Source organism: Schistocerca nitens, chromosome 3, assembly GCF_023898315.1.
Source record: "Schistocerca nitens isolate TAMUIC-IGC-003100 chromosome 3, iqSchNite1.1, whole genome shotgun sequence".
Classification (NCBI taxonomy): Eukaryota; Metazoa; Arthropoda; class Insecta; order Orthoptera; family Acrididae; genus Schistocerca; species Schistocerca nitens.
The window spans coordinates 278,503,813-278,647,991 of NC_064616.1; the positions used below are offsets into that span (position 1 = coordinate 278,503,813).

The window sequence follows — 144,179 nt, forward strand, 5'->3', positions numbered from 1 at the left end:
TTTCCTTAAGTCATTAAATTTTGCGCAATAGCGTATGTGAAGTGTTAATTTGGTTTATTGAGTACTTCTCCGTATCGAACTTTTTGAAATAGCTATTTTGTGTATGTTTCGTTCAAAAGGATAGTGTGGGATAATAAGTAGCCAAAAAATTCTTTGTGTTCTACCGTTTATCAGCAACAGAAACTTATCGAGGGATGGTTATAGTTTTAAGACGTTTCACACTAAAATACAGAAGCCTCAATTCAAATGTGGGCACACTGACTTTGAAGACGAAGTACATGAAGGAAAATCCATAACCACAGACAAAATATCGGGAAAGTGCGAAATGTTCAATATGAATATCATCTATTAAAGATATATGAAACAGTATATGCTGAATGTATATCATAAAAAAGATTACGCCATATTTTACATGAAGAATTAAATACGAGAAATGCACTAAAGATAGAAAGAATCTGGTACACCTGTATAATATCATTTAGAGCCCCCGAGATCACGCAGAAATGCCGCAATACGACTTGGCGTGGACTCGACTAACGTCTGAAGTAGTGTTGGAGGGAAATCACACCATGAATCCTGCAGGGCTGTCCATAAATCCGTAAGAGTACACCTCTTCTGAACAGCACGTTGCAATTCATCCTAGGTATGCTCAATAATGTTCATGTCTGAGGAGTTTAGTGGCCAGCGGAAGTGTTCAAACTTAGATGAGTGTTCCTGGAGCCACTGTGTAGAAATTATGGACGCTCGGGGGGGGGGGGGGGGGGCGGCTCATTGTCCTGCTGGAATTTCCCAAACCCATCGGAATGCACAACAGTGGACATTAATGGATGCAGGTGATCAGACTGGATGCTTACGTACGTGTCACCTCTCAGAGTCACATCTAGACGTATCAGGGGTCCCACATTACTCCAGCTCCGCAGCCCCCCACACCGTTACAGAGCCTCCACCAACTTGAACAGTCCCCTGCTGGTATGTAGGGTCCATGGATTTACGAAGTTGTCTCCATATCCGTACACGTCCATCCGCTCGATACAATTTGAAACGAGACTCGTCCGACTAGGCAACATATTTCCAGTCATCAACAGTCCAATGTCGATGTTGACAGGCCCAGGCAAGGCGTAAAGCTTTGTGCCGTGCAGTCATCCAAGGTACACGAGTGGACCTTAGGCTCCGAAGGCCGATATCGATGATGTTTCGTTGAAAGATTCGCACGCTGACTCTTGTTTATGGCCCAGTATTGAAATCTGCAGCAGTTTGCAGAAGGGTTGCACTTCTATCACGTTGAAAGATTCTCTTCAGTCGTCGTTGGTCCCGGTCTTGCAGGATCTCTTTCCGGCCACAACGATGTCGGACATTCATGGTACACTCGTCAAATGCTCGTACGGAAAAATCCCCACTTCATCGCTACCTCGGAGATGCTATGTCCCATCACTCGTCCGTCGACTATACCACCATGTCCAAACTCACTTAAATCTTGATAACCTGCCATTGTAGCAGCAGCAACCGATCTAACAACTGCACCAGACACTTGTTGTCTTACATAGGCGTTGCCGACCGCAGCGCCGTATTCTTCCTCTTGACATATCTGTGTATTTGAATACGCATGTCTATACCAGTTTCTTTGGCTCTTCGGTGCATGTATGGAAGATGGGCGCAGAATTTGTTAAATTCTAACCAAAATCAAATGATAAAACTAATTAAGGATTCGCATGACAATATTTAGATCACTTTAAAATCAATCCAACAGATTTTATGCGTCGATTAATTACTGTGGATAAGATGTGAATCAACCACCTCTTAAACAGAAACGAAATAACAATCAAAAGAGTGCACGTGACCAGATTTTCGTAAGTCATCACGCCAAGTCGATTTCACCTGCTGTAAAATTTATGCGGATTGTTTTGTAGAAAAGAAAGGGTTTTTCTTATTTATTACCTTGCAATAGTAACTGATGAATGCCTTGGAAGTGTTCCTGACTAACGAAGCGGAAAGATACAAGAGGCCTGGGGTGTAGAAGAAAAAATCGTCTTTCGTCAGGTGACTGCACCTATTTTGTCAAAAGGACGACAGAAAGATTTGGAGTCCATCCTATTCTCCAGGCCTCTAAATAAAATTTTGTGTCTATTCAAGTAACGTGGTTATGCGGGAGTTGATGGAATTTTGCAAACCCTCCACATTTTCAATAAAGGGATTTACTCTACTTTCGGGAAAACCTTTGGAGTATGGACAGTTACCTAAAAGAGGACTACGAAGAAAAAAAAATTCTTATTTTACCTAAGAAAACTATCTTTCACTACCAGCTGGAATAATTTTCACCTTGTCTGTTTTACAGGGTGTTCGAGATGGAACGGTCAATGCTCAAAAATGCATAACTTAAAAGCTACGAGCACCTGTTCAATAAAAGAGATGTGTTGCACAGTCGTGAAGATGAACAAGTGCTCATTGCTCTTCAGGTATGCGCTTTACAGCCTATGTTCACAGGGCACTTTTTCTTGTTTTTGTCCGTACTACCACCTCTAAAAATACGGAAAGCGAAGAGCTTGCCGTAGAAGAGATTTGTTTCACAGTATCGAAGATGAAGAATTGCACATCGCTCTTAAGGTATGCATCATAGAACGCATGTTTACTAGACTTTTTGCTTCGAATGGTCGTTCCTGTCATATCCACGAATATTCACCTTTCCTCCGGACGTCCCTGTAGAAAAAAGCTGGTCATTCCACGATAATGCTATCTCAGAAATCCAGCCGCAGTTATCTCCAGTCTACGCTGTATCACTGTATACACAATAACTGAAGTCCTCGACTGAAGCGATACTTAAGCGCATTTTATTTTTTTTATTTATTTCGAAAGATAATCCTCTGATGATTAGGGCTTTTAGACATTCTCTTACGAGGTGTGGCTAGAAAAAAACCGGACTAGTACTGGTGAAACAATAAAACGAATGCAATAAGGCTGAAAGTCGCGTGGCCTGTCACGTGACTCTCGCTCCGCCTACTGCTCGAGTTTCATCTGCCTCCTGCACTCAGTCTGCCCGTGGCGTCTGTTTTAAGTAGTTGACGTTTTGTCTGTGCGTCGGAAAATGTTGAGTGTACAGAAAGAACAGCGTGTTAACATCAAATTTTGTTTCAAACTAGGAAAATCTGCAAGTGAAACGTTTGTAATGTTACAACAAGTGTATGGCGATGATTGTTTATCGCGAACACAAGTGTTTGAATAGTTTAAACGACATAAAGATGGCCGCGAAGACACCAGTGATGACACTCGCACTGGCAGACCATTGTCAGCAAAAACTGATGCAAACATTGAAAAAATCGGTAAACTTGTTCGACACTTTCCTTGTCAACTCCTGTTAACTCAGACACTGCTCTGATTGTTAAACGGCGATCTTGTCGAACAAGTTTACCGATTTTTTCAATGTTTGCATCAGTTTTTGCTGACAGTGGTCTGCCAGTGCGTCATCACTGGTGTCTTCGCGGCCATCTTTAAATCGTTTAAACCACTCAAACACTTGTGTTCGCGATAAACAATCATCGCCGTACACTTGTTGTAACATTACAAACGTTTCACTTGCAGATTTTCCTAGTTTGAAACAAAATTTGATGTTAACACGCTGTTCTTTCTGTACACTCAACATTTTCCGACGCACAGACAAAACGTCAACTACTTAAAACAGACGCCACGGGCAGACTGAGTGCAGGAGGCAGATGAAACTCGAGCAGTAGGTGGAGCGAGAGTCACGTGACAGGCCACGCGACTTTCAGCCTTATTGCATTCGTTTTATTGTTTCACCAGTACTAGTCCGGTTTTTTTCTAGCCACACCTCATATATCTAACCAGGCATTCTTTATATTTTACATTAGATTTCCTACGACATTTTGTTACAAGAGCTGCAGCATGGAATCCAGAAGTTGGAAACTGTTATAGAAATAGTGGAAATAATAACAGATATTGCTGAAAGAAAAGAATATATTACAACTGCAGTCGTCAGTGAAAGCGTTTGTTGTATTGTGAAGATGCAGACACTGTATGAACACAGACATTGTAACAGTCAATAAAATATATATCTATATTCGTTAATGCAAAATAGGATAATAAAGATAAATTACAGACATGAGGATTTAAATTGTGGTCGTTAGTAGCAATAGACTTTTGAGAATAGATGAGACAGGAGAGGATTAGGCATGTGACAGAATCACAAATAAAGGAGAGAGGATAAGAAAAAGTTGCATGACAAAACGAGAAACCAAGAGATATGGCAACGTAGCTGGTATAAGTTATGAATATTTACTTCAAATTACGACGGAAAGAGCAGGTCATGTATGGTAATTTTTATGGAAACAATATGAGATTGACAAAGGCAAGCGCTCCAGTTTCTTCTAAAACGTATCTGTGTATCAATTGTGTACAAAGTGCAGGTCAGGAGGCGTACAGCAGCAATGGAGAAGGAGTTTTTGAATGGGTTCGTCATTCGTAACTGGTAGGTACTTGATATGTGATTTGTGGTGCGTGGTGCCAGAGTGTATACACACCGAGGAATCGTTAAGTACCAGCAGAAACAACGTATTGTTGTCACTAACTTGTCTGGTCGCAACAATCCTAACAGGGCGTATGAGGCACTGACATGGTCAACTGGATGGATGTTGCAGATCTAAAGCACACAAGTACTCGTGGTTAGTTCTAACCGTCTAGAATCTATAGGTTTTCCTATTCGTGCCCTGTTACACCGCAGTACTAGAGCTTCGAAAGAATGAATGACTAAACGAGTGATTGCACAAGTTTTACTTTCGCGTCCTGTGGAAGTGTGTTCTCAAAACTTCTGAAGGCACAGAAAGTGGCGGAAATCTTTTTGCACTAGGGGAATGTATTTTCTGTGCCGTTGAGATGCTCAACCAAAACTACAACTAGGTATTTCACCGTTTTCTCTAACAGTGTCGGGATACCATTTGGAAACATAGAGTTAATTGTTCGCAGCATTCAGGACTGATAATATCCGATTCACTTAAATTTCTAGGGACTTCTTCTCCTTTAGCTTACGTAACACGTTTGTTTTTTCGATTTCAGCAATGAAGACTGATATTTATTCACCTGAACGATGGCAGTATTGATAGCTTCAAATCTGGAACTGTTACAGAAGGGCAGAACTGACAAGACGTCATTGACATACAAGGGGTACAATACCGAACGCTGGACTGACCTCCGTCACATTCCTGAAAGAACTGAGTTCAAGACGGACTTGTTAGTCCATAGACAGTACGTTACAGTCAATTTCTGAATCAGCTTTCAAACTACGTCAGTACTTCATCTGAACATTTTTGCTGTAGCATTTTTCTGAGTAGTATGGCACACACAACAGCGTCAAATGCTTTGCTGATGTCTAATAGTATCAATATTGTGGTCTCCCGGTTGTCTACGGCATATTTCAGGTCATGAGTTAGCTGAATTAGTGCTGTTTTCTGTTATGGTGTTTATGAAAATCGGATTGATATTTGTGAAGTACGTCGAATGGTGACGAGCCGGTAATCGTAATGTGATTGTTGCTTTCCTCCTTAAGCGGGATCATAGCATGCTACTTTTCTATCCAATGGTATAAATCCGCTTCACGAGAGAAAAATTAATAGTCTCCTTGACGTTCTGTAATGTGGTTATGCTGATGTGATCGTTGCCTGTCGCTTCAGACAAGATTCTCGTTATTACATTCGGTGTTGTTCATATTGTAACACGTTTTAAGTGGAAAGGGACTGTGTTAGGTATGTGTCCTGGTGCTCTTGCTGCCAATAGTTTATTGGCGTATGAGGGATGACTTCTCCGCATTCCAGATACGGTCCCTCATTGAACTTTAACAACAAATGGAATTCACAAAACTCAATTGGCTTCCGCGATACTCCATCGGAGACTCTCTCTCTCTCTCTATCTCTCTCTCTCTCTCTCTCGTGTTCCGTTTAACTACTGACAATGTAAACCTCACAAACTACAAATTATCGCGAAAAGCTTTTCCGGTGTCACTATTTCTCGGAATGTTAGCTGCACTGCGTTATCTTCGTAATGAAAGTCCAACAAAAAAAAAAAAAAAAACGATGTGCACGACTGGCCAACTATGTTGTCCCCATTTCTCTTCATTTCCCAACGAGGATCCTATGGCTATGGATTTCTGGTCGTATTGAGATGCCTTTAGCGAGAAATGTTTCCCGTTGGTAAGTTGCACACTGGATGTGTATTTCTCACAAATAATGTCAGTACAATATTTCGTGGGTTCCAATACATTAAATTGTTTCACTGTTAGACTAAGTACCATTCTGAGCGTCTTCAGCCAGTTCCAGGTTTTACGGACGTATAAGCAGAAATTGCACCTAGTCAGCATTAATTCCAAATACGAATTATCCGTGTTCCTTGGATATATTTCGAGGATCCTCTGTGACATGGCATCTGAAACTGTAGTGAATTCTCCAGCAAATACTGTACAAAATTCATTTTGTAGTATATGTGATTTATGTCTAGCGGTTCTAGGCGCTCAGTCCGGAACTGCACGACTACTACGGTCGCAGGTTCGAATCCTGCCTCGGGCATGGACGTGTGTGATGTCCTTAGGTTAGTTAGGTTTAAGTAGTTCTAAGTTCTAGGGGACTGATGACCACAGATGTTAAGTCCCATAGTGCTCAGAGAGCCAATAACGTGCCGATTTTTAGTTACATCGCCTTGTTCGTCTGTTTCATTCAACAAAAGTTTTCGTAACATCTTCATAGACAAAACATTAAGTTTTACTATTTTCATAGTAAAATGTAAGAGTGTACATTAATAGTAAAATTCTGAAATAGTATTTCACAAAAGCTAATTCATGTACACTATTTGTTAACCTTCTGTATTCTTCTCAGTACTGTGTAAGTGTAAGATGTTCGTAACAGTAGAAAGGTTCACCGTTGGGTAAAGCGAAACTGGATCGTTTGACTGTAGAGCAGGAAATGAAAACTGTGTTATTATACACAATCCTTACACTTCAGTATTAGAACACATATACGAGGCCTGTTCAGAAAGTAAGCTCCGATTGATTGCCAAATTGAAACCACAGTGAACATCAGAAATGTTTTACTTGTAACAATTAGCTACACCTTTCAGCTACTTCTCTACGTAGTCGCCGTTCTGACTTAGAATTTTGTCATAGCGTTGTACCAACTTTTCAATAGCCTCATCATAGAAGGCAGCCGCCAGTGCTTTCCGCCAATTCTCCACGCTGGCCTACACCTCGTTGTCTGTGTCAAAATGTTGTCTTCAAAGACAGCGGTTCATGTGACCAGAGATGAAACTCAGGGGGGACAATTGCGGACTGTATTGTGGGTAATCTCACATTTCCATTTGAAAACGATGCAGGAGCATCTTCATTGCCCCTGCAGAATGCGGCTGAGAATTGTCTTGAAGAAGAAACAGCACGACAGTTATGTAATGTTAGCTGCATAGCCTCAGGCGAAATTTCTCACCAGGCCCTCGTACTTGGCGGCAGACACTATTTTCTAAGACATCTTTACGCACTCACTGCGAGCTCAGAAATGAGAAGAGCGACGTGATGCTAACTGGGGTTATACTAGAGACACTACCCAACACATCTGTGCAAAGCTTTATCGGATTTTCATAGTCGTTTCCATTTCGCGACCGATCGGAGTTTACTTTCTGAACGCCCCTCGTATGTCTGCACTTGAGTTTAGATGAGAAGCTACAATGACCACTAACATACGGGCTGGTGGAGGCACTGGTTGCGTCACCTTACACCACTAATTCAGAAATGATCTTACGTAGTTAGAACAGAAAAAGGGGATAGAGGCGCTGGAAGGACGCTGCCTCAAATCATTTAACGGTGTCAAATTGTTATCGCAATAAATTAGCGACAAATTCTAAATTTTAGAGCAGAAATACACAAGATATAAACAGTTGTGTAAGCGCACGATAGCACTCTCCCTGGGATTGTTACCCTGATATCATTATTCTTTAACCCATGTTAACACTTTTCATTCGGTTACAAATCTAGGTGTTTATACAAGAAGTATGCAATTTTGGAGATAATTAATTGATTATTTATAATTTTGTTCGTATATAAATATAAAAAAATCGAACAGATGTATACTTTCTATTAACATACATATTTGTAAGGAAGCAAATTAAAATTTATGTCGACGACGAGTTCACTGGTGACGAAGGATATGTTCGGGCTGCGGACGTAATAAGGCCGTGACGTTCTAAGGAGCCACCCCAACTTTTGCCTTAAGTTACTTAGAAAAACTGCAGAAAACGAAGTCAGACAGCCGGAGGAGGTTTTGAACCGCATTTCTCGCCCATCGGTGTCCAGTGTCTTCCCCACTGCGAAACAACAGTCGCTTCCTACACTTCTCCTTACATTTATGGCTACTGTCGCAGACGGGCAACATCTTATGTATGAAATCGTTCACTTAGATAACTAAGAAAGCGTGCAATTTTCCAAGCAAATAAAATAATTATTAATTATTTTACCTGTCTAAAGATATGCAGAAACCTAATAGACACCGGGTGCTTACAATTAAAGAGCAGCTACTCACAGAGATATTGTGTGAAATATAATTATTGTAGGGTAGCGAAACTAGGTAGATATTGTAATGCATTAACACGGAACCGACTTACGTTGCAAAAAAAAAGTTCCAATTTTGGCCCCCAGATGCAAACCTGGCTCTGTTAATCCAAGAAAGAGGTGCAGAACTGTTTCCATATGTAAAGGATTAGATACGTGACATGGGCAGAGAACGTTAAACAAAGTAGAGAGACATAATACCGATTTATTATTAACCGCTGCTTACACAATTTGTCCAATATGAACACTGGAACGTCAACGAGACGCTGCTTCCGTAAAGCTATGTGTCAACAGTTGCTCGCAGCAGTTCCGCTTGAATCTGAGAGACGTGTTCCTGTATACTGCCCTTCAGATCAGGTAGAGACCGAACATAACTTTGGTAAACGCGTTCTTTTAGGTAACACCGGAGCCAAGAGTCAGATGGATTCAGATACGACGATCTATGCATCTGAAAAACCTCCGGAAATAACACGTTCGAGGAAGGTTGCACTGAGCAAATCTTTCACTGGACGAGCGACATGAGATGCCGCCTCATCTTGCATGATAACGGTGATTTCCATACAGTTGCACTCTTCCAAAGGAGGAATCACATGCTGTACAAGGAGATCTTTATAACGTGCGGACGTCACGATGCACCTGAATAGCCTCTAGGTGTATTCTCGTCAAAGAATAATGGACAGATAATAAAAGTTCTTGCGAATCCACACCATAGCCACATACGACGAGCGCAATGGCTCTTCGTGCACAGCACTGTGTTTAATAGTACCCCAAATTCGGCAGTTCCACATATTCACTGCACTCCGTAGTGTAAAATGTGCCTCATCGCTGCACATACCATCGACTTTGGTCCGTACCAGAAATCTATGAGCAAATTCAGAACTCTGCTGCGAATGATGAAGTTTCTGTTGCTGCAAAATCTGGATCTTGTACAGATACCATTCCGTACTGTCGACTGTGGGACGAACAATTATCGTGACAATGCGAGAGTACCAGCACTATCCGGTGCACGTGTTGCATGGCCAGTTACAGCAATAACTTCCATCGGGATAGGACGCCTTCCTCTTCCACGTGACACAGTAAGCTCATCTGCATTTTCAAATTTTATTATCACCTTCTTTAAACAATTTAATGACATCGGGCCTCTCCTCATACCTCTCAGTAGGCGATACTCTCCCAATGAAGCACTGTAATTGCTGCCGTTCACATAAAACAGTTTCACTAACAGCGCAATGTGTCTCTTGTCGATAGCCATACTGTTCCCTCAGGTTATGGCTTGTCAAATGACAGCGTAGATGTCATACTCACATACAAACAGTGTACAGCGCCAGATTTGCACCTGGTGGCCAAAGTTGGAACTAATTTTTTTCAGCGCAAATCGGCTCCTCTTTAATGCGTTCAGCATATCTATAAAGTTTCGTTGCCATACGATAATTCAATAATTACAGCTCACTCTAGACCTCCATGAGTAGCTGCACTGGTAACCTCCCGGGATATCATCTTCATATTCTTCAATCATTAAATTTCCACTGCCGTATAAAGGACCACAGTTTGCGCAACTTCGTTACTTCCACACATTTCCTAATTGCGTCTGTTCATCTTCCAGCAGCTTGTCGTCTCGTATTTCCTGAAGTATAGGAATGAACTTTGTTAATCCTTTCGCCATACATTCTCCTGGCCACAAGCCCCTCCCATCCCCAAACCATCTTCTTCATTATTAGTAATCTCACCTAGAGATTCAGACTAATTTATTTATTTTTCTCTCTCTCTCTCAAGAAGAAAAAAAGTAAGATTTCTAAATCTTCAGGTATAGATGACAGAAATTTGTCAGGGCCACACAACAACTGACTGTACGGTCTACCTAATCAACCAGACAAATATGCTCTAATACTTTTCAAAATTCTAAAATTATAAGTTAAATATCGGCAACTCATTTGCTGTACATGATTTCGAGCTTTATTCAAAGGCGAGTCAAATGTTTCTCTTAACTAATTTATTTCTTACTTTTATACAAATCATTTCACAAAATCTTTGACCTTTTTTATTATTCAAGTTTTGTTGAGAAATCAGGAAATATAACAAATTTAAATATCGATTGGTATTCTATTCTTATTAATCTTACTAGCTATACCCGGCGAACTTCGTTCCACCTCTGACAATCTTTGTATGTTATAGCTGACTCGACAAACGTTGTTTTGCCATATAAATTATCTCTAGGGAATATTTTGGTAGAAAAAAATAACTAACTTATTGTAAGTATGTGACGATGTGGTATATGGGTGGAAGAGGCAGGGAGCGCTGTGAACGATGAAAGAATATAAAAATACGAAACACCAAACATTTTTTTTTAATTTATTGTAATTTATTCTCTGAAAATATATATATTTATATTATGACAATATTACTTAAAAACAATATCAATACTTAATGCAATAAAGTGTACAATATTTTTTGTCATCCCATCTTTAGCTAACACAAACAAACTGGATGGTTTGCCCACTCGAGAGCATGCCACGTATAACTGTCCGTGTGAAAAACATGGTGTGCTCAAATCTAAGCCACTAACAGACATCGTTTGGCCTTGAGACTTACTGACAGTCACTGCAAATGCCAATCTAATTGGAAATTCAAAACGTTTAAATTGAATTGCATATATGTGTGAATAATAGGGATTTGTGGTAGTAATATATTTTCACCTTGGAATTTCCCATTTAAAATGGTGGCTTCGACAACGTTTATCATTAATTTTTTTTAATGACTAATCGCGTGCCGTTACACAGCCGTGGCCCGCATCTCGTGGTCGTGCGGTAGCGTTCTCGCTTCCCACGCCCGGGTTCCCGGGTTCGATTCCCGGCGGGGTCAGGGATTTTCTCTGCCTCGTGATGGCTGGGTGTTGTGTGCTGTCCTTAGGTTAGTTAGGTTTAAGTAGTTCTAAGTTCTAGGGGACTGATGACCATAGATGTTAAGTCCCATAGTGCTCAGAGCCATTTTTGAACACAGCCGTGGGGGATTCAAATTACAAAGCAAAATAACGAGAGATCTAACCTTCAGTTGTAAATTATGCGGTGACATGCCTGGTAAATCTAATGAGTTCAAAAACTCTGTTGGATAATTCACAGCTTCGGTGGCATCGCAAACAGTATCAATAGATTTGGATGACACCACGTCCCCTAGCAACAGCTGTTGTATCTTGAAATCCAATTCGTTGACGTCCACATTTTTTGCTGCTAAACTTGCTCTTTCTGCCAGCCACTCATGATTAGTGTATTAAGTGTGTATATCGGGAAATATTTGGTCAATGAGAGCATCTTGCGAATTAATGATTGTGCGGAAATCGGTCGGTAATTTTATGCATCCAGTTTCATCTATAGTAACTTTTCTATCGCCGATACCTAACAGTTGTTTTGAGAATGTTTCGGCAGATGGATCTTGAAGCATTTGAATGCGCATTTTTACTTTCAGTTGTACTTTTTCAACATTACGCCACAGTGGCGATAATTTTAAGCAAGCTTTGATCTCATCAGCGTACGTTGAACGTGGAATAACGGGAAGTGTTTGTCTGAAATCACCTGATAGGAGTAACAGAGTGCCGCCAAATAGTTTGTCGTTGTTTTTTATATCTTTCAATGTCCTGTTCAACGCCTCAAGGGAATATTTATGTGCCGTAGTGCATTCATCCCAGATGATAATTTTACACTGTTTCAGCACTGTGGCCATGGACGATTGTTTTTTTATGTTACACACTGCGTCTGTCGTATTTTGAATATTTAATGGCAGCTTAAATACTGAATGAGCTGTTCTGCCTCCATCCAATAAAGTTGCCGCAATGCCAGATGATGCAACGGCCAATGTGATGCCATTATTTGATCGTATTTCGGCGAGAATTAGCGAAATAAGGAATGTTTTGCCAGTTCTACCTGGCGCATCAAATAAAAGAGAATCCACCTTGTCCTGCCGAAACTGCGAGCATAATGCAATTGTAAATGTCTCTTTGTTCGTCATTCATCAGTGTGTAATTGCGAGTAAGAATCGCGGCCATTTCTACAGTATTGTATTGCAGCTCACGATTCATTTCAGTGTTCATTAAATCAGATGCACTTCGATTTGGCGAATGCATACCGAAATGACTGAGTCCTAAGTTGGCAATGACAATGCAAAGATCGTCAATAGCAATCAATGTTTCATTGTACATAGCGTCGGTGAATGCTATCGTTAGATGGTTGCACCGTGTACTATGTTGATACAATATATCCTCGGTCATTGAATCTTTGTGATTATCCCACAATGTCTCTGCTCGAGCCGGGAAACATGTAGTCTACACTACAGCGAATAGTAGACAAATTTGTTTTGCTGTACAGTTCAATGCTGCTTCATCAAGCATACATTCCCACTGGTTGTCGTCTTCCAGCGAGCCCAGTGCAAGGTATGCATCTTTATACGTTGTATACCGTTGTCCATTCACTTTACGTATATGTTGAAATGACAATGGACCGGTGACATTAACCAACAACAGTCGAAGATAAAAGCACTCGTGTGCCTCGGATTGACTGTAAATACTCGCCCCAAGGTGTTTCATTTGAACAAACAGGGACATGCATCAATCGGTGTGCCTTGCTTGCGGGGCATCCATTTTTTTGCTTGAGCCCATGTGAAATAGCGTGTTACTTCTGAATAGAGTAATGACCGCGCAAAGGCACCGAAAGCATCCGCACGATTACACAATTCAAAAAATTCGGTGAGTGTAGTTTTTGGGGGATTTATAGCACGATCAATCGCTGTCTCGTTCGTGAAATATACGCGCTGGTCGTTTTCAAGGTGGTCGGCTAAATGAATAACTGCTGGATCCCGTTCATGAATTGGAAAACCAAAGATGCGCCAAACAGCTTCAATGGAGTTTATGTACCGGCCAACTTGGTAGAGCGTTATTTCATCGTTCTTATTCATTGGAGGAGCATTCACATTGGTATTTAGAATTCTAAATACAGCCATAACACTGCCCTTATTCACAGATTTGCAAATGTATTTGATGCTCTTCACTGAACTGCAGAACTCGACATTAATATGAGCATCGAATGTTTAGCTCAGCAGAGGCGAATATGGCACCACCCAACGGTTGTCAATGTCAGTGTCTGTGTTTTTGATATTTTTAATAAATCGTTGTCCGCCATTATCGGCATTCCTTAGACGATATGTTGGATATCCGTCAACATTTGTGATCGTATCGTTAGTGAAATTTTTAGGAAAACTTTTGGTTCATTTTCCATCTGCCATGCAAGGTGATGGACGATTCAAATTACCGCTTGCCGCTGCGCCACGACGCTGTAGAAAATTATTAATCGTAGAGAGTATTTCACCGCAACGGTTTATTTTAACTGTCGATTTTCTCGACAACGGCTCAGAAGTGCATCTTGGTGCTTTGCCACATTACACCTCTGGCCAAGAGCTTTTATTATGCGCAGTATGAATTGAATCTGAATTTCACAATTGGCGGCCTCCCCTTGTGAGTGTCGAAATAATCTGCTGCACTGAGAAAAGCGGAAACATGTATGTAAAACTGTATAAACGCCACATTAGAGGGTTTATAGTACATCAACAAGATATACTAGCGGGTTTATACCATTTCGACATTGTCACGATGAAGCCGTAAATTGCTGCGGATAAAGTAAACAACGAGTACTGCCCAGAGTAAAATTAGTGTGAAAGTGTCCTTTACGATCCGTAGCAACATAATTCACAGCCTAAGTCTCTCATATCCAAAGTCATAGAAGCAACATACGCAGTACAACAGGAAGAACCCTCCACCACTCACTTCCTGGTGGTTTCAGATTATAGGCATAAACTAAAACATTTGCGAGTCTGTATGCAGCAGAACAGCTGTTGTTATTTGACGTTAGGAGGTACTCGCGTCAGCTGGGGATGCGGCGTGGCCGTGGCCGAGAGCGGGCCATGGTCTCTGGCGGTCAACTGAGGGCAGGCAGTGCCTCGGCCTTGATGGACCGTTGCACGAAGCGGAAAAGCTACCGGGGCAGGGTGAATGGCCGCTGATGCTATAAGCTGGCGAGCGCCGCGGCGCCGTCACACTCCGCCATGGGACTGCCCGCAGGTAAGTCGTTCTGCCGCCAGGGAGCTCATACGCAAACATTACACTGTATTCAGAGCGTCGCAGGGTCAAATTTGATATGATCTTCATATTCAGTGTTTCTACTCGTAGTACAAATTTTAGTGGAAATTGGTGACTTTTTAACGTAGACCCCACAATATTAAGTGTACTCTGAAGTATTATTACAGTTTATGGACTGTGTAACTATTAACGCGTTATTTTGTCCACTATTTTTCTTCGACACAGGGTATACGTTACTGTAAGGAATATTTTTACTGAATTGCAGCACGAGCTGCACAAGAACTTCTCCACGGACGGTTTAGGCTTGTAGGTCGTTTTATATGTTTACAGCTGAACAACGGAAGCCCCTCCATCAGTTGGCGTGCACTCAACGTGACAGAATAGCTTTTTGTTGTTAATTTGTCACCACTGTAAACAGCCTAACAGCCGAAACCGTTCGTGGTGAAATTTTGAGCAACTGTGGCTGAGATTCAAGAAAAATATTCACAAATAATAAGACTTAAGTTACGTACAGGTAGTTAATGGCGTATTTAAAGAATTTAGTTTTTTCTAACCTATAGCACAGGTACAATGTTTACTTTTATCTGATGATTTCAGGTTTTACTATGTTATTACTTGATCAGTTCAATGCAAATATGCTGTAGATCAAAGGTAGTGGAAGTTAATGATTCGTGTGGTCTGATGTATGTAAGCGGCATTTCCTGCCTGCACTGTAAACCAGTGAGTCTTTCAGATTTCATTGTATATTAAAGGCAAGTATGGTAAAGCAGTTCAAACACTTGAAACAGTTTTTGTAATGTGGTACTATGAAATGATAAACGATAAATATTGAAGCATATTTATCACAATATTCAGATTAACCAAAGGGCTAGATAGTCATATGGAACCCTTCTGAAATCTTGATTATGGTGACACTGATGTGTGGTGTAGGTCTCGGTTAGACTGGAAGGTAATTCGATTGAGTCGGCGAAGTGAACGGATTTCAATGGCAAATAAAGATTGTGGTAACAGACTGAACTGTAGAGTAGCCTAATGTTTACGTCTAAGACTTATTTAAACATACTTTGCCGTGTTTAATGCAATTTTCATCATAAGACTAATATTGCAAGGTAAAGTCAGAATACCGATATTTAGAAAGCGGACAAATGAGTATTTTGGTACATACTGTATACTTATATTGATACATAAACTATGAAAAGTGCAAGGGAATCCAGTACGTAATTTTTACTAAACAAAGTGAATATGTATATCTGTGCATCATAATACTTCAGGAAGGCGGGTGTTGTCTAAACAGTACCTGCAGTAAACGAAGCGATGTGACCCACTTTAGATGAAAGGTTCAAATAATTTTTTTTTTTTTTTTTTTTTTTTTTTTTAGTACTAGATACTTCAGAAGAGTCCTTTGTTTATGTAGGGTCGTTGTATCCCCAACCGGGGAATGCAGTGCCGCCTCAAGCACCGGTGAGAATTTAAATATGCCTTACCTGTGTTACTGTGTTTCGAACGTCCTCAGCAGCGATTGGAACCTAATCAATGTTATTTCTATTTATATTACTGGTGCATCTGGGGGGAGGGGGAATGGAGGGGAGTGTTACCGTCCATACAGTTGCGAAGCCGAAGCCAGTTACAATAGCTCGAATGTCTAAAGCCATGTGAGGCAGTGGTCAGACACTGTACTTAGAGTACGGGTGTTCGTGACTTAAATCGCAGTACGGTCATCAATATTTAGGTTTCCCTAAATCGCATACAGCAAATACCGAGTTGGTTCCTTCATCACTCAGAGCTTGTACACGGTGTCTAATCACCTCATAGTCGGCTGGACGTAAAGCATTCCTTTTCTTCCTTCTGAAATTGGAAGAAAGCACAGAAATCCTTCTAGAAAGTAAATTTATACTGTTGACACTGCAATCTTGCTCAGTGAAAGTTTTGCACAGATGGTATTTACAGATTGATTACAGTCCCTGGATATTTAAAATTCACTTCTGTCTGCCCCAGCCGGCCGGTGTGGGGGAGCGCTTCTAGGCGCTTCAGTCTGGAACCGCGCGACCGCTACGGTCGCAGGTTCGAATCCTGCCTCGGGCATGGATGTGTGTGATGTCCTTAGGTTAGTTAGGTTTAAGTAGTTCTAAGCTCTAGGGGACTGATGACCTCAGATGTTAAGTCCCATAGTACTCAGAGCCATTTTTTTGTCTGCCACAGACTGTTGCGTAACATAAGGACGTCAACCTTCGTCTTAGACCTCACTCGTTTTTAAGTTGTTAAAATTCCATGCAATGTATGTCACTACGTAGCACGCTCGCGGCTGCATGAGCCTATCTAAAGAGTGTCCTACGTCAATAGCTACGAAATAAGTGATTAATATTATACTGGCCATCTGTGAGCTTAACAGAACTGCACCAGAAATGTTGTAGCCCTAAATACAGCGCCGTCAGCGTATAGACAATTTCCAAATAAAACAAGTTGAATTGTGCGGTTGTGAAAAGATGTTTTGCGCTACCTTACATAGTTACACATACGCACGCAGTATGGAAAAAGGGAATCCCTTTACAATACTTCTCTTGAAGGGAGCAACTCACCAGAAGCAAAAGCTAGTGCGGTGTTCAGTCGAAGTCAAACGTTTGACAACATTATGTTGCGCAGGCGAGTGTCGTCACTAGATGACGTCAAGCTCGCATATCCACCTTAATATCTGGTTATAAACTGGTAAAACCGACTGACTGTTGTCGCTTCTTGAGTTTGACTTTCGGAAACCTCTCCAAGTCTCTTCCGGTGAACCGTTTTCAGTTACATTGGGTTCAGAACTGAATTCTCACGATCACCAGTCTTAAGAAGTAGCTTCTGCAGCAGACGATACCGCTTATACAAGCTTCGTAAAGCGCTCCCATCGTAGAGAAATAACCTACGTTGATCAGAAGGCATCGCCGACATTGAGGAGAGGAAATCCGTTTACGTACCAGTGACAACCGTCGCTAGTTCTCATTTTGAAAGCTATAACAAAATTTCTAAACAGTAAACAGAAATCATGCTCTACTCTCAATATCCCACATCCACGATCAACATTTGTTGGCTCTCCATAAGCCATAGTACAGTTTCTCACTAGATCACTTCAAAATTTTCGTCTTAGTTTTCTACTTATTCTCAGCTACTAGAAAGAAAACTGTAATATTAACGAGAATATAGATTTGAATATAAATAACAAAATGGAAACCTTAACCAAGCAAAAGGTAACAGGTCTAGGTGCAGTGTTGTTGTTAATTAAACATGTGAACAGCCATTTAATTCAGAGATAAATTACACGTACTTAATACAGAACATGCCATAGTGTAGTTGGTTGCCGTTATGTCACCTGGTGTAAAACTGTCTAGGCGCTTGTCTGGAACCGCGCGACCGCTACGGTCGCAGGTTCGAATCCTGCCTCGGGCATGGATGTGTGTGATGTCCTTAGGTTAGTTAGGTTTAAGTAGTTCTAAGTTCTAGAGGACTGATGACCTCAGATGTTAAGTCCCATAGTGTCCAGAGCCATTTGAACCAAAAAACCCCTATTTCAGCGCTTGTCGCGTTAGTGTCATTAGGTTTTTTGTGGAACGTGTGCGTGTTTGTTTTTCGATGTATTTTCGTCCTCATAATATGTACGTAACGACTTTATATGCGCCATATTGGAATCGTGGTTTATGGTCGTTTCCGACATGTTTGTGACGTCATGGGTCAAAGCAGACGGGCGGGATCGGACGCTTCTGTATTTCCAAACTGTCTACTGCAACAACACTAGTCTGCATCCACCACAAACAGCAGCATTAAGTTGTAAAACTGAACCACAGGATGAGTGATGCCTTCGTCGAAGCTACCTTGAGGTCCAATGTCTTCACAGTATGAAACTTCCTGGCAGATTAAAACTGTGTGCCCGACCGAGACTCGAACTCGGGACCTTTGCCTATTGCGGGAGTGAAAATCTCATTCTGGAAACATCCCCCAGGCTGTGGCTAAGCCATGTCTCCGCAGTATCCTTTCTTTCAGGAGTGCTAGTTCTGCAAGGTTCGCAGGAGAGCTTCTGTAAAGTTTGGAAGGTAGGAGACGAGATACTGGCAGAAGTAAAGCTCTGAGTACCGGGCGTGAGTCGTGCTTGGGTAGCTCAGATGGTAGAGCACTTGCCCGCGAAACGCAAAGGTCCCGAGTTCGAGTCTCGGTCGGGCACACAGTTTTAATCTGCCAGGAAGTTTCATATCAGCGCACACTCCGCTGCAGAGTGAATATCTCATTGTGTCTTCACGGTAGTTGTTACTACAACGCCAGAATGTGCGTAGATATCTAATCCACAACGCGTATTTTATCTTGCTACTAATGGCTTCTGGACGGCAGAAGCAGAATCGTAGCGAGTCCTATTCCCGCTGTATGGAATTTTTGCCAACAATCTCTGTACGTAAGCAACACTTCGTTACGTCTCTCATAGGTGATAAGTATTTATGGTGACTGGTTCGTGCAGCACACTAAGTTTTCATGTCACAACAATGTACCTAGTGATGGAATTGGACACATCTAACTCCTGTGAAATCTCTTACGAAAAGCCTGAGAATAGGGCCACTTATTCCTCTGTTGTTGTTACGGTAGAAAACACAAATTTCTACTGGTCATAGAACAATCGGTCGTTCTCTCGGTTACAGCAAAATAAAATATTCTTGATGATGCATCAAAATCTTGAGCCCTTTTTGCTAGCTTGGCTAACTCCAGACAGTAGGTAATTCAAAGATCGCAGTAACTACTATGGATACTGCGTGGTAATTTCACACAAATTTCCGATAAAACCATTAATCATATACATAGTTTCATTAATAGCTCCATGTCACAAAAGCAATGGGCGTTGGGCAGGATGCGGCCAGCAATCTTGGTCGTGTAGGAGTGACTCTGAGGAAAGCATGACTCGCGTATCGCTGTTACAGAGCAGGCGTTTACGTTTTCCTCTTCCATAAGGAGACATATCGTTCAGTTTTCCCTCAGTTTTGTAATTACTCCATAGCGACTAGGTAATCAACGCTTATTAAAAATACCTTAAAAATACCTCCAATCGAACAAATTCAGTGTAGTTACAAAGTTGTTGTGCAGGACATCATTGTAATTATTTCTCTTCCTTAGACCATTCATTAGTGGTTTTCATTCAGTTGTTACTGAAGCCCTTGGACATTAGTGTTAGTTTTAGTATTACAATTAGTGTTATACAGTAATTACAAAGGTGGGATTGGTCGTAGGCACACTCCTTTTGGGTGACAGTTTAGAAGCAGATGTGTTACGTGGGTGAAGTATATGTTAGTATATGTAAGAATGTTAGTAAACGTGTTACAACATGAGCATTTATTTTTATAGTGTGCATGAGATGCCTCCCCCTTCAAAAGTGACCGAAAAGCTTAGTGTACTTTCGTGGAGTGGAGATAACAATGTGGAGATACAAAAAGCAGTTGTTACCAGTACCATATTCAGAGACGGTGTATAAATTCGTAACAATAATTGAGGTGTTTCATAAGATCAGATGTACTTTTCATCACGTATCTCCATAGGGAGGAGATGGTGGAGGATGTCAAAATAAGAGCATACAATATGTTTTTCCGAAGAAAGAAGAAATAAGCTAATATACCATCCACAATTCCCAACTGGAAATGGTCGTCACGGAAGAATTATTTTATTTCTTTTTTCTCTATTTCAAAGGTAATAAGACTTGTCACAACATGAAAATGCACAACACACTGAGCTGTATATACACTTATTAGGTTATTGCAGACACACATCATTAAAGAGAAAAACAGTTTACAGTACTCACTGACATTGATCACATTACTACCCTGAAGTATTATAGAAGCCACTTTTTACTTAACATTGATGCTATTAAAGATATAAGGGTGTTTCACAATTCCTACTACAGGCTTCCTGAGGTTGTAGAAGTTACTTAGCAGGTAGTTTTGCTAAGTTCTGTTTTAGACTTTGATTCACTTGACAAAGTTGATTACTCAAATATATTTGACGTACTGTAATAGGGAACCTTTATTAAATGTTGCCTTGCCAGTACTTCTCTTAATCGCTAGATTCTATTCCAAAATAATGTCCGTAGGCTTTCTTCACAATGGGAGAAATCTTCTTATGCCTAGTAACTGTGAACTCTTCGCAGAAACTGTCGGGCGTTTTGCTACAGGTATTGAAAGGAAGCATTTTCTAGAAGGGAAATGCATATTTCAAACTAAAATTTTACCAGTGTGCTACAATGTGGTGGTCTATAGCCTTTTGACTTACAGTGTTAGTGATCGTTACTAAATTTAACATATTCATTTTACTTATAAAAATTCAACTGTTTAAACTTACTTAAATCTTATTATTAATCGTTTAACATTGCGAGGAATAAAATAAAACTGAATAAAAGAACCAGCGGGAATGGAACCAAAGTTGCCGATCTTAAGGTCCGCGGTCTTACCCACATTTTTAATACTATTACTTTTTTAGGGCCTCAAAGCTTCCCTTAAATCCTTCCTTACTGTCACCAAAGGTGTCTTCATAGCCCAGATTTCAATGCCTTTGTTGAGTACGTGCATGACCTCATAATGAAATAATGTTGATATCACAAAACATAATTTTGTCATTCTTCCGACTTCACAATGCATTAACTTCCTGTTCCAAAGCAAAACAGTTAACTAAATTCAGTCATATATTACTCTAGGCTGAATAAAACGTATATCTTCTCAAGTGAGAAGAAAATGAACGTTTTTCCGAACATAATGGAGGGAAGTTACTATATCTGCTGTAAAAAAAAATTCTTTTAGTAAAGCAATCTTCTGTTATTGTTTATCATGACATAATATTATGTTCATCTATCTAGTGGGCAAAAGTCAATCGTCCTTTTTCTTCTTTTGAGAAAATTTATATTTACCCAAGTACTTGTTTCTTCTTTGTTGCCAACTTCTGTTGCTATTCACACACATGTATAACTTACATATCATAGCCATAGCAATGCAAGTCTCTTCTGTAGTTTGTTTGATCATTTCGTCGGTTATCTATTAACTGGGGTGATTCCTTGATCCTCATATACAACATTTTGCCAAATGTTTTCCGATGATTGTCACCCCGTGCAATCCGAAAATATTGTCCTTCAATATAGGACAAATATTGTGAGAATGTGGAGTCTTGGTTTTCAGTGTAGCTAGCTGTATGTACGATCAGCCATAGTGCTGCATTTTGTATAGTAATAGGGTATCGCGTGCGGTCAGGCCGGATCAGTTCTCGGACGTACAGATAGCGTGCGTTCGTCTCATCAATGATGGCTAGTCGGTAGCTGAGAAAGTCCCACATGTCCTGCGCTGCTCCGGAAACAATTCCGTGTGCAAGCGAGTCAACGTTTCCGCCTTTGTGGCAGGCGGCTGTTACATTGAGGGGGATTCTGGGCAATTTGTCTGTAGTAGGGATTTTGTCAGTGATAGATACCATCGTAAGCGAATCCGTGAAGGCCGTAAGACTGGTAAATATTTAGCCACACAACTGTCCAGTTCACCTGCGGTTCCCATTCTTCAATAGTGTTTCCACGTCTGTCCTTTTCCGTGATTGTACACTACTGGCCATTAAAATTGCTACACCACGAAGATGACGTGCTACGGACACGAAATTTAACCGACAGGAAGAAGATGCTGTGATATGCAAATGATTAGCTTTTCAGAGCATCCACACAAGGCTGCCGCCGGTGGCGACACCTACAACGTGCTGATATGAGGAAAGTTTCCAACAGACTTCTCATACACAAACAGCAGTTGACCGGCGTTGCCTGGTGAAACGTTGTTGTGATGCCTCGTGTAAGGAGGAGAAAAGCGTACCGTCACGTTTCTGACTTTGATAAAGGTCGGATTGTAGCCTATCGCTATTGCGGTTTATCGTATCCCGACATTTCTGCTCGCGTTTGTCGGGATCCAATGACTGTTAGCAGAATATGGAATCGGTGGCTTCAGGAGGGTAATACGCAACGCCGTGCTGGATCCCAACGGCCTCGTATCACTAGCAGTCGAGATGACAGGCATCTTATCCGCATGGCACGTCTCGATCCCTGAGCCAACAGATGGGGACGTTTGCAAGACAACAACCATCTGCACTAACAGTTCGACGACGTTTGCAGCAGCATGGACTATCAGCTCGGAGACCATGGCTGTGGTTACCCTTGACGCTGCATCACAGACAGGAGCGGCTGCGATGGTGTACTCAACGACGAACCTGGGTGCACAAATGGCAAAACGTCATTTTTTCTGTTAACAGCATCATGATGGTCGCATCCGTGTTTGGCGACATCGTGGTGAACGTACATTGGAAGCGTGTATTCGTCATCGCCATACTGGCGTATCACCCGGCGTGATGGTATTGGGTGCCACTGGTTACACGTCTCGGTCACCTCTTGTTCGCATTGACGGCACTTTGAACAGTGGACGTTACATTTCAGATGTATTTCGACCCGTGGCTCTACCCTTCATTCGATCCCTGCGAAACCCTACATTTCAGCAGGATAATGCACGACCACATGTTACAGGTCCTGTACGGGCCTTTCCGGATACAGAAAATGTTAGACTGCTTCCCTGGCCAGCAAATTCTGCAGATCTCTAACCAACTGAAAACGTCTGGTCAAGGGTGGCCGAGCAACTGGCTAGTCACAATACGCCAGTCACTACTCTTGATGAACTGTGGTATCCTGTTGAAGCTGCATGGGCAGCTGTACCTGTACACGCCATCCAAGCTCTGTTTGACTCAATGCCCAGGCATATCAATACCGTTATTATGGCCAGAGGTGGTTGTTCTGGGTATATATTTCTCAGAAAGTATGCACCCAAATTGCGTGAAAATTTAATCACATGTCAGTTCTAGTATAATATATTTGTCCAATGAATACCCATTTATCATCTGCATTTCTTCTTGGTGTAGCAAATTTAATGGCCAGTAGTGTATATATCGTCTTCTTAAGAATCTGAGTTTCTGGGATACTGGCGCGAACATAACTAAATTCAAGAAAATATATCTGGATGAGTTGGTATTCCGGAGGAATCGTAGCGAGGTAGATCAGTGGCACTGTGCTCGTTGGTCTCATGCTGGTTAAGAGACTGTGCAGAAGGGATGCGCCCTGACACCATATTTATTTTCGCATTAGGTTGATGAGGAGCGCCGCGACTTTGTTTCTAATTCTGATGAGACAAGACCACCCGTGAGCGAGGCAGGATGAGTGCCACGAACTGTACTTGTTGCCACGGAGAAGAAAGCAGCTAAATGCCAGGTGAGTATTCGCCGCCAGACCTCAGAGAGCGGAAGTACTTGGGCAGTATGGTAAATTTTGCTTGCGACGGATAATTGTACTTTTGTAGAAATGTCAGGTGTCTGCCAAAGTGCAAATTCAACGTGGCCATGATGCGATTCGGAAGGTTCACATATTCTTAGTTAACGTGCGGTCATGTATGGTCTCCCAGTAGATGATCAGAGAACGGTGTGACCTTTGTTGCTCGGCCCGTCTCACCTCAGGAGTCTTGCGAAAGCACCCAATGAGGGGAGGTATGGTCGTCTTCGTAGTGTTGGTTCGAGCACAAGACGCCTTCAAGTAGATTTAAAAATAGGTCTTCCAGGGAGGCCAGGTCTTGTTCGGAAGAGAGAAACACGTCGTCTGCGTATGTTGTGCAGCAGATCCACGTGTTCTGTTCCCAATGAAATTTATTAGTGATTGAAAGGCTTTAGCATACAGAGTCATCGGCAGCTGGCATACTTGGCGGACAGAGAAACAGACCGACCAATGCGGGGAAATTTTATGAAGTGGCGATTGATTAAAATTGCAGAGGAAGCATTTGATTACGTGCCGTGGAGGATTGCCTTAATACGAGTGCTGATTCCCATATTCATCAACGCTTCTATTAAACTCGTGGCTCACACTGTCAATTGTTTTTGAAAAGTTTAAAAATAAAGTTCCTCCTTCAGTTCCGGCAGCTGCTGCGGAGAATATCACGTTCTGTATTCCACACACTGCCGTAAGAGTGCTTCTACGTGTTGGCACAATGTTGGTAGCTGTATAGTCTTCTCAAAGATTGATTGCATACGAATCTTGGTCGCGCGCGTAATGATTCTAAAATCTACATAAGTAGCGTGACAGGCCGCCATCTGCATACATGCGCGCTCCGGCCAGTTTCCATGAGCACTACTAAACTTTATTTTTCATAGAGTTGGGTACTTTGTCGCCTCGCCAAATGCCATTAGCAATAGGATGAAGGAAGTCTCTGAGCGTGTAATAACACTGGCAAATTTCTGCTCAGAGGCCATCAGACCCTGGCGACCTTCCCTTCACTGCGCGTAAGGTTGCGTTCTCAATTTCGTCAGTTGTGAATGGAGCTTTCAGAGTGATTCTATCTACTTCTTGCATGGGTTCTTGGATAGTGCTATGCACTGTGTGACAAGGGCGATCGATATTTTGCCTGTCATAGGGGGCACTGTAGCACGCATAGGCATAGAGAGCCTGTATACAGAGAGACTGGCCATAGGTGAAGTTGCCCGTGATTGGTTCATTAGCTTTGCCGCCATTTTTCTGCCAAACGTCTCTCGCGCTTCCTATGTTCACCGTGCTTTTGAGTTGAAGTTCGGAGGACTTTTGGAAACGATTAAAAGGTATTTGAATTACTGAGAGACTTTTTGTGCGTTGTGCATGCATATTCGATTTAGTTGTATATTGTTTTTAGTACGTAATTAACGTTTGCGATCTTAAATACGAGTTGAAATAATGAAGCATTTTGTGATGAAGTCGGTAGGCCTATATGTTTGAAATAAACACGTTAATAATTATACAGTATTGTTTTTGACATCTGTAATTCGTACTGCAGACGTTCGTAAACGATGCCAGGTTGTGCTGCATTTGGTTGTAAACAACTGCTTACGACTTTCATTCATCTGACGTAATACAGGTACGTTAAATCTTTAGCGTTATGCACTTCCGATACAAAACAAATGCTAGACACTCTTTTGTTATTTACGTTACTTTCATTGCAATACGTCTAGTAAACGAACTTTAAAGGAGATAAATGCAAGTAACGAATAAGTTTTACAGCCACTGTGCTGTACGTAGTAGGCTACTATGAGTATATTATAGCTGTAAAGAAAGGCATTTAACGAAATATTTCGCCATATTGTCTTGTGCTTTTGATTATGTGAGTGTGTACTCCACTACTGACCATTCAAAAGTCCCACCCGCAGTTTGGCAGAAAAATGGCCGCCGTATCGTCGGGTTGGCCACTCTCCCCCTATACAGGCTCTCCACATTCGCACAGTCACAGTTCCTCTCTGGGTAACTTCTCGCTAGCCGGAGGCATTCACAACTTCAGTATTAGTTGAACTTTCCGTTAGCGTGCAAGGCGCAAAAACATTGAACGGCGATACCCTTTTTCTCGGCAGCTACGTCTTCTGGTTGAGCCTGAAGAAAGACTCCAGAGAGCTGCTTTTGCAACACGTCAGTGATTTTTAGCTTTAAGAAAACTTGATCTTTGCATGTGTTGCACCGGTAAAGGTTCCTGATACATTCATAGTAAAATTCTATGCTCGTTTTCACCATAACAGTTTCGCCTGATATATTTTTTCATTATTGACAAAAGCCAAGGCTTTTCGTAGCGAATCCACGATGTCAAAGCATCGGAATGACAGTGTCTTTGTAGAAGAGCTTGATCACAATTAGGTCTTAAGTCATTTCTAATCTTGGGGTTTTGCAGGAGATCAATATTCATCTTCCAGTAGCCGAAACCACGAAAGACCTCTCTTCTTTGAAGATTTATAAAACAAGAGTAGGCACAGTGGTCAGAAAAACTGATTGGCGCTATGCCATCGCTCGTCACATGCGGTTACAGATCGGGAGAGACATATCCTATTCAGCCTGCTTGCTGCACAGTGGGACAAACAGTAAATGAGAAGCGGGGGCCGTGAAACTGTTCTCTTTTGTCAACTAGATGAAGACCGGCGACTAGAGTTTCTAGTTAGACACTTAATAAAGTTGGTCGACTGATCATAGGCATAGAGGACGCAGTCGGTCTCCAGCAATGAGTGGCGGATCACCATTGGTGAAGAGAACTCCTGGTAGCTCACATTAGAAAACAGGGAACGTTTGTCTTCTTTGAGCCTGATGGAGCATAGAGGTTTATTATTTGTATTTCGTTGACCGTACATGACATACGTCAAGCTTTAAGATGACGCTGGACATTAGTAAGAGGAATGACGTCACGAATCAGGATTGCAGTCTAGTAGAACTTTTTTTTTCTACGCACGTTAAAAATGGCTATATAACCTGCAATAGTGATATCGGTGGTGGTAACTCCCCGAAGAAGAGCAATATCGGCCACCGTGCCATACAGAAAGTCTGCAAGAGCATAGGTTTCGTGGCCACAAATACTCTGGGTACTACTGCTTGTAGTGATATGTCACTGAGGTGACAAGTCATGGGATAGCGTTATGCACATATACAAATGGCGGTGGTAACGCGTACACAAGATATGAGGGCAGTGTATTGGCGGAGCTGTCATTTGACTCTGATCTATGTGAAAAAGTTTCTGACGTAATTACGGACGAACGATGGGAGCAACAGACTCTGAACGCGGAATGGTGGTTGGCGCTAGGTGAATGTGAAATAACATGTTGGAAAACTTCAGTGAATGCAATATTCCGAGATCCACAGTGTCGATAATGTGCCGAAAACACCAAATTTTAGGCATTAACTCTCAAGACGGCCAACGAAGTGGCCGACGGCCTTCACGTAACACCCGAGAGCAGTGGCGTTGTCATTTCTAGTACACAAGCAACACTGGCAGAAATAACCGCGTAAATCGATGTGGGACGTTAGACGAACGTATCCTTTAGGACAGTGCGGCGAAATTCGGTATTAATGGGCTACGGCACCAGACGATCGACGCGAGTGCCTTTGCTAACAGCACGACATCGCCTGCAGTGCTTGTCTTTGGCGCGTGAGCATATTGGCTGGACCCTAAATTGGAAAACCGTGGCCTAGTCAGGTGAATCCCAATTTCAGCTGGTAAGAGCTGATACTAAAGTCAGAGTACGGTGCAGACCCCACGAAGCGGCGGACCAAATTAGCCAACAAGGCACTGGTGGTGGTGTGTTTCCATAAAGGTATGGACCGTGGTTACATGGAATGGCCTGACTCCTGCTCCAACTGAATTTGTAGAATTTTGGAACACGTATTATGTTCGAGTATAATGACTTTTCTGGAGACTAGAAATCTACTCCGTAGGAATCAGCATGGGTTTCGAAAAAGACGGTCGTGTGAAACCCAGCTCACGCTATTCGTCCACGAGACTCAGAGGGACATAGACACGGGTTCACAGGTAGATGCCGTGTTTCTTGACTTCCGCAAGGCGTTCGATACAGTTCCCCACAGTCGTTTAATGAACAAAGAAAGAGCATATGGACTATCAGACCAATTGTGTGATTGGATTGAGGAGTTCCTAGATAACAGAACGCAGCATGTCATTCTCAATGGAGAGAAGTCTTCCGAAGTAAGAGTGATTTCAGGTGTGCCGCAGGGGAGTGTCATAGGACCGTTGCTATTCACAATATACATTAATGACATGGTGGATGACATCGGAAGTTCACTGAGGCTTTTTGCAGATGATGCTGTGGTGTATCGGGAGGTTGTAACAATGGAAAATTGTACTGAAATGCAGGAGGATCTGCAGCGAATTGACGCATGGTGCAGGGAATGGCAATTGAATCTCAATGTAGACAAGTGTAATGTGCTGCGAATACATAGAAAGATAGATCCCTTATCATTTAGCTACAAAATAGCAGGTCAGCAACTGGAAGCAGTTAATTCCATAAATTATCTGGGAGTACGCATTAGGAGTGATTTAAAATGGAATGATCATATAAAGTTGATCGTCGGTAAAGCAGATGCCAGACTAGGATTCATTGGAAGAATCCTAAGGAAATGCAATCCGAAAACAAAGGAAGTAGGTTACAGTACGCTTGTTCGCCCACTGCTTTAATACTGCTCAGCAGTGTGGGATCCGTACCAGATAGGGTTGATAGAAGAGACAGAGAAGGTCCAACGGAGAGCAGCCCGCTTCGTTACAGGATCATTTAGTAATCGCGAAAGCGTTACGGAGATGATAGATAAACTCCAGTGGAAGACTCTGCAGGAGAGACGCTCAGTAGCTCGGTACGGGCTTTTGTTAAAGTTTCGAGAACATACCTTCACCGAAGAGTCAAGCAGTATATTGCTCCCTCCTACGTATATCTCGCGAAGAGACCATGAGGATAAAATCAGAGAGATTGGAGCCCATACAGAAGCATACCGGCAATCCTTCTTTCCACGAACAATACGAGACTGGAATAGAAGGGAGAACCGATAGAGGTACTCAGTGTACCCTCCGCCACACACCATCAGGTGGCTTGCGGAGTATGGATGTAGATGTAGATGTAGATGAACTGAACCGAACCGATCAGATACTGGTAATTATGTTCGGCTGCTTGGAGACAATTTGCAGCCAAACCACGATTGAATTTTTGTGGATGACAATGCGCCATGTCACCAGGCCAAAGTTGTTCGTGATTGATTCGAACAACATTCTGGACAATCCAAGCGACTGATTTATCCACCTAGATTTCCCGACATGAATCCCAAACATCTGTAGGACATAATCGAGAGGTCAGTTCGTGCACAAGATCCTGCACCAGCAACACTTTCGCAATGATTGACTTTTATAGAGGCAATTGGCGTAATATTTCTGCAGGGGAATTGCCACTACTTGTTACGTCCATACTACTCCGGACAAAATGAGATCCGGAACAATACTAGGAGGTATCTCATGACTTCTGTCACTTCACTGTATAACTCTGGCGCTGCATCACGGTGCTGTAGTTGCAGTGCAGCATGAGTTGGTGTTTTTCAGTCCTGACTTCTGACCACCAGTGCGATGTTTCGGACGTTGCGGGTGGGTCTTATTCTATGGCTGTAGTGCCAGAAGTGACTCCACGTGCAGAATCCGAAGAGGTTGCAGCTCCCTTAATGGATGCGACCTTCTGCAGTAAAGTAGGTCTGTGGTGTTCCTTTGTAAAACTTCGTCGCCTGTTTTGTAAAAGTCTCGTCGCTGCTGCTGTGGAGACAAGAGTTTGTGAAACGGCTTCTGGTGCGGTACAAAAAAAAAAAAAAAAAAAAAAAATGGTTGAAATGGCTCTGAGCACTATGGGACTTAACATCTGAGATCATCAGTCCACTAGAACTTAGAACTTCTGAAACCTAACTAACCTAAGGACATCACACACATCCATGCCCGAAGCAGGATTCGAACCTGTGACCGTAGCAGTCGCACGGTTCCGGACAGAAGCGAGTAGAACCGCTGGGCCACCGCGGCCGGCTCTGGTGCAGTACACCGCTAAGACAATTTCTCCCTGCCACTGCTACACAGCTATGCCCCAGGGTCAGGTAATAGGATCGGAGCTTCTACAAGACTCGAACAAATTAGTAAGTCACACAAATGTGTTAAAAAGTACAAATAATCGTAGGTAGACTTCACACTACATAGCTAATGAAATTTACAACTACTGTCTGTTCATTTCTAAGAATTCACTAAACGACGTTCCCTTACAGCCCTGGACGATGAGCTATAACCAGGTGCTCTTCAATCTTCCGAGTAGTCTTCTGTCTTTTGTACTCTGCTGGCAATTGGCAGAGGCGGAGTCGATATCTTCATCCTCAGCGCCACCTGTGGCGTTGGCGGAACTCGCGCAAGCGGTCTCTATGGCACTGGCACCAGCTCGCATTTTTATGCGTGTGGTGCATTTGCCCTGGCTGTGTCTTTTTCGGACGACACAGCATGTCCAGCTTCCTTTTTCGCCCCGGAGTGCGAGACGCGAATCTTATTCTTATCGGGTGACATGTAGGGTGTCTCCTTTTCCTTTGCCCCTCATGTTCTTGTTACGTCTCTCTTTAGGTCGGGTTTCGGCGTCGGAACGCAGTATGGAACCTGTGACGCTAACGACGGCACTGTCAGTAGTTACACCTGCTTGTTTCGCCGGGAATGTCGATGTCTGAATGGCAGATGGAGCCGGCCGCGGTGGTCTCGCGGTTCTAGGCGCGCTGTCAGGAACCGTGCGACTGCTACGGTCGCAGGTTCGAATCCTGCCTCCGGCATGGATGTGTGTGATGTCCTTAGGTTAGTTAGGTTTAAGTAGTTCTAAGTTCTAGGGGACTAATGACCACAGCAGTTGAGTCCCATAGTGCTCAGAGCCATTTGAACCATTTTTTGGCAGATGGAACCGTTTGAGCATTGAGAGTGCGTTCACAGGGCATAGGGTATCTGACACTCCCCCAGAATCATGCGAAGTCACCTCCTCCGTCACCATAACGAGTGTGGTCCTCGGTAAAGGTAAGTGCGGCTGCCGGCTGCGACTGTTGAGCGACAGCAGTGAGTTCGCCTGTGTTAGCTAAAACATTACAAGAGAGCACGGAAGGGTAGCTGTTTATTTGCTGGAGCTGCATCTGGCTAGCTTCGCGGGGCACTGGCTTGTGCTTACTACAGTTTATCCGCAAGCGCTCAGTTGATCCGCAAAAAGAGCAGTCCACTATAAGATATGGATGTCCGTATGCCACCAGCGGACAGATACAACGGTATACGAGGTGCGGCTAGAAAAAAACCGGACTGATGCTGGAAAAAACATTTATTTACAATTATTTACAATTTCATGTTATCTCCTTCAATGTGCTCTCCTCCTCGGTCTCTACACCGCTCCATATGAATTTTCCACTGTTCGTAGCAATGCTGCAGATCATTTTCGGTAAGTCCATACATTACTTCCGTCGCTTTTTCTTTTACTGCTTCAACAGTCTCAAATCTAGTTCCTTTCAAAGCTGACTTGACTTTAGGGAAAAGAAAAAAGTCACAGGGGGCCAAATCAGGTGAGTAGGGTGGATGATCTAAGATGGGAATGTTGTGTTTTGCCAAAAACGTCTTCACTGACAACGCACTGTGAGCTGGGGCATTGTCCTGGTGAAGGATCCATGACTTTTTTCTCCACAAATCGTTCCGTTTTCTCCGTACTCGCTCACGTAGGGTAGCCAGGACGCTAATGTAGTAATGCTGATTCACTGTTTGTCCCTCTGGTACCCAATCAATGTGCACAATCCCTTTGATGTCAGAAAAAACAATCATCAATGCCTTGAATTTCGAGTTTGACATTCGTGCTTTTTTTTTTTTTTTTTTGTCGTGGAGAACCAGGAGTTTTCCAATGCATCGATTGGCGTTTAGTTTCGTGATCGTAAGTAAAAAACCACGATTCATCGCAAGTAATAATATTTTGTAAGAAGGTGGGATCACTTTCAATGTTTTCCAGGATGTCAGAACAAATCATTCTTCGGCGTTCCTTCTGTTCAATTGTGAGACACTTTGGAACCATTTTTGAACACACTTTGTTCATGTTGAAACTTTCATGAAGAATGTGCCTAACACTTTCCTTGTCAACTCCTGTTAACTCAGACACTGCTCTGATTGTTAAACAGCGATCTTGTCGAACAAGTTTACCGATTTTTTCAATGTTTGCATCAGTTTTTGCTGACAATGGTCTGCCAGTGCGAGTGTCATCACTGGTGTCTTCGCGGCCATCTTTAAATCGTTTAAACCACTCAAACACTTGTGTTCGCGATAAACAATCATCGCCGTACACTTGTTGTAACATTACAAACGTTTCACTTGCAGATTTTCCTAGTTTGAAACAAAATTTGATGTTAACACGCTGTTCTTTCTGTACACTCAACATTTTCCGACGCACAGACAAAACGTCAACTACTTAAAACAGACGCCACGGGCAGACTGAGTGCAGGAGGCAGATGAAACTCGAGCAGTAGGCGGAGCGAGAGTCACGTGACAGGCCACGCGACTTTCAGCCTTATTGCATTCGTTTTATTGTTTCACCAGTACTAGTCCGGTTTTTTTCTAGCCACACCTCGTATGCTTAAAGTCAATACGAATAAATTAACACCGCTGTCAACTTGGTAGATGTAAACAGGAGACCGCTTCCCATTAATGACGCTAAATATGGTTCCATAGGGACATAGCCATCTTCAGATATCGTCACTGGAAAATTCGAACGGAAGTTTGAATACACGTACATTACGGATCCCATAGCCAGCATGTACGATTTCCACGTCGCTAATCGAGCGATCAGAATGTTTAAATTTTCGATTGACAACAGTGGGAGTTAAAATACTTTCACATAATTTAGAAGTTTTCAGTCTCATGAGGAGTTCAAAATGAAATCCAAATGTAAGCCGATGATATCTTCATGAGCAATTTTAAGCACAGATTTCTTTTATTTACAATATACTCTATTACAATAGAGGTTTGATACTTAAACCAGGACATTGGCGCAAACTCTGGTGATCAGGAACTTTACGCCACCACCTGCCCTCCCCTTGCCGGTCAAATACTGGCAGTGAAAATATTTTCCATCAGAATTCGAACCGGCTTACCCCGGGGTCGAGCACCCTTGCACAACCACGCGTTAGCGACCATGGCCACGGAGTCGGAAATACTAATCTAACAATTTCTAAAGCATCAGGACGCGGAGAGTGGTGACAAGATGCATTGGATACCAGCTGTTCTAGTCAAGTTCGACGTGTTACGTATAGAACGGTGTTACGGCACACACAAAATCGGAAATCTCAAGCGATATGTAAACACACCGCTGCCACGGTTGCCACTCGACTCGACTACTGCACCCTTGCGAGATTTGGTGCTCGGAATTTCTTCATACTCTACGCATAAGTATTTAGAGAGCACTTCACCTTTTCCTATGGCATACCCAGACAAAATATTCTAGGAACATGATACGCGCATTTACCGGTTTCTGTTCATATAGTCTGAGCCAGAGCGGTGAGCCTCATTCCTGCCCCCCCCCCCCCCCCTCCCGCCACAACCCGCCTATAAGCTTTACATTTGGAGAAGATTAATCTAACTCTTAAAACATGTTCTTCTCGAAATATCTACTGAAAAAGGGCCTCTTTAGCAGACCACCTACAACAAACACTTTCATGTTACAATCAGGTGGAGTTTCCCACATTAGCTATATTAATTATATTTTTCAACGATTAGTTTTAGCCTTCTAGGCCATTCTTAAGAAGTGTATACCTTACACATTGAAATGTCAGTGCTGTATTCTTTTTGGCATACAAATCCTGTTTGTTGGTTTGACATCATTTGTGAAATAAAACAAACAGAAAACACGGGTTTTAAGACGCTGAAATTTCAGTATGTTAGATATACTTTCCTACTGCAGAACCACATCATCAATTTAGAGCGGCGTAGAAGGTTCAAACTATTTGTTAATAAAATAAACACAGCAAAAATGGAAAAGTTAACTTTCAATAAATTCATTATTGTAGTACCTGTTATGGAAAAAAAAACTGTTGTAACAAATTTCAGAACGAACTTTTCACTCTCCATCGGAGTCTGCGCTGACAGAAAACTCCGTGGCAGATCAAACCCGTTTCGGGCCGAGACTCAAACTCGGAACCTTTATCTTTCGCGGACAAGTGCACTCGACACCGGTTCCTACTTTATTTACCTTTAAAGAGCGCTGAAAAACAAGTGTTCGTCCATTTCATTTGCATACCAGCACGTATTCGAGAAAAATGTCGTAATTTTAGTGCGATTTCTCGCTCTCATTCAAAGAGAAACGGCATAATTTTAGTACGATATGTACAGTGGGCTGTAGTATATTACCATGTGATAACAGGCCGCCACTGGAAACTTTATATGGATTGTAGAAACAAAGAGCTAATACTAAATGTAAACTGATATAAGCTACTCACATCATTTAACAAAGTAAGGATAACCACAAAATTCCACACGCTCTTTTCGTTAGAATCTGTTTAATCTGAGTCTTTGGTTGAAGATATTTCTTTGGAAGAGAAATATGAACAATGGTACCTTTTTTATATACTGCAGTTATATACGTAATACAGTTAAAATGTCAGTATCTATTCACAGAATAAACTTTTCATCCAGTTAAATAATAGTTTAAGTCTCAGGGTAACAATGACCTGCATATTGAGAAAATATTAAAAACATGGATGGAAACATCTAAAAAATGAAACCGAAACACAATTACCGCCGACTACTAAAAAGCAAATTTCAGCAACTTTAATACCTAAAAAGTATCGGATTACACGTACATATCCTTGTATAGCTAAAAAAAACTGTCTGATAGCGAATTTCTTGTTTCATATTTGAATTTCTCACATGAAACCTCTTTGTAAACGCATTTCCACAGGAGAAAAATGACCCTTGTAGGTCTTTGTAATAAAAAGGCAACGTGAAACATTCTCTACCTAGAGGAGAAACAGATTTTTGCTCATAAATGCCCCCAGTCTTCGATGAACTCTCATTGCAGATCAATGTGCCGCTCCCTAGCTTTATCGAATAAGTAGATTCCATCCCTGAAGTGCAGTGTTGGGAGATGGGAAAAATATCCATCCCGGGACTTCATACACCTTCACGTACTCAAGTTTTCACGTCCACATTTTCTTTTCATACTGGAATGAAAGAAGGTTATACGATACAGCATCTGGTTGATACGGTTGATGCTCCAATAATTTATTTCCCAAACGCGCTCGGTTACCCTAATACCAAGGCGCCTTTGTGGGGAAAGGTTCTTTTTCCTGACACAAACTTTTTTTCTTCCTTTGCAGTCTAGGCTTCTCCTTGCGTATTTTGTTATCTAATCGGTCCAGAAGACTCAGGTGATATTCATACACATTTTGCTCCTTGGCAAATCAGCAGTTATCTCCTTCGTATCCTGGAAAGCCGCGTGGCCGAGCGCTTCTAAGCCCTTCAGTCCGGAATCGCGATGCTGCTACGGTCGCAGGTTCGAATCCTGCCTCTGGCATGGATGAGTGTGATGTCCTTAGGTTGGTTAGGTTTAAGTAGTTCTAAGTCTAGGGGAAGATGTGAAGTCCCATAGTGCTCAGAGCCATTTGAACCATTTTAAAAAGCCGAATAGAACGTTTGTCACATGAAATTGACTACACCTTTCCTGTTGGAGTGCCATCGACTCCCACAGGTGGCACAAACAGAATACAGGGTGATTCAAAAAGAATACCACAACTTTAAAAATGTGCATTTAATTAAAGAAACATAATATAACCTTCTGTTATACATCATTACAAAGAGTATTTAAAAAGGTTTTTTTCACTTAAAAACAAGTTCAGAGATGTTCAATATGGCCCCCTCCAGACACACGAGCAATATCAACCCAATACTCCAACTCGTTCCACACACTCTGTAGCATATCAGGCGTAACAGTTTGGCTAGCTGCTGTTATTTCTCGTTTCAAATCATCAATGGTGGCTGGGAGAGGTGGCCGAAACACCATATCCTTAACATACCCCCATAAGAAAAAATCGCAGGGGGTAAGATCAGGGCTTTTTGGAGGCCACTCATGAAGTGCTCTGTCACGGACTGCCTGGCGGCCGATCCATCGCCTCGGGTAGTTGACGTTCAGGTTTCATAACTAACCTTTTTCGTAGGACTCTCCATACATTGTGGAATTTGCAGCTCTCTGCTAGCTCTGCGAGTCGATTTTCCTGGGCTGCGAACAAATGCTTGCTGGATGCGTGCTACATTTTCATCACTCGTTCTCGGCCGTCCAGAACTTTTCCCTTTGCACAAACACCCATTCTCTGTAAACTGTTTATACCAACGTTTAATACACCACCTATCAGGAGGTTTAACACCATACTTCGTTCGAAATGCACGCTGAACTGTCGTCGATTCACTTCTGCCGTACTCAATAACACAAAAAGCTTTCTGTTGAGCGGTCGCCATCTTAGCATCAACTGACGCTGACGCCTAGTCAACAGTGCCTCAAGCGAACAAATGTACAACTAAATGAAACTTTATAGCTCCCTTAATTCGCCGACAGATAGTGCTTAGCTCTGCCTTTTGTCGTTGCAGAGTTTTAAATTCCTAAAGTTGTGGTATTCTTTTTGAATCACCCTGTATTGTGATAACATTTAGACTTACACATGTACGAACAGTACGGAAACAAATGTCATCGAAATCATAGGATCTAGGAAGAAAACTTTCCTTAAATGGTAGTCGCCTTTAAATTCTTTCTTTGCATAGATATTTCGAAAAAAGGTGCGTGTATTTTGAGTAAATATTAATGCTGCGTGATAGCTACAATTATGTTTATTTTTTCACGTTAGCATTACAGTTTCATCTGCTACCTATTAGAGATTACTGAGGTGCTGTGTGGAGTGAAGCTTTCCATGTGATCGATTGGCGTCTCTCAGCACCAAACCATCCAGTATTTGGAAACTCTGGGCGGAAAACAGCCTAACTGCGCCTAGGCTAATCAACAAGTTTTATAGCTACGGACAATACGGAGATTCGGCTGCATTTAGTCGTGCACCACACCACAGACTTACGCAGTGGGGAGCAGAGCGAAGCACAGTCCTGCGCCAGCCGCCGCCCCTCTAGCTAATGAGCTCTTACCGTTCCATTAAGCGTAACGGCTCCCTTCCACAGCCACTTTTTTACAGTCACCTCGTTACTCAGGAGGGTTACCGTCTTCGTTATGTCATTGCTAAGTCATAATTCCCGTGTCCTTACAAAATCCTTCCAATTAATCTACATTTTTCTCGCCATTTTTTATCAATTTCGGAAGTGGCGCCTGCTCTGTTAAAAATGGTAGCGGTAACAGTCTTGAAATGGGTCCATCTAATGGACAGCTACTGAATTAAAGATGTTATCCGGACCCTTGCTTCTTTATAACCAAATCTATATGCACTTAAGAGGTGCTTGATACAGTTGGCAGCTGAAGTTTCACTTTATTAGTCGGATATCCTTTAAAGTCATTTTCTGTCTTATATTTCACGAAAAACTACATAACGAGCTGTGTACACGGCATCAAGTTACCGTTTCAACCAACGAAGGCGCAAGAGTTCGTTTTTATTATACTTTTTTTCCTAGTTGAAATAGCAAGGAATGTTACCTGCGCACGTGACACCTTGCTACGTAGTTACATTTTTTTTTTTTCCGATGGTGGAAAGAAAATGTGGCGAAACGATCCCTCACAAAAATCTCGATTCGAGAGCAGAAATGGAGTTTCCGTTCAAAATATTCAGATCTATCTCTACATGGATACTCTGCAAATCACATTTAAGTGCCTGGCAGAGGGTTCATCGAACCACCTTCACAATTCTCTATTATTCCAAACTCGTATAGCTCGCGGAAAGAACGAACACCTATATCTTTCCGTACCAGCTCTATTTTCCCTTATTTTATCGTTGTGATCGTTTCTTCATATGTAGCTCGTTATCAACAAAATTTTTTCGCATTCGGAGGAGAAAGTTGGTGATTGGAATTTCGTGAGAAGATTCCGTAACAATGAAACACTCCTTTCTTTTAATGATTTCCAGGCCGTATCCTGTATCATTTCTGTGACACTCTCTCCCATATTTCGCGATAATTCAAAACGTACTGCCCTTCCTTGAACTTCTTCGATGTACTCCGTCAGTCCTATCTGGTAAGTTTCCCCACACAGCACAGCAGTATTCTAAAGGAGGACGCACAAGCGTGGTGTAGGTAGCCTCCTTCGTAGGTCTGCTACATTTTCTAAATGTCCTGCTAATAAAACGCAGTCTTTGGTTAGTCTTCTCCACAACATTTTCTATGTGTTCCTTCCAATTTAAGTTGTTCGTAATTGTAATACCCAGGTATTTAGTTGAATTTATGGCTTTTAGGTTAAACTGATTTATCGTGTAACCGAAGTTTAACGAATTCCCTTTAGCACTCATGTAGATGACCTTACACTTTAAGTTATTTAGGGTCAACTGCCAATTTTTACATCATTCAGATATCTCTTTTAAATCTCTTTGCAGTTAGTTTTGATCTTCTGATGACTTTATTAGTCGATATACGACAGCGTCATCTGCAAAAAACCTAATACGGCTGCTCAGATTGTCTCCCAAATCGTTTATATGAATAAGGAACAGCAAAGGGCCTGTAACACTACCTTGGGGAACGTCAGAACTCACTTCTGTTCTACTTTCTGAATCGGTGAGAACCGAGGAGCCGCCAGCACCAGCCATAGGGTCCCAAAAAATCAACGGATCGCTTTAACATAAGTCGAAACCGATCATGATAAACAAATGTTATGGCGATCTTAATTGTTGTTTTAACCAAAATTCTGGCATTTTTTGTTCTCCGACAACAGCATTTTTCCGATAGTCAACTTCTTTTCACTGCTAAAGCAGGACACGTAACTCTTAAAAAATGTATCCGTCAGTAAAATGAACATAGTTCTCTCATGTGAAATTGAAATAACACGAAATTAAATTTACATCCCAGACCTGACTGTTCGTGCAAAAAATTTTGCATGTGCTTCAGTACTGAAACACGGGGTTCCCGGATGATAACGGTGAGACTTCACAGCGTATTTCTCCGTGCCTCGTTAGTTCATAAACTACGTTTTTACCTCGCACTGGATTTCACATAGCAATTTTACGTGCGTATTTTACGTGTAAAAGTAGGGTAACTTTGAATCTCTGTATCTCTGAAACGGGTTAATATATGAAGAAAATTTTCAAGATTGTTAGAGAAAAGGATATCAGGAATACATCGTAAAACATTTCAGCCATTTTCTGTGTATAGCCGTCTCGGATATTTTGGTACCCAAAAGACTAATTCTTGAGGTGTTTCTCTATAATTTATAATGATTTTTGAAAACTGGGAGACATCTCCTCTAGATAAATTCCTAGCCAATATACAGTTAAAATCTGAGCAATTTGCTGCGGTTATTTATTATTTACATTTCTTCTCGTTCAAGGTTTTACTTGTAGAAGTAGAGTAAATTGAAACCTCTATTTTGGAAGCGGTTAAAAATATAAAAATTTTGTAGGCTATTTTAGATCAATACCTTATGAACACAGGGTTGAAATTTGAGCCATTTCTGTGCATAACTGCTTGGAATCCTCAACCGATTTGCTCCATTTGCCTAAGCAGGAGAAAGTGTGTAATAGTCACATTTTAACACTGTACTGCAGGGCAGTGACACTAAGAAGATCCTTCTGCTGGGTATGAATATGGTCCCTAGCCGAAGGGGTATCAAATACACTTCACCTATCTTTTTATCGCCAATAGTAACTGAGGTATGAGAACCAGAAACTCCAGTTTTTATGCGCGGCGTTTTGGAACATGTTAGGTACGCATGCTATCTCATGCATACCGACTATGTATGTGTGCACTGACAAGAAGCCAGACATATCGTTCACAGGCAAACTGTCGTGATCCATCGTTTTTATCTTCTGTGGATTGCTTAACTGTAACATGGGTTCCACGGTACCATAAATCTCTATCGACGCTGATCTACGAACCAAAAATACCTGCCCAATTATCGTACTGCAGAAATGAGAGTTACAGTTCACCTTTGAATCCGAATACGGTAGTTACTGGCGCGTTTTCAGATGGTTGACAAGTGAAAACTAGCTTAAGGCCAGAGTACAAAATTTCGTGCTACGATCGGTATTAGATTCCTCGACCTTTAGGTTTCTAGGCAGGCACCCTACCGTCCGATCAGTTTTTTTATTTCGATCCGTTTCTTCGTCATTTTTCGCCAGGGCTTCTTTGCCGATGTCGCTCGACATCTTTCAAATTCCATCGATAAGAAATTCATGCTTTTTTTATTTATTGCAGAAGGTGATCAGTCCTCTCACCGAACCATCCTCACTATCGTGCTGGCTACTGACCACCAGGCCTGACATATAGCTACTAAAAATCTTTGTATTCTCCAACTTACACCAATGCGTCAAATATACAGATACAATTTTGAAAAAACGCCTATTAAGCTGTGGTATAATTATTTTTATAGCGTCTTCCAGAACTAATAGTCACATCGGTAATGAAATAAATATTCCAACCAAATTTATGTGACCAATAATGATCAGATTTGCTGCCTGCGTACACCAGGCGCTCCCAGGTCCTTGAAGTGACATTTGCTTTTTGAAATTCCTAAAATTACTTCCTAACAGCGTACCGTTTCCTCTCGTAATTGCACTCAAACGCTCAAATACCTAAAACAGAAGGTAGTATAGTCTGGGTATCGATAGAGGTACGGATACTGTATGAAATCTTACGGACAAAAAATAAATGTAATAAACCTCGGTGTTGCGGATACGTAATCACTACAGGAATGGGTTAAGAGAGAACTTTGTCATAGCCTTTCTTTGTCACCTGCATTTCATACCAACGGGAAAAATAACAGTTGACGGTTCAAATGGCTCTAAGCAATATGAGACTTAACATCTGAGGTCATCAGTCCCCTAGACTTAGAACTACTTAAACCTAACTAACCTAAGGACATCACACACATACCATGCCCGAGACAGGATTCGAACCTGCGACCGGAGCAGCAGCGCAGTTCCAAACTGAAGCGTCTAGAACCGCTCGGCCACATCGGTCGGCTCGGGCTGCCGAAAATAAAGTTTAGGGCAATTGCGTGTTGCAATATTAGGCATGCCAGTTTCTTTCACTGTCATCTACCGGATACTGTTCATTGCTTACTAAGACAGTTGCTGTTGAATACCCAGTTATTTTGGGTTCAGAGACAATACGCGGTAATGTCCGAGTAAAAAGTAACAGGTTTTGCAACTCTAGGCAGTGAGATTTCAAACGGCAGAGTATAGGTTCCAGAAAGTCACTTTGCTCAGCTTCTGTCCTGTAACACGGCACAAACCCTACGGTGTGTGTGAAGAACATGAAATTGCAATGACGCAAATATGACAGGGAATAATGAGACAGCTGATGGGAACGCCTGTCATATGGTAGTAGACAGCAGTTTACTTACTGTTTTAGAATTTCTTTGACATTGATACGTTGCTCTTCCACAAATGTTTTTATTTTGTTCCAGGTTTGATTTTTCTGCTGCTACCCGCGTTTGGTCACTGCCTGCCGAGGCAGAGAACGGGTGCATTTTCGGACAACTTCGTCGGCGATGGCACACAAGACATTGCTCTCTCCATCCTACAGGTAAATTTAATTGACCTTCTATCGAGTTAATGCTTCTAAAAGTAGCGATTATAACTGCAGGTCTTTATTTATACAAGAAAGGAAATTCATTTTATGTGGGCTAGTAATTCGTGTCGCGACCCAATGAGTTTTGCGCGCGATCGGTCTACCCTTCTACAACTGTATCAGACGTTGATTCAGTCCCGTCTCCATTATGAGAGCCTAGCTTACGGTTCGGCATTGCCTTCCGCATTGCTGTTGCTTGACCCCATACTTCACTGCGGGATCCGACTCGCAACTGGAGCTTTGCGCACATGCCTTGTAAACACCTACTTGTGGAGGCTGGTGACCTCCATTGCGGATCCGGCGCCAAAGACTACTGGCCGCTTATGCTGCTCATGTTTGTAGCTTGCCCGGGCATCCAAATGACCTTCTGCTGTTCCCCAACTCGGTCGTCTATCTTCCAGAACGGCGGCCCCGGTCAGGGTGTTCGTTCGCAGTTCGCGTCCGGGCTCTTCTCTCTGGGGTTGAGTTTTTCCCTCTCCCACCTCTTTTCCGGACCCCCCTGTGTACACCCCCGTGGTGTGTGCCCCACCCATGCCTTCGGCTGGATTTGGCACAGGGCCCGGACTCAGGGCTTCCGCCGGCGCTTTCTTTCCATCCTTGCCGCGTTTCACGGTTCTGACGTGGTCTATACTCACGGTTCGATGGTTGCTGGTCGAGTTGGTTATGCTATTACTCTTGGGGATCATTCTGAACAACGTTCATTGCTGGCTGGCTGCAGTGTTTTCACTGCTGGTCGCCATCCCTCGCGCCCTACAGTATATCCACTCCTACTCAGCTAAGTCATTCATTATCTGTAGTGACTCCCTGAGCGGTTTACGAGCTATCGACTAGTGTTTTCCTCGCTCTCGTCTGGTGATGGCTAACCAGGAGTCCATCCATACTCTTGCCCATTGCGGCCGATCCGTGGTTTTTATGTGGACCCCAGGTCATGTCCGCATCCTGTGTTGACATGCTGGCCAAACAGGCAGTCGGTGCACCGGCTTTGGAGATTGGCCTTTGGGAGTGTGATCTCCGTTCACTTTTGCGGCAGAAGGTCCTTGGTACCTGCGGTGATGAATGGCGCACCCTGCCTTCACCCAACAAACTTCGGATCGTCAAGGGGACTGCCGGTGTATGGCGCTCCTCCTTGCGGGCCTCTCGCAAGGACACTGTTCACTGTTGTATTCTGCCGGTTGCGCATTGGCCACACCTCGATGACGCAGGGTTATTTATTGCGCCACGAGGACCCACCTCTCTGTCGCTGTGGTTCAGCATTGACAGTGGTCCACATTTTGTTGGACTGTCCACTTTTAACTGCGCTCAGGCAGACGTTTGTGCTACATGATACGCTCCCTGCAATTTAACGGATGACGCTGCCATGGCAGGCTTAGTTTTGAGTTTTATTCGTGCAGGGGGCTATTATCGCTCTATCTGAGGGTTTGCCTCTTTCTTTTGTTTTGAGTCTGGCCTTTGGCCTACGGTTTTAAATTGGCCTTTTTAGTGTCAATCTTGGTGGTTGACTTTTCCGTTTCTTGTTTCCATGGTCGGCCAACCACTATAACACACTACGTGTTTTTAATTCCTCTTTTCTGGTCTTTGTCTATGTCTTTCTTGTTCTGTGTCATCCCTTGTCATCTCTGTTGCTGGTTTTTGTTCCTTGTGGATGTTTCATGTTCGTGGAAAAAGGGACCGATGGCCTTTGTAGTGTGGTCCCTTCAACCCCCGCAAACCAACCAACCAGTTTTGCGCCCATTGATTGGAATTTTTGTGCTCATACCCATACGTTCAAGTATCTTAAGGAAGCAAGACGGGAAATCAAGGTGCCGTCGACGACGTAGTCATGAGACGTAGCACAAGCTCACCGTTGCGAAAGACGGGGAAAGCAATCAGCCACACCCAATTGCAAAGGAATCATACTGGCATTTGAATTTAAGGATTCACGGAAACGATGAAAACCTAAATGTGGATGGTCGAATGGCATTTTAAAACGTCCAGCGTTTTAACAAATTGTTATTACACATGTTAAAAATCACAAAAATGCGGGACTGAAATTATTTAAATAAGAAATCAGTAAAAATGTTGCCGAGCACTAAAAATGTTTTTACTCTTAAATGTCTGCTTGTAAAGTGTATTTTCCTCTTCCCTGTCTAGACTATCTTGATTCAGTCTTCCAATGTATTATATCTTATGCAACGTTGGTCAAACTCACTTCCAGCATGTTTCCAAATTTTGTTACCGAAACTTTTGGTTTCCTGGGAGACCATTTCTGTACGTAATGAAGTAGGGAAAGTTATCATACCGTCTGATGTTATTTTCATAATTGATACAATGTCCCAGTAACCATATTACGGTGTTGGTGTTACGTTTTGTGGTAGGATACATTTTGGATGCAGGGCGTTGTAGGTTGGTTTCGAAGCTCCATTTCAGAAGGACAAGTCCATCCCTGATAAGCCTCCAGTTGTTCAAATGACCACATCAAGTGAGACTGTGAAAAAAAGGAATCGACTACTCTACATGAGGAGCATTTATTTATGGCAATAGGTACTATTCTGCAGAACTTTTCGTTTGTTGTAATGACACTGTTCACAACACTGTACCATGTGGATATAACGTGACATGTATACATTTTGAGGATTAGGTTTGTCCAGAGTCTTCCAGTCGGTGGGGAATTACTTGTATTGTATGTTGTTGGACTTTCCCCCGTTTCCGTTCACGCTGAAAAGGTCTCGTCTGGTGGTTTCTGTTTAGGGCACTAGCGTCTGTGTCACGGGCTTGGAGGTAGAATTCACTAATATGTTGTAGTAGCTTTAGCTTTGCTTATCTCGATTGGGTATGCATACTTCCCGATGGCACTATTTCGAAAATACGTGCAGTGATATTGCCGGGACTTCGGTTTAGCGGTGTTATCCTCTTGAGAAACAACGCCGTACATTCCTGTTGATATGAAGTAGTTCTAGGCCATCAAAAAAAAAGGAAAGCTCTGAGCACTATGGAACTTAACAGCTGAGATCATCAGTCCCCTAGAACTTAGAACTACTTAAACCTAACTAAGCTAAGGGCATCACACACATCCATGCCCGAGGCAGGATTCGAACTAGGCCATCAGATTCCATTGATTTGGCTAGCGTATCATACGACAGCTTGAATATGCTTCCCTTTAATATGTATCTGCTAGTTAGTCGCATTATCCTTTGCCTTGCATTTTAGGAATTGGAAAAAAAACTGCGTGACATACGCGTAGTATTCGTTGCACAATACATAAGTTTTTAAGATTCTAACCTTCTAAAATTATGTTCACGACTCGCCATTTATTCTCCATAATTGCCCCTTTTGTTTGTGACATATCTGCGCATTTTTGATGATATCTTCAGCGGCCACCTGTGTAAAATGACTCCTAGCGTTCTGCGATTGTCTAGAACTCGTGCCCACGGTATGTCTAGGTTGTCGAGATGCCTTACATTTACGATTTTACATTTTGAGTCAGTTACGCCTGCGACGCGACGCTATATTCTTCAATGGCTCGTTTCATTTCTTAAGACAGCGAAGTCATCAGCATATTCTCTTAGGATTAGCGTTTGAAATACCTGATAAATTTTCGTTGACATTGTAGCAACGGCTCAAATGACAGCTCGAAAAGAAGAGTAGAGGGTGGACGCCGATGTGGCATACCGCGTTGGATGTTAAAACATTTTGACCGTCGATAAATTTGTACTATAGTGGATATGTCAGTGATCATATTTAGAGTTTTATTACATACTCTTCCAGAGAAACTTTCTCCCTTATTCTCGTTACGTATTGACGGCCGGAAAGATCAAAGGCTTTATGGAAGTAGACGAAAAAAAGTCAAACAGCAGCAGCCAGCCGAGAGACACGCAGCAACGGGGAAGTATCCGATTTTGTGACTTTTTCGAGTTCCTAACCAGAAGCGAATTTTATATAATCTGTTTGCTTTAATAGTTTAAGTTTAATATCTAATAGCCACAGTTCTCGCGTTTTCGTTTGCGTCGGAAAGTAAACCGATTTTGTGACATATTACAAGTTTCTAATCAGTGGCGAATTATTTAGTTTCGCCTGAGTGCTTCGGTAGTTAGGTTTTTGAATCTCTGTGTATTAATCTAATTTATTACACACATTTCCTGCGTTTTTGGCAGGGTCTACAGTAGTGTTCCGCAGCATGTGCTGATAGTCCATTTATGTAGGTAGTTTAGTTTTCCACGGTCTTCAGTATGGACAGGGACTGTGATTGTTGTGTGCAGATGTGAGTCTTGTTGGTGACACTTCTCTCTCAGCTCCAGGCTGTGATAGCTTCGGTTACACAGCTTGAGGCTGCAGTGGATGGGCACCACCGTTGTGTGCCAGCTGTGGGTATCCAACGGACGTCCAGCTCGTCAGAGTCCTCCGATCAGTCCTCACAGGTAACCAGCCCAGTTATTGCAGGCACTGAGGTTGACCTCTCACCTGTGGTCCAGTGGGAGGTCGCCCCAGGGTGTAGCAGGCAGTGAAATAGTTCCCAGGCGGCCGCATGTAAGGCGTCCCCAGTTAGTCGGACAAACAGGTCCAGGGGCTGTCTGTGGCTGACACTGTCACTGAGCCAGATGCCGTCGCCTGTGCTGTTCCAGAGGGAACCTCTCAGCCTGCAAGATGCAGACAGTCACAGAGGGTGGGATTATTGATAGTTGGGAGCTCCAACATTAGGCGCATTATGGGGTCCCTTTGGAACACGGATTCATAGAACGGGAAGAAAACCAGTGTGCACTCCGTATGCGTGCCGGGTGGAGTCATTCCAGATGTGGAACAGATCCATCCGGTTACCATGATGAGCACACAGTGCAGCCAACTACAGGTGGTGGCTTACGTTGGTACCAATTGGTACCAATGATATGTCACTTTGTATCGGAAGAGGTTCTCTCTGGTTTCGAGTGGCTAACAGAACCGCTAACGGCTGCCAGTCTCGCTTGTGAGATGAGAGCAGAGCTGACAATTTGTAGCATAATTGACAGGACCTACTGCGGACCTCTGGTACGGAACCGAGTGGAAGGTTTAAATCAGAGGCTGACGGTTCTGCGACCGTGTAGGCTGCAGATTACTCGACTTGCGCCAAAGGGTGGTTGAGTTTCGGGTTCCATTGAATAGGTCAGGAGTCCACTACACGCAGGAGGTGGCTACGTGGGTAGCAGGGGCTGTGTGGCATGGACTGGGCGGTTTTTAGGTTAGAGGCTCTCCATAAAACACACAAAGGGCTTCAGTCACAATGGGTGCAGGCCGAACACAGGTTGGTTCAAATGGCTCTGAGCACTATGGGACTTAACTTCTCAGGTCATCAGTCCCCTAGAACTTATAACTACTTAAACCTAACTAACCTAAGGACATCACACACATCCATGCCCGAGACAGGATTCGAACCTGCGACCGTAGCGGTCACGCGGTTCCGGACTGACGCGCCTAGAACCGCTCGGCCACTCCGGCCGGCGGCCGAACACAGGAAGAACGTAGATACAGGAACCATCGGTATAACAGTTGTAAATTGTCATAGCTGTGTTCGGGAAGTACCGGAGCTCCAAGCGCTAATAGAAAACACTGATGATCAAATCGTTGTAAGCACTGAAAGCAGGCTAAAGCCGGAGATAAGCTCAGCCGAAATTTTTACGAAGAACCTAACGGTGTTCCGAAAGGATAGGCTAAACACGGTGGACCGAAGACCTCAGCAGTTTGGTCCCATAAGATCTTACCACTAAACACGGTGGGCGGTAGCGTATTTGTTGCTGTTAGAGGTAGTTTATCTTGTCACGAAATTGGAGTAGATAGTTCCTGTGAGTTACTATGGGTAGAGGTCATTGTTGGCAACCGGAATAAAATAATAGTTAGATTCTTTTACCGACCTCCCAATTTAGATGATACAGTTGCTGAAAAGCTTAAAGAAAACTTGAGTTCGATTTCAAACACATACGCGACTCACACGATTATAGTTAGTGGTGACTTTAATTTACTCTTGATATGTTGGCGAAAATACATGTTTAATTCCAGAGGTACGCATAAAACATCATCCGAAATTGTGCTAAACGCATTCTCTGAAAATTATTTCGAGCTGTTAGTTCTTGAGCCTACGCGAGCAGTAAATCGTTGTGAAAACACACTAGACCTCTAAGCAACAAATAATCCTCAGTAAATATTGAGCATCAAAGCGGATACAGGGATTAGTGAACACAGGGTAGTCGTAGCACTATTGAATATTGTATCCCCCAAATCCTCCAAAAATAAACGAAAAATATACCTTTTAAAAAAAGCCGACAAAAATTCACTTGACGCCTTTCTGACAGACAATCTCCACTAATTCCAAATTAACAATATAATTGTAGACCAGATGTGGCTCGAATTCAGAGAAATGTTATCGGCAGTAATTGAGAGTTTTATACCAAATAAATTAACAAACGACGGAGCTGATCCTCCGTGGTAAACAAAATGGGCCAGAACACTGTTGCAGAAATAACGAAACAAATATGCCAAATTTAAACAGACGCAAAATCCCCAAGATTGGCGATCTTTTATAGAAGCTCGAAATTTAGCGTAGACTTCAATGCGAGATGCTTACAATAGTTTCCACAACGAAAAAGTGTCTCGAAACCTGGCAGAAAATCCTAAGAGGTGATGGTCGTATGTGAAATATCCCAGCGACAAGACACAATCAATGCCTTCCCTGCGCCATAGCAATGGAGGATACTGTCTAAGACATTGCTGCCAAAACAGAGCGACTAAACATAACAGTCCGAAGTGTCTTCACAAAAGAAGACTAAATAAATATCGCAGAATTCCAATCAAGAACAGCTGGAAACATGTGTAACATAGAAGTAGATATCCTCGGAGAAGTGAAGCAACTTAAATCACTTAATAAAACCAAGTCTTTTCGTTCAGACTGTATACCAATTAGGTTCCTTTCAGAGTATGCTGATGCAATAGCTCCATACTTACCATATACAACTGTTCGCTCGACGAAAGTTCCACACCCAAAGACTGGAAAGATGCACAGGTCACACCAATATTCAAGAAATGTAGGAAGAGTAATCTATTAAATTTCAGCCTCATATCATTAACGTCGATATGTTGCAGGATTTTGGAACATATATTGTGTTCCTATATTCTGAATTACCTCGAAGAAAACGGACTATTGACACACAGTCAACATGGGTTTATAAAACATTGTTCTTTGAAACACAACTAGCTCTTTATTCGCATGAAGTGTTGAGTGCTATTGAGAAGGTATTTCAGATTGATTACATATTTCTGGATTTTATGGAAGGCTTTTGACACTGTACAACAGAAGCGGCCTGTAGTGAAATTGCGTGCTTCTGCAATACCGTCTCAATTACGTGACTGGATTCGTGACTTCCTGTCAGAGGGGTTATAGTTCTTAGTGATTGACGGAAAGTCATCGAGTAAAACAGAAGTGATTTCTGGCGTTCCCCAAGGTAGTGTTACAGGCCCTTTGCTGTTCCTTATCTATATAAACGATTTGGGGAACAATCTGAGCAGCCGTCTTAGGATGTTTGCAGATGACGCTGTCATTTATCGACTAATAAAGTCATCAGAAGATCAAAACAAATTGCAAAACGATTTAGAAAAGATAACTGGATGGTGCAAAAATTAACAGTTGACCCTAAATAATGAAAATTGTAGGGTCATCCACGTGAGTGCTAAAAGGAATCCTATAAACTTCGATTACACGATAAATCAAACCTAAAGGCCTCAAATTCAACTAAATAATTAGGAATTACAATAATGAACAACTTAAATTGGAAGGAGCACACAGAAAATGTTGTAGGGGAAGGCTAACCAAAGACTGCGTTTTATTGACAGGACATTTAGAAAATGTAACAGATTTACTAAGGAGTCACTACGCTTGTCCGTCCTCTTTTAGAATATTGTTGCCCGGTGTGGGATCCTTACCAGAGAGGACTGACGGAGTACATCGAAAAAGATCAAAGAAGGGCAGCAAGTTTTGTATTATCGCGAAATAGGGGAGAGAGTGTCACTGAAATGATACAGGATTTGGTGGACATCATTAAAACAAAGGTGTTTCTCATTGCGACGGAATTTTTTCACGAAATTCCAATCACCAACGTTCTCCTCCGAATGCGAAAATATTTTCTTTGACACCGACCTACATAGGGAGAAACGATCACCATGATAAAATAAGGGAAATCAGAGCTCGTACGGAAAGATATAGGTGTTCGTTCTTCAGCGCGCTATACGAGGCTGGGATAGTAGAGAATTGTGCAGGTGGTCCGATGAACACTTTGCAGAGTATGCTGGACACAGCAGTTATTCAACTGACGTCTCTAAATTTCAGAAACACCTGACATTATAGTCTTTCCAGGGATTCAAACCTGATGGCTTTCAAGCAATTTTTGAGCAATAACGTCATCCCGTTGTTAATAGCTCTGGCGACAGTTTTGTGGCCAAAACTCAGCTGTGTAATAGGCCACATATTTTAGACGTTTTTCAGTCCGTTTTTAGTTGGTACGAGAACAGTTTTGCACTCTTTAATCTCGTCAGGTACAAGTTCAAATGGTTCAAATGGCTCTGAGCACTATGGGACTTAGCTGCTGTGGTCGTCAGTCCCCTAGAACTTAGAACTACTTGAACCTAACTAACCTAAGGACATCACACACATCCATGCACGAGGCAGGATTCGAACCTGCGACCGTAGCGGTCGCGCGATTCCAGACTGTAGCGCCTAGAACCCCTCGGCCACTCCGGCCGGCCAGGTAAAAGACCGCCACGAATTATGTCATTTAAATTCGCAATGAAAGTAATCCCGACGATATTCCAGAATTTCAGATGGCCCTGCAGCTTGATGAGCTGGTGACTTAATAACAAATTCAAATACTTCATCCACGCTAAAATCAGCTAAACATTCTGTTCTCTTTAGTGGTTCCTGTTTGCCATTTGTATGGCTTCAGCTATTAATAGTTAAACGGTGTGACTCACGGAGTAGCCGGCCGAAGTGGCCGTGCGGTTAAAGGCGCTGCAGTCTGGAACCGCAAGACCGCTACGGTCGCAGGTTCGAATCCTGCCTCGGGCATGGATGTTTGTGATGTCCTTAGATTAGTTAGGTTTAACTAGTTCTAAGTTCTAGGGGACTAATGACCTCAGCAGTTGAGTCCCATAGTGCTCAGAGCCATTTGAACAATTTGACTCACGGAGTAGAGCTCTGGTAATGCCATTCTATTTCATTAACCATCTCGATTTGGTGATATATTTCTATGCTTTGCTTGCAGTTTGTGTAGAAATGGGTGTCTGCTGTTGGTTTGATTTTTGGTGGGGTGATACAGGGACGCTGTCTCGATTCCTGTTGTGGAGCTTGCTTCAATATTAATATTAAAGTCATCTCTTCCCTTTTGATTGAAATGAGTTTAATTTCCTCATGTGTTGCTTGTGTTCGTTTGTGAGGTTGGAGTTTTCCTGCGGCTGTCTATGGATTCTGAAGTAAAATTCCTTGGTTTCCTTTACTTTGGTTTTATGTCTTCCATGAAATACTAAACATGTTCGTAAGCGTCTTTTAGCTGTTGTGGTCCACCTTTCGACGTGAAACTATAAAGTGAACGTATGAAGTTGGTCCATGTTCTGACAACTCAAGTTAGTCTGTTATCTAGATGGGAGACGTTTGGCATCTATCGGCCTTGATGCCTTTTTGTGGGTTGTTTGTCTGGAGTGGGGATGCCACCTGTATTGAGTACTCGTTGAAGAATTTTCTCTTTTTATCACTTTGGATGGTCTAAGTCGACCGTAGGAAAGTGTACTGCACAAATGTAGAGTATTTTAACTTGCGCGTATCCCTGAGCCGCAAATTCTTGACAAAGTCTCGCAGTTCTTTACAGCATTTAAAATTCTGTCGCTGGTCTTTCCTATGAAGCACACAGACAGTCGTTTCCATTAAGTAGATTTGGCGTGTTTTGTCTGAGAAGGTAAATTTTCATATTTAAACAAGGCAGTTCGTTCCACCTTTGTTTCTGCCTGGCGGGACGTAAACTTTCAGAGGGGGTCGTAGTAAATTTTGCACGTGATTCCTCTCCTCTCCCCAACTGGGATACCTTCATGCAGGATGATGACCGTGCCTGTGTTTGCTTAGAGTGCGATATTCACGGTTATTTGAAAGCCAGGTACCCTTCTCTCGCTCTTCTCTCGAGCATAATTTCGGCGTCAGTGTCATATATTAATTGCTGCAGTGCAACTATTTTTGTTGTTGTCGGCTATTTGCACGTGAAAATGTCACGGTACGGCGTGCCTGAACGTATAGCGCTTGTGGAGGCCTACTATGCGAGCAATAACAACCCGACTGTGACTCAAAGGAAGTTTGCGACAGAATTACAGCTGAAGGCAACCATTCAAAGTGTGCTAACAATCAAGAATTTGATTCGCAAGTTTGAGAGAACGGGTGCTGTTCGTTATGACAGTTTTAGCAATGTCGGTCGTCCAAAAAGGGTGAAAAAGCCTGAAAACCTGGAGAAGACACGCACCGTGGTTCAAACCAGCCCCAGAAAATCGATCAGACGTGCTGCACAACAGGTGGGATATAACTGGGACACAATGCGACGAATTTTTGTTGGAAACTTGGACCTCTTCCCATACAAAATTCAAACCTATCAGCCATTAAGCTCAAGGGCTATGGAACAGCAGTTTTTTGCCAACGCTATTGTCCAAAGAATTGACGAACAGGCCTTTGATGTGTATATGATTTGCTTTAGCAGCGAGGCCCACTTTCATTTGGATAGGTACGTCAATAAGCAAAATTAGCGCATTTAGGGGAGTGAGAATCAGCATTTCGCTATCGAGAAGCATCTTCACTCTCAACGGGGGACTGTGTTGCGTGCTGTGCCCTGCCACAGAATAATCGGTGTGATATTCCTTGATGGCACGGTGACTACCGAACGCTACGTGAAGGTTTTGGAAGATGATTTCATCCCCATTATCCAAAGTGACCCTGATTTCGACTAGCTGTGGTTCATAGAAGGTGGAGATCGACTCCATCGAAACAGGAGTGTGTTTGATGTCCTGGAGCAGCACTTTGGGGACTGCATTCTGGCTCTGGGGTCCCCAGAGGTCACGCATGGACCTCGACTGGCTGCCACATTCTCCGTATCTGAACACAAGCGACTCCTTTTCATGGGGCTATATTAAAGACAAGGTGTACAGCAACAACCCCCAAAACCATAACTCAGCTGTAAACAGCCATTCAGGAGGTCACCGACAGCATTGATTTTCCGGCACTTCAGCGGGGCATGCAGAACTTCATATACGTCTGCACACCATCATTGCCAATGAGGGCACGCATATCGGACATGTCGTAACGTAAATCCGAATATCTGTAGTGACGCTTACATGTTGAATAAAGTACGTGCACTCCGTAGTTTGGTTTGTAACTAATTTAGGTTTGTTTCATATAGTTCAATAGTTGTCACCCTATGTTCCAGCGTGCATATTCGAAGTGTTCAGATATTCATGTCAAAACTCTGTACTTACCATGTTAATTGTCACACTTGAGGCAACATCTCAACCACTTCCTCTAACCGGTTACTTGGCGGTGATAATGCCGTTACCTGGTCACCAAAAATTGTTAAGCGCTTTTTAATAAAATGAGATGGGATGAAGCTAGAAATGTCTAGGAAAAATGTGGATACGCGAGGTGAGCAAGTTAGTATCATTGCAACTGCTACCGTGCCCAAGGAACCGAAGAATATATTAAGACAAACACAACTAGCTCTTTATTCACATGAAGTGCTGAGTGCTATTGAAAAAGGGATTTCAGGTCGATTCCGTATTCCTGAATTTCCGAAAGGCTTTTGACACTGTTCCACACAAGCGGCACGTAGTAAAATTGCGTGCTTATGGAATATCGTCTCAGTTATGTGACTGGATTTGCGATTTCCTGTCAGAGGGGTCACAGTTAGTAGTAACTGACGGAAAGTCATCGAGTAAAACAGAAGTGATTTCAGGCGTTCCCCAAGGTAGTGTTACAGGTCCTATGTTGTTCCTTATCTGTATAAACGATTTGGGAGCAGCCGCCTTCGGTTGTTTGCAGTTGACGCTGTCGTTTATCGACTAATAATGTCGTCAGGAGATCAAAACAAACTGCAAAACGATTTAGAAAAAATATCTGAATTTTGCGAAAAGTGGAGTTGACCCTAAATAACGAAAACTGTGAGGTCATCCACATGAGTACTAAAAGGAGCTCGTTAAACTTCGGTTACAGTTAAATCAGTCTAATTTCAAGCCGTAAATTCAACTAAATACCTAGGTATCACAATTACGAACAACTTAATTTGGAAAAAACACGTAGAAAATGTTGTGGGGAAGGCTAACCAAAGGCTGCGTTTTATTGGCACGACACTTAGAAAATGTAACAGACCTACTAAGGAGACTGCCTACACTACGCTTGTCCGTCCTCTTTTAGAATACTGCTGCGCGGTGTGTGATTCTTACCAGGTAGGACTGACGGAGTACGTCGAAAAAGTTCAAAGAAGGGCAGCACGTTTTGTATTATCGCGAAATATGGGAGAGAGTGTCACAGAAATGATACAGGATTTGGGCTGGAAATCATTAAAAGAAAGGCGTTTTTCGTTGCGACGGAATCTTCTCACGAAGTTTCTCCTCCAAATGCGAAAATATTTTGTTGACACCGACCTACATAGGGCAGAACGATCACCACGATAAAATGAGGGAAATCAGAGCTCGTACGGAAAGATATAGGTGTTCGTTCTTTGCGCGCGCTATACGAGATTGGAATATTAGAGAATTGTGAAGGTGGTTCGATGAACGCTCTGCCAGGCACTTCAATGTGATTCGCAGAGTATCCATGTAGATGCAGATGTAGACAAGCAGTAGGATATATGAAATTGGAACGCCAACAGTAGACTAGAACAGTACAGAGAAAAAAACAATTTAAAAATTTCTCGGTGATAGTAAGTCTGCATTGACGTTTGTGAATCCACATAAACCATTCTGCTTTCAACGACATTGTCACCAACGCTTCGAAAAGCGGGATTAGCCGAGCGGTCTGGGGCGCTGCAGTCATGGACTGCGCGGCTGGTCCCGGCGGAGGTTCGAGTCCTCCCTCGGGCATGGGTGAGTGTGTTTGTCCTTAGGATAATTTAGGTTAAGTAGTGTGTAAGCTTATCGACTGATGACCTTAGCAGTTAAGTCCTATAAGTTTTCATACATATTTGAGCATTCATCAACGCTTCCAAAATACTTAATTCCTTGTTGGTAAAAATGTCGTGTGACTAGGGCCTCCCGTCGGGTAGACCGTTCGCCGGGTGCAAGTCTTTCGATTTGACGCCACTTCCCTGAGCGAAGAAAATCTCAGATCCAGCCGGGAATCGAACCCGGGCCCTTAGGATTGACATTCCGTCGCGCTGACCACTTTTTAATCTCACTTTGTTCGTTTTCGTTCGTTTCATCTGCTCGGGGCGGACGTCGCTAGACACCCGTTTCAGTTCGTGTTGATCCATTAACTCAGTTTTTTTTATTACGGAGGGCAGCCAACCCTCTGACCGAACACGCTGAGCTACCGCACCGGTGACCACTCAGCTACCGGGGACGGACTCCTTGTTGGTACCCGCGCGGTCGGGGCGCCTTGTCACGGCCCGCGCGGCTGCCCCCGTCGGAGGTTCGGGTCCTCCCTCGGGCATGGCTGTGTGTGTTGTCCTTCGCGTACGTTAAAGTTAGATTAAGTAGTGCGTAAGCTTAGGGACCGTTGACCTCAGCAGTTTGGTCCCATAAGACCTTACCACAAATTTCCCTGTTGGTAGTTCTCTTCTGACATGCCTGTGATATCCCCTCATTATCATATCACCCTCGTTCTGTACTGCTGTTGGGAGTTTCGGCGACAGTAGCGTAGTCTAAGATGTTGACTGCCACATAATCTTTCACGCTGCTGTGCCGTAGGAGTACGCAGAGAGCGATCAGAACGTGGCTTTCTCGCCTCTGGGCTACGCGACTCTGCTGGCCGCTGCGGCGGAGGGTGCTTCCGGCATGACGCGTCGCCAACTGGAGTGGGCCCTGCGCCTACCTGACGACAGACAGCTGGCGAGGAGCGCCTACCAGACCGCCCTGCGCGCCGTCGTAAGTATCGTAGTAGCGGTCATTCTTTAACCACTTCTGCTTTATTTCGTAATCCCGAAGGCAAACTAGTATAACTTTGTCACGACACTGAACACACATGCAAACACCGTGCCTCCAAATGGCTCAGTTGTTCGAGCATAACCCACTGGCATCTGATCTCCTTCATCCAAATAGTAAAAAATTAACATTTCCTTAAAAAGAGAATGTGATTTATTTGGCCAGATAACCAAAAAGTAGGAATAGACTATAAAGATAGAAAAATGATATGGAAGTGGACGGACGAAACAAGAAGAGGAGCAGATACGGAAAGGTGTCCGACAAGGTTGCGCACTATCCTCTGTTATCTTTAACCTATACATTGAAGAGGCGCTGAAAAAAGTAAGGGAAAATTCACAGACAGGTGTAGTAATTCATGGCCAACGAATAGATATGATAAGAAATGCCGATGATATAGCTGTCCTGGCTGAAAGTGAAGAAGATCTTGTAGTCCTACTGAATAGAATGGATAAAGTTATGGGGGAAGGATATAATATGAGAATTAATAAAGCAAAAACAAAAGTAATGGCATGCGACAAAAAAGATCAAGTGAAAGTCCAAGTTCATGTAGGCAATGAACTGCGTGAACAAGTTGATACATTTACTTATCTGGGCAGTAATATTACCAGGGATGGAAGGAGCAAGGCAGAAGTGAGAAGTAGAATTGCTCAAGCTGCTTTTAACAAGAAGAAAAACATCTTAACATCTAAGAGCATCAGCCTTGAAATCAGGAAAAGATTTTTGAAATCATATGTCTGGAGTGTGGCATGCTATGGGTGTGAAACATGGACATTCGGGACACAGGAAGACCAGAAGCTAAATTCTTTTGAAATGTGGTGCTATAGACGCATGCTCAAAATAAAATGTATCGACAAAGTCACAAACGAAGTGGTTCTGGAAAGAGCAGGTTAGAAGAGAAGCTTCTGTAGTTTCATTGTTAAAAGAAGAGTGCAATATACAGACCATCTATTAAGACATAAAGGACTCCTGAACACAATCATAGAGGGATATGTCGAGGGAAAAAGACCAAGATGAAGACCACGACTGAGGTACATGGATCAAATCGTGAAAGATGTGGGATGTAACACCTATAAAGAAATGAAGAGAAAAGCTGAAAGACCACAGAATGGAGACAAGCTGCCATTGTAGCTGTTGAAAACCAATCCTTGGATTGACCACAACAGAAGAAGAAGGAGAACCAAAATATATCGCCACATGCCACTGGTGAAGTAGACATTCAGATTAGTGAAGAAAAACTTTCTGTAATTTTCGTTAATACTTCCCTTGGCTACAAGATTGGGAAAACCCAACGCACTTCACTTGCAGCTTCTGTTAGTCAGGTGCAAGAGTTAAAAATACCGTCACTGCGATAGTTAGAGGCAATCATTACACGCTGTCCGACTCAGATACTGAACATGACCACAAATAATACTAATCGGTACCCGCCATCTACTTATTTATAAAAATTTAGTCAGCTTATTATGACAATGTTACGTTACTAGAGCATTCTGAAAAGTAATACCTTCGTTTTCTTTGTGAAAACTGTTGATGCTTTTAAAATAACAGACATTATTAACATTCTACATCTTTATTCTTCACGTGTACATATTTATTTCTAAACAGTTACCCTGGCAACGAACACATTTCACCCAACGACAGATCAGTTTGTTAATACCGTCACTGTAAAATGTTTGGCCGTGTTGAGAGAACCACAGCCTCGCCTCCGCTTTCACAGCTGCAACACTATCAAAGTGACGTCCTCGAAACTGTTCTTTAAGTTTGGGAAACAGATGAAAATCGGATGAGACCAATTCGGAATTGTATGGAGGATTATCGATGAAAATGAGCCCGAGGTTTCGGACTGTTGGCAGCGCACGTGTGCGGTCTGTCTCTGTCATGCCGAGGGAGAGGGTGCCCGGATGTGGACCAACTTTTCGAAACTCTATTACAGTACGCTGTTTCTCGCGCACCGACGTAGTTAAATTGCAAACCGCCATGCTAGAGGCTACAATTCGGGGCCCTCTAGCGGCAAAGGACTGGAAACGTACAGACATGAATAACGAGGATGCAGAAGTTATTAGTACTTGTTTGATTCAAAAAGCTTTTTCACACAAAAAAGTAGATGGCATCACTTTTCAGCGCACCCTCATATTAGTTGCATCGTAGGAAATTCAGCTTTATAATTTTGAAATTTACGTCGATATTCTGATAAGACATTATTTTAGCCAATTACTACTCTCAAATTTTAAATTGAGAAACATTCCCTAAAATATAATCCAAATTAAGAAATTTCTGTGTAAAATCAAGACAATGAACAGGCTGAGGAAATAAATTAAAAACATGAAATATAGCGTGTATCAGGATGTACATTAGTTTTGAATACTGCGTTAGTTGACATTACTCTGAACAAGGATATGTGCCGGTTTTCAAAAGATGAAAATATTGGCGTTTCGAGCAAATGAATGGGACAGAGATAGGCACCTAAGTTTCGTAATGTATATTGCATTTAATACCAATAAAGCCTTCAATTTTGAAACTTCCTGGCAGATTAAAACTGTGTGTCATACCGAGACTCGAACTCGGGACCTTTGCCTTTCGCGGGCAAGTGCTCTACCGCAGAAGGCAAAGGTCCCGAGTTCGAGTCTCTGTCCGGCACACAGTTTCAATCTGCCAGGAAGTTTCATATCAGCGCACACTCCGCTGTAGAGTGAAAATTTCATTCTAGAAACCTTCCATCTTGTCCGACATATAGTGAAATATCGTGTAGATGTCCGGTGCTAAACTACAGACACACTGCTTCATACTCCGCCGAGAGAAGCCACCTAGTCTGTGTCGCTTGAGGCGTATGAATCACTAAATGCCGTATTTTAACTGACTGCATTTCATATCGTGTAACATTGTATAACTTGCCTTCTGTTTCAGACAAGTGTAGCAACGCTTTCAGGTTTTGTGAACTCAAGCTTAAGACCCCATTGTTTGGAGGTCTTAATGTGTTGACGGAATGGCTGACTCACCCTTTTGTGGTCCACTGATCAGCTACATGTATTACTTTTAGCGTACTGAGGAAGAGATTAAAATGCCCTTATCATAAGCAAAACTTTTAATACTGGATTTTCTGTGAGAAAACTTTAATTGTCTGATTATGAAGTAAGACTAATGTTGTATGCAGACTAAATTATACCAAATGAAGTAAGTTATCACACATTATAATTAGACCGATAACATATACTGTGAGATTTCTTCCAAACTGAACTTAAATCTAAGTGGTACAGCGTCAGCTAATAATTGTAGTAGACAGTAACAATCTTTGACGTCATTTGCAGCTCACTTACCATCATTGATAGTTATTACCTCTTAAACCAACTGAACGCAGTAAGTTGTTAAAAATTGGTGGGATAGTTCTAATTTTCAATTGCGTGAAGAGCAGACACAGTAAAAATCTGCTTTCATACATGTTACAATAGTTCTTCGTTGGAGAGAAAGGTGCAGCCGATACCTCTATTCCTCGTGAACAATAACTTACAAATATTATCGAAGTCTAAAATGGAAGTCCCATTTTACGTTTATAACAACACTTCAGTTGGTAACACTTTATTACGACTTAACCAAAACGCGCTCTCACATGAAAAAATGTCCACGCTGTCCTAAAAAGTAGAAAATATATATATATAATACGTATACTTACTTCGTCTCTGTAGCAATATCTTTTAAAAAGTAAATAGGTTTTTGTTACTGTATGTTTTTAATGTTATTTTTATTTCTTTTTTAGATGGACGATGGTGCTAAGAACCAAGGTCTCCGATCGTGGTTATATGTGTACAGGAACTTCACAATAAACGAGGCGTACAGCCAGGTTTTAAAGAAATACTACTTGACCGAAGTCAAAAACGTAGAGAGAATTGCGGACCAACCAACCACAATGCCAAATGAAGACGTGATGGAAGTGGGCAAGGGAAAAGGAGATGAAATGAAGAATCCCATGGAATCCGAAGAGAATGTGGAAGGAAACAAGCCTTCGAAGAAAAAAGAGAATGCATCGGAGTCTAATAAAACAAATACAGAGGCAAGCGCGGAAGACCGTAATCCACACAAATCGCACGAAACACCTATGATGGCGGTGGGAAATGCAGAGCCAGTTAAAGAGGAACCGAAAAAAGATTCAATGATGTCGCAAATGGATGTGAAGGGGCCAGTTAAAAACGTGAACGAAAAGGACGAGGAAATGGAAACGCCGACAAAAGAAAAAATTACCATGGCCAGTAATATGCCATCAAATCAGGATACTTCGTCGAAAGACAACATGCTAACGCCAGAGCAGAGTGCTATGTCTGAAACAGCTATGTCGGACAAAATTGATTCGATGATAAAGCGAGGGAGAGCAGCTGCAGATATGAAGCTAGGCTCCATGCTCGAAGACTCGCTACGGCTGGATGCCATAGACGAGAAAAACCGCATTGAGCAAGCCATCGCGCAGGATGAAGCCCGCTTTCCTTTAAAGGTCATCATGTCAGGACTCTCGGCTAATAACTTCGTCCGAAAGACTGCTCAAAGTAAGTGTCTTCATTCACATCTCTATATCCTAATTACATATGTGACATATCGGTTACTTTCTGATTTTTTATTTTTTTTAAGCCCATCCCTTACTTAAATAATTCCCTACACTTTTGGTCCATGTATCATCCTCTCCCCAGTAAGAGGAAGTTTTTTCTTTCGTTTTCTTACTTTCCTTAGTCTGACCATTTCCCTGAGCAATATTTTATTAGTATACAGGATGTTACAAAAAGGTACGGCCAAACTTTCAGGAAACATTCCTCACACACAAAGAAAGAAAATATGTTATGTGGACATGTGTCCGGAAACGCTTACTTTCCATGTTAGAGCTCATTTTATTACTTCTCTTCAAGTCACATTAATCATGGAATGGAAACACACAGCAACAGAACGTACCAGCGTGACTTCAAACACTTTGTTATAGGAAATGTTCAAAATGTCCTCCGTTAGCGAGGATACATGCATCCACCCTCCGTCGCATGGAATCCCTGATGCGCTGATGCAGCCCTGGAGAATGGCGTATTGTATCACAGCCGTCCACAATACGAGCACGAAGAGTCTCTACATTTGGTACCGGGGTTGCGTAGGCAAGAGCTTTCAAATGCCCCCATAAATGAAAGTCAAGAGGGTTGAGGTCAGGAGAGCGTGGAGGCCATGGAATTGGTCCGCTTCTACCAATCCATCGGTTACCGAATCTGTTGTTGAGAAGCGTACGAACACTTCGACTGAAATGTGCAGGAGCTACATCGTGCAATAACCACATGTTGTGTCGTACTTGTAAAGGCACATGTTCCAGCAGCAAAGGTAGAGTATCCCGTATTAAATCATGGCGGTGAATCGAGGAAGTACAGTACATACTGACGAAACTAAAATGAGCTCTAACATGGAAATTAAGCGTTTCCTGACGCATGTCCACATAACATCTTTTCTTTATTTGTGTGTGAGGAATGTGTCCTGAAAGTTTGGCCGTACGTTTTTGTAACACCCTGTATACATTGACGAGCCAAAACATTATGACCACCTGCTTAATAGCTTGTTTGTCCGACTTTGGAACGAAATACATCACTGATTATGCGTATCAGCAATCAATTTGTTAATAGGTTTCTGGAGGTATGTGGCATTAGATGTCTACGCACATGACATGAAATTCGAGTAAATGATGGGTCGCTGACTTGCATACGCGGTGATGGTGCCCAGTAGCGACCTAGATGCGTTCTATAGGATTTTAATTAGGAAGATTTGGACGACAAGACTTGAACATGAGTTCACAATAATGCTCGTCAAACCACTGTAACATGGTTCTAACCCCGAGACACGGACAGTTACGCTGCTGAAAGATGACATTGCCGTCGGAGGAAGACATCCAGCATGAAGGGATGCAGGTGGAGAATGTGTCCCATAGTATAATAGTATAATACTGCCACAACCAGCCTGTGCTCATGGTCTGCTGCACATTTCTTGCCGTCACTCACGTCGATTAGGGCGTTTGTGGAGACGGCCACCACCTGCAGGGAAAACCAAATCAAAGACAAGATTCATGTTTTTTTTTAAAAAAATTACTTTGTATTCTTATTCGCTAAAACCGCTCGCGTCGCTAATGTTAAAGACAATGTGGTACGCTGTGCAACAGCATCCGTTGAATACGGGTACTGCAGTAAGTTACTAACAAGGGAACCTCCCCATCGCACCCCCCTCAGATTTAGTTATAAGTTGGCACAGTGGATAGGCCTTGAAAAACTGAACACAGATCAGTCGAGAAAACAGGAATAAGTTGTGTGGAACTGTGAAAAAATAAGCAAAATATACAAACTGAGTAGTTCATGGGAAGATAGGCAACATCAAGGACACTGGGAATGCAGGAGCGCCGTGGTCTCGTGGTAACGTCAGCAGCTGCGGAACGAAAGGTCCTTGGTTCAAATCTTCCATCGAGTGAAAAGTTTAATTTTTTATTTTCAGTTTATGTGACAAACTCTTATGTTTTCATCACTTTTTTGGGAGTGATTATCACATCCACAAGAAAACCTAAATCGGGCAAGGTAGAAGAATCTTTTTACCCATTCGCCAAGTGTACAAGTTTGGTGGGTCGACAACATATTCCTGTCATGTGACGCACATGCCGTCACCAGTGTCGTATAGAATATATCAGATGTGTTTTCCTGTGGAGGAATCAGTTGAACCCATTGGAGAGGCACGTCCTTTCGTCTACTAATCGCACGGTTTTGCGGTGCAGTCGGAAAACACAGACACTAAACTTATTACAGTGAACAGAGACGTTAATGAACGATCTGACAGATCATAACTTTGCGAAAATAAAGAAAGTAAAATTTTCACTCGTGGGAAGACTTGAACCAAGGACCTCTCGTTCCGCAGTTGCTCACGCTAACCACGGGATCCTTGATTTTCTCTATCTTGCGCATGGACTACTCAGTTTGTACGTTTTGCTTATTTTTTCACAGTTCCACACAACTTCTTCCTGTTTTCTCAATTGATCTGTGTTCAGTTTATCAAGGCCTATCCACTGTGCCAAGTTATAACTAAATCTGAGGGGGGTGCGATGGGGAGGTTCCCTTGTAAGATTGTTCCTAATTATTCTCGGCATGAGTGGCAATGTTTGTGAGCCGTGACTGTGTTGGATAATTATTTGTAATTTCTGTTACCAGTCATTTTATTTTTTGTTTTATGTTTAATCCAACATAATACAACGCATTTCGAACATATTCTTTTCATCTTCAGGCGTTTATACATACATACAGAGAAATGTTACTTAAAAATAAACCGTCGTAAACTAGGATTAATCTAGAACTCTTTGTCCATTGTGTGTTACTGTAGCGGCTGGTGTGGCATTTGGGGGAGAGGAGGGGGGGGGGGCAATGGATGGCCAGAAATCGAAGTCATTGATGTCTTCTGCTGGTTTTCTTCCTTGTGGTTGACTATGTATTTATAGGATGCAGGTAGTTTTGCATCAGTTGTGAGTTACGAAACTAGAGTGAAAGGCTTTTGTATGACAGTTGATCACTTACGATTTCATCACCTTGCAGCTTAATTTGCATCACTGGCGTAATGGCGGAGCTGTTGATTAACATTGCACTATTGCACATTGTATTTTGTCTCCGATTTCCAACGTAATTCACTGCACAAATTTCTTCGACATACATGTAAACATTATAAACGTAACACAAGATGGCGGCCTTGTATCATGTGAGTCAGTGTCGATTAGCGAGCTTTTGTATCGATATTCTTGGTACTGACAGATTTGTAGTCATTTATTTACATTTACACATCTTGAATATGTTGTTGGAAATGGCTTAAGACTGTTGAAGAACTTGTGTCTTTGAATTTGGTTATCTCATTAAGAATGTTATATACATGCTTTGTATTATGTATGAAAATTTCCATTTCTTATATGATATCTGTTCTTTTACTTTTCCTATTTTGTGTAAAATTTCGTGGTCGTCTTCATTTTCAAAGGGTGGCCTGTGTCTTTAATGTGAGTAGCTACAGCTAATTCATTTATCAAGCCTGTAGCAGTCTAAATGTTCGTTGAATCGGGTTCTGAAATTTCTGCCTGTTTGGCAGATATAATATTTATTACATTAGCTGCAGGTAATTTTCTAAATTCCAGATGCATCAAGACTTGTATCTGGTGGTTTTATATTGTGAATAAGCTTGTTGTTGGTGCTGAAGCTGATTTTTACTTCTGTCTTTTTGAATAGTGTTGCTACTTTGTCAGATACTATTGCAAGATATGGCATTTTTACATATTTGACTGCTGGGGTACTATCAGTTGTGGGTGTAGTTTGATGTTGTTTGTTCAGTTTATTTTTTATCTGTTGTGACATGGTATTAATTAAGAGAAGGATCATACCCATTGTTTGCTGCGGTATATGTTATGGTTTCTATTTCTTGTTGGAGTTCTGTATGTTGAAGTGGAAATTTATGTGCTTTGTACAGCACTGATCTACAAGCAGCTTTTTTGTTGGAGGAGGGATATGTAGAAGAGTTTGATACAACGGTGTCGGTGCCAGTAGATTTTCTGTAAACATTGAAAGCTACCTTTTGGTTCTGTTTAGATATGTTTGTCAAGAAATGCTGTGGTGGTGTTATCTTCCTGTTAAGGGTGAATTGAATATTTTTATGTAGGCTATTGAATTTGTTAAAAAGGTTTGTCACTTCATCCTCTGTACCATCAAATAGAATGAGGGTGTCATCTACATATCTCATATGGAATTTAACTTTGCTTGTGATGTTATCATTTAGTGTCAATATTTTATTTTCTATATGGTTGATAAATATTTCAGCTATTAGGCCACTGAGAGGGCTTCCCATTGATAGTCCTTGGTCCTGCTTGTAAATTTTGTTGTTAAAAGAGAAGTAATTACGTGAGAGTTCTAAATTAAGTACATCTATAAGTTCTATGATTTCTGGTTTGCTCATTGTCTTGTTTCTCAATAGGTTAATACTTATTATCTCAACTGTTTCAGCTACAGGTATACTGCAGTAGAGGTTTAAAATATCTAGGGACAGAAGCTTAGTTGAAGGTGGTACTGTCAAATCTTTCAAACTGATAATAAATTCATAGCTGTTCTTTACGGAATATGATTTTTCAAATGTGTGTTTTTCTACAAGTATGTCATTTAGTTCTTAGGCTGGGCTTGTTCCTTCTTGCTTCCTTATCTGACATTCGGTAGAAGATATCTCACTTCCGCAACTTCGTCAAGGTTTGGTGATTAATACGAAGTCTTGCTGTACAACCTGTAGCGCCGAGAAATTTCTTTTCGAGCCTTATTCCCAGAATTTACTTAGACAGAAGTTTTCACTGTCGATCGTGTTGTCGTCGGCAAAAGTTGAAAGTCCTTGTAGTGTTGATTAACTTCCTTTGGCTATCGATGTTTCACCTTTAGTCACAGCCAAACTCACACAAACTGTACTCCATCGTCCCATCTGCCTGAAAATATTAGTTTCACAGCGGATTTCTTAAAGTACTTCCACCCAACTAACTGTTACTTTTCGTCCTCTTATTTCGGATTATGATAGAGCGTGAAATCTATTACTCATAAAACTAAATTTTGTGTACTTTTATTGCTGAGATTTCACATCAAGCGATAAAGTCGAAGCCGGCCGTGGTGGTCTAGCGGTTCTAGGCGCTCAGTCCGGAACCGCTCGACTGCTACGGTCGCAGGTTCGAATCCTGCCTCTGGCATGGATGTGTGTGATGTCCTTAGGTTAGTTAGGTTTAAGTAGTTCTAAGTTCTAGGGGACTGATGACCACAGATGTTAAGTCCCATAGTGCTCAGAGCCATTTGAACCATTTGATAAAGTCGAAAGAAATTAATTAGTATCCCTCTGTTCCTATTCTTCTTCTTTCGCCCTTTCGTTTCATCCTGGTAATATTCCGTACTTCCTTCAAAAATGTCACTACCACAAGCCACTGGAATACATAGTTCAAAAATCTCTCAAAGACTTGCAATGAACACTCGTTTCTCAGAAATCATGTGTTCCACAATTAAATTTTTATCTGTTAATTAGTTGCTACTACTACTACTACTACTACTACTATTACTATTCCGTGTTCATCACAGAGATTCTGAGATCATATATGTCACACCAAGTGGCACATCTACATAACTACTCTGAAATTCAGAGTTTCGTGCTTGGCACAGTGTTCATGGAACTACCTTCAGTGTGTTTGTTTATCGTGCCAATCTCGCATAGCACGCGGGAGAAACGAACACATTGTTTTTCGTGCGAGGTCTAATTTCTCTTACTTTATTGCCACAATCATTTTTCCCTTTGTAAATGTTCCAGCAAAATGTTTTAACATACGGAAGAGAAAGTTGGTGACAGACATTTCGTGGAAAGATCTCTCAGCAAGTAAATGGAAAGATCTCTCTGCAAGTAAACACCCTTGTTTTAGTGACTGCCACCACAACAGGCGTACCGTAATCGTGACTCTCTCCCTGTTTCCCGATGATGAAATGCGAGCGCCCTTCTTTGAACATTTTCGATGTTAACCGTCAGTCCTATCTGGTAAGGATTGCTTATCGTACGGCAGTACTCCAGAACAGGACGGACGAGCGTAGTGTACAAAGTCCGTTTAGTAGATCTGTTAAATCTTCCAAGTCTTCTGTCACTAAAACGCAGTCTGATTTGCCTTCCCAACATCATTTTCTGTCTCATTGTTTCAATTTAAGTTGCGGGTTATCGTAATCCCTAGGCATTTAGTTGACAGACAATAATTATTTTGTGATTTGTTGTGTAACCTGATTTCACTGTCTTCTTTTAGTACTCATGTGGATGACGTCACACTTTTTATAGTGCGTTCCATTGACCCTAAACCACAGCCATTTGCGACTTCAAAGGTGTCAAGTTAGAGGATCGAGGGCTGCTGTGTTTTCTGATGAAAGCTATTTCTCCTTTGATGTCGGTTATGGTGAACCGTCCCCTTAGAGAAATTAATGAATTACTGTGCTGGTAAACCCCTTACGTTATTTGATTTTCAAACTGTTGAACAGAACTGAACTTACTCAGACATTTCGCTCTTTAATTATTCTGATCAACACTAAACTGACAAACAATATTTTTAGCGCAACGCAATCTGACTTTCAATAATCCCTACAAAAGAATGGCCCTGACTAACAATAACCTATACTTTTCATGAATCACTTACCTCACAAAAGCCTTCATTACTCGAACTACTGCAATACAGCGAGCGCCAATACTGCCAGCTAAATAAAAGATTCTAACTACTGAAGGCACTAACTACTGATAGGCATACTTAGCAAATGAAAGATTTTGATGGAGAACAAACAATGTATTTACCTTAATAGTGTTGAAAAGTCATTATATATATATATATATATATATATATATATATATATATATATATATATATATATATATCAGTTCATGATGTACAGTATTACAAATTTACCCTTTCTGTTGGACACACGTCCAGATCGTCCGCTCTCAAAACTCTACCATCTCTCTACACACATCCACCACTGCTGGCGGATCACCTCCAACTGCGCAACGCTACGCACTGTTCACATCCAACTGCCCAACTCTACAATAGCGAATATTACAACAATGCCAACCAGCCACAGACTGCACTTAGCACAGTCAGTGATTTTCATACAGAGCGCTACGTAACGTTACCACTATAAAAACCTAAACAACCTACTTACAATGGCCGTATTTTAGTTAAGACTAGGTCAGTTATTTTCAATCTACTGGCTTTCGGGCCGTACCCATGCAGCCATCTTAACAGTTCAGTCAATTATGATGATTCCAGTGCAAGGGCAAAACAATGCCCAGTTTGCGAGTGGAGAAAATCTCTGACCAGACCAGGAATCAAACTCTGGCCTCTTCGTTCTCCAGTCTGAAGTGCTGAGCATGCATCTACCGAGGCGGACAAGAAGAAAAATTGAGGGCCTGTAATCAAGCTGTCAGCGCGCTAGACACACTGGACGTACACTTGGAGTTAGGGTGTGGAATGCGATTTCGTATGACAGCGTGAGCACTCTGGTTATTATCCCACGTCACCGGAATGCAAATTTGTACACCACTCTGATGATTCGACCTGCTGTGCTTCTGTTCATGAACAATATTCCAGGACGTGTTTTCCAACAAGATAACACTCCTCCACATACCGCTCTTGTAAACCAACATGCTCTACCGTTTGTCGGCATGTAGCCTGGGCTTCCTCGATCACCAGATACATCTCCAGTCGAGCATACATGAGACTTCATCGGACGTCGTTAGCGTTATCGATAAACAGCATTAAAGGGCCCTGTATTGAACAAGTGCATTTAAATCAATCGCACAAACTGACATTTATAAGCTGTTGTTATAAAGCCCATGTATGAGAGTTATTAAAAGTTCCAACGGAACACTGACTCCCTTTGCCGTTCATAGAATGTTTTGTTTACCAAATTCTCCACCATGATATGGTTATCTTACACTCTTCTCCCTCCCCTCCCCTTCCCCACCTTTTGAAATCAAGTCGTGTCATAGATTGCAGGTTAGTGTGGACAGTTTCATTCGCGTAAATGTTATCGTAGGTGAAGCAAACTATTCGTTCGCCGAGGACGATGCAGGAAGTAAAATGTTGCCTGTTAAATCATACGAATCTTTCTTTCCCAGGTCCCACACACATGTCTCAGACGTGGAAAGTCAGATGCACATTTTAATTGCTAACAAAAAAATGGCTCTGAGCACTATGGGACTTAACATCTGAGCCTATCAGTCCCCTAGACTTAGAACTACTTAAACCCAACTAACCTAAGGACATCACACACATCCATACCCGAGGCAGGATGCGAACCTGCGACCGTAACGGTCGGCGCCTCCAGATTGAAGCGCCTACAACCGCTCGGGCACACCGGACGGATAATTGCTAACATGAGTTACAATAAAATCCAAAACATTTTAAAGAATCCATGACCTACTCCTGTATGGAATTTTTTTTTTCCTACAAAGTTCTTGAACTGCTAAACTTCACTGTACTGTCAAGAAGACATTTAATATCCAGTGAGGTTGCTGAACACGCGTGCATATGCATCTGAATCCTTTGTGATACTGCAAAGCCAGTCCATTTTAAGAGTTTTTACTTTTGGTATTTATCATAGTGCTTCTGAAAAGTGTGTATATTGCATAAAAAATGACAACACTCTGTGAAACGGATACCGCTGACTTCCTTCTTTTTGTTGTCACTACCCAAATTGGTGCTCAGTCCAGAAACACTTTGTCCAAAGGATGTTAAAACCCTAAATCTGGTTCCGGTGTTCGATGTAAGATATTAACTTTGCGTTGGAGCTAGCTATATGTATTCGTATTTGAAACGCAAAAGCTGACAGCTAAATTAGGTATTTAATTGTTCGCGCTAGGCGGCCGAATTGATTTAGAAAAATTACAGCGAGCCTGAATCAGGATATTTGAATGTTCTGCAAAGCAGGACATAAGGTGTGTAAATACTTACATTGGGTTAGTGCCTATATACAGTGGTTTCCTGGAATAGCTATTAATTTTAAAGAATAACTTCAAAACAAGGCATGACGTATTATTTTTCGTCTTATTTATGGATTCAAAGTACATTATAGAGCTCATAATGAGTGGAAATAGTAACAGCCCTTCCAACCCTCCGACCCCAAGGAGCAATTGATGTTCAACTCAAAAGCCTTTATAGTGTTAGTCGGATTCTGAACCAGATGTAGGGCTGTGTCTTCACTACAAAAAACACAGGATTCCGTTATAGAACGCGAAGTAATTCGCCAACGCTCCATAAAGCTTCCACCATACATATACTGAATAATGATAGTGAAAACTGCAAAACCATCAAAGACTGGTCGTAAATGAACTTCAGTTGAAACAGAATATACAGTAATGCAAATTGTCAACTGAAGGAACAGCAATGAAAGAACACACGGAGAAGATGAAAGCCACTACTCCCTGCAATAAGATCGGCACTGTATACTACGCAATCATTGGTTTCAAACAAATCTCTGATGTACTACAGTTCAGACAGTGGCTGTCATTATAAAGTTATTGTAATCGATAGCAGACAAACGTCATGAGCGAATGGAAGACAAACAAATTCCCAGACATAAATGGTTAGTGTTACAAGTGACGGTACAAGATAAAGAGAGGATGCCGTCTGTACCGTGCAGAGTAACAATCTGGAACATTTAGACGAGCACAATCATCCTGTAATACAGCACCAGCAATTTACTGAAAGGGAAGTCGTCACTCAGAGATTTACAAGTTGATCTTGCAGTCGGAGATGTGTACCTGCAGTCGGGAGCATTATGGATCCCTCCTTATAAGAGACAGCGTCACAGCCGGCCTTTGTAGTCGAGCGGTTCTAGGCGCTTCAGTCCGGAACCGCGCTGCTGCTACGGTCGCAGGTTCGAATCCTGCCTCGGGCATGGTAGTGTGTGATGTCCTTAGCTTAGTTAGGTTTAAGTAGTTCTACGTTCTAGGGGAGTGATGGCCTCAGATGTTAACTCCCATAGTACTTACAGCCATTTAACATACACTGATCACTCACAACATTATGACCACCGACCTATTATCGATATAAACCCGTCCTGGCGATAGCAGCGTCACCTGGCGACGAATGACTGCTAGTCGGACACAGGCATGGCACATGTACACTACTGGCCATTAAAATTGCTACACCAAGAAGAAATGCAGATAACGGGTATTCATTGGACAAATATATTATACTAGAACTGGCATGTGATTACATTTTCACGCAATTTGGGTGCATAGATCCCGAGAAAACAGTATCCAGAACCACCACCTCTGGCCGTAATAACGTCCTTCATACGCCTGGGCATTGAGTCAAACAGAGCTTGGATGGCGTGTACAGGTGCAGCTGCCCATGCAGCTTCAACAGGATACCACAGTTCATCAAGAGTAGTGACTAGCGTATTGTGACGAGCCAGTTGCTTGGCCACCATTGACCAGAAGTTTTCAATTGGTGAGAGATCTGGAGAATGTTCTTGCCAGGGCAGCAGTCGAACATTTTCTGTATCCAGAAAGGCCGGTACAAGATCTTCAACATGCGGTCGTGCATTATCCTGCTGAAAATGTGGGGTTTCGCAGGGATCGAATGAAGGGTAGAGCCACGGGTCGTAACACATTTCAAATGTAACGTCCACTGCTCAAAGTTGCGTCAATACGAACAAGATGTGACGAAGACGTGTAACTAATGACACCCCATACCATCACGCCGGGTGATACGCCAGTATGGCGATTACGAATACACGCTTCCAATGTGCGTTCACCGCGATGTCGGCAAAGACGGATGCGACCATCATGATGCTGTAAACAGAACCTGGATTCATCCGAAAAAATGACGTTTTGCCATTCGTGCACCCAGGTTCGTCGTTGAGTACACCATCGCAGGCGCTCCTGTCTGTGATGCAACGTCAAGGGTAACCGCAGCCACGGTCTCCGAGCTGATAGTCCACGCTGCTGGAAACGCCGTCGCACTGTTCGTGCAGACGGTTGTTGTCTTGCAAACGTCCCCATCTGTTGACTCAGGGATCGGGACGTGGCTGCACGATCCGTTACAGCCATGCGGATAAGATGCCTGTCATCTCGACTGCTAGTGATACGAGGCCGCTGGGATCCAGCACGGCGTTCCGTATTACCCTCCTGAACCCACCCATTCCATATTCTGCTAACAGTCATTGGATCTCGACCAACGCTAGCAGCAATGTCGCGATATGATAAACCGCAATAGCGATAGGCTGCAATCCGACCTTTATCAAAGTCTGAAACGTGATGGTACGCATTTCTCCTCCTTACACGAGGCATCACAACAACGTTTCACCAGGCAACGCCGGTCAACTGCTGTTTGTGTATGAGAAATCGGTTGGAAACTTTCCTCATGTGAGCAAGTTGTAGGTGTCGCCACAGGCGCCAGCCTTGTGTGAATGCTCTGAAAAGCTAATCACTTGCATATTACAGCATCTCCTTCCTGTCGGTTAAATTTCGGGTCTGTAGCACGTCATCTTCGTGGTGTAGCAATTTAATGACCAGTATTGTATCAGTGAGGATGCTGTCCGTGTGTAGGTTCCACCGAGGGCAATTTGTGATGGCCCGGAGGCTCGGCACGAGCCTTTCGGAGACTGCACGACTTCTCGGGTGTTAGAGGAGCGCTGTAGTAGGCGTCTTCAACACGTGGCGAAACAAAGGTGATACCACGTCCCAGCGTCGCTGGGTCAGTCAGCCGACGCTCATTACAGATTTCGGACGTCGTAGTTTGGGCAGACTGGTAAAGCAGGACGGGCGGTGAACTGTGGCGGAACTAACATCAGACTTCAGTGCTGGGCAGAGTGAAGTGTCGGCAGAAGTGCCAACACTGTGTGGTTAGAGGAGACCGAAATGCACGCTATAAGCTCACGCAGGCTGGCGTGAGGTCTGAAACAGGATACGTAATGAATGCTATAAAGAAAAGTACGTAGCTTCTGGAATACTTAACTTTAATCCATAATTGTAGAACATCGCTCTTGATGATACATGCACATATAATAAATATCAATTGAATACGGCGCCTTGCTAGGTCGTAGCAATTGACTTAGCTGAAGGCTATGCTAACTATCTTCTCGGCAAATGAGAAAGTCTTCGTCAGTGTCTGTTGCTAGCTACGTCGGCTGTACAACTGGGGCGAGTGCTAGTACGTCTCTCTAGACCTGCCGTGTGGTGGCGCTCGGTCTGCTATCACTGACAGTGGCGACACGCGGGTCCGACGTATACTAACGGACCGCGGCCGATTTAAAGGCTACCACCTAGCAAGTGTGGTGTCTGACGGTGACACCACACAGAGTACGTGTGTGTCTGAACACACGGTGCACCAACACTCCTAATGAGAAAGTCTTCGTCAGTGTCTGTTGCTAGCTACGTCGGCTGTACGACTGGGGCGAGTGCTAGTACGTCTCTCTAGACCTGCCGTGTGGTGGCGCTCGGTCTGCTATCACTGACAGTGGCGACACGCGGGTCCGACGTATACTAACGGACCGCGGCCGATTTAAAGGCTACCACCTAGCAAGTGTGGTGTCTGGCGGTGACACCACACAGAGTACGTGTGTGTCTGAACACACGGTGCACCAACACTCCTAACGGCGAGCCTCCGCAGCCGACGACCCATGCATATACCAATGTTAACACCACGACATCGGCAATGATAACTGAAATGGGAAAGTAACCATCGGCAGTGGAGACCACAGCTCTGGTATAGTGGCTAGCGGTGCTGCCTCTGTACCACGCGGTCCCAGATTCGATTCCCGGTCGGGGTTGGGATTTTCTCTGCCCTGGGGACTGGGTGTTTGTGTTGTCCTCATCATTTCATCATCATCGCTCTTGACAGTGGCTAGATTGGACTGTGAAAAAAAATTGGACTGTGTAAAAACTGGGACTTTGTACGGGCGATTATGACCGCGCAGTCGAGCGCCTCACAAACCACATGTAACCTTCATTGGTAATGGACGTTGCTGCAGACAAGCTGGCGGCGGTTCCGTTATGCTGTGGGGAACATTCACGTGGTCTCCATGGAGCCAGCGGAGCTTGCACAAGGCACCGTGACGGCCATGGAGTATCGTACACTGTTGGCAGACCACGTACCCCAATTCATGATGATCATGTTTCCCGACGTCAGTGGCGTTTTTCAACAAGGTAATGCGCCATTTCAGAAGGACAGTGTGATGGAGTGGTTCGAGGAACACAGTGGCGAGCTCCTATTGATGTTCTGGCTGCCAACTCGCCAGATCCGGACTCGATCACACACATCTTGGATGTGACTGAAAGTGGTGTCAGAGCTCATCGCCCCCGTCCCCGCAATTTATGAGAATTAGGTGCTTTGTGGGGGCAGATGTGGAGCAAACTCCCTCCAGCGACCTGCCAAGGTCTCATTGTTTCCATGTCACAATGCGTCGCCGCTGTTATCTGTGCCAAAGGTGGACGTACCGGTTATTGGGTAGATCGTCACAATCTTCTGGCTGAACAGTGTATTAGTCCGGTATAATAGAATGTAGAGCGGTCGATTTGACCGTGGAACGGAATTAAAATTAGCAATGGTACAAGTGCCTCTCCGAAATGCACCAATTGGTGACCTGCGAAGTATGTACAGGGTGTTTCAAAAATGACCGGTATATTTGAAACGGTAATAAAAACTAAACGAGCAGCGATAGAAATACACCGTTTGTTGCAATATGCTTGGGACAACAGTACATTTTCAGGCAGACAAACTTTCGAAATTACAGTAGTTACAATTGTCAACAACAGATGGCGCTGCGGTCTGGGAAACTCTATAGTACGATATTTTCCACATATCCACCATGCGTAGCAATAATATGGCGTAGTCTCTGAATGAAATTACCCGAAACCTTTGACAACGTGTCTGGCGGAATCGCTTCACATGCAGATGAGATGTACTGCTTCAGCTGTTCAATTGTTTCTGGATTCTGGCGGTACACCTGATCTTTCAAGTGTCCCCACAGAAAGAAGTCACAGGGGTTCATGTCTGGCGAATAGGGAGGCCAATCCACGCCGACTCCTGTATGTTTCGGATAGCCCAAAGCAATCACACGATCATCGAAATATTCATTCAGGAAATTAAAGACGTCGGCCGTGCGATGTGGCCGGGCACCATCTTGCATAAACCACGAGGTGTTCGCAGTGTCGTCTAAGGCAGTTTGTACCACCACAAATTCACGAAGAATGTCCAGATAGCGTGATGCAGTAATCGTTTCGGATCTGAAAAATGGGCCAATGATTCCTTTGGAAGACATGGCGGCCCAGACCAGTACTTTTTGGGGATGCAGGGACGATGGGACTGCAACATGGGGCTTTTCGGTTCCCCATATGCGCCAGTTCTGTTTATTGACGAAGCCGTCCAGGTAAAAATAAGCTTCGTCAGTAAACCAAATGCTGCCCACATGCATATCACCGTCATCAATCCTGTGCACTATATCTTTAGCGAATGTGTCTCGTGCAGCAATGGTAGCGGCGCTGAGGGGTTGCCGCGTTTGAATTTTGTATGGATAGAGGTGTAAACTGTGGCGCATGAGACGATACGTGGACGTTGGCGTCATTTGGACCGCAGCTGCAACACGGCGAACGGAAACCCGAGGCCGCTGTTGGATCACCTGCTGCACTAGCTGCGCGTTGCCCTCTGTGGTTGCCGTACGCGGTCGCCCTACCTTTCCAGCACGTTCATCCGTCACGTTCCCAGTCCGTTGAAATTTTTCAAACAGATCCTTTATTGTATCGCTTTTCGGTCCTTTGGTTACATTAAACCTCCGTTGAAAACTTCGTCTTGTTGCAACAACACTGTGTTCTAGGCGGTGGAATTCCAACACCAGAAAAATCCTCTGTTCTAAGGAATAAACCATGTTGTCCACAGCACACTTGCACGTTGTGAACAGCACACGCTTACAGCAGAAAGACGACGTACAGAATGGCGCACCCACAGACTGCGTTGTCTTCTATATCTTTCACATCACTTGCAGCGCCATCTGTTGTTGAAAATTGTAACTACTGTAATTTCGAAAGTTTGTCCGCCTGAAAATGTACTGTTGTCCCAAGCATATTGCAACAAACGGTGTATTTCTATCGCTGCTCGTTTAGTTTTTATTGCCGTTTCAAATATACCGGTCATTTTTGAAACACCCTGTATGTAGATGTATATTAGACCACTTAATTGCAACTGTAGTAATAGTTTTTTGAATGCCTTAATATTTCTTCGGCCTCAGGTGACAAGGATTCGAAACACTTACCGAAGTAGTTGGTAGCACGGATGTCTTAGATCTGATCTCCGTTGTGGAGGCGCTACACGTACTGCAAAATCCCGTCATCAGCTCAGTTTTAAATTTCTTTCCCATTCCATGCATTTGCTTTATCGTTGCTAATACGTATGGCTTCAAAACGTTGCCAGTAGGCTCAGGAGGCAAAGTTTACTCGTCATTAATTCTGAAAATAAATTTACGCGAATTTTCCACAATTTACAAGCGTTATGTTGCTTTTAACTACACCAATTTTGTAAAATTCATACCAGGTTTACTTGTTAAGTGATGTTTTTCTGTAGAAAGCAACCTCGCAGCGAACGATCTGAATGTGATGAACATTCCTTCATGTTTAGAGTTGAAACTTATTGAGGTAAAGAACACTTATCACTGTGGCTTGGTTCAAATGGCTCTGAGCACTATGGGACTTAACTTCTGAGCTCATCAGTCACCTAGAACTTAGAACTACTTAAACCTAACTAACCTAAGGACATCACACACATCCACGCACGAGGCAGGATTCGAACCTGCGACCGTAGTCACTGTGGCTTGCTAGCCACCTAATGTTACTAGTGCAGTCTACATCTAGGCTTGTGGGCTGCGTTTTGTCTCTCACGCAAGTCACATGTCTGAAGACACGTAGTAGCTTGGTCAGCTGTACCATATGGTGCCCAACATGTTTAGTATCTCTTAGAAGACTAAACCTACCAGTTTGCTTCAGTCTTATTTGTAAGCAATCGCGCAACTTGAACTTTTTACGCATGGATTTTTTATTTTAATTTCCATTCGTAATTCTAATGCAATAGCATTCAGAAGATCCGTTATTTGTTGAAAAATATGGTTACAATAGCTGTCGTTTAGCGAGGCGGGAGATTTCTTAAGTCTTCCGTGACATTTTACAGAGCTGATAAACAGACCTGCCGTCTACCTCCAACTACACGAACACGTGGAGCACTATTTTTCTTTCTTATTTATTCCGATTTTCATGCGAATAAAGCTCTTTTGCGACAGCCACACGTAAGGATTCTTGGACCGTAGTTCTTGTAAGATTCCGTCGGCACGTGCGCGGTGGCATTGATTGGATGAAGTTGAATACAGGCGCAGACGGCTGCTTCTCGGCAAGAACGACGTCGAGAGATGCCTTTGTGCTTGACCTTAGGAAGCATCGAGCTTCCACGTGTTGCTTCCCACAAAGGCTGTCAACGAGATGAAAATCAGAACGGTGAGAGGAAACTACGCCAGAAAACTTCTGAATTATACAGTCCTTCTTGTAGCGAGCATAGTATCCACATTTACGTGAAAGTACTAATGGCAAATATTTCGTGGAGTATATTCAATTAAAGTTTCAATGTTCACTTCAAGCAAAACTATTTTTTTTTTTCTTTTGGGATTACTTTCACTGACATTCACAGATTTAACAACTTCGGTCAAAAGTTTCGTAATCCGATCTGTGGCTTATGATGCATTAAACATACAAACACTAAAATAAAATGACTCAAGTGGCTTTGAGCACTACGGGACTTAACATCGGAGGTCATCAGTCCCCTAGAACTTAGAACTACTTAAACCTAACTAACCTAAGGACATCACACACATTTATGCCCGAAGCACGATTCGAACGTGCGACCGTAGCGGTCGTGCGGTTCCAGACTGAAGCGCCTAGAACCGCTCGGCCACAGCGGCAGGCAGATTTATTACACAGGTGGTGTGGCAGTGGTAGGTGTTCGGGAACTTAGCCTTAAACCACAAACACACAAAAGTATAACAGCTGTCAGTCAGTTCTCAGAGAAAATATCTCCCTAACAAAGAGTGTAATGCTGCGTCTAATGCTCCCTGAGCAGTATCGTCTCGCAGATAGCGTATCTGATGACCTCAGATGTTAAGTCCCATAGTGCTCAGATCCATTTTTTGAACTTGGTGAAAGTTCAAATCCGCAATAGCTGTTCATTGTGTTTTTCCCTAAAGTTCTTAATTATGTAAAAGTTCTTCAGCTATGGTTGCCCGACCTATAAGGTAATTTGTGTTTCATGGAATAGTTTACATCTAGCTTAAAACATCTCCCAGTTCATTCTTTTCATCATTTCCGTGGCGCTCTTCCGTGAGTTAAACTTGACTATTCGAGCAGTTATTCCTTGTGCACGTTCAGTATCCGCGGTTATCTATTGGTACGACTCTCATGCACTCGAACAATATTCTAAGAGGAGCAGCAGTAATACTTTGATGGCAATGTCCTTGTTTAACTAGCAATATTTTTCCAGTATCATACGAATGAAATAATTTCTGCCGCATGATTTCAAACTGTTGAGTGTATCCGATCAACCCAGTTCATATCTCCTCAAATTTATACCAAGAAGAGACTTGCTGGCAGTTTAAAATTGTGTGCCTGACCGGGGCTGGGACCCATTACACCAACGTATCTGTAAGACTGACAAATGGTACTGTAGCTTTTCCGTTTTGTGTAGTGCAGAAATTCACATTTCTATACATTTAAAGCAAATCGCCAATCTCAGTATAGCTATGACATCTTATAAAGAGTTGTATAATTTGTAAAAGATATGAGGTGATTATTGTTTGCTAGGTCAATAATATACGATATTAACAGCAAGCATCCCAAAATACACAACTGGCCATTAAAGTTGCTACACCACGAAGATGACATGCGACAGACGCGAAATTTAACCGACTGGAAGAAGGTGCTCTGATATGCGAATGATTAGCTTTTCAGAGCATTCACACAACGTTGGCGCCGGTGGCGACACCTACAGCGCGCTGACATGAGGAAAGTTTCCAAACGATTTCTCATACACAAACAGAAGTTGACCGGCGTTGCCTGGTGAAACATTGTTGTGATGCCTCGTGTAAGCAGGAGAAATGCGTACCATCACGTTTCAGACTTTGATAAAGGTCGGATTGTAGCCTATCTCGATTGCGGTTTATCGTATCGCGACATTGCTGCTCGCGTTGGTCGAGATCCAATGACTGTTAGAAGAATATGGAATCGGTGGGTTCAAGAGGGTCATACGGAACGCCGTGCTGGATCCCAACGGCCTCGTATCACTAGCAGTCGAGATGATAGGCATCTTATCCGCATGGCTGTAACGGATCGTGCAGCCACGTCTCGATCCCTGAGTCAACAGATGGGGACGTTTGCAAGACAACAACCATGTGCACGAACAGTGCGACGACGTTTGCAGCAGCGTGGACTATCAGCTCGGAGACCGTGGCTGCGGTTACCCTTGACGCTGCATCACAGACAGGAGCGCCTGCGATGGTGTACTCAACGACGAATCTGGGCGCACGAATGGAAAATCGTCATTTTTTCGGATGAATCCAGGTTCTGTTTACAGCATCATGATGGTCGCATCCGTGTTTGGCGACATCGCGGTGAACGCACATTGGAAGCGTGTATTCGTCATCGCCGTACTGGCGAATCACCCGGCGTGATGGTATGGAGTGGTATTGGTTACACGTCTCGGTCACCTCTTGTTCGCACTGACGGCACTTTGGACTGTGGACGTTACATTTCAGATTTGTTACGACCTGTGGCTCTACACTTGATTTGATCCCTGCAAAACCCTACATTTCAGCAGGATAATGCACGACCGCACGTTGCAGGTCCTGTACGGGCCTTTCTGGGTACAGAAAATGTTCAACTGCTGCCCTGGCCAGCACATTCTCCAGATCTTTCACCAATTGAAAACGTCTGGTCAATGGTGGCCGAGAAACTGGCTCGTCACAATACGCCATCCACTACTCTTGATGAACTGTGGTATCGTTTTGAAGCTGCATGGGCAGCTGTACCTGCTCACGCCATCCACGCTCTGTTTGACTCAATGCTCAGGCGTATCAAGGCCGTTATAACGGCCAGAGGTGGTTGTTCTGGGTATTGATTTCTCAGGTTCTATGCACCCAAATTGCGTGAAAATGGAATCACATGTCAGTTCTAGTATAATATATTTGTCCAATGAATACCCGTTTATCATCTGTATTTCTTCTTGGTGAAGCAATTTTAATGGCTAGTAGTGTACTTCCCTGGCGCATGACTGAAGTTACTTACTTATTCATCTTTCGATGATTCTCCATCAAAGATGTGCTACGTACTCCCAACGAAGAAATTCTAAAGTCACAACTTCAACTTGATACCACTGACGAACATACTTCGGTTAATAAGCGATCGTCTGGTACAATTTCTAAGTAACCAGGAGCGGTCTATGGGGAAATATTTGTGTGCTGGCTTTGCAACGACAGGTTGATGTGTTGCAGACACAACGTCGCCGTCGCAGATGCTGCTATTCAACGGACTGTACGTCTCGGGCCGCTGGGCTGTGCCCTTCAGCCGAGTAGCCGAGCCGCAGCCGTTCCACAAGACAGGCTCTGCTGAGGTGTCTGTGTCTATGGTCAGCGCTGCCGGCTCCATCCGGGGAGGCAACCTGACGGACCTCGACGCCGTTGCGGTGGAGTTTCCATATGAGGTATTGTACGTCTGCACGGAAAATGCACTCGTTAGAGGTGTCAGCAGACTGATGTATCTCAACACCTGCTCTTACATTCACAACCTCACTGTTTAATCTTATTCACTGACCGAAAAAGAAAATCACAGCACCAAGGAGGAGCGGTACGACACAAACGAAAGTTGAAAGGCTTGTCTCTAAATCTGAAAGGTGTGTATTAAAATTTCGCTCCAGCCGCGGAAGAGTGGATCTACTAGCGTTACTATGAGGATCAAATCAGATTTGCTTTAAATTTCCTCTGTGAAACGTCCCCTTGGAAAAATTTATCAATTACTGTACTGGTTAACCCCTCCCCCCCCTTACGTTATTTGATTTTCAAACAGCTGAACAAAACTGAACGTGCTCAGACATTTCTCTCTTTACTTATTCTGATCATCAATAAACTGACACACAATATTTTTTTTAGCGCAACGCAATCTGACTTTCAATAATCCCTACAAAAGAATGGCCCTGACTAACAATAACCTATAACTTTCATGAATCACTTTCCTCCCAAAAATCTTCGTTACTCAAACTACTGCAGTATAGCGTGCGCCAATACTACCGGCTAAATAAAGGATTCTAACTACTGATAGGCATAGTTAGCAAATGCAAGATTTTGATAGAGAACAAACAATGTATTTACCTCAATGTTCAAAAGTCATCTGTTCAAAAGTCATCATATATATATATATATATATATATATATATATATATATATCAGTTCATGATAACCAGTATTACAAATGTACTCTTTCTGATGGACACACGTCCAGATAGTCCGCTCTCAAAATTCTGCCTTCTCTCTCTCCCCACATCCACCACTGCTGGCGGCTCACCTCCAACTGCGCAACGCTAAGCGCCGTTCAATGCAACTGCCCAACACCACAATAGCAAATATTCCAACAATGCAAATCAGCCACAGATTTCACACAGAACAGTCAGTGATTTTCATATAGAGCACTATGTGGCGTTACTAACATAAAAACCTAAACAGCCTACTTACATCTGTAACGGTCGTGGGTGTTAATTTAATTTGAAATTGGACATGGTGAGTTGACATTAGTCAAGAAAAATCGACAAAGACGCAATTATCAATACCGCACTGAGTTTGAACCAGGTCGTGGAATAGGGCGACTACAAGCAGGATGTTCCCTCTGCATTATTGTAGAGAGACTTCGCAAGAATGCAGCCACTGCACAAGATTGCTGACAGCGGCGGTCACGAGAATGTACGGTCGCAAGAAGACCGGACTCCGGGCAACCACGTGGCACTACCGAGAGGAAAGACCGTAGTGTTCGACGTAGGGGTCTCGCGCATTTTACTGCATCTGCAGCAGCAATTTTCATAAGCCCCCCCCCCCCCGTCCCCTCTCACCAGGGGCTCACCGCTCTTTGGCGGGTTCGCGCTTTGCTACCACGGCGCCTCAGCCTTTGTAGCATCTTTCCCCTTCCATGCTACATATCTGTCCTCTTGCTGTTCGTTTCCCCCTGCCTTGGGGAACATGCCTTAGTTGTTTCTGGAAACGAATTCCGCATTTTCGGTAGTCAGTATCAGAATACTCTCCACTGTTATTTTTATTTTTTTCTTCTTTCACCTCTACCTTCTCCTGTCCTTCCTCCGTTTGAGGTTCCTCTTTTTCTTCGTTTTCACTGTGCCCTCCTGAAGGCCAGCCCACGCGTCTGACGAGTAAAAGGTGACTGGGTAACGCGTAATTCCCAGTCCTGGGTCGATAGGTAGAGTTCGCGTGCACCCTCTGGTATAGGTCAGACCCAGGGAGGCGTGACAGCCTGAGCTGCTACCTTTCCAAATTGCCGATTGGCCCCTCTGTCAGGCATTCTGGAGGTGTGACCTGAGGTGTGAACAATCACCTAAGGCTCCTGCACCCCTTTCTGAAGGGGCCCCCAGTTGGAAGGAGCTCTATCAGAGTCGCTGGAAATCACGAGGATTTTCTCACAATGAGGCAATCATCTACACAGTTAACGGCTAAGAAACGTAAATGGAGTGAGGCTAATGATTCAAAGACCCTCCCAGCTGCACCACGGTTCCTCGTGGTTTCACATACTGATGAGAGTCAGCCCTTTGTCACGGTAAATCCGTTTATTATTCAGAAAACGCAATTGCTGGTCCTGTGAAATCCTGCTCTAGTTTACGCCGTAGCACTTTGCTTTTGGAAACTACTTCTGATTCTAAAGCACAACTGCATGCAGCTTCGCTCCTCCATGCCTATCCTGTTCGTGTCGAGGCCCATCAAAGGCTGAATTCTTCATGTAGTGTTATCTACACTAGGCTGCTCGATGGTTTGACCGAGGTAAAAATCCAAACGCACCTCTTTGATGAGGGTGTCATTGCAGTACATTGGGTGTCTCCTTAGTGCCCACATGCTCTCTCTCTCTCTTTTGACAGAGTGGTTCTTCCATCAAAGATCAAAGCAGGTTATGAAGTTATCGCAGTCCGTCCGTTAATACTGAATCCGATGCATTGCCACCAGTGTCATCGTTACAACCACAGTCGAGAGTCCTATCGACACCCAGGCCAAATGTGTAAGCTGTAGTAGGGATGCATGAGGGCGCTCGTCCACCTCCTCCTCCCCGCTGCACCAACTACAAAGGCGACACTGCCGCCTTCTCCCGCAACTGTCCAATGTATCTGGATGAGTGGGCTGTCCAGGATATCCGGATGAAGGGAAAAGTGCCTTATCAGGTCGCTCGCAAGTTGTTTGCTGGTAGGAAACCTTGCATTCTACCATCTGGCACCTACAGTACTGTTGTTGTTACATTTCGCTCCATTAAGGATATGACAACGCAGACATGCGACCTCAAATTTAACACCGCGGTTGTGAAACCGCCCAACGTCACGGTAGCGTCCCCGTCTCCTCCTCCAACTGTGTAACGCGCCACAAAACTTTATCCTCTAGGGACAAAAAGTCCGGTGAAGACTTTCTACGTCCCTCAAGCTAGCCAGCCAGCCAGCCAACTAACCAACTAACCAACGAACCAACGTCTGAGTCTTCCTCCGCAAACCAGAATGGCTCGAAGAAGTCAAAGACATACGGCCTTCTCCTTCGCAGAGTCGAAGATTCTCTTCGATGGTGTCGCCAAGTGATACCATCGCCTGGCCAACCTCCGTGTCGCTGGTGCCCACCACTACCAGTTTCTCTGCCCTCGACTCCGCTGGCCGACAGAAGGAGAATGTCGACGCTTCTGTAGACATAATGGAGCAGGATCCTCCTTCCTCTGTGCTCTGTATCAGCGAGTGTTCGAAGGGTGGCACTCGGCAGCAGCCTAGGTTACACCCCTTCATTTTTTCCTCGTCATGACTCTCCTCCAATGGAACGTTCGCGGTCTTCGATCCAACAAAGACGATTTACGGCTGCTCTTAAAATCGCAGCGTCCATTTGCTGCCTCCCTTCAGGGAGCTCTCGCATTTCTTCCCAGTCCGTTTTGGCCTTCCCCTGAGGACGGATTCCAGTTCATGGGGGATTTATGCTGCTCATACAGTATGACATTCATAATCCTCGTACCTCAGCCCGCTAGTGGTTACATTCCCTCCCATGATCTCTGTGTTGCCGTCTGTCGGTAAGTGGTGTCACTTTGGGATCACCACAGGTCCTCCCTTCAGGAAACAAGCTCCGGGTTATTAAGCCTCTCCCATCAGCTTGGGCGACCTCTTCTCGGCCCTCTCGCCTTGATCATTTTAGCTAGGTTGCGCAACGCGCGGACTGTCGACTGCGTTTTACTTTTTATCCGTCGTAGCAATATGGCGAACGCCATTTAATTTTTAGTTCATAACCTCCGTTTCTCTATGGCGTATTTAATAGACCTTTTTCCCCGTCCCTGGTTCAAATGGCTCTGAGCACTACGCGACTTAACTTCTGAGGTCATCAGTCGCCTATAACTTAGAACTAATTAAACCTAACTAACCTAAGGACATCACACACATCCATGCTCGAGGCAGCATTCGAACCTGCAACCGTAGCGGTCGCTCGGTTCCAGACTGTAGCGCCTAGAACCGCACGGCCACTCCGGCCGGCTCCGCGTCCCTGTTTTTAGCTGTCTTCTCTTCCGTCGATTGGGATTAACGTCTAATCGTTTTTAACTCCTCTTAGTCTTAGTGTTCTATGGTCCTGATGTAGGCGCGTATGACCCTAGTTGTTTATGCGCCCTAAACAAAACAAACAAGGACAGCTCAGTCAAACGCCTCGTAACGTGCATTTCACTAACTCCAAACCCTGCCATTTGCGACTTACGTGATACCAAGCGGGAGCTAATTGGATGGTAGGGTGGAGGTATTTTGCGTTTTCTGATGACAGCTGATTCGCCTTGGTGTCAGTGACGGCCGTTTGTTGGTTAGAAGGTGGCCAGTTGAGATCCTGCAACCATCGTGAATGCATGCCTGACACTGTGGACCTGAACGTAAATTTAGGGTGTGGAGTGCGATTTCGTATGGCAGCAGGAACGCTATCGTTGTTATCCCATGCACTCCGAATGCAAATTTGTTCGTCCTTCTGGTGATTCGATCTGTTGTGCCGCCGTTCACGAACGGCATTTTTGAAATTCGTGGTAAGTCTTATGGGACCAAACTGCTGAGGTCATCGGTCCGTAAGCTGACACACTACTTACTCTAACTTAAACTAACTTACGCTCAGGACGACACACACACACACACACACACACACACACACACACACACACACACACACACACACACACACGCCCGAGGGAGGACTCGAACCTCCGACGGGGGAAGCCGCACGGACCGTGACAATACTCCCTAAGATCGCTCGGCTACCCCGCGACGAACGGAATTCCAGAAGGTGTTATCCAACAGCATACACATACCGCTGTTGTGAGCCAACATTACGTACAGTGTGTCGACATGTTGCCTTAGCTTGCTCGATCACCCGATCAGTCTCCAATCGAGCACATATGAGACATAATCAGACAATAACTCCAGCGTCGTCCGCAGGTCGTGGTCGTGCGGTAGCGTTCTCGCTTCCCACGCCCGGGTTCCCGGGTTCGATTCCCGGCGGGGTCAGGGATTTTCTCTGCCTCGTGATGACTGGGTGTTGTGTGATGTCCCTAGGTTAGTTAGGTTTAAGTAGTTCTAAGTTCTAGGGGACTGATGACCATAGATATTAAGTTCCATAGTGCTCAGAGCCATTTGAACTCCAGCGTCATCCACAACCAGCATTGACCGGCCAAGGCGTGGAACCCCATCCCACAAATTGACATCCGGCACCTGTACAACACAACACGTGCGCGTCTGCATGCTCACATTCAACGTTCTGGTGATTAAACCGGAAAACGATGATCACATATTTTGACTGTCAAGAAATGATCTACCAGCATGCAGTTCCCTCTCATACTATGTATCAGTATTGGCTAGACTGAGGAATTGCAAGAAAACGACCTGGGCTCTCTGAGTGGAAGGCGACTTCATGTTGACAACGCGCGGTCGCAAGTACACTACTGGCCATTAAAATTGCTACACCAAGAAGAAATACAGATGATAAACGGGTATTCATTGGACAAATATATTATACTAGAACTGACATGCGATTACATTTTCACACAATTTGGGTGCATAGATCCTGAGAAATCAGTACCCAGAACAACCACCTCTGGCCGTAATAACGGCCTTCATACGCCTGGGCATTGAGTCAAACAGAGCTTGGATGGCGTGTACAGGTACAGCTACCCATGCAGCTTCAACACGATACCACAGTTCATCAAGAGTAGTGACTGGCGTATTGTGACGAGCCAGTTGCTCGGATACCATTGACCAGACGTTTTCAATTGCTGAGAGATCTGGAGAATGTGTTGGCCAGGGCAGCAGTCGAACATTTTCTGTATCCAGAAAGGCCCGTACAGGACCTGCAACATACGGTCGTGCATTATCCTGCTGAAATGTAGGGTTTCGCAGGGATCAAATCAAGGGTAGAGCCACAGGTCGTAACAAATCTTAAATGTAACGTCCACAGTCCAAAGTGCCGTCAGTGCGAACAAGAGGTGACCGAGACGTGTAACCAATACCACTCCATACCATCACGCCGGGTGATACGCCAGTACGGCGATGACGAATACACGCTTCCAATGTGCGTTCACCGCGATATCGGCAAAGACGGATGTGACCATCATGATGCTGTAAACAGAACCTGGATTCATCCGAAAAAATGACGTTTTGCCATTCGTGCACCCGGGTTCGTCGTTGAGTACACCATCGCAGGCGCTCCTGTCTGTGATGCAGCGTCAAGGGTAACCGCAGCCATCGTCTCCGAGCTGATAGTCCATGCTGCTGTATACGTCGTCGAACTGTTCGTGCAGATGATTGTTGTCTTGCAAACGTTCCCATCTGTTGACTCAGGGATCGAGACGTGGCTGCACGATCCGTTACAGCCATGCGGATAAGATGCCTGTCATCTCGACTGCAAGTTATACGACGCCTTTGGGATCAAGCGCGGCGTTCCGTATTATCCTCCTGAACCCACCGATTCCATCTTCTGCTAACAGTCATTGGATCTCGACCAACGCTAGCAGCAATGTCGCGATACGATAAACCGCAATCGCGATAGGCTACAATCCGACCTTTGTCAAAGACGGAAACGTGATGGTACGCATTTCTCTTGACACGAGGCATCACAACAACGTTTCACCAGGCAATGCTGGTCAACTGCTGTTTGTGTATGAGAAATCGGTTGGAAACTTTCCTCATGTCAGCACGTTGTAACTCTCGCCACCGGCGCCAACCTTGTGTGAATGCTCTGAAAAGCTAATCATTTGCATATCACAGCTTCTTCTTCCTGTCGGTTAAATTTTGCGTCTGTAGCACGTCATCTTCGTGGTGTAGCAATTTTAATGGCCAGTAGTGTAGTTAGCTTCTGGCTCAATACGTTATTACCTGAGTACTGCATCCGCTTTATAGTTCCTGTCTAGAACCGTGAGATTTTTTATTCCTATCACTAAAGGCAAAGTTTCGGGACATTCGATCTGAAGACTCAGTAATGCTAAAGAAAAGTGAGGCGATTCTCGAGGATCTGACACAAAGTAGTCTGCACAATGTGGTCGAGGGGTGGCAGAGACTTCATAAAAAGTGCGTTTAAATCACTCATTGTTGATCAGCCCTTGTAAAACAGTCTGTGTAAACTGATTCTTCTGTCCCTTCTAGGTAGAACCACTTCTGAATTATTTCTCCAGTTCTGAGTTATTTTAACCGGTTATCAACTTACAAGCCTATCATCATATGTAGACCATCGTCAAACTAAGTTAAAACATTCGTGAAAAATATGTGAAAAAGGCTACACAGCAACAGAGAGGTACGAACACAAGAGTAAATGTCTTGGACAGTGAGATGCTAATCTAATTACAAATTTTGAACATTAAATAACTATAAAGGGAATAAACCAGTAGACATTCACAATGCCTATAATTTAAAGCAAATTAACGATCCCAATAAAATCTTAGTACGTGACAAGAGTACTGACAATTAGCTAGAAGAGAGCTCGCATACGGAATGTGACGCAGAAACAGAGTAAAAGATAGAATAGACGACTGTAACAATATACAGAGTGCACAAACAATAAGAATAAATACATATAGGGAAAAAACCGAGAAAGTGGATGGAACATTTAGTGTGGAAAGTACTGCAAAAACGTGAAAATCAACTGAAGGTTAGAAAAGGGGACGTATTCAGCGGTGTTGGGTCTTTTAAGGTTAAATCTGGATTTTGGGGCAGTTATTTATTGAATTTCAGTTCAAATGGTTCAAATGGCTCTGAGCACTATGGGACTCAACTTCTGAGGTCATTAGTCCCCTAGAACTTAGAACTAGTTAAACCTAACTAACCTAAGGACATCACAAACATCCATGCCCGAGGCAGGATTCGAACCTGCGACCGTAGCGGTCTTGCGGTTCCAGACTGCAGCGCCTTTAACCTATAACCGCACGGCCACTTCAGCCGGCACTGAATTTCAGTGGTGTCACGTGTTGGCAGCTATTTTTCAGTAGACTTGACACGTACTAATTTTATTTTATAGAAAACGTTGATTTAAATTTTTAATAGATACTGTTTTTCAAGTTTAGTGATTTTCTATGTTTCCTTACCTTTATACACTCCTGGAAATTGAAATAAGAACACCGTGAATTCATTGTCCCAGGAAGGGGAAACTTTATTGACACATTCCTGGGGTCAGATACATCACATGATCACACTGACAGAACCACAGGCACATAGACACAGGCAACAGAGCATGCACAATGTCGGCACTAGTACAGTGTATATCCACCTTTCGCAGCAATGCAGGCTGCTATTCTCCCATGGAGACGATCGTAGAGATGCTGGATGTAGTCCTGTGGAACGGCTTGCCATGCCATTTCCACCTGGCGCCTCAGTTGGACCAGCGTTCGTGCTGGACGTGCAGACCGCGTGAGACGACGCTTCATCCAGTCCCAAACATGCTCAATGGGGGACAGATCCGGAGATCTTGCTGGCCAGGGTAGTTGACTTACACCTTCTAGAGCACGTTGGGTGGCACGGGATACATGCGGACGTGCATTGTCCTGTTGGAACAGCAAGTTCCCTTGCCGGTCTAGGAATGGTAGAACGATGGGTTCGATGACGGTTTGGATGTACCGTGCACTATTCAGTGTCCCCTCAACGATCACCAGTGGTGTACGGCCAGTGTAGGAGATCGCTCCCCACACCATGATGCCGGGTGTTGGCCCTGTGTGCCTCGGTCGTATGCAGTCCTGATTGTGGCGCTCACCTGCACGGCGCCAAACACGCATACGACCATCATTGGCACCAAGGCAGAAGCGACTCTCATCGCTGAAGACGACACGTCTCCATTCGTCCCTCCACTCACGCCTGTCGCGACACCACTGGAGGCGGGCTGCACGATGTTGGGGCGTGAGCGGAAGACGGCCTAACGGTGTGCGGGACCGTAGCCCAGCTTCATGGAGACGGTTGCGAATGGTCCTCGCCGATACCCCAGGAGCAACAGTGTCCCTAATTTGCTGGGAAGTGGCGGTGCGGTCCCCTACGGCACTGCGTAGGATCCTACGGTCTTGGCGTGCATCCGTGCGTCGCTGCGGTCCGGTCCCAGGTCGACGGGAACGTGCACCTTCCGCCGACCACTGGCGACAACATCGATGTACTGTGGAGACCTCACGCCCCACGTGTTGAGCAATTCGGCGGTACGTCCACCCGGCCTCCCGCATGCCCACTATACGCCCTCGCTCAAAGTCCGTCAACTGCACATACGGTTCACGTCCACGCTGTCGCGGCATTCTACCAGTGTTAAAGACTGCGATGGAGCTCCGTATGCCACGGCAAACTGGCTGACACTGACGGCGGCGGTGCACAAATGCTGCGCAGCTAGCGCCAATCGACGGCCAACACCGCGGTTCCTGGTGTGTCCGCTGTGCCGTGCGTGTGATCATTGCTTGTACAGCCCTCTCGCAGTGTCCGGAGCAAGTATGGTGGGTCTGACACACCGGTGTCAATGTGTTCTTTTTTCCATTTCCAGGAGTGTATTTATGTAATGTTTAACTTAATATTTTTAATTACATTACCGCTTCACTGTCGGACATTTACTGTGTTCGTGGTTCATTGTTGACGTGTAACATCTTTTTCGGTGTTGTTCACGAGTATTAGACCATCTCAGACGCGAACAATTAGTCTGATGATAACCTTGTAAGCCGAAAAACGGTTAATAAAATACATTCATACTGTAGAACATCAACAATATTACGATTTTCATTTAAGATTTTACGGTTAGTATTTGTATAACGATCAAATATCACATGTGCCAAACATTACAGTGGATATGTTCAGTTTCCTTCGTGACCGTTCTTAAGTGGCAACTACAAGAGTCCACTGATAACTGCGTTTTGAGAATATAATTTCGTATTTTTAGAAGTGTGCTATAAAACATGCACATTTAAGAACTACCAACGTGGTTGCAAGTAGTTGAGGCACCAAACCTAGTAAGTGGCCCTCCACATTTGCCTGTTGAAACGCCTTTACTGAGTGACCAAGTGAAGCCTCCAGAGCACCTGGGTCGAACTGGGGGACTGGAAATATTTTACTTGTGGGATATTGTTGCCCATTGTATTCATTTACGTGTTGCCGTAGTGCTGTGTTTCATTATTTCTTATCAACGCAAGTGGATAATCTGGCTGCGAGACCGTCATGTCTGTATTACCAGCAAATCCGATATTGAGGCTGTGTTACACAGCGTAGTCTTTAGTTATTTTGTCGTTTACGATAAACAATAATTCGTCTCTCCCATGTTGTATTCTTTCTGAAAACAATAGGCAGTAGTTGTTTATGGTATTGAGCGTACAGTTTCGTCTCAAATACGAATCTGCGGCTAAAATGTCCTGCAAGCAGTGCGACACGTGGAAAAAAAATTAAATCTAGGTCGATTAAATATCCATTACTGATTAAATGTGTTCTGACAGGCGTATGTAATGCGAAATTGACGAGTGCATGGTAAGATAAGTGAACTCGCCAGTATAAAAGGAGGCGGCGAGTATCGAGAATGTTCGTCTTCCGAACTTGGCCCCGAGGCCTCGGTCAAGTAGCTACAAGCTTTAAGGGTATCTGAGAGCTCACTAATTACCACTTCGAACGGCTCAGAAGACGGAAGCTGTCAAGTTATATTTAGCGATAATCGAGTTTCTCTGAGGAAAAGATCATCGAAATTTCTCCGAACATATTTCAAGAAAGGTCAACGAGGTGTTCGGGAAATTTGTGAAAACAAGGTGTTTTATAGCAGGGAAATAATCAGCGTTATTATTGTTGGATTTAACGTTTCGTGCTTCCCACTCAGTCTATACAGTAAGGGTCACCGATCTTAGAGGTGCTCACACGATAGTAGATAAACAATAAGGCTGGTTTAATCTATATCCCCATTGAAATAGTGCTCCTCAGTGAAGCAGTATTAGCTCAATTTCACATTAAGAACGGGAAAAATCTGTTGTGACTTTCTTGAAGGAGCATTTCAAACAGTCGTCTGAAATCATTTAGGGAACCACTGAAAACTTCAATCGAAATGACCAGACAAGAATTTGAACTCAATTTCGAACTTAAGCTACATATCATAAAGTAGTGCTTTAATGGTAAAGCAGGAGGTACGGATATATAAGTTACATCAACTGGGCTGTTGGAAACTTCTGGGAAAATGTGACAGTTATAAGTAATCACACTGGGAAATATTCATCCTCTAAAATCGTCCGCAGTGGCCATATGTGCTTAGCTTAGTTCCGAAATGACTGGTTCTCTTTATAAAATGCCAACGTAGTGTGTTTTCTCCTCAGTTTTCCGTTTTGTGTTTCGAAGCAGACACGTCCCCATAATAGATAAGAACCAGTGTCCAAATGAATAAAGGAAATCACATTTGCAACGAAGACATCGAACACGACGTTTTCGCGTAACGTAAAAGGAAATAGGGTGGATCACAATATATTCTCGCTCGAATTAGTGTGTAGTACTTAAAATTGTAGTGTGGTAAATTTCAAACACTAAATAATATGCTTAAAGGAAAAATATTTAAAATTATCATGCTGATAAAACCACATAGTTTGCAGCGAATTTCTGAGAGCGTGCTGGAAAGTAACGCCTCAGGATCTTTTATTTGGTAACTCTTGTTGTTGTTGTTGTTGTTGTTATGGTCTTCAGTCCTGAGACTGGTTTGATGCAGCTCTCCAAGCTACTCTACCCTGTGCAAGCTTCTTCATCTCCCAGTACCTACTGCAACCTACTTCCTTCTGAATCTGCTTGGTGTATTCATCTCTTGGTCTCCCTCTACGATTTTTACCCTCCACGCTGTCCTCCAATACTAAATTGGTGATCCCTTGATGCCTCAGAACATGTCCTACCAACCGATCCCTTCTTCTAGTCAAGTTGTGCCACAAACTTCTCTTCACTCCAATTTTATTCAATACCTCCTCATTAGTTATGTGATCTACCCACCTAATCTTCAGCATTCTTCTGTAGCACCACATTTCGAAAGCTTCTATTCTCTTCTTGTCTAAACTATTTATCGTCCATGTTTCACTTCCATACATGGCTACACTCTATACAAATACTTTCAGAAATGACTTCCTGACACTTAAATCTATACACAATGTTAACAAATTTCTCTTCTTCAGAAACGCTTTCCTTCCCATTGCCAGTCTACATTTTATATCCTCTCTACTTCGACCATCATCAGTTATTTTGCTCCCCAAATAGCAAAACTCCTTTACTACTTTAAGTGTCTCATTTCCTAATCTAATACCCCCAGCATCACCCGACTTAATTCGACTACATTCTATTATCCTCGTTTTGCTTTTGTTGATGTTCATCTTATATCCTCCTTTCAAGACACTATCCATTCCGTTCAACTGCTCTTCCAAGTCCTTTGCTGTCTCTGACAGAATTACAATGTCATCGGCGAACCTCAAAGGTACGCAGCTCGTGGTCGTGCGGTAGCGTTATCGCTTCCCGCGCCCGGGTTCCCGGGTTCGATTCCCGGCGGGGTCAGGGATTTTCTCTGCCTCGTCATGACTGGGTGTTGTGTGCTGTCGTTAGGTTAGTTAGGTTTAAGTAGTTCTAGGGGACTGATGACCATAGATGTTAAGTCCCATAGTGCTCTGAGCCATTTTTGAACCTCAACGTTTTTATTTCTTCTCCATGAATTTTAATACCTACTCTGGATTTTTCTTTTGTTTCCTTGCTCAAGATACAGATTGAATAACATCGGGGAGAGGCTACAACCCTGTCTCACTCCCTTCCCAATTACTGCTTCCCTTTCATGCCCCTCAACTCTTATAGCTGCCATTTGGTTTCTATACAAATTGTAAATAGCCTTTCGCTCCCTATATTTTACCCCTGCCACCTTCAGAATTTGAAAGAGAGTATCCCAGTCAATGATAACTCTTAATGCTTTATAAATAAAACAAACGTTGTTAACGTTGTACAAATTTATTCTTCAGTCTACATGTTTATTTCCTAAGTCACCCTGGCTACGAACATATTGCTTCCAATGAGATACCATTTAGTTGATACTGTTACTGTAAAAGTTCTGAATTTGATGATGGAGCCATAACCTCACCTACTTGCACAGCTTCGTCATCATCAGAGTGAAGTCCTCGAAGATATTCTGTAAATTCTTGAAACAGATGAAAATCTGATGGAGCCAAGCCAGGACTGTATGGAGGGTGATCCTTCACAGTCAGACTGTTGCAGATGCCGCAGAGCTCGTATGTGATCTGGCATTGTAATGCTGTAGGAGATGCTGCCCTATGTGTGGACGAACTCTTCGAATTCGAAACTCGAATGCAGCACGATGTTTCTCGCGCACCGACATACTTAGATTGCACACCGAAATGTTACACGATAGAATTGTGTCCTCTAGCGGCAGAGGGCTGCAAATATGTAGACACGAAGAATATCTTACATACATTCGGAGGCATTACTTTCAGCCGCCTTCGTAAATGTTTTTCACAATAACGTGCTTTAAAAGTGGTAAAAAATATTTTACACTCTGACAAAATATGACCCACCATGGATGAGTTATGCAAATTGGTCACGAACTGATATTCATACAGGTTTAGACGAAAAATGTAAAATTGTAAACTTGGCGCCCGATGGATGAATGTGGGACATTGCAGCGCAATTTTACCGAGGTGCTGGCGAGGGTAGCAAACAGGCGGTATGCCGATGTTTGGGCATAAAGTCTGTGCAAATTTCATTCCGTGTACTCAGTTGGTCAGTAACTATCTCTCCCAGACGGGTGCGTGAACAGTATACGCAGAAGTCAACGTGTGAGAGACGACCTGTAGATGGGCTCAAAGAAGCTGGTTGGAATAATCGGCGAGTCGCTCTACGTTTAAATACCATGTATGTGGGTGAATATGGCAGAACACAGCGTCAAGAAGGAAGAGGTCGACCTAGAGAGATGACAGAACGTGAGTACTGAGCAAACATCAGAAACGCTCTGAGTCTGGGATTATTATCGATCCGACGTGCAACTGGTGCTTCAGTGACAGGACGGAGACCGATCTGAGGACACCCCTTGCACCAACTACCATTGTCTTCCGTACACCAACAAGACCGTTTGCCGATGTGTCCGGCAGATTCGGCCTCGAATCTCACAGACTGGAGTCGAATTGTCTTCAGTGATAAGGCCCCGATTACAAGCGAAGACGTGGCTGGAGACACAACGGACAACGGCGGATTACCAACGTGGCTGTCGCCCAATATACGGCCTGACAAACAGGAGTGATGGTCTAGGATGCCATTAGCTTTCATAGCAGGACTCCTATGGTTGTCATCCGAGACACTGTTACAGTACAGCGTTACGACGACGAAATTCTACGTCCCACTGTGTTGCCTTTCATGGCAGGCCATTCTGGATTTACATTTAAGCAAGATAATGTCCGCTCGCACATTGCGAGAATTTCTACTGATTGTCTTCGTGCTTGCCAAACCCTACTCAGTCCAGCCAGGTCACCGGACCTCTCCCAATTGGGAACGTTTGGAGCACTATGTGCAGGGTCCTCCAACCAGCTCAAGCTTTTGACGATGTGACACCCCAATTGCACAGAAGTTTATATAATATCCCCTACGACATCCAACAACTCCATCAATCAACGCCATGCCGAATAACTGCTTGCATTATGTCCAAAGATGGACCAACATGTTATTGACTTTCTCAGTTCATGATCATCCATATTTTCTGAAATTGTAATCACTTGTTTTTCTGTATACAGGGTGAAAAGTATTTAAACCGACAAACTCTGGGAGGTCGTATGGGACATCAAAACAAATATTTTTCCCTAGTGTCATTTTTTTCCTATGAGGAGTATTTAAACCGGTAGAGGAAGATTTCTCTGGCGGCAAATTAATTAAACCACCAAACACCTTTCCACTTTTTTATGACCAAGAGACAACACATTAACACAACCGAATTTCAATTACAGCAGATTTTCAAAAATGTTTGCATTGACATGTAAACAAAGGTTACACTGTCGGTTCATGTTCTGTCTGACACGGGCAAAAACATCAGGAGTGTCCTGAATAGTTCCCCACACAAAAAAGTGGGGATCCAGCAGGCCATGGTACAGGACCACCTCTGCCAATCCACGTGTCTGGGAACCGTCGGTCCAGGAATCGACGCACACGACGACTGAAATGTGCCGGCACCCCGTCATGTTGGAACCACATGCGTCGTTCCCCAACAACACCGACCCACACATTAACGAAGAACCGCACTTGATAAGTGCTAGTAACTGTGGCATGCGGGTTATCCTCACTCCAAACATGCGAATTGTATATGTTGAAGATTCCATCACGCCCGAACGTTGCTTCATTTGGTAAAAAACGCAGAGGATGGAAATGTAAGATGCATTTCACACTGTTCCAGATACCACTGCGAAAACTGTGCTCTGGTTGGATAATCAACTGGTTCCAGGTTGTGGACACGCTGTAACTGAAATGGACGTAACAATTGCTCTCGAAGGACTGTTCTTACACTTGTCTGATTCGTACCTATTTTACGTGCAATTGCACGAGTGCTGATTGAAGGATCCCGCTCCACATGCTGCAAGACAGCTTCCTCAAATTGCAGCGTTCTTACCGAGCGTCCCTGTCCAGGTAATCTTTTAAATGATCCGGTCTCACGCAGATATTGGTACACAGCAGCAAAGGTCGTATGATGCGAGATACGGCGATTAGGATATTGTTGTTGATAAACCCGCTGTGCAGCTCGCACATTGCGGTGCGCTACGTAGTACGCACCAACCATATCAGTGTACTCACTCAAAGTGTATCGCTCCAATAGTAAACAGAGACAATGCACTACTACACTGGTGGACAGCAGTTTCCTACTACTGAAGATCGTAATACGGCCTCTAATAACTGAAGAGCGTAATACGGCCTCCACCGGTATAAATAATACTCTTAGGAAAAAATGACATTAGGGAAAAATATTTGTTTTGATGTCCCCTACAACCTCCCAAAGTTCGTCGGCTTAAATACTTTTCACCCTGTATGTACATCACACCAACAGATTTCTGTCCCATTAGGCTAATACCTTCATGTGCTTGTATCGGTGATGTTGATATGTCTCAATGTACGATCGCCGTTGGGATTGCAGTTGCTGGCTGCTTGGGCTCGTAAAATGCTATAACGTACATTAGAGAGGACTTACATCGCCAGCGATCCTCATAACTTAAACAAGGGACATTCGTTGCAGAGAACACGGAAACGTTATAAATTTCATAAAATTTTCAAAAAACGTGTTGGTTCTTGTTGTTAGGTGCCTATAACCACTTTCAACAAACAGGGCCATGGCTTGTTTTGACTTCCTGGTGTTCTGTGGTTGTTCAGTATCAACTGGATTCAGTTATGTCTGCAGAGTAGCGGAAAAAATCCTGTGCTGTAAAGGTAACGGGCTGTTTCAGGGTGGGCAGTACTCGCTGCTCGTGCTGGTGCCTAACGCGAAGGGCGGCCTGGCCAGCATGCTGTCCGACCTGTCAGTGTTCTCCCTGGCCGAGGTGATGCAGCGGCTGGTTGCCCGAGACGTTGAGGTGGTACTGCCAGCCTTCAGCATCCAGACCGTCACCAAGCCACAGCGAGCCCTCTCCCGGGTATGTCCACATCCCATTTCTCTTCTTTTTATACGGCACTGGAATCGATGTACAGAGAGAAACTGAAACAGTAAATCCAGTACCTATGCCATTAGACTAAAATAAGAAAAGCTTGGCCCTCTCACTGTTTACGGTAGCAAACTTAATGTGGTGTAGTGTAGCGCACGTCGCGTACGTTGAACTGTAATCCACAAGTGTTTTTGAGAAAGGTCTGTCGTCTATTCACTACATACACACATCAAAAAACTTTTGCTCCTGAAGATAGACGTTGACTGTGTATATTGTATCACAGACACAGTCACTTTGACTGTTCAGAGATGTCACTAAACCTGTCCAAAGATGTAAACAAACATACATGAGCAGCGCCTATTGGACGGATGGGGTCCGACAGCCTATCACTTAGTCATTCCACCAGGAAGGAGGTGCACGGCTCGTGTTGTCTGCAGTTCAACCATGCCTAGACGGTCAATACCGTCGCTCGATCGCATCCGCATTGTTTCTTTGTGCCAGGAAGGGCCATTAACAAGGGAAGTGTCCAGGAGTCTCAGAGTGAACCTAAGCGATGTTGTTCGGACATGGAGGAGATACAGATAAACAGGAACTGTGGATGACATGCCTCGATCAGCCCGCCCAGGGGCTACTACTGCAGTGGATGACCGCTGCCTGCGGATTATGGCTCGGAGGAACAACGCCAACCATGTTTAATAATGCTTTTCGTGCAGCCACAAAACGTCGTGCTACGACTCAAACTGTGCGTAGTAGGCTGCATGATGCGAAACTTCACTCCCCTCGTTAATGGCGAGGTCCATCTTTGCAACCACGACACTCTGCAGCATGTTACTGATGGGCCCAACAAAATGCCGAATGAACCGCTCAGGATTGGCATCACGTTCTCTTCACCGATGAGTGTCACATATGTCTTCAACCAGACAATCGTCGGTGAAGTGTTTGGAGTCAAATCGGTCAGGCTGAACGCCGTAGACACAGTGTCCAGCGAGTGCCGCAAGGTGGAGGTTCCCTGCTGTTTTGGAGTGACATTATGTGGAGCCTACGTACGCAGCTGGTGGTCATGGAAGACGTTGTAACGGCTGTACGATACGTGAATGCCATCCTCCGACCAACAGTGCAACCATATCGGCATCATATTGGCGAGGCATTCGTCTGCATGGACGACAACTCGCGCCCACATCGTACACATCTTGTGAATGACTTCATTCAGGACAACGACATCGCTCGCTAGATTGAAAAGGGCTGTTTATAGTCGACGAGACAAACCAGCCACTCTGAGGGATCTACGCCGAATCGTCGTTGAAGAGTAGGACAATCTGGACCAACAGTGCGTTGATGAACTCGACTTGAGTGGCCAGCATGTTCTCCAGACATGAACCCTATCGAACATGACTGGGATAGATAGTGCTGTTTATGGACAACGAATACAGGCATGCATCAGTGCACGAGGACGTACTACTGTTTATTATTGGTGCGTATGTGTAGCAATCTGGGAAACCACCTCTGAAGGTCTCGCTGTATGGTGGTACAAAATGCGATGTGTGGTTTTCCTGAGCAATAAAAAGGGCGGAAATGATGTTTATGTTGATCTCTATTCCAATTTTCTGTACAGGTTCCGGACCTCTCGGAACTGAGGTGATGCAAAACTTTTTTTGATGTGTGTATATGATGTACTACTTTCCTTTCTCCCATCTTCCTTATACTCCTCTGTTTCAGTTTTTTCTCTGTTTGTTTCTTTTTTGCTCTGTTTGTTTCTTTTTTGCTCTGTTTGTTTCTTTTTTGCTCTGTTTGTTTCTTTTTTGCTCTGTTTGTTTCTTTTTTGCTCTGTTTGTTTCTTTTTTGCTCTGTTTGTTTCTTTTTTGCTCTGTTTCTGTTTCTATTATTTCTCTGTCTCTGCACTTCTCTCTCTGTCTCTGCACTTCTCTCTCTGTCTCTGCACTTCTCTCTCTGTCTCTGCACTTCTCTCTCTGCCTCTGTCTCTTCTCTCTCTGCCTCTGTCTCTTCTCTCTCTGCCTCTGTCTCTTCTCTCTCTGCCTCTGTCTCTTCTCTCTCTGCCTCTGTCTCTTCTCTCTCTGCCTCTGTCTCTTCTCTCTCTGCCTCTGTCTCTTCTCTCTCTGCCTCTGTCTCTTCTCTCTCTGCCTCTGCCTCTGTCTCTTCTCTCTCTGCCTCTGCCTCTGTCTCTTCTCTCTCTGCCTCTGCCTCTGTCTCTTCTCTCTCTGCCTCTGCCTCTGTCTCTTCTCTCTCTGCCTCTGCCTCTGTCTCTTCTCTCTCTGCCTCTGCCTCTGTCTCTTCTCTCTCTGCCTCTGCCTCTGTCTCTGTCTCTTCTCTCTCTGCCTCTGCCTCTGCCTCTGTCTCTTCTCTCTCTGCCTCTGCCTCTGCCTCTGTCTCTTCTCTCTCTGCCTCTGCCTCTGTCTCTTCTCTCTCTGCCTCTGCCTCTGTCTCTTCTCTCTCTGCCTCTGCCTCTGTCTCTTCTCTCTCTGCCTCTGCCTCTGTCTCTTCTCTCTCTGCCTCTGACTCTGCCTCTGTCTCTTCTCTCTCTGCCTCTGCCTCTGTCTCTTCTCTCTCTGCCTCTGCCTCTGTCTCTTCTCTCTCTGCCTCTGTCTCTTCTCTCTCTGCCTCTGCCTCTGTCTCTTCTCTCTCTGCCTCTGCCTCTGTCTCTTCTCTCTCTGCCTCTGCCTCTGTCTCTTCTCTCTCTGCCTCTGCCTCTGTCTCTCTCTCTCTCTCTCTCTCTCTCTCTCTCTCTCTCTCTCTGTCTCTCTCTCTCTCTCTGTCTCTCTCTCTCTCTCTCTGTCTCTCTCTCTGTCTCTCTCTCTCTCTGTCTCTCTCTCTCTCTCTGTCTCTCTCTCTCTCTCTGTCTCTCTCTGTCTCTGTCTCTCTCTCTGTCTCTCTCTCTCTCTCTGTCTCTCTCTCTCTCTCTCTCTCTCTCTCTCTGTCTCTCTCTCTCTCTCTCTCTGTCTCTCTCTCTCTCTCTCTCTGTCTCTCTCTCTGTCTCTCTCTCTCTCTGTCTCTCTCTCTCTCTCTGTCTCTGTCTCTCTCTCTCTCTCTGTCTCTGTCTCTCTCTCTCTCTCTCTCTCTCTCTCTGTCTCTCTCTCTCTCTCTGTCTCTCTCTCTCTCTCTGTCTCTGTCTCTCTCTCTCTCTCTCTCTCTCTGTCTCTCTCTCTCTCTCTGTCTCTCTCTCTCTCTCTGTCTCTCTGTGTGTCCCTCTCTGTGCCTCTCTGTTTCTCATATGCGATTATACACTGATAGAGCAATATAATAGCAGTAGCTGTCATGTGGTATTACTTTGCTACAGCTTGGTGTTACGCATCTGTTCAGCCGTGAGAGAGCCGACTTGAGCGGCATCTCCCAGGAGGCAGAGCTGTTCGTGGAGGACCTGGCACAGGTCACTAACATCGACGTGGAAGAGAGCAACAGCCAGTCCACAGGTAAGCGGCTGTTGGCTGCTAACAACACTGCGTTTTGTTATGTCTTAGTGATATCAGAGAGTGGAAAAATCTATTCATTGTGTTAAGTCGCAAGATGTTAGGGTTATATACCCTCCAGTAAAGGGCAGGATCCGTCCGGATAAACGTGCACGCTAAAGCATTTATTACGATTCGGGGAGGTAGGCCGGACACATATAGAAATCGCTCGGCGGATTAACGAGGAGGGTCCCTGTACCGGTTAGCCTGGACGTGGTTTTTGCGGATGGTTCCTACATCCGGCTAGATAAACACCGGACTGTATCCAGGTCAAGCCTCAGTTACACGATTCGATAACATTTAAAACTATTTTCGCATATTTTCACATCAACAACTGTACACGCAAACCGTTCCGATACACACATTCCTTCCGGGAGGTAACGAGCATCCATACATTTAACTAAGTGCCAAATCGGTTAATAACCATGCCGACTTTGCGCACATTTGGGACAAGGGCACACGAAAATGAACAAAGGTACTCCATTAAAATCTTAGAATGATCAATACTGGCTCTTAATTACATCCAGTATTGCTAAAGATTAAATTTGAAATGTGTAGCCGCCATGAATGCTGCTCTGGGTGGTTGTAATTAATGTGCAGCTAGTCACAGAGGTCCATTGTGGGCTGTAATTATCGTATGACAACGAAACTTCGTAGATATTCCAATGCGTCAATGCGGAACCGATTTAAATCCAAAAAATGTTCAAATTTTGGCCACCAAGGATGAATCTGGCGCTGTGAATGCAAGAAAGACGTATAGAAATATTTCTATAAGTGATGGATAAGGAATTGGACGTGGGAATAAAAGATTAAACAAGTGAGGAAACAATAACTCCGATTTTATAATTAAACGCCGCTTACATAGCTTGTTCGATTTGTGCACCGGAGGCGTCGAAAAGATTCTGTACAGCGCCCAATTTGCACCTGGTGGCTAAAATTGGAAAAAATTTTTTTACAGCGTACATTAGTTCCGCCTTCACGCATTGACATATCTACAAAGTTTCGCTACCATGCGATAATTGTAATCCACATTGTACATCTTTCAGTAGCTGCATATTCATTACAACCACCCGTTATAATCGTATAATAACGTTAGTGATGAATGGGGATGGAGTGAAACGAATAATCGGGAGAATTGAAGTATTGATATTGCTAGCATTTTTGAAACTGCACACCTTGCCAAATTTGGTATGTGCTGGCAGTTCAAGTAAATAAATTGTTGTTACAGTCTTGACATACGGCCTTGTCCCAAGGATAGTTATGTCTTAAAGTTTCTGCTCCTATGTTATTCAGTTAACTAGTGTTGAACAATTCCTACAACGAGTTCAGTGCTTTTCATGTAATCAAACACGTTTCCATATCAAAACCAAACATATAAATAGCTTAGATTTCCTATTCTGCGCATTCGCTATGTTAAGACACACAAATCTCTCATTGGCATAGTTCGTCTAGTCGACACGTTGATTTTTTTTTTTAATGGAGCTCTGAGTTCGTTCAGCTAGGGATGATACGGGAATGGGTCGTGACATTGTTGCGTGCATACACCCTAGCACACTTACGGCATATGCCTGAAATTCCCGCGCTGCCATTCGGAACAGTTTTCTTTGGTTTCCCTAAATCTAAGTGTACTGTGAATCTGTGAATGTATGTTTACTTGTTCTGTATGGTACCATCATTGTGTCTGAGACTAATTATTAAATCTAGATATTAATAAAATTGAGGACATTCATGGTTCCTAGTAAATGAGGATTGCAAAAGTAGTGAAGGATTTGCTACTTTTGCTCCCAATACCTGTGAATTCATGTGGTCTGTACAGTCTTCATGCTACCATCGGAGATGGGTCTTTCTTAGTTACCAATCAATAAAGTCCTATACATCGGGTTGCTTTTTTAAAAAAACCTTTTTACGACAAGAAAACTCCTAATTTGCGTTACAAGCAGTGATCCTCGCACCCCTATCCAATCATCCAGACAAGTTTCCCGGAAGCATTTAAAATGATCGACTGTTGTCTTCAACATGGCAGCTTACTCAAACGTGTTCGTGTAGCAACTAGACGGAATACACTATTGTCACTATTTACAAATTCAGAAGTTCCCGTTCCGAGGAACGCCTATCAAATCGGTAATTATCCAATATGGCTAGGACAGGATTTTTTGACAGTACATGACACTCCAACTAAGTAGAACTTAAGTTAAACATGGATTGAAGTCCACATCAATAACGTAGGGTTCACATTAAAACCTGTCTCGAAGGGAAAGAAAAAGAAAAAAAACTGACCGGAATGAAATTGAGAAGACAGGCGGCAGTAAAGAAAATGCCGTAAATGCCAACCTCACACAGCCTCTAACTCACTGTCCGCAGCACGTGGTCAAGTAGCTAGCATTGCTGCCTCTAGATCACGGGATCCTGAGGTCGATTCCCGGCCGGGTTGGGGATTTTCTCTGCCTGGGGACTGGGTGTTTTGTGTTGTCCTCATTATATCATCATCATAATTTGCGACAGTGGCTAGATTGAAATTGGACTGTGTAACAATTGGGACTTTGTACGGGCGCTGATGACCGCCAGTTGAGCGCCCCACTAACCAATCACCATCATGTAACTCGCTGTTACCACGCGTTACACGTACACGGAAAGGAGAAGAGTTGAACGAATGTCCGCGATAGCTCAACCATAGCTGGTCTTTTACTTCCACCAGCCTAGGATTTTTTCTAGGTGATTTTCCATAATCGGTTTAACGAATAGATGGTTCCCAGTTTCCTCTTCTATCAACGGAACTTTTTTCAGAATGCTGAAGGCAGGCAACTACAGGAGAAACAAGACGACTGGACAGGAACATGTAATAAAAACCTCACAAAGAAGCAGTGTGAATACAAATTTTTCCAAGATACAAATTGAACGAAACCCATCACTTGGACTTTGGGTATAGTGCCTTTGTAAAACGCAGTGACAGAGACGTAAATTTATTATGTTTTAAGGCCTCAGCCCATCTAAGGCTATAGAATATAATAAAAAATCGGACTGTCTTTTTAGACCACGAAGAAAACGTTAACTGAATTAATTATATTAAAATCGGTAGGTTACTGAACTTTGGTTTACTTAAATTGCATGATCATTAGTCATACTACTTTTTGTAGGACATCAGTAAATACATACATCCTACAGTTATGTTCTGTTTACCCATTATTACTTCGAATAAATTATGTGGCAGCATTATACTGCTAAAATTTCCTTGCATTTACGTGTGTGCGTACTGACTAAAACTGAAGCACCCTAAAGACGTTCCGATGTCAGAGTAACTTCATACACTTACACAAATTTGGGGGTACATAAATGATTAAAGTTGGAATTCTCTGCGACAGCTAGAACAGTCACGATAGTGCATTAGTGTTACTAGTGTTCAGTGTCCTTGCCAGGTTTTGTAGCGTACATCAAGGACGCGAACAGCGTCAGATGCCAACTGATAGCTGTGTAAAACACGGAGATGCCACGTATTCGTGAGACAGTGGTATCGACACCAGATTGTTTAGAAAGAGCCACGTTTTGGGTCTCCATTAGGACGGATTATTGAATCATGCAGTCGCCCTATGTTGGACTGTATGGGAAAGAAAGTGCAGCATACGCGTCAGGGTTCCGGTCGGCATCGTCTGACCACCACAGAGGAGGACAGTCGGAGACTTGCAACAGCCGAACTAGGGAATTACCTTCACATGCGTAGACTGCCGTTAACACCATCCAACACAGACGTCTTCTTGTGGAGTGGTGCAGTCACTGGGAAGCACCTACTGCTGGTGAATGACAATGCACTGTGTTTAGCAATGGATAGCGTTTCAGCACTTCCCCGGATGACCGTCGACGACGAGTGTGGTGGTGACTTGGGGAAATGGCCTGTTCTTGCAATGGGAGAGGGACGGTGGTGTTATTCCCAACGTCATGGTGTGGGGGGGGGGGGCATCGGGTATGAATTCATGTCACGGCTAGTAGATGTTTAGGTAACTGTGACTACACAACGGTTCGTCACGTTACCTCACATGTGGTCGAACCATTTTTCAACAACATGACGCTCTCACATTCATGAAACGTGTCCCTATGAACCTTCTGCGTGATCGTATGGTACTCTTGTGGCCAAAAAGTTCTCTGAGATCTGTCCCTGATGGAACATCCGTAAGACCAGTTCGGATGTAAACTCTGTCCCAATGCCAGTATTCAGGATATCAAAGACCAGTTAAACCAGTTGTGACCTAGCTTACCGACAAGTTACAACGGCTTTCACACCCTTCCCAACCGAGTAACTGTATGCATCCAGGTCAGAGTGGGTGCAGCGTCATACTGATGACTAGGCACATACAGTAAAGTTCTTCGTAAATTTTACTCAATTTTGTAATCACAGCTGTAGCATCAGATACCCCCCCAAACACGAAGATCGGTTTTGTTTCACCCCGTCCTTCCACCCCACACCCCCATCTGGATGCTTCACTTGGGTGTTATGCAGTGTGTATGTGGTAATTATAAAGTCAATGAAAAGTTTCAGAAGATCGGTAAAGATAAATAGCGCTGGCTTCTAGACGCTTCAGTCCGGAACCGCGAGACTGCTACGGTCGCAGGGTCGAATCCTGCCTCGGGCATGGATGTGTGTGATGTCCTTAGGTTAGATAGGTTTAAGTAGTTCTAAGTTCTTGGGCACTGATGACCTCAGATATTAAGTCCCATAGTGCTCATAGCCATTTGAACCATTTTTTGCCGGCCGAAGTGGCCGTGCGGTTAAAGGCGCTGCAGTCTGGAACCACAGGACAGCTACGGTCGCAGGTTCGAATCCTGCCTCGGGCATGGATGTTTGTGTTGTCCTTAGGTTAGTTAGGTTTAACTAGTTCTAAGTTCTAGGGGACTAATGACCTCAGAAGTTGAGTCCCATAGTGCTCAGAGCCATTTTGAACCATTTTTTGATAAATAGCAAATAACAAAGTAATAAATGGTATAGTATATGAAAGGGACTCAGTTTAACAATATCTACAAGTGTTCTGTGTGTCCGCGCCACACATCTACTCGGTAGTCACATTCTTCCAATACCCGATTCAGCCTATCAGGAGTGACGGTAAAAACAGCTGCTAGGACGTGGTGTGGCAAAGCCTTCGACGTTCTGTGGTAGAGGCGGAGCATAAACGCTATTCTTGATCTAACATGAAAAGAAAGAAATCGCAAAGCGTTTCATCTGACGACCATACTGATCACTAGAGTAGCTTCAGGTCGGTGACCACAACGCGACCCATCCAGTGAAGTGCCAGTGTGTCATTAAGATAATGTACACAATTGTGGAAATCTAGATGAGCGCCAGCTCGTTAAAATATGAAATACCTGCTATCACTTGAAAGCTGAGGTACAAATTTGTTTTCAGCAACTACAGACGGTGCCGCCGCTGCCAGCTGTTTTCCAAACTTGTCGCCACCGTGTTCAAAAAAATTCATGTTTTCACTTACTGTACCATTTGTTGCATTATGTTACACCATTTATCTAAACCTTTTCTCTAAAACCTTTTCATGGACTGGCATAGTTGTGAATTAACACGATGAACAACTTCAACTTGGTGTATCTGAAGAGGGCTCAGACTGTGTTTTGTTCGCAGGTGGTACTCAGAAGATGCAGCGTTTAGTGATCGACCGACCATTCGCGTTCTTCGTGTGGGAGAATAAGCAAGACTTGCTGCTGGTAGCTGGAAAGCTGGAGGATCCTCTGCAGCCGACCTACTGACTCTACAACTTCGTTTTCTTAATTTATTCCTAATTTATTATCCCTCGGAAGAGACACTGAGATTGTTACAACAAGCGTATATCTGTCTCTTGTTCTGACTGACTCTGCTGCGAACTGTTTTATCACGGAATATGCTAGAAAGGTCTAACAACCTAGCGTCGTAATTTATACAGATTACTATCGGATGATAACCATACGTCAATTGCAGCGCGAAGTCCAGAAGTGACAGCGATTATAGTTACAACTTAACAAGTTGGTTACTATACGAAACTTCATTTTGCTTGCTTTAATTATTTTTAAGTGCATTTGAAGGAAGCAGGCTCCATGTCTTGATAGTTTTATTCTGAAGACGATACGTTACATGAATAAGATGGCGGAAGGACGATGACGTACGCTCTACTACTAACATGGGTTTTATTGCCCGAAAAGTCTCAAACGGCCTTGGTGTTAATGAATTAAGTTGCTCAAGGTGACTTAATTCATGATACTGCTTCATAGTCGGTAAACTGTGCCTTCCTACTAAGATAAGTACATGTGCCTGTAGTACTGTGGTAATTCTGAAGGGGAACATGTTGCTTTGCTTGCAAATTTCTCGTACAAACAATTACTGTTTTCTGCCGAGCACAGTGTCCACACAGTACGAATTGTTTGCATTGTATCAGTATCCGGTTTTTTGCGTCTCGCTCATAGGTTCTGACGCCTTCTTAGAATTGTGTATTATCGTTCTTTTAAGGTGCCACATGGTTCTTGTCTTAGAAGCGGTCTTCAATGCAAAAAGTATGTACTTGCCTGGTGATTTGTGGTTGTGTGTCTACAAATGAAACGGAAAAAATTGTCTACTGTGCTCGTTCTAATTGCCTATTGGTGTAATTTGCTGTAATGTAATTTACTTAATTTTTCATTATTCAGACATACAGCAGTTTTCCTCCAGACTGATATTTCAGGAGTTGTATCTGATGATACTCTAAATAAAAGAGTGCAATCTACATTCCGTGTTTTCATTGTCACTGTCACACCAGTTACAGGTTACTTTCGTGCATGCTGCAAGGGATTGCATCGCTTTATGGTAAAAAAAAAAGGTCAGTACACAATTTAATTGAAAAACTTGTCCACTTCCTGAGTACATACAGTCGAGTGCTTCGAGGTACAGTTACCCGCTCCAGCTCTTTCCAACGTTTTCCGTGTAGCATTAACATTGTAAGACTCTGGTCGCTTCAAGCGACAAAGGAAACACCTTTCGATGAATCTTTGTAAGATAGCGCAACGGGAAAGGCACTGGTTCTTGTTCAAAAATGTTCAAATGTGTGTGAAATCTTATGGGACTTAAGTGCTAAGGTCATCAGTCACTAAGCTTACACACTACTTAACGTAAACTATCCTATGGACAAACACACACACCCATGCCCGAGGGAGGACTCGAAACTCCGCCGGGAATAGCCGCACTGGCTATGACTGCAGCGCCTTAAAACTGGTTCTTGCTCGACAAGAGTGAGGATCAAATCCCATACGGTCAAACTATCTGAGGTTCACTGTAGATTTTCTGCATCGTTTATGGTGAATGCCGCAATGAGATCTCTGAAAATATCAGATTTACTCCCTCATCATATACACTCCTGGAAATTGAAATAAGAACACCGTGAATTCATTGTCCCAAGAAGGGGAAACTTTATTGACACATTCCTGGGGTCAGATACATCACATGATCACACTGACAGAACCACAGGCACATAGACACAGGCAACAGAGCATGTACAATGTCGGCACTAGTACAGTGTATATCCACCTTTCGCAGCAATGCAGGCTGCTATTCTCCCATGGAGACGATCGTAGAGATGCTGGATGTATTCCTGTGGAACGGCTTGCCATGCCATTTCCACCTGGCGCCTCAGTTGGACCAGCGTTCGTGCTGGACGTGCAGACCGCGTGAGACGACGCTTCATCCAGTCCCAAACATGCTCAATGGGGGACAGATCCGGAGATCTTGCTGGCCAGGGTAGCTGACTTACACCTTCTAGAGCACGTTGGGTGGCACGGGATACATGCGGACGTGCATTGTCCTGTTGGAACAGCAAATTCCCTTGCCGGTCTAGGAATGGTAGAACGATGGGTTCGATGACGGTTTGGATGTACCGTGCACTATTCAGTGTCCCCTCGACGATCACCAGTGGTGTACGGCCAGTGTAGGAGATCGCTCCCCACACCATGATGCCGGGTGTTGGCCCTGTGTGCCTCGGTCGTATGCAGTCCTGATTGTGGCGCTCACCTGCACGGCGCCAAACACGCATACGACCATCATTGGCACCAAGGCAGAAGCGACTCTCATCGCTGAAGACGACACGTCTCCATTCGTCCCTCCATTCACGCCTGTCGCGACACCACTGGAGGCGGGCTGCACGATGTTGGGGCGTGAGCGGAAGACGGCCTAACGGTGTGCGGGACCGTAGCCCAGCTTCATGGAGACGGTTGCGAATGGTCCTCGCCGATACCCCAGGAGCAACAGTGTCCCTAATTTGCTGGGACGTGGCGGTGCGGTCCCCTACGGCACTGCGTAGGATCCTACGGTCTTGGCGTGCATCCGTGCGTCGCTGCGGTCCGGTCCCAGGTCGACGGGCACGTGCACCTTCCGCCGACCACTGGCGACAACATCGATGTACTGTGGAGACCTCACGCCCCACGTGTTGAGCAATTCGGCGGTACGTCCACCCGGCCTCCCGCATGCCCACTATACGCCCTCGCTCAAAGTCCGTCAACTGCACATACGGTTCACGTCCACGCTGTCGCGGCATGCTACCAGTGTTAAAGACTGCGATGGAGCTCCGTATGCCACGGCAAACTGGCTGACACTGACGGCGGCGGTGCACAAATGCTGCGCAGCTAGCGCCATTCGACGGCCAACACCGCGGTTCCTGGTGTGTCCGCTGTGCCGTTCGTGTGATCATTGCTTGTACAGCCCTCTCGCAGTGTCCGGAGCAAGTATGGTGGGTCTGACACACCGGTGTCAATGTGTTCTTTTTTTCCATTTCCAGGAGTGTAGTTTGAGGTTGCAGCCTGTCTCTAATGATTTCGTTGTCAGCGGTAATTTAAACCTTAACCTTCTTTCTTCTATTTTTTATGCATTTAAGAACCATAAATATGACACAGAAAATACAGTGAGATGACAAGTAATGAGCTAGTGATGTGCAGATGACGGTAGTACCGCCTACACGAGGTATAAAAGGGCAGTGCATTGACGAAGCTGTCATTTTCTCAGGTGATTCATATGAAAGCGTCAGACATGATTACGGCCGCACGATGGAAATTAGACTTTGAACGCGGTATGGTAGTTGGAGCTAGACGCATGGGATAGACCATCGTTAGGAAAGTTAATATTCAGAGATCTACAGAGTCAAGAGTGTGCTGAGAATACAAGATTTTAGGCATTATCTCTCACCAGGAACAACGCAGTGGCCGACTGCCTTAACTTGGCGACCGAGAGCAGTGACGTTTGTGTCAAGTTGTCAGTGCTAGCAGACAAGTAACATTGCGTGAAATGACCATAAAGATCAACCTGGGACTTAAGACGAACGTATCCGTTACGACAGTGTGGCGAAATTAGCCGTTAATGGGCTATGCCAGCAGACGACCAAAGAGTATGCCGTTGGTAACAGCAAATCATCGCCTGCAGCGCTTCTCCTGGGCTCGTGGCTATTTCGATTGGACCCTAGACTATCGGAAAAGCGGCGCCTGGTCAGATGAATCTCTTGCTAAGATCTCATTGTAGCGTTGGAGTGTGGTACAGGCCCCACGGAGCCACGGATCCAAGGTACTGTGCAACCTGGAGGTAGTTCAATAATGTTTGGCAAAGCGCATTGTCATCCATAAAAATAGTTTGCGAACATTAAATTCATGAATGACTGCAAATGGTCTTTAAGTAGGCGAACATTCGGAGGACCCACTCCATTCCATGAAAACACAGCCAAAAACACGGCGTAGCATGGACTCAACAAGTCGTTGGAAGTCCACCCGCACAAGTATTAAGCCATGCTACCTATATACCAGTACGTAACCGCGAAAGTGTTGCCTGTGCATATTTTGTGCACGAACTGACTTCTCGATTATGTCTTATAAATGTTCGACGAGATCCGTGTCGGGCGATCTGGGTGGCCAAATTATTCGCTCGAATTGTCCAGAATGTTCTTCAAAGAAATTACGAAAAATTGTGGCCTAGTGGAATGGCGCATTGCCATCCATAAAAGTTGCTGGCCTCTTGGGCTCGTAAAATGCTATAACGTACATTAGAGAGAACTGAAATTTCTGTGCTACTTACTTCCATCGCCAGCGATCCTCATAACATAAACAGGGGACATTCGTTGCAGAGAACACGGAAACTAGGCCACAATTTTTCGCAATTTCTTTGAAGAACATTCTGGACAATTCGAGCGAATAATTTGGCCACCCAGATCGCCCGACACGGATCCCGTCGAACATTTATAAGACATAAACGAGACGTCAGTTCGTGCACAAAATACGCACAGGCAACACTTTCGCGGTTATGTACTGGTATCTAGGTAGCATGGCTCAATATTTGTGTGGGTGGACTTCCAACGACTTGTTGAGTCCATGCCACGCCGAGTTCATGCACCATGCCGCGCAAAATGAGGTCCAACACGATATGACGAGGTATTCCATGACTTTCGTCACCTCATTGTAAAGTGGAAAGTTTCTAAAATAAGGCCGGCCAGTGTGGCCGAGCGGTTCTAGGCGCTACAGTCTGGAACCGCGCGGTCGCTACGGTCGCAGGTTCGAATCCTGCCTCGGGCATGGATGTGTGTGATGTCCTTAGCTTAGTTAGGTTTAAGTAGTTTCAAGTTCTAGGGGACAGATGACCCTAGAAGTTAAGTCTCATACTGCTCAGAGGCATTTTTTTCTAAAATAAGTTACATAAAAATTTCCGGGTATAAGTGCTTGGAAGCTTACAGAGTGGACGACCAAAGGTGTGCAACTTCAAGAGCGTGTGGAGCTGCCGGAAGAGCATCTTAGTCGGTGCAGGACATGGGAAAGAGCCTGCACCACAGCAAGTAATCCATCGCTTGCATTTCTCTTCGGTCGTAGTTGACAGTGAAGGCTGGAAATAAAAATTTGTGATAATATATCTTCAGACACCAGAACGTAAGTGACTGTGAGCACGCCACACTTCTCTTGATGACCAGGAAGGAGACTTTCAGATGGTTGAAGCCAATGAGGATAGTTTGCAGCTTGGACTTCCCATATTTCTACATCTACATCTACATTTATACTCCGCAAGCCACCCAACGGTGTTTGGCGGAGGGCACTTTACGTGCCACTGTCATTACATCCCTTTTCTGTTCCAGTCGCGTATTGTTCGCGGGAAGAACGACTGTCTGAAAGCCTCCGTGAGCGCTCGAATCTCTCTAATTTTACATTCGTGATCTCCTCGGAAGGTATAAGTGGGGGGAAGCAATATATTCGATACCTCATCCAGAAACGCACCCTCTCGAAACCTGGACAGCAAGCTACACCGCGATGCAGAGCGCCTCTCTTGCAGAGTCTGCCACTTGAGTTTGCTAAACATCTCCGTAACGCTATCACGGTTACCAAATAACCCTGTGACGAAACGCGCCGTTCTTCTTTGGATCTTCTCTCTCTCCTCCGTCAACCCGATCTGGTACGGATCCCACACTGATGGGCAATACTCAAGTATAGGTCGAACGAGTGTTTTGTAAGCCACCTCCTTTGTTGATGGACTACATTTTCTAAGCACTCTCCCAATGAATCTCAACCTGGTACCCGCCTTACCAAAAATTAATTTTATATGATCATTCCACTTCAAATCGTTCCGCTCGCATACTCCCAGATATTTTACAGAAGTAACTGCTACTAGTGTTTGTTCCGCTATCATATAATCATACAATAAAGGATCCTTCTTTCTATGTATTCGCAATACATTACATTTTTCTATGTTAAGGGTCAGTTGCCATTCCCCGCACCAAGTGCCTATCCGCTGCAGATCTTCGTGCATTTCGCTGCAATTTTCTAATGCTGCAACTTCCCTGTATACTACAGCATAATCCGCGAAAAGCAGCACGGAACTTCCGACACTATCTACTAGGTCATTTACATATATTGTGAAAAGCAATGGTCCCATAACACTCCCCTGTGGCACGCCAGAGGTTACTTTAACGTCTGTACAGGTCTCTCCATTGATAACAACATGCTGTTCTGTTTGCTAAAAACTCTTCAATCCAGCCACACAGCTGGTCTGATATTCCGTAGGCTCTTACTTTGTTTATCAGGCGACAGTGCGGAACTGTATCGAACGCCTTCTGGAAGTCAAGGAAAATAGCATCTACCTGGGAGCCGGTATCTAGTATTTTCTGGGTCTCATGAACAAATAAAGCGAGTTGGGTCTCACACGATCGCTGTTTCCGGAATCCATGTTGATTCCTACAGAGTAGATTCTGGGTTTCCAAAAACGACATGATAAAAATGGCTCTGAGCACTAGGGGACTCAACTGCTGAGGTCATTAGTCCCCTAGAACTTAGAACTACTTAAACCTAACTAACCTAAGGACATCACACACATCCATGCCCGAGGCAGGATTCGAACCTGCGACCGTAGCGGTCTCGCGGTTCCAGACTGCAGCGCCAGAACCGCGCGGCCACTTCGGCCGGCAAACGACATGATACGCGAGCAAAAAATATGTTCTGAAATTCTACAACAGATCGACGTCAGAGATATAGGTCTATAGTTTTGCGCATTTGCTCGACGACCCTTCTTGAAGACTGGGACCACCTGTGCTCTTTTCCAATCATTTGGAACCTTACGTTCCTCTAGAGACTTGCGGTACACGGCTGTTAGAAGTGGAGCAAGTTCTTTCGCGTAATCTGTGTAGAATAGAATTGGTATCCCGTCAGGTCCAGTGGACTTTCCTCTGTTGAGTGATTCCAGTTGCTTTTCTATTCCTTGGACACTTATTTCGATGTCATCCATTTTTTCGCCCGGAGTGTCTGGATATGCTGTTTCGAGCCACTTACTGATTTAACGTAAGACCAGAACTTCCTAGGATTTTCTGTCAAGTCGGTACATAGAATTTTATTTTCGAATTCACTGAACGCTTCACGCATAGCCCTCCTTACGCTAACTTTGACATCGTTTAGCTTCTGTTTGTCTGAGAGGTTTTGGCTGCGTTTACACTTGGAGTGAGGCTCTTTGCTTTCGCAGTAGTTTCCTAACTTTGTTGTTGAACCAAGGTGGGTTTTTCCCGTCCCTCACAGTTTTACTCGGCACGTACCTGTTTAAAACGCATTTTACGATTGCCTTGTACTTTTTCCATAAACACTTAACATTGTCAGTGTCGGAACAGAAATTTTCGTTTTGATCTGTTAGGTAGTCTGAAATCTGCCTTCTATTACTCTTGCTAAACAGATAAACCTTCCTCCCTTTTTTATATTCCTATTAACTTCCATATTCAGGGATGCTGCAACGGCCTTGTGATCACTGATTTCCTGTTCTGCACTAACAGAGTCGAAAAGTTCGGGTCTGTTTGTTATCAGTAGGTCGAAGATGTTATCTCCACGAGTCGGTTCTCTGTTTAATTGCTCGAGGTAATTTTCGGATAGTGCAATCAGTATAATGTCACTCGACGCTCTGTCCCTACCACCCGTCCTAAATATCTGAGTGTCCCAGTCTATAATTGGTAAATTGAAATCTCCACCTAAGACTATAACATGCTGAGAAAATTTATGTGAAATGTATTCCAAATTTTCTCTCAGTTGTTCTGCCACTAATGCTGCTGATTCGGGAGGTCGGTAAAAGCAGCCAACTATTAACCTAGCTCGGTTGTTCAGCGTAACCTCCACCCATAATAATTCACAGAAACTATCCACTTCTACTTCACTACAGGATAAACTACTACTAACAGCGATAAACACGCCACCACAGGTTGCATGCAATCTATCCTTTCTAAACACCGTCTGTGCCTTTGTAAAAATTTCGGCAGAATTTATCTCTGGCTTCAGCCAGTTTTCTGTACCGATAACGATTTCAGCTTCGGTGCTTTCTATCAGCGCTTGAAGTTCCGGTACTTTACCAATGCAGCTTCGACAGTTTACAATTACAATACCGATTGCTGCTTGGCCCCCGCATGTCCTGTCTTTGTCCCGCACCCTTTGAGGTTGCTGCCCTTTCTGTACTTGCCCGAGGTCATCTAACCTAAAAAACCGCCCAGTCCACGCCACACAACCCCCTGCTACCCGTGTAGCCGCTTGCTGCGTGTAGTGGACTCCTGACCTATCCAGCGGAACCCGGAACCCCACCACCCTATGGCGCAAGTCGAGGAATCTGCAGCCCACACGGTCGCAGAACCATCTCAGCCTCTGATTCAGACCCTCCACTCGGCTCTGTACCAAAGGTCCGCAATCAGTCCTGTCGACGATGCTGCAGATGGTGAGCTCTGCTTTCATGCCGCTAACGAGACTGGCAGTCTTCATCAAATCAGATAGCCGCCGGAAGCCAGAGAGGATTTCCTCCGATCCATAGCGACACACATCATTGGTGCCGACATGAGCGACCACCTGCAGATGGGTGCACCCTGTACCCTTCATGGCATCCGGAAGGACCCTTTCCACATCTGGAATGACTCCCCCGGTATGCATACGGAGTGCACATTGGTTTTCTTCCCCTCTCTTGCTGCCATATCCCTAAGGGGCCCCATTACGCGCCTGACGTTGGAGCTCCCAACTACCAGTAAGCCCACCCTCTGCGACCGCCTGGATCTTGCAGACTGAGGGGCAACCTCTGGAACAGGACAAGCAGCCATGTCCGGCCGAAGATCAGTATCAGCCTGAGACAGAGCCTGAAACCAGTTCGTCAGACAAACTGGAGAGGCCTTCCGTTCAGCCCTCCGGAATGTCTTTCGGCCCCCTGCCACACCTCGAGACGACCTCCCACTCTACAACAGGTGAGGGATCAGCCTCAATGTGGGCAGTATCCCGGGCAGCCACAGTCGTAGTCCGATAGGGGGATGCGTGGGACGAGCTGGCCGTCCCCGACAAACCCCCATCCGGACCCCAACAGTGATGCCCATTGGCAACAGCCTCAAGCTGTGTGACCGAAGCCAACACTGCCTGAAGCTGTGCATTCGTGCTTTGGAGTCATTTACAAGATGTTATTAGTTTTCATGAAACTTTTCCTGGATATCAACCTCTGCATGCCTGATTATGTACTAGTTATAAATAGGAGGCTTGGCTTGCCCAGATTTGTTCTTTAGACAGGAGCAACCGCATGAAGAACAGCATTTGATACGGCTTGGTTAGTGGTGTAGGCCGGAAGCATCCATTAATAAGCCTTCGCCTTTCGTTGGGTGCCTTATCGAAATCTATGGCATGGCCAGACGTGTGATAGACGGGGAATGTATTTTCTGCCATGGAGTAGCAGGCTTTTAATGTCATTGTTTTCAAAGTTTGCGACTGAGAGCCGCACGTGTTATCAGTTTTCTTCCTGAGGTTGTTGTTTCTGTCTTTCACTTACAGCCTTGTTACGGAAATGCTGCTTGTATGCTGAGCTTCGCTCTAATGTGACAGTCAAGTAATTTGGATATGATTCACATACAATTGTGCTGTCTGCCATTTCTTTTATGAAGTACTTGTCTGTGTTCTATGTGGAATGCATACAGCTGGGTCTTAACTAGGTTTGGAAGATTTCATTGCAATACTCAAGTCTCCCCCGAGGTTGTAGAAAACAGCATATGAAATGGTCATTAGACTCTGGGAAACTAGTGATGGACATTCTCAACAGTTACAAAAAATAAAAAAAAACATTTTTGATGAAACCTTATAAACTAGAGAAACTCCTAATAGCATTATCTGAAGACAAACGGGACGCATAGGTAAAATTGGTATAAGAAACAGATCTGTGCATGAATGAAGGTTCTGAAGGGATCTGGTAGTGAATTAATTGTTATATGACATGCAGATTTTACTGCCTATCAGACAAACCATTAACTCTTTCCTTAACATAGCAAAAGATCTCGAAGCTGACCTACCTCAGCCTGGAACATCTGTTACCATTTGTGTGGAACGTTGATTCAGTAACGGACAAAGAAACTTTCGCAGTTACTAATGGTCACTTAAAGGCAGTACGGGTTTAAGTGAGGTGAGTCCTTTAAGTTTTAAACACGGAAAGTGGTTACAAAGCATTTTCCCACACTATCAATGAAATTTTAGCATATCTAACGGATTGTGAACTAGGTTGGTCCATTTCATTGGATTTATGGTAGCTCATCACTGCTCAGTCTTTAGCTGGAACATTGAGCAGTACGAGATAGGTACAAATGGTTGTCTGTATTCTACTACATGGAGGTATGCGTAAGTTGAATCAGGCAAATTTTGAACCCAAGTATTCCAATATACTGACGAGGATTGTTGATCCTATGGTCAAAGAGGGGGGTGAAATGTTACATCACACGTGTTGTTTTCTTTCCATTAAATGTAATCAATAAAATCAAATGAGATACTTCCATGTACCCAAACATCATGTAATTCGTTATGAGCGTTCAGTAATTAATTTCTAATCTGCTAACACACCCTACAACACTCTGAATCAAGGACGAGATTTTACTTCCTTACTTTTAATGACACATTTGCTGAGTAATCTCAATTTTTAACAAACTTAGTTTTAATGGAATTTTGAAGAGGTTTAATGCAGGAAAGTAATGTGTACACTACTTACGCGGAAGTATACTGACACCATATTAGCGGGTATTAATATTGAATGTGCTCGAATTGTGCCGGCTTGAACTCAGTAGGGAACTATTTAAATACGATTTCTGAATGTGTGTGGAGGGGTGTCAGTCAATTCCTTTTTAAGAAATGAAACCAAGGAATGTAGTGACGTTAGACGCTGGGGTCTGCAGCCAAGTCGACACTCTCTCATCGTAAAGGTGTTCATGTCGGGACTCTGGGATTCCAGTCCATTACCGGAATGTCATTGTCCACAAACCATTGCCTCAGATGGTGCTTCATGACAGTGTGTAATGTCGTGCTGACGCAATCGTCTCTAAATTATTCCTCTATTGTATGCAGTATGTACTGCCATAAAATTGATGTTCTTCCCCATTTTGCTTCTCCTTACGGACAATGAGGTCACACCCACACACCTTAGTTTACTATTGGCACTACCCAAGATCGCAGATAACGTTCGTCAAACACAAACCCTTCCATCGGATTGTCACAGAAAATAGCGTGACTTATCACTCCGACTCACTCGTTTCCGGTCATCCACTGTCCAATGACGTCACTCTTCACACCTTCACACCACCTCAAGCACTGCTTAACATGTGTGGCTTATGAGGAGCTGCTCGACCAGTGTTCCCCATTCTGTTTAACTCCGTACGGACAGTCAGTGAGCTTACTCGAATACTTTTAGTACTTCGGAACTCCAGTGATTTCCTCTGCTGATTTCATACGATTTTGCACAACTATGCTCGGCAATGCTCTGAAGTCGGTGTCTGTCAGTAAATGAGATTGGTCTGGTCTTAGTTCAGCTGTGGTTATTATTCTGTTTCTCCACTTCGCAAACAGAGCACCGAAAGCCAACTCCAACAACTTTATAAGTGTTGAAATGTCCCTGATTGATCTGTTACTCAGGTGACTTCGTATAGCTAAACCAGGTTCGAAGTCAGTGAATTACACTACTGGCCATTAAAATTGCTACACCACGAAGATGACGTGCTACAGACGCGAAATTCAACCTACAGGAAGAAGATTCTATGATATGCAAATGATTAGCTTTTCAGCGCATTCACGCAAGGGTGGCGTCGGTGGCGACACCTGCAACGTGCTGACATGAGGAAAGTTTCCAACCGATTTCTCATACACAAACAGCAGTTGACTGGCGTTGCCTGGTGAAACGTTGTTGTGATGCCTCGTGTAAGGAGGAGAAATGCGTACCATCACGTTTCAGACTTCGATAAAGGTCGGATTGTAGCCTATCGCGATTGCGGTTTATCCTATCGCGAAATTGCTGCTCGCGTTGGTCGAGATCCAATGACTGTTACCACAACATCGGAATCGGTGGGTTCAGGAGGGTAATATGGAACGCCGTGCTGGATCCCAACGGCCTCGTATCACTAGCAGACGAGGTGTAAGGCATCTTATCCGCATGGCTGTAACGGATCGTGCAGCCACGTCCCGATCCCTGAGTCAACAGATGGGGACGTTTGCAAGACAACAACCATCTGCGCGAACAGTTCGACGACGTTTACAGCAGAATGGACTATCAGCTCGGAGACCATGGCTGCGGTTACCCCTGACGCAGTATCAGACAGGAGCGCCTGCGATGGTGCCCTCAACGACGAACCTGGTTGCACGAATGGCAAAACGTCATTTTTTCGGATGAATCCAAGTTCTGTTTACAGCATCATGATGGTCGCATCCGTGTTTGGCGACATCGTGGTGAACGCACATTGGAAGCGTGTATTCGTCATCGCCATAGTGGTGTATCATCCGGCGTGATGATATGGGGTGCCATTGGTTACACGTCTCGGTCACCTCTTGTTCGCGTTGAAAGCACTTTGAACAGTGGACGTTACATTTCAGATGTGTTACGACCCGTGGCTCTACCCTTCATTCGATCCCTGCGAAACCCTACATTTCAGCAGGATAATGCACGACTGTATGTTGCAGGTCCTGTACGGGCCTTTCTGGATACAGAAAATGTTCGACTGCTGCCCTGGGCAGCACATTCTCCAGATCTCTCACCAATAGAAAATGTCTGGTCAATGATGGCCGAGCAACTGGCTCGTCACAATACGCCAGTCACTGCTCTTGATGAACTGTAGTATGGTGTAGAAGCTGCATGGGCAGCTGTACCTGTACACGACATCCAAGCTCTGTTTGACTCAATGCCCAGGCGTATCAAGGCTGTTATTACGGCCAGAGGTGGTTGTTCTGGGTACTGATTTCTCAGGATCTATGTACCTAAATTGCGTTAAAATGTAATCACATGTCAGTTCTATTATAATATATTTGTCCAATGAATACCCGTTTATCATCTGCACTTCTTCTTGGTGTAGCAATTTTAATGGCCAGTAGTGTATTACTATTAACGCAATCTGTTGTTATAGCTTCTCCTCTAGCAACACAATACTCCCCGCCGCCTTTTATACTTGCAGGTTCACCTCTCGGGACATCAAGCGATCAATTCCACATGACCAATCCGCAGCTCGTGGCCATGTGGCTAGCATTGCTGCCTCTGGATCACGGGGTCCCAGACTCAATTACCCGGCTGGGTCGGGGGTTTCCTCCGGCCAGTGTTGTCCTCATCATTTCATCATTATTCGGGAAAGTGTCGAGGCTGGACAATTCAAAGATTGGGAATTTGTATGGACAGTGATAACCGTTGCGGGCTTTCAAAAAAATTAATGGCGACCATCAACTACAAAAAAAATGGTTCAAATGGCTCAAATGGTTCAAATGGCTCTGAGCACTATGGGACTCAACTGCTGAGGTCATTAGTCCCCTAGAACTTAGAACTAGTTAAACCTAACTAACCTAAGGACATCACAAACATCCATGCCCGAGGCAGGATTCGAACCTGCGACCGTAGCGGTCTTGCGGTTCCAGACTGCAGCGCCTTTAACCGCACGGCCACTTCGACCATCAACTACATACCATCAGACTCGAAATATTAAAAGTTTTAGCTGGTTTCGTTGTCTAGTGGCTGGGATTCGTAGTTGCCGCGTTGCAAGCCAAATACTGCTGAGTCTACAGTATACAATATGAATATACCCATGATTCGAATGGTCGAAGGTTCTTATCACATGGCAATTGCGAATTTTGAATGCAACTTAGAAAGTTATAAATGAAAGATTGCAATTAAATAAAATCTGCAGGTACTATTTTAACGACTTTAAATGATGAGTACGATAGCAGAAGTACCTTTAAGGACGCCATTTATTACTATAAAACACTTACTTGTGTCGATGGTCCAGCAATTAAATAAAATATAAGTTGAATAACAGGGAAACATTAGATTCCTTCTTCACGTAATTAGTTATGAGGAACAACATAGCTCACGAGATATTTACTTCTGAATGCATACAACGTCTTCACTGCAAAAGCCACGGAAATCTCGCAAGTGCGCAAGTCAGCACTACGAAATGTTTCTATATCCAGCGACCACGCACAAACTGCTCAACACTCTCTAAATATTTCCTACGACCGTCTGTCGCACCTTCCGGTCCAGCATTCCCCCGTGTCCTGTGCCACCCGATGCTCCTCCCCCACTTCCATACAGTCTCTCCATTGACTTCGGTCGTCGCCTACCGTAGTAACGAGCGCTGTGATTGGTTAAAGCGCTCCCACTATTTCTCCAAGCTAACGCATACTCACAAACATATTGAAACAAATACGAAATACTGGATTTACATTTAAATAACTTGAAATTAAATAAATATTCCTGCGGCTGCACCATAAGCACGCTCTAACACACATTATTAACTACATAAACAGATTAAATAAACATATATTAAAGGAACAGATGCAAAAGTAGGCCAGTAGCCTAATACCTCTGTGCTTTCTAAAACACAGTAAATATTTGACCAATTTCTTCATAAATAGTATACATCGGATATAAACAAAAGACATAGACTAATAAATAAAAAAATGGTTCAAATGGCTCTGAGCACTATGGGACTTAACTTCTGAGGTCATCAGTCCCCTAGAACTACATAAACCTAACTAACCTAAGGACATCACACACATCCATGCCCGAGGCAGGATTCGAACCTGCGACCGTAGCGGTCGCGCGGTTCCAGACTGTAGCGCCTAGAACCGCTCGGCCACCCCGGCCGGCGACAAATAAATATATTTATAAGCATGCTGCTGCCGTTTTTTCGTGTAATTGTGGAGTACTTATGGCCTGACGCGATCAATAGCAATCGGCCACCTTGACCTCCAATAACTCATGTACTATTCCAGTTACATGCCTGTAATTCATACTAATTTAGGTTTGCACTAATATCTTTCTAAAGACAAATCGATCGCCAAAATCGGATGAACCGTTTAGATTTAGGAAATTCGTTGCTGGGTGTTACTTGTCTAATTTACAGTCAGATACTAAACGTCAAACTAATAAAGATATTGAAGATCTGATTACACCATCAGAATCATCGTGCAGATAATGGTAATGCACATGTTTCTTTTTGATGTATCATGATTCCTCAGGCTACTATTAATTTCTACATGAACTGTGAAATGTCTGCCATTACGATTTCACAAAGTCCGCCATCTTTGGGACTCCCGGCACACAAATCTCCTCAATCAACACAAAGCACAGTCCTCGACACAGCGTCGACATGAAATTCCCAGCCACACGGTCTGCCTGTATCATGCAATGGGGCTACCCCTCTCACTCCGGCTAACGTTCGGCACCTCGCGGTTGCTGACGAGCCTTGGCTTGCCGAGCGGCCCGTGCTGCTGCCACGCCAGCTCCGAACTTAGAATACTTTCAGGGCGCCGCAACTCGCCCATTACCTCACACCATGCAGTTATGCATTTGAGCGCATCACCAACCAGATGTCGTCGTCATCCGCATGATACAAGGATGTCCAGATACTTCGATCAGTTTATGAAGATTAGGGGAGACATGAAATGCGTGGAAATGTAATTAATACTGAAATGCATAGAGTAATGATAATTATGATAATTTTGTAGGTGACATGTTATCCTCAAAGACTGTAGCCATAATTTCGGCATAAAGTTGTTTTTTTTTTTTTTTTTTTACTAAATCCCCCCAAGAATTAAAAGTCTTCACAAACAGAACGCATATTCATTGTTGGCTAAATGTTGAGTAGTTGATCTGCACGCAAATGCATGAACTCATCTCCCAGATTCCAATAAGAGGTAAGGCATCACTCCACTACGAGGAACAGCCTTACTGATTTATCATCACGAAACATTAAGCTCCGTCCATGAAACTTCGATTGTATAAATTCTTTACATAGGTACCCTTCAGAACGACTCATTTTCCAAAATGGTGGATGATTCAGCAGATATACCGTATTTGTCGTAGTCTATCTTTCGGTTGTTCAGGAAGAGTTGCACACCGAAAATTACAACGTTGCCATTCTGGCAGTGGTTGTCATGCTGTGATTTCTTCATTCAAGGAAAGAAGAAGGCCTGGGTGCCACAGCAAAACAACAAGAACGTGAGGCAACATTTGATAGCGCAAAACAGCATGTATGGTGGGCGTATGCACAATGAGCTGAAGCTTGTCATGAAGCAAAAACGCCCCATTGGACAGCTTCGCGTAAACTCGTCAGGAGATTTCGGTAGTACACTCCTGGAACGGCTTGTCCACTTCGAGCAAAATCTGTTAGAACCACATCAACGCACTCCTTAAAAGCGTAATGGCCTTAATCGGAGGTGTTTGCTTTTCTCATTTGTCTCGCAGATTTAGTGATGCGCCCAACTCATCTCCACGGTGACTTTGTAGCTAAAGAATTCATCTCGATTGAGCTGACACAGCGGCAACACTTTCGCTGGTGCATCGATTCTACGGACTTTTTGAATGGATATGAATGTTCACAGAAATCAGCGGGCGATGATCTTTGCCACGTTCAAAATGTCTTGTTCAAATGGTTATAATGGCTCTAAGCACTATGGTACTTAACATCTCAGATCATCAGTGCCCTCGAACATAGAACTACTTAAACCTAACTGACCTAAGGACATCACACACATCCATGCCCGAGGCAGGATCCGAACCTGCGACCGTAGCGGTCGCGCGGTTCCAGACAGTAGCGCCTAGAACCGCTCGGTCACTCCGGCCGGCAAAATGCCTTGTCTCACAAGATGTTGAAAACCGAGGGAAGTTTCTATACGATGCTTCAGTGTTACTCATTTGCATATAATTTATCATCTTAGTGTTAACTGAAAGGTGGTTGTTGATATGAATGAGTCAATGTTCCGAATAACAAAATCGCATATAGAATATACGGTATGTAACGGGACGGTAAAAGTCAGAGACGCTTGAACAATGGCCTTCGTGCAGTTCACGAACTGAGGCTCCAGATACATTTCACCGCCACGTTTTGGGCTAAAAATGTTTTCAGTGATTGCACAGTTCACCAAAATATGATGCAGGCCGTACACTTGATTCACTCAGCGTTGTTTGTTGCACCGTTATTCAACTTCAGATGCAAAACCGAAATAGTGCACGCTGATTTCCTTAATTAATTAGCTGTACCATTACATTTTGGCTCTTGTAATGGCGTACTGTAGTCTGTGGCGCAGGAATTTAAGTGTAACACGACTGCGGACATGTACCTGCAAAAAAAATTACATCTATTTTTTTGTTTTCCAAGTTAATGACGAAAACTTCGATTACGCCTCGTAATGCCACAGCGTTGGCCAATGCCGGCCTGTAGGAGCACTGGGAACTTACAGTTCAATCGGCCGCCCCTTACAGTTCGAAGTACGGTGTTGCTGCATACGTTCCTAGCGTTTTTCCACAAGTTTAACAAAAATAACAGATACACATAAAACACTTTAGTCATCAATAATAAATTTTTCTTCAATAGTTGCAATAATTTTCCAACTGTGTGGTAACTTTTTGATTCTGCGACTGTAGAAAGCACGTGGTTTTGAGGTGAAGAACTCGGCGAACCCTATTCGGTGCGCATTTTCATCGGAAAGGAAGTTCCTTAAAGGTTGTTGGATAGAGAGCGGAAAACGTGAAAATTTGAGGGTGCAAGATCAAGTAAATATGGTGTGTGTGTGTGTGTGTGTGTGTGTGTGTGTGTGTGTGTGTGTGTGTGTGTGACACATCCAACCCAACTCCAGTACAGTCTTTTTTGTCAGTCTAGCAGAATGCGGGCGCGAGTTACCGTGGAGTAGCATCACCCCCGCAGTCTTCCTGGTCGCTGTTCTTGGACTGCATCTGCAACACGTCTCAGTTGTTCACGCTAAATGTGAGAAGTAATGATTACACCACGGGGAAGCATTTCGTAGTACATCACACCGTCGTTGCATCGCATTATCGTTTGTTGATGCGCGCAGACTTTTGTACGGTAAGTTGCTGCTTTGTTTGGGCTCAACCATTCCTTTCTTATCCTTATCTTAGCATAAAGACACCATTTATCGTCACTAGTAACAATACAGTAGTGGTCGCTGTTACTCGCTACCAGCAAACAGATGCACATATGGCCACCCGCTGATTTTTGTGATTTTTGAATAGAGCATGTGGTACCCTTAAATCTGGTTTTTGAATCTTTACTATTGCATGCAAATTTCGCACGACCGTGGAATGACGGCATTTCATCACATTTTCCAGTTCTCGAGCACACTGACGGGGGTTGCTGTGGATCAAATCGTTTGAACAATTTTAACCAAACCCCCGGAAGTCTTCCTGAACATGGAGTCACTAATGTAAAAATTATTCTCCTTAAAACGAGAAAACCGTTTTCTTGCCGTGCTCTGTCCAATAACATTATCCCCATACACGGAGAAAATGTTTCCGGCTGCCTCCCCTGCTATCATCCCTCTACTGATCTCAAACAGGAGATTATGTCGGAAATGTTAAAATTTCTCCACTTGAACTTCATTTTCTACCGTCCACAGCTCCACACACTATCTCCAAATGACAAAACGGCAGTATGTAGACTGAAACAGCAACAGTAAATTACAAATGCAAATCGACAATCGATAAATAAACCCATAGCAACCGGAGAACCAACATGGAAAACGGAAACTCTACGAACTAATGCATCAACCTAACACAAACGTTCGTCTCGTGTCGCGACCTAGCCAGTACACCAGAGTAGAAGTTTTCGGACACTTTTCTTGCGTATTTGTTGTGGGCGCATTCGGCCAACACTTTTCAAGAGAATGGTGAGACTGCAGTAAGCTTAGAGTATTCTGGTTGCATTCACATAATTGGAAACTGCGATAGCATTGAAGTTAGGTAAAGCCTACATCTACATCTACATATTCATTTATACTCCGCAAGCCACCCAACGTTAAGTGGCGGAGGGCACTTTACGTGCCACTGTCATTACATCCCTTTCCTGTTCCAGTCGCGTATGGTTGCCGGAAAGCCTCCGTGCGCGCTCGAATCTCTCTAATTTTACATTCGTGATTTCCTCGGGAGGTATAAGTTGGGGTGAGCAATATATTCGATACCTCATCCAGAAACGCACCCTCTCGAAACCTGGACAGCAAGCTACACCGCGACGCAGAGCACCGCTCTTGCAGAGTCTGCCACTTGAGTTTGCTAAACATCTCCGTAACGCTATCACGCTTACCAAATAACCCTGCGACGAAACACGCCACTCTTCTTTGGATCTTCTCTATCTCCTCTGTCAACTCGGCCTGGTACGGATCCCACACTGTGTCCTTTTGCCTGTTAATTTTACGTGTGAACTTGTTTTCAGTTGCCGCAGAATACGCGTGGATCGGTATTGGCCACATGGTTAGCCATCTATAAGTTCCAAATACCTTACAGACAGATACTCTCACTCGTTAGTCTATTTCTAAACAGCTCGAAGAATTAGTGTTATATAAGTTTATGCCCTTCCCCCATGAACCATGGACCTTGCCGTTGGTGGGAGGCTTGCGTGCCTCAGCGATACAGATGGCCGTACCGTAGGTGCAACCACAACGGAGGGGTATCTGTTGAGGGGCCAGACAAACATGTGGTTCCTGAAGAGGGGCAGCAGCCTTTTCAGTAGTTTCAGGGGCAACAGTCTGGATGATTGACTGATCTGGCCTTGTAACATTAACCAAAACGGCATTGCTGTGCTGGTACTGCGAACGGCTGAAAGCAAGGGGAAACTACAGCCGTAATTTTTCCCGAGGACATGCAGCTTTACTGTATGATTAAATGATGATGGCGTCCTATTGGGTAAAATATTTCGGAGGTAAAATAGTCCCCCATTCGGATCTCCGGGCGGGGACTACTCAAGAGGACGTCGTTATCAGGAGAAAGAAAACTGGCATTCTACGGATCGGAGCGTGGAATGTCAGATCCCTTAATCGGGCAGGTAGGTTAGAAAATTTAAAAAGGGAAATGGATAGGTTAAAGTTAGATATAGTGGGAATTAGTGAAGTTCGGTGGCAGGAGGAACAAGACTTTTGGTCAGGTGATTACAGGGTTATAAATACAAAATCAAATAGGGGTAATGCAGGAGTAGGTTTAATAATGAATAAAAAAATAGGAGTGCTGGTTAGCTACTACAAACAGCATAGTGAACGCATTATTGTGGCCAAGATAGACACAAAGCCCATGCCTACTACAGTAGTACAAGTTTATATGCCAACTATCTCTGCAGATGATGAAGAAATTTATGAAATGTATGACGAGATAAAAGAAATTATTCAGGTAGTGAAGGGAGACGAAAATTTAATAGTCATCGGTGACTGGAATTCGTCAGTAGGAAAAGGGAGAGAAGGAAACATAGTAGGTGAATATGGATTGGGGGAAGAAATGAAAGAGGAAGCCGCCTTGTAGAATTTTGCACAGAGCATAACTTAATCATAGCTAACACTTGGTTCAAGAATCATAAAAGAAGGTTGTATACCTGGAAGAATCCTGGAGATACTAAAAGGTATCAGATAGATTATATAATGGTAAGACAGAGATTTAGGAACCAGGTTTTAAATTGTAAGATATTTCCAGGGGCAGATGTGGATTCTGACCACAATCTATTGCAGATTGAAACTAAAGAAACTGCAAAAAGGTGGGAATTTAAGGAGATGGGACCCGGATAAACTGAAAGAACCAGAGGTTGTAGAGAGTTTCAGGGAGAGCATAAGGGAACAATTGACAGGAATGGGGGAAAGAAATACAGTAGAAGAAGAATGGGTAGCTCTGAGGGATGAAGTGGTGAAGGCAGCAGAGGATCAAGTAGGTAAAAAGACGATGGCTAAGCAGGGATGGCTAGAGGACAAATGTAAGGATGTAGAGGCTTGTCTCACTAGGAGTAAGATAGATACTGCCTACAGGAAAATTAAAGAGACTTTTGGAGAGAAGAGAACCACTTGTATGAATATCAAGAGCTCAGATGGCAACCCAGTTCCAAGCAAAGAAGGGAAGGCAGAAAGGTGGAAGGAGTATATAGAGGGTTTATACAAGGGCGATGTACTTGAGGACAATATTATGGAAATGGAAGAGGATGTAGATGAAGATGAAATGGGAGATAAGATACTGCGTGAAGAGTTTGACAGAGCACTGAAAGACCTGAGTCAAAACAAGGCCCCGGGAGTAGACAACATTCCATTAGAACTACTGATGGCGTTGGGAGAGCCAGTCATGACAAAACTCGACCATCTGGTGAGCAAGATATATGAGACAGGCGAAATACCCACAGACTTCAAGAAGAATATAATAATTCCAATCCCAAAGAAAGCAGGTGTTGACAGATGTGAAAATTACCGAACTACCAGTTTAATTAGTCACAGCTGCAAAATACTAACGCGAATTCTTTACAGACGAATGGAAAAACTGGTAGAAGCGGACCTCGGGGAAGATCAGTTTGGATTCCGTAGAAATGTTGGAACACGTGAGGCAATACTAACCTTACGACTTATCTTAGAAGAAAGATTAAGAAAAGGCAAACCTACGTTTCTAGCATTTGTAGACTTAGAAAAAGCTTTTGACAACGTTAACTGGAATACTCTCTTTCAAATTCTGAAGGTGGCAGGGGTAAAATACAAGGAGCTAAAGGCTATTTACAATTTGTACAGAAACCAGATGGCAGTTATAAGAGTCGAGGGGCATGAAAGGGAAGCAGTGGTTGGGAAAGGAGTGAGACAGGGTTGTAGCCTCTCCCCGATGTTATTCAATCTGTATATTGAGCAAGCAGTAAAGGAAACAAAAGAAAAATTCGGAGTAGGTATTAATATTCATGGAGAAGAAGTAAAAACTTTGAGGTTCGCCGATGACATTGTAATTCTGTCAGAGACAGCAAAGGACTTGGAAGAGCAGTTGAACGGAATGGACAGTGACTTGAAAGGAGGATATAAGATGAACATCAACAAAAGCAAAACGAGGATAATGGAATGTAGTCAAATTAAATCGGGTGATGCTGTGGGGATTAGATTAGGAAATGAGGCACTTAAAGTAGTAAAGCAGTTTTGCTATTTAGGGAGTAAAATAACTGATGATGGTCGAAGTAGAGAGGATATAAAATGTAGACTGGCAATGGCAAGGAAATCGTTTCTGCAGAAGAGAAATTTGTGAACATCGAGTATAGATTTAAGTGTCAGGAAGTCGTTTCTGAAAGTATTTGTATGGAGTGTAGCCATGTATGGAAGTGAAACATGGACGATAACCAGTTTGGACAAGAAGAGAATAGAAGCTTTCGAAATGTGGTGCTACAGAAGAATGCTGAAGATAGGGTGGGTAGATCACGTAACTAATGAGGAGGTATTGAATAGGATTGCGGAGAAGAGAAGTTTGTGGCACAACTTGACTAGAAGAAGGGATCGGTTGGTAGGATATGTTGTGAGGCATCAAGGGATCACAAATTTAGCATTGGATGGCAGCGTGGAGGGTAAAAATCGTAGAGGGAGACCAAGAGATCAATACACTAAGCAGATTCAGAAGGATGTAGGTTGCAGTAGGTACTGGGAGATGAAGAAGCTAGCACAGGATAGAGTAGCATGGAGAGCTGCATCAAACCAGTCTCAGGACTGAGGACCACAACAACAACAACAACAAGTTTATGCCGTGGTAGGGGGAAGGGTGCTTAAATGATACTTCTCGATGTTTGTCATTAACTGAAACGGTTGACTTTGTACGCCAGATATAATATACGCTTTTTCAAACATTTTGGCGTCACCAATTCGTTATCTTACACCTTTATGTTGTTCACAAATTCAACCAAGTGTACGTAGGACCGTTTTAAGGCCCAAGCGACGCAGGCTGCCGCTTGAGATGCCAAGCTGTTAGGCGCGCCAAGGGATTCCAAGTGCAAGATTTTTGAACATTACTAGTCACAATTAGCAACAAAACTGACATGGGTGAAAGTGTACGACAGAAAATGGACGGCAGCAAATCATAATTTATATATATCATAATATATATTTTCCCTAATATATTTTCAGTAATGCAAGTAAGGCGACTTCGGTGCGATTCTTAGAACAATACGTCTGGGGGAACAAGACTTGACAGTAAATAATTGTTTTCACCAAACAAGCTCTACATTTTCAAGTTATTTGGTAGAGTAGACATTTTTCTCTCACCCTATCGACCGTACGAGACCCGATATTAATGTACTTGGTGACCGTGTACTATGAGATTTGTAATTAATGTTACAGCTCGGTACGTATCTTCTGAGTAATCCTCCATTCGTTGCGCAGGGGATGAAATTTACCACCTTTCAACTACACCTTAGATGTCAGATTGCGATGTTAATGGGTAAAATTATGTGTCTGGGGGTATTTCTCAGAATATAAATTGGTTTCATAATCTTTTATGAACACTCTGGTATAGTTTCAGGAGTAGTGACAGGATTACAGGGTGGCACACTCTTTCCTAAAAACTGTTGCAGAGGTAACAACTACCTGAGTTCCAATGATGATAATGTTGAAATGAGGTTAGTTTATGTTTGTTACGCTAAAAATATTTGAAAAGCATAGTAGTGAAATCCAGCTGATTCCCTGGCGGCCAGCCGGCCGCAGTGACAAAGCGGTTCTAGTCGCTTCAGTCTGGAACCGCGATGCTGCTGCGGTCGCAGGTTCGAATCCTGCCTCGGGCATGGATGTGTGTGATGTCCTTAGGATAGTTAGATTTAAGTAGTTCTAAGTCTAGGGGACTGATGACCTCAGATGTTAAGTCCCATAGTGCTTAGAGCCATTTAAACCTGGCGGCCATATTCCCTCGGAATTAATCGTTTAAACACTTGCACGTTTTAATGTAACCACAATTCTGATTTCAGTTACTTACTATCCCATGGAGACCTGTGCATGGACATACAGTGAGGCGGTACGTAACAACGACGTATTGAATACACGGCACGAATCATAGCAATTGTTCTTCATTCCAAAGGTGCACCAACGTGGTATAGTTCAAGTTTTCATAATTTTCAGACTGATATGCACTAAATTCAGTTGGTAACATTGCACGGGCGTGTGTGTAACATGCCTGTTCCCCAATAGAGGGAGTTTTACGCTACAGTCAAAAGTCCCTTTACAAACAAATGCATCAAGAATACTAAATCATTGCATATTACTCTAGTACCCGGCAACAAAGCATTATTTGATGTGTAAATGCGCCGTATGAATATGGATCAGATGATTTTCCGTTGAGTGAGATACGATGAAAAGCTGATTTAAAATTAGGTGCTGCTTCGCTGGCGATAATAGATCCTTTTCATCGTTGACGTCTAAATGGCTTACACACGGAAACCTATTTTTCCACATAAGCTCTCAAATCCTGAGCCGGCCATCCACATTTAAGTTTCACTAAACTGTTTTAAGCAAGTACAAAAATGATGCCTTCGGTAAGACCGTGAAATAGTCTCTTTTCCACCTGAGCATGTACTTAGTTTCTGACTTTCCTTTTCCTTATTTATTTGCAGAACCATAACTTTCGTCTGACATTTCTCCATAGTGCTTAGAAGCAGTCAGCAACAGAAAACGGCACTGAATAGTGCTGACTCAATTAAGGCCTCTTCAGTCTCTTTCAAATCATATCAACCTCAGTTTCAAGCTTTCTTCCCACCTCATTTATTTTTGTATAATTTGGTAGGAATAAATGTACTATCATGCTCGAAATTATTCGAAAGACCTGTATTGCGTTCCACCTGATTTGCATGCAGGCCACATAACGTGTCTGTCTTGCAGGTTCAATTTCTTTGGGGTACAGTCGTTTGACCATACAAAATGGATATCACAAGAGACTTGTCGAGAATACTGTTCTTTGTGGCAGTCGATCCAAATGTTAACACCACGGTATTCTAAATACTAGCGAACAATAAGAAGACGACAACATTTGAAAGTAAGTACTTGCACAATATTATTATTGGCGCTGTTATTATGAGTAGTCATATACTTAAGTTATTGTGTTACTATTGTTGCGGATCTGCGTCACTCCCTACGCCATCGAAGCCGGTGGTAGCGTCACTCAGCATTTGAGCTCCAGGATTTGCTGGCGTTCGATCGACCCCAGCCAACAGCAGCAGCAGAAATAGTACCATCGAAACTGCAGTCGAATGCTACTACTACAACTAATACTACCAGAATGCTGCCACTACTCTTCGCTAATACGTATAATTTAACAGTAAGTGATTCAAAGCGAGTGAATCTGGGTTTAGTGCCTGACATGGATTTTGAGGTTGCATTGATTTAGAGCATGTGCAGCGGAGTGGTACTAAAGTGCGCAGCACGTGGTTAGAACCAGACTACTTGTGTGGTATGATCGAATACATAGGAAGAAAAATGAGGAATATAATTCTCTATTTAATCGTATTAATGTTCTAATTTTAAAGCGCTGAAACAGTAAAAGTAGACACACGTGGAGAGGAAATTGTCCAGTTACGAACTGCATGAAACATTCAAGTGTAGCGAATTTCTGAGAACTGTATTATGAACTAATTATTGCGTCAGATGCAGCGGAGTGGTACTAAAGTGCGATACACGTGGTTAGAACCAGACTACTTGTGTGGTATGATCGAATACACAGAAAGAAAAATGACGAGTAGAGTCCTCTATTTAATTCTATTAATGTTCTAATTTTAAAGCGCTGAAGCAGTAAAAGTAGACACACGTGGAGAGGAAATTGTCCAGTTACGAACTGCATGAAACATTCAAGTGTAGCGAATTTCTGAGAACTGTATTATGAACTAATTATTGCGTCAGATGCAGCGGAGTGGTACTAAAGTGCGATACACGTGGTTAGAACCAGACTACTTGTGTGGTATGATCGAATACACAGAAAGAAAAATGACGAGTAGAGTCCTCTATTTAATTCTATTAATGTTCTAATTTTAAAGCGCTGAAGCAGTAAAAGTAGACACACGTGGAGAGGAAATTGTCCAGTTACGAACTGCATGAAACATTCAAGTGTAGCGAATTTCTGAGAACTGTATTATGAACTAATTATTGCGTCAAATGCAGCGGAGTGGTACTAAAGTGCGCTACACGTGGTTAGAATCAGACTACTTGTGTGGTATGATCGAATACACAGAAAGAAAAATGACGAGTAGAGTCCTCTATTTAATTCTATTAATGTTCTAATTTTAAAGCGCTGAAGCAGTAAAAGTGGATACACGTGGAGAGGCAATGGTCGAGTTACGAACCGCATGAAACTTTCAAGTGCAGCGAATTTCTGAGAACTGTATTATGAACTAATTATTGCGTCAGATAGACTGTGTTGCTGGCTGCAGTATGTTAGAGTGGCACTCCATTAATGTAATACCTATTCTTTGTGCCAACAAAGAGAAGCTAGACCAACTAGGGCAATATATAAATACGTATATTCCATATATGACGCAATCTGTAATAGTTGAACCTATAAGTGGGAACTCTGAGGACCCTTAATATACTGATGGGGTACAAATGTAAGTGCTCAGAGAGAATTAAATGAAATAGAAGCCGAATGTATGGCATATAAACAGGAACTGTTAGGGCAATAATCTGCATGAATGTGTGTATATATATAAAAATTTTAATAAAGTTAAAAATTATTTTTTCCTCTCAGATATCGTTATCAATACATACTGAATCGCCAAAGGAACGGATACAGGCATGTGTATTCAAATACAAAGATACGTAAACACGCAGAACACGGCGCTGCGGTCGGCATCGCCTATATAAGACAAGTGTCTAGCGCAGTTCTTACATCGGTTACTGCTGCTACAATAGCAGGTTATCAAGATTTAAGTGAGTGTGAACGTGGTGTTACAGTAGGCGAACGAGTGATGAGAGACAAATTCTCCGAGGTAGAGATGAAGTGGGGATTTTCCCGTACGACCATTTCACGAGTGTACCGTAAATATTAGGAATCCGGTAAAACATTTGATCTCCGACATCGCTGCGGCTGGAAAAAGATCCTGCAAGAACGGGACCAACGACGACTGAAGAGAATCGTTCAACGTGGCAAAACTGTAACCCTTCCGCAAATTGCTGCAGATTACAATGTTGGGACGTCAACAAGTATCAGCGTTCGAACTATTCAACGAAACATCATCGATATGGGCTTTCGGAGCCGAAGGCCCACTCGTGTACCCTTGATGACTACACGACACAATGCTTTACGCCTCGCCTGAGACCGCCAAAATCGACATTGGACTGTTGATGACAGAAAACATGTTGCCTGGTCGGACGAGTCTAGTTTCAAATTGTATCGAGAGGATGGACGTGTACGTTTATGGAGACAATCTCATGAATCCATGGACCCTGAATGTCAGCAGGGGACTGTTGAAGCTGATGGAGGCTCTGTAATGGTGTGGGGCTTGTGCAGTTTGAGTGATATGGGACCCCTGATACGTCTAGATACGACTTTGACAGGTGACACATACGTAAGCATCCTGTCTGATCGCCACCATCCATTCATGTCCATTGTGCATTCTGACGGAGTTGGGCAGTTTCAGCAGGAGAATGCGACAACCCCACACGTCCAGAATTGCTACTGAGTGGCTCCAGAAACACTTTCACTGGCCACCAAACTCCCCAGACATGAATATTGTTGAGCATATCGAAGATGCCTTGCAACGCGCTGTTCAGAAGAGATCTCCACTCCCTCGTATTCTAACGGATTTATGGACAGCTCTGCAGAATTCATGGTGTCACGTACCTCCAGCACTACTTGAAACATTAGTCGAGTCCATGTCATGTCGTGTTACGGCACTTCTGCGTGTTCGCGGGGGCCCTACACGATATTAGGCAGGTGTAACGCTTTCTTTGGCTATTCAGTGTATTAATATAAAGGACATACAGTCTTACAGGGGGTATTTCATTAAATGAAGAACAACAATATTATCCAAAAAACTCTGTTTTATTATTATCTATTTTCATATTTAAAATAGGTGTTTTAAGATTTTAAAAAAAGGCGTATCAGAAGGAATAATCCGAATGGAGCAGAAATCGGTAGATGTGACGTACGTGTACAGACAAACGAATGGTTACAATTTCAGAAAAAAATGGATGATTTGTTCAAGAGAAGGAGATGCACAAATTGAACAAGCCAGTCCACCCCTGGCCCTTATTCAAGCAGTTTTACGGCTTGGCGTTGACTCATAGTTGCTGTATGTCCTCCTGAAGAATATCTTGCTAAATTCTGTACTATTTGCACGTTAGATCGTCAAAATCACGAGCTGGTTAGAGGGCCGTCCGCTTAAGTCTGGTATCCAACCGCCGTCTAGGGCGTCTTCACACACATCTTCACTGGTCCGTGGAGCCTGGAATCTCGTTGGTTGGCGTAGATGTGGTGGCGGTCCTCACGACTCCTGAGTGTACCACACCACAATCGACAAGCCGCGCTCGAAACATTCGTAGCGCAGCAGCTGTATGGGTTGGCATTACGAAATATACCGAGGTCCGCCAGGGACCGCAGCAGCCACCCCATGGGCATCACGTGTGTAGAGCGATTGGTCGATGCCTCATTAGATACCGGAGCATTGAGCTACGGCTTCAGTTTCCTTCAGTGCGCCGAGTCGTGTTCAGTCTCCAGCTACAGCCGAGTCTACAAGCTGCGGTGTCCGTCCATCGTTTCCGAGACTTATACTCCGTAGGCATCATAGGCCAGCTCCCGATTCTACGTAGGCACCACTCAGAAGCACAGTGACAGAACTTTAACATTATAGAGGACTTGTAATAATTACTGCTGGATATTTCACAAGAAGAAGCAATGATTAAGTAGAGTATTTCTTCACATTTAATAAATATCATTTTATTACTAATTGATGGGAAACTTTCTGATTGAACATAACCTACACCACCCTCCTGCATTCCCACCAGTAAAATTGTCTTCAGTGATGAGTCGCACTCTTAACTGAGCCCTGATGATTAGCGACGACGTGTCTGGAGACACCCTGGGGGATACGAACCCGGTCCAACAGCCAGGTGTGATGGTCTGGAGAGCTATTTCATGTCATAGCAAGACTCCTCCGGTTGCCGCGGCACCCTCATAGCACGCACAGCGGTATGTCTACGATATTCTATACCACATTGTGACTCGCTTCATGGAAATCCACCCTCGGCTTACATTTCAGCAACATAATCACCTTCCTCACATGGCGAGAGTTCCTGCTGCTTGCCTTCGTGCTGGCCAACCCTGCCTCTAGCAGCAAGGTCGCCTGCATGTTTACGGTGTGCGCACATCGTAGATCTGAGCTCCACAAACTCCACTATCTGCAAACGATTCGCCTCGTCCTTCACCAAATCGATAGCCTTTTCGTTTTGAGGCGTCCTTTCAAAAGGATTATCGGCTGCATATCCAGATGTGTCGAATTTTTCCTGGTTTTGTCTAATTACTTCATACAGATCGCAGCCTTTCACCCAGCAGATGAAACCATCTGCAAGCATATAAAGTAACTTGGGAGCAGCGAATTTTGGCTTTTGAAAGTCATAGTGAAGTCGGTACACTTGAAGCTTGGAGAGGTGCAGAACATACACACCGATATAGACAAGTTTCGTGAACTGAAACCTTACTCAAGTTGTTCACTGAAGTACTGACCCAGTTGACTTTTGGTCTGGCGATGTAATATCTTGCGCCATAAAACCTCCCCTAACGTAAACTAAATGAGCTTGGTCATATTTTGTAACACTGTCCATGGTTTTGCCGAATATTAAATTACTCATTATTTTGTAAAAGTCCTTTTTTTCAAAATCTCACATCGCGGGAGCCCTCTGTTCTCAGTTTAAATCAATGTACACCTTCAACTAGGGACGCTGTCAGAAGGAAATTCTTTGGGTACTAACAGCAAGTTTCATAACAACCAGAGGCATTACTGGAGGTTTTTATAGTGAACTGTATAATGATGTTTGTTCCCTAGCGATGTCATCAGCTTCGGAGTGGAACCGTTTCGCGGGACTAGGGGCTCCAGGCAGAGCCAAGTCACTGCGTTCGTTGTGAAAATCTATGGGGTGTTCCGGTTCCGCCTCTAAGGCATATTCCTTACCAGCATCCGCAGCCAGATATTTGACCTTTCTCCTCAGTCTGTCGATTTTCCCCTTGGACATCCATCGGAACTCTCTAAATGTAACTTAAATCGTCAGACAACCTATACTCCTCCTCACTCATAGGCAGATTATTCGCTTTAGTGCATCTATGCACGTAACAGCAAAGTCCCCTGTAAATCCTACGTTCTAAGAAGAGATATTGGTCGATTTCGATGCTGAAATGTGTCTTCCTTAACTCTAGACCTATCGCGTGGGGTCTTCAGAAGCCTAGCTTCTACATAAATGCCAATTACGTACTATTAAAATTTTTCTAGCGATCTGTTACTCTTGGTAGCTCCTTAAAAGGGACAATACTTAACGACTGCGCTGGCAACAATCAGTTTGCGCGTGTGCGCCGTTAGGTACAGACGTGTTTCTGCACGAGGCTTCGAGGGACCCCACGCAACGACTGGTGTAAGTGAAATTCTACAGGTTCCTTTTTATTTTGTTTTTGATTTTTTTATGTTTCTTTTGTTACAGTGTTTATATTAATGACTCGTTTTGTTGTAGAGCAGTTCAAATGAAATAAACATGTATGAACGACAGCGTGAAGGAATTATGAGATGGCTGGAAGAGGAAAACGGCGAAATTATTGGTGGTGAAGAAGATGAAGAGGAGAATGTCTATTTTCCGGAGTTAGTGATCATGACACAGAGTCAGAGCAAAACTGCAAAGATGACAATCCCCATAACATCTTCAACCGCCAGAATCCTCAAATAGTGACGAAGATGACTTTTCATTATCGAATTTACGGTCGCATAATTTCTATTCCGCCAAAAAAAGACAAAGACGGAACCTGCACTGTTATTTGCAAATGGAAAAAAACTCCCTACCATCAGGCTGTTAGAAGACGACTTCATAATATTGTCACAGAACAATCAGGTCCCAAAGCCGCAGCACGTGAGGTTAGTAACCCTTTAGAATCTTGGTTATTGTGTATTGACTTAGAAATGTTGCAGCACATAGTAGACTCCACAAATATAAAAATAACATCAGTGTGGATAAATTATGACAGAGAGCGAGACTGTGGGCTTACAAATTTGACTGAATCGAAAGCTTTGTTTGGCGTCATGTACATTACAGGGCTACTTAAGTCGTCACAGACTTCGATTGATGACATTTGGATAACTGGTGGAACTGGCCTTGATTTCTGTCGTGCTGTTATATCTAAACAGCGATTTCAGTTTTTACTTGAAGTTCTAAGATTTGATGACATTCACACACATGGAGAGCGAAATCTAACATACAAGTTGGCACAGATCAGGCTGTTATGCAATGTCTTTGCCAACAATTGCGAGAGACATTATAGAACCAATGAGTACGTTACAGTGGATGAGATGCTAAACAATTTCAGAGGATCGTGACGATTTCGTCAATACACGCCCAGTAAACTTGCAAAATATGGAATCAAGGTGTTTTTTTTAGTAGATGCTGTTACATTTTACACTATAAAAGTAGAAATTTATGTTGATAACAGCCGGAAGGACCTTTTTATCAAGACACTTCGACAGACGCACTTGTCAAGCGACTAACTGCTCCTATGTGAGGTACTGGACGAAATGTGACCATTAAGAATTTGTTCACAAGCGTTCCTTTGGCAGAAGAACTACTGAAAGATCACGGATTGACAGTGGTAGGAACACTTCGAAAAAATAAACCAGAAATCCCAAGTGAATTCAAGCAGAAGGGTATGCAAGAACGTTCAACAATTTTTGGCTATCAACTAACAATCACTTTGCTATCTGTATTTCCCAGAGAAGAACAAAACAGTAATATTTCTTTCAACAATACATCACACTGACGTCATAGATGATAGTGTCCCAAAAAATTCCTGAAATTATAAGCTTTTACAGTAAAATAAAAGGGGGCGTTGATGTAGTGGACCAACTTATCCGCAGCTACTCTGTTGCGCGAGTTTGCCACCGATGGCCACTGCGGCTGCTCTTTATTTTTCTGGACGTTGTGGCACTGAATGGTCACACAGTCAATCACGAGCACAAAATGGAACGTATAGTTTTCTTGAAAACATTAGCATTTGAACTGTGTCGCCCTCAACTGCATTTACGAGCAACTATAACGACTTTGGCTCTTGAGTTGAAAGAATGTATAACGCGATTCAATACCTACTGTTCAGGATGTACCACCTGATGATAACGAGTTCGCACCAACGAGAAAGCGTCGCATTCACTGTCCAAGAAGAGCAGATAGAGAATTCAAATCTATTTGCCAAAATTGCAAGGGTAATATATGCCCACCTCATACCAAAGCAGTATACACAGACTGTATCCGAAACGAAAACTAGGCCCACTTATACTTGTGAAAGTTTATACATTTTTATCAGTTCATGTTATTTGATATTTTTTATTAGTTTTATGTCTGTGTTGAGCTCAAATAATTGTAAGATTTAAAGAAATTGCTTGGTTTTCATAAATAAATAAATATCATGATAAACTTGTTCCAGAGAGACAATTTTTACATAGTGTAAATAAATAACGTACAATTACTTCTTTATTTCATTACGGTCCTATTACGTAACTAAATCCTATAAAGTAATACTCAAAATATATGTTTTTTATTTAATCGCGTCAGAAACGCACACTATAGCTTACAAGTTATACAAAATGTTCCAAAACATGGTACTATAAGCATTATAATTACAATTAAATGCGGCGTCACCAGTATGCAGCGACTTCGCATGCGTCCTTGGTGGCATCGATGACATTCTGTGGCGAGCATGAAGTTGGGCATAGGCTGCAGACAAGTAGATGACTTATTGTCTGTTCACACATTCACATGCTGTGGAGTCGCATGAAAATCCCCACTTTTTCAAGTTGGTCTTCGTTCCTCCAAGTCCAGAACGCAACCTGTTGAGGGTCTTCCATATTGACCAGCTTTCTTCGTGACCTGGTGGGAGGCTTTCGGTCAGGATCATCCATCCTGCAAGGTGGCTGGATCTGGAACGCCATGAATTGACTCTGAAGTTCGAAGGTGTTCAGTCAGGCTTTCAGTCGAATGGAGAAAGCTTTTCCTTGGCTTGAGCCTTGCTACTGCTCGCTGATACCCGTGTAATGCGTGGGTCTTCAGATACAATGCCTTAGACTTTTCCAGTCTGGATACACATTCACGACGGATATGCGGAAGTGGGATGCCCGCTAGACAGTAAACTTTATCAAGTGGTGTAGATCTCAAATATCTCGTAATGAGTCTACAGGTTTCATTCAAGGCGATGACTAGAACTGCACCAGACAGGGCTAGCATATTCTGCAGCTGAATAACAAAGAGCTACAGCAGAAGTTCTTAAGATGCGAGAATGCGTCCACCAGGTTGTCCCCGATGATTTCCGGAGAATGTTGTTCCTTGCAGATACCTTCCGTTTGGTGTTCAAGCAATGTATTCTGTAGGTAAGTGCTTGATAAAGGGTTACTCCACGTTATTTTGGAGTGAAGCAGTGTTCTAATTGCTTACCTTCCCAGAACACCTGCAACTTCCTTGCTACAGGGCTGAGCAAAGTATCAAAATATGTGTTATGACAGCAGTAAGATGCGGTTTATCCTTTAGGGGCCTCTCGTGATGCCACGCGACGCTTCACGGTACAAGAAAGGCGCGACGGCTCGAGGGTTAACACAGCATCCCACGAAAACCCAGGTGCAGTAAAATAGAAGGCAGGATCCAGAAAGTATGTGCCCAAACCTACACTCAGGAACTTCTCAGAGATGTTCTTGAGCAGATGTACATCAGTGTTCATGTATAAATTTGCACATTCTCCTAAATCGGAGATGTCGAACTGTTGCCAAACATTCACTGCATACTCATACTCCACGTTCGTTATAACTGTAGCTGCAGCTGTTAGTTTACTGGAGGATGTTGCTATATCAGGCAATGTGGCTTGCTTGGATCTCTCTATTGAATCCAGGTTTTAATATGGAAAAACCTCCCTTCTTCACCACAATCTGAAACCTTGCATCTTCAGGATATGAGACTCTGGTGATGTGCATACCCTTCCGATGCATCGTTTCAGTAAGTTTCAGAAGGAATGCTTTAATCAGACGAAGAGAATCCAGGAAAAAGAGCGTTACTCTTGACATTACTCTCTTTCAAAACGAGATGTACTTCTCAATGGTGTCAGGGACGACAAGATACGCATGCCTATATCAGTTTCTTTGGCGCTTCAGTGTATTAGTTGGTAAGGGCTCACCATACGCATCAAGAGGACGACAGGGAATGAGTGTCCGGGAGGTGCAGAGGGTAACTCGCTGTAGGATATATGCAGTACACATCACAAAATAGACAATTATGACATTAAGAGGTGTTCAGAACAAACCATTAACTTGGGCCATGAACAGGGAATAAAAAATGTGCTGCGGATGATCTTCCTTGTACATAATTACACTCCTGGAAATGGAAAAAAGAACACATTGACACCGGTGTGTCAGACCCACCATACTTGCTCCGGACACTGCGAGAGGGATGTACAAGCAATGATCACACGCACGGCACAGCGGACACACCAGGAACCGCGGTGTTGGCCGTCGAATGGCGCTAGCTGCGCAGCATTTGTGCACCGCCGCTGTCAGTGTCAGCCAGTTTGCCGTGGCATACGGAGCTCCATCGCGTAGCATGCCGCGACAGCGTGGACGTGAACCGTATGTGCAGTTGACGGACTTTGAGCGAGGGCGTATAGTGGGCATGCGGGAGGCCGGGTGGACGTACCGCCGAATTGCTCAACACGTGGGGCGTGAGGTCTCCACAGTACATCGATGTTGTCGCCAGTGGTCGGCGGAAGGTGCACGTGCCCGTCGACCTGGGACCGGACCGCAGCGACGCACGGATGCACGCCAAGACCGTAGGATCCTACGCAGTGCCGTAGGGGACCGCACCGCCACTTCCCAGCAAATTAGGGACACTGTTGCTCCTGGGGTATCGGCGAGGACCATTCGCAACCGTCTCCATGAAGCTGGGCTACGGTCCCGCACACCGTTAGGCCGTCTTCCGCTCACGCCCCAACATCGTGCAGCCCGCCTCCAGTGGTGTCGCGACAGGCGTGAATGGAGGGACGAATGGAGACGTGTCGTCTTCAGCGATGGGAGTCGCTTCTGCCTTGGCGCCAATGATGGTCGTATGCGTGTTTGGCGCCGTGCAGGTGAGCGCCACAATCAGGACTGCATACGACCGAGGCACACAGGGCCAACACCGGGCATCATGGTGTAGGGAGCGATCTCCTACACTGGCCGTACACCACTGGTGATCGTCGAGGGGACACTGAATAGTGCACGGTACATCCAAACCGTCATCGAACCCATCGTTCTACCATTCCTAGACCGGCAAGGGAACTTGCTGTTCCAACAGGACAATGCACGTCCGCATGTATCCCGTGCCACCCAACGTGCTCTAGAAGGTGTAAGTCAACTACCCTGGCCAGCAAGATCTCCGGATCTGTCCCCCATTGAGCATGTTTGGGACTGGATGAAGCGTCGTCTCACGCGGTCTGCACGTCCAGCACGAACGCTAGTCCAACTGAGGCGCCAGGTGGAAATGGCATGGCAAGCCGTTCCACAGGACTACATCCAGCATCTCTACGATCGTCTCCATGGGAGAATAGCAGCCTGCATTGCTGCGAAAGGTGGATATACACTGTACTAGTGCCGACATTGTGCATGCTCTGTTGCCTGTGTCTATGTGCCTGTGGTTCTGTCAGTGTGATCATGTGATGTATCTGACCCCAGGAATGTGTCAATAAAGTTTCCCCTTCCTGGGACAATGAATTCACGGTGTTCTTATTTCTATTTCCAGGAGTGTATTTTTTCCAGATTTTTCTTTCTCCTTTAGTGTAGGGTTGGCTGCTTTTATAACGTGTCTGAAGTTTATTTCAGCACCCAGTTTATGTTTGGCATGCATTGTCTTAGCAACTGAGAATGCAGCAACACGCTGACCTACACCAATATCCTTTCTTCGACATATTTCCTTATCTTTAGCAGCTAAAATTCTATCAGAAAAGTGTCATTACGTCAAATCTTTATGTGCATCATACACTATATCATGCTCCATGTACCTACAGTACAGTAAATGAATGCCTTTTTTACCTCAAGCCAAACACTTTTCCAGCTTAGTTCCAGGTCCACAGAAATTGTATGCTGAGAGGTGCAACTGAACTGACAATTTATCGCGTATACCACCCCTCCATCTGATGATGGATACTACACTATTTGAAGTTTACACACACTGTTACGCACTAAATCTCGAATGTTCAGCTAAGTGTTGTACGACAAAGGGGATCCAAGCTATTTTACTACAGTCTTGTTCCTTCTACTTCATGCGTCACGCTTTATGCTATACACATCCAGTTTAGAGTTTCTCCGTAATTCTTCTGTGTAAAAAATCCCAGCTATTTCACATCCATTGTCTTCTTTTCACATGTAATTTCTTGAAATTGTGCATTGGACTTTCGAAATTGTAAATATATCCGTTGACCGGTTCAGTAGGTATGATTTTTTGACTACTGACTTTAATTTTGTAATACGCACCAAGTCACCCACATATGTTTCTGCTTCTGTGGATCTGTCATTTTAACACTGTTATTCACCATAGTTAGATGATCGCGCTTACGCTTCTTCTTCTTGCGTATCTGGCTAGGCCGGGAGGCACAGAGGCGTTCGGCCATCGCTAGGTACTGGCGTTCAGTTTACTATTCACACCTTGAATAGTAATACAGGGGCAGGACGAGGACCAACCAGCTCAATTCATGTGATTTTTGTTCCATTTAATGTAATAATGTAGTTTCCCTGACATAATTGTAATGTAATAACTGTCATAATTTGTAAGTTCCAAACGTTTATTGTGATTTATATTAATCTTATGTGTTCTTTGTGAAAATGTATCTGACAGATCTAACGAGAAATAAATAACCATAGTTAGAAGGTCATTATCACAGACATCAGTAGGACATATTTTTACCGTTCTGTAATGAGTAGGGCTATAAACTGATTGATTATTTGTGGGAGAATATCTGTACAAAGAATGAGGACATGCTTCCACATACGTGATGTTATCGTTCTCTTCAAATATTTCACAATACTTGCTTCTATATGTGAAAATGTTGGCTAGTGTCATACTCCATACCGACCCATTGCACTCTTGAAACACTTATTGTAGAATTCATCAACACTGTTTGTTTGAGGATTAAATGGGCAGCGGTTTATTATGTCTGCAGGAATTGTTCAAAGAACTGTGCAACCTCACACCCAGTCTTTTCTTTAACAGGTATGTCCCAGGGGAATTTCGTATATGTATCTATAACCATCAATATATATTTGAAACCTGTATTCACCCATGAATACTTTCTCATGCCACCGAGATTCACTAGCCATATATCATCCAGACATTTCATTATGACATGTCTATGTAGGAATGTTTTACGTGCTGCGTTACGTAATTCATGAACAATCATATCTATATTTGTTTTTCTTGCTGGTACATCTTTCCTGTAACTGAAATTATGGACATAGTTTCGTTCGAGTGAGTTGTGTTCCATGTGCTAGCTGTTACTGTAAGCAATTAAAGCCATTCTATTATTTTGTTTGGGTCGTCAAAGTATATATACTCCAGAGGTAGATTGATTCTCTTGTGTTGTCTGTCAATCCCTTCACCAGTGCTATGTCCGCCCATTAATGCTCATTTAAAAGTATTCCAGTATTTCACACTGGTCGGGCTTTCCCATTCTCCACCGACTTTCTTATGAATGCCTGACAACTGTAATATCTCACTGTACTTAGGTAGATCATTACATAAATAATTTTCAGGTTTCATTGCCATTAGAAATATTAGATTCAGCAAACTGGGAATGCTTTCAAATTCTCTGCAGCCAACCTGTACTGTGTGCTCTGTTGAATTTATAAGCTGCA

At 43.6% G+C, this 144,179-nt stretch overlaps 1 protein-coding gene across 1 annotated transcript; it reads left to right on the forward strand.

The window, feature by feature from the left end:
• The first annotated feature begins 14,671 nt into the window (after positions 1-14,671).
• LOC126249179 (serine protease inhibitor 3/4) lies at positions 14,672-107,024 on the forward strand. Its single transcript, XM_049950834.1, has 8 exons — positions 14,672-14,687; positions 41,646-41,764; positions 55,730-55,906; positions 59,712-60,492; positions 80,044-80,252; positions 96,722-96,907; positions 100,209-100,341; positions 105,995-107,024. Exons 1-8 carry the CDS (start codon positions 14,672-14,674, stop codon positions 106,117-106,119), a joined length of 1,746 nt encoding a protein of 581 aa, XP_049806791.1. The 3' UTR covers positions 106,120-107,024.
• The last annotated feature ends 37,155 nt before the right edge of the window (positions 107,025-144,179 follow it).

Coding starts and splice junctions, on each gene's coding strand:
- LOC126249179 (XM_049950834.1), top strand. Junction 41,765..55,729: donor TTGCTCTCTCCATCCTACAG/GTAAATTTAATT, acceptor GCTGTGCCGTAG/GAGTACGCAGAGAGCGATCA. Junction 100,342..105,994: donor GAGCAACAGCCAGTCCACAG/GTAAGCGGCTGT, acceptor TTTTGTTCGCAG/GTGGTACTCAGAAGATGCAG.